The 144179-nt window shown below is 46.2% G+C and overlaps 5 protein-coding genes across 18 annotated transcripts; 4 read left to right on the forward strand and 1 right to left on the reverse strand.

Moving 5' to 3' along the window:
• The first annotated feature begins 20334 nt into the window (after positions 1–20334).
• Positions 20335–43135, forward strand: LOC133349692 (endoplasmic reticulum membrane sensor NFE2L1-like). Its single transcript, XM_061563350.1, is given in 6 exon segments — positions 20335–22223; positions 32810–33019; positions 35490–35576; positions 38487–38639; positions 39093–39410; positions 39412–43135. Coding segments are annotated over 6 exon segments (2964 nt in total). The 5' UTR covers positions 20335–21563; the 3' UTR covers positions 40948–43135.
• A 2972-nt stretch (positions 43136–46107) lies between these two features.
• On the reverse strand, positions 46108–58284 carry LOC133349693 (heterogeneous nuclear ribonucleoprotein A2 homolog 1-like). Of its 3 annotated transcripts, none has more exons than XM_061563352.1 (11): positions 58185–58284; positions 55550–55657; positions 54654–54800; positions 53991–54198; positions 53228–53332; positions 52625–52714; positions 51756–51818; positions 51377–51490; positions 50679–50801; positions 49946–50035; positions 46108–46255 (listed from the first exon to the last, which is right to left on the reverse strand). In XM_061563352.1, exons 1-10 carry the CDS (start codon positions 58188–58190, stop codon positions 49971–49973), a joined length of 1029 nt encoding a protein of 342 aa, XP_061419336.1. In that variant the 5' UTR covers positions 58191–58284; the 3' UTR covers positions 46108–46255; positions 49946–49970. The 3 variants fall into 3 exon arrangements, with proteins under 3 accessions (XP_061419336.1, XP_061419335.1, XP_061419337.1); XM_061563351.1 differs by lacking the exon at positions 46108–46255 and adding an exon at positions 49205–49729; XM_061563353.1 differs by lacking the exon at positions 46108–46255 and adding an exon at positions 49205–49729 and having other exon boundaries at positions 58188–58271.
• Positions 58285–63848: 5564 nt separating this feature from the next.
• LOC133349694 (chromobox protein homolog 1-like) lies at positions 63849–77413 on the forward strand. 4 transcript variants are annotated; one of them, XM_061563354.1, is made up of 6 exons: positions 63849–63896; positions 68054–68253; positions 69211–69526; positions 70533–70630; positions 70980–71040; positions 71622–77413. In XM_061563354.1, exons 2-6 carry the CDS (start codon positions 68057–68059, stop codon positions 71721–71723), a joined length of 774 nt encoding a protein of 257 aa, XP_061419338.1. In that variant the 5' UTR covers positions 63849–63896; positions 68054–68056; the 3' UTR covers positions 71724–77413. The 4 variants fall into 4 exon arrangements, with proteins under 4 accessions (XP_061419338.1, XP_061419340.1, XP_061419339.1 ...); XM_061563356.1 differs by having other exon boundaries at positions 63869–63896; positions 68057–68253; XM_061563355.1 differs by having other exon boundaries at positions 63874–63891; positions 68053–68253.
• A 7616-nt stretch (positions 77414–85029) lies between these two features.
• On the forward strand, positions 85030–104855 carry LOC133349696 (chromobox protein homolog 1-like). 8 transcript variants are annotated; one of them, XM_061563359.1, is made up of 7 exons: positions 85030–86348; positions 94721–94830; positions 98828–98991; positions 100047–100266; positions 100884–100981; positions 101761–101821; positions 102881–104855. In XM_061563359.1, the coding sequence occupies exons 1-7, from the start codon at positions 86129–86131 to the stop codon at positions 102971–102973; spliced, it is 966 nt and encodes a 321-aa protein (XP_061419343.1). In that variant the 5' UTR covers positions 85030–86128; the 3' UTR covers positions 102974–104855. The 8 variants fall into 8 exon arrangements, with proteins under 8 accessions (XP_061419343.1, XP_061419342.1, XP_061419345.1 ...); XM_061563358.1 differs by having other exon boundaries at positions 85035–86348; positions 100044–100266; XM_061563361.1 differs by lacking the exon at positions 85030–86348 and adding an exon at positions 86719–86809 and having other exon boundaries at positions 94721–95433; positions 100044–100266.
• Positions 104856–107878: 3023 nt separating this feature from the next.
• Positions 107879–133074, forward strand: LOC133349697 (sorting nexin-10B-like). 2 transcript variants are annotated; one of them, XM_061563367.1, is made up of 7 exons: positions 107879–108441; positions 114767–114859; positions 124423–124509; positions 127896–127996; positions 129036–129134; positions 131277–131737; positions 132909–133074. In XM_061563367.1, the coding sequence occupies exons 2-6, from the start codon at positions 114800–114802 to the stop codon at positions 131659–131661; spliced, it is 732 nt and encodes a 243-aa protein (XP_061419351.1). In that variant the 5' UTR covers positions 107879–108441; positions 114767–114799; the 3' UTR covers positions 131662–131737; positions 132909–133074. The 2 variants fall into 2 exon arrangements, with proteins under 2 accessions (XP_061419351.1, XP_061419352.1); XM_061563368.1 differs by lacking the exons at positions 107879–108441; positions 114767–114859 and adding an exon at positions 120934–121136.
• Positions 133075–144179: the final 11105 nt, after the last annotated feature.

The raw sequence follows: 144179 nt of genomic DNA on the forward strand, positions 1-144179 counted from the left end.
TTCCATTCAGCTTTCCAAGCTTTATCGGGATTGATTTCACATTTTTTTATGTTAAGTGCATGGATTCAAAAGGGCTTGAGTTACTCCAAGCGATGCCGCGGGACGTTGCTGAGGTCCCGATATGAATGGGAATGCGAATTTCCGGCTAAAATGTTGAAACGGACCTGGATTCAAACCCATGCCCTCGGCAGGTGCTGTCTCAGAGGACGATGGCCCCGCAGCCACGTGATCATCCCAAACAAAACAAAAAAAGTATCTTCTTGGTTCTTTCGGTAAAGTCACGTAGAAGGGAAATAATAAAATAATAAAAATATAACATAATAAAATAATGCTCACAACGTTTCGGCCACAACGCAAGCAGCCGTCCTCAGGTGAGGAACAGGTCTGTCGGAAAGACATTTAGACCCTGTCTTTCCGACAGACCTGTTCTTCACCCGAGGACGGCTGCTTGCGTTGTGGCCGAAACGTCGTGAGAATAATTTAATTATGTTTTATTTTTTCTTAGGTTTTTTCGGTAAAGTCACGTAGGTAAAACATCAAAATTAATAAAAATAAAATAAAACTAAAATCACGACGTTTCGGAGGCAATACAAGTCTCCGTCATCAGGTGGGACCGTCACAGCCGGATTAGCTGCATCAAGTGAGGCAATGATTCAAGATGTAAGGGATTACATCTTGTGTTGCCTCCGAAACGTCGTGATTTTTGTTTTATTTTATTTTTATTAATTTTGATGTTTTACCTACGTGACTTTACCGAAAAAACCTAAGAATATGAATCCTTGCAGTCACGAAAGCTTCAAATCTAGAATTATGTTTTATTATTTTATTATTTCCCTTCTACGTGACTTTACCGAAAGAACCAAGAAGATGAATCCCTGCAGTCACGAAAGCTTTAAATCGAAATAAAAAAAGTAGTTTAATCTCTTTCGTATTAGCCCGGAATTTGAACCCAGCATCTCGGTCAATTCTCACCACGGGACAATCGCCGATCCTCCACTCTACACTTAATTACACGAGTCAATGTGCACTTTAAAATTGCGTTTGATTTCCGTTAACTGTGGTGCACGTGCACTCAAATAAAATAGCAAGAGTAAGGGGAGAGAGAGGTGGGGGGGGGGAGGTTCCACGCTATTGATTGAGATCGGATGTTTTAATTAAAACAATTAAAACGGAGCCCTTGAGGCTTTTGGCCAGGGGTTCATATCAAAATCAATTTATTTATACCGGAGGAATCCGATTAGCTATAAAGCTCTTTTTCACAGGTGTCCAGTAGTTTCACGGATAGTCCAATAGTCAGCTGGATTATGTCCGGATCAGCGACCCAGAAAATATTTGTGAACCCGGCACACTGCCTCCAGTATACCCTCAAGCGGTTGTACTTTCGCTACGTTGTCCCCACCTGAAGAAGGACGCTTGTGTTGCGCCCGAAACGTCGTGATTTAATTTAAGTTGTTTTCATTTATTTTATTTTTACCTACGTGACTTTACCGGAAAAAAAACCAAAGAGTTTTAATTCTTGCAGTCACGAAAGCTTCAAATCTAGAATGACGTATTGTATGTTGAACTTCTTTCGCACCGTACGTAGCCAACCAACGGTGCTCAACGGAGGTGCTCCTGGTCACGTGCCACCTACCTCTCGTCTACCAGTGACCCGGAACAGATTCGGTGAGAAATGCGAGCCCCGCATGTGTTGGTGATTTCAACATCCAGGGTCATTGTTGTCGATATTGGTGTAAAAAGTATTCATAAGCTGAACTTGTGTCTGTCTGTTCTGCCTCTACATACAGATCATAATCACTGTATACAACATTTGTAAGTCCATAAAAAAATATTTTCGTGGATTTCCAAACCAATATTATCCAGCAGCATCTATTTAAGTGAGCAAACTCTGCACGACTTTCAACTTCCTGGGTTTCGCCAGCAGTCAGGCTTTGTAGGAAACAAACTGCCGGGTTAGCAGAAATTATTGTAAACCGTGGAATCCTGTTCAACGCAAACAAAGCAATATGGATAAAATACGTAAGCAGAACTTCGTTTCTCCACGTATCTGCGATGGCGAGATGTTACTACCTTCGCCTGGTATATGGGAGGTCATGGGTTCAATCCTAACCTCTGACGTATATGTCGAGTTTGCGTGTCTCTCTCCCGGTGGTCGTGTAGATTTTTCTCCGGGTCATCCGGGTTTTCCCACTACATTTATAATCAATATGCGTTTTGAGTATTCCGCATGATAAGCCACTTTTTTGAGCTATCATTTGTGGCCAGGTCGCTTCTAAAAGGGAGTTAAATATCTCAGTGGGCCTTACCTGGTCAAATAAAAAAATTGTTTGGTTCATAGTAGTTTCATACATAGTTGCGTGTACTGTTCCGTTTTGATAATAATTCTATTCATATAGCGCTTTTCATCAATGATCTGAAAGCGCTGTACAAGACACAGCAGCAGCAGACATTCAGCATGAAAATAATATAATAAATACATTTTAAAAGAAACAATTAAAAACATAAAACAATAAAATTATCACGACGTTTCGACTACAACACAAGCAATCATCATCCGGTGCGAAAAACAGCAAGAAATTTTGAAAAAAGTCGTGAGAATTGTATTGTTTTATATATTTTTTTATTTCCCTTCTACGTGACTTTACCGAAAGAACCAAGAATATGAATCCCTTGCAGTCACGAAAGCTTTAAATCAAAATTTACATTTTAAGAGTCAATTTACATCATGAGCTAAAAGTTTAATAAGCGGAAGTATATACATTATTTTTAAGACGCGTTTTAAAAATGTCCACAGACTCAGAGATCCCTGATATTTCATGGGAGAGTGTTCCATAGCCTGGGGGCTACACGGGAAAAATCTCGGTCACCCATAGACCGAAGCTTCGGCCTAGCAATGCAGAGAAGATCTGCATCTTCATATCTTAAGGGTTCTTGAGGGGACATATGCACCTTGAGGGGACATATTTTGGCGATGTACTTTAATGTCATTTATTGTGACTCATACGAGGCATGGGACAATGCACCATGTCGTTGATTGAAGCAGATTTGGACTGTCACGAAACTCGCATCGAATTGTAAATGTTGTTGGGTTTACTCTCCAACACACCGGTCAGCTGAACTAGTAACGAATTAAATTTCGATTTAAAGCTTTCGTGACTGCAGGGATTCATCTTCTTGGTTCTTTCGGTAAAGTCACGTAGGAGGAAAATAATAACATAATAAAAATAAAACATAACAAAATAAATATATTATTTTATTATGTTATATTTTTTTATTATTATTTTTTGCTTTATTTTAAAGATAGTAACGAATTGGCTGTGTCGGGTGGTGGTGGGCTTAACGACACGTTTATATTTACGCGATCTAACCCCCTTAAAAACCTCTATTATGGATAATATTGGATGACTGTCTTTGTATTTTTAAATCCTTTATATTAAGTTCGCTTGCTTGCTTGCTTACGACCGTGCAAATCTTTCGGTCGTTTTTTAACCCACTTCCCGTGATCCAATCGAGCTGACATTTTCCACACAGACTCGTTGTGCGTGACAATTAATTTTCGTGAAAAAACATTTCCAAAATTTTACACTGTTTAGGGAAACATAAATAAATATTTAATTACCAATTGCTTAATGCTGCCAGACAATCATCTGACCCATAGGTGGCAGCCATCTCAAGCCAGAGGACGAGAGGACTCTAGCCGCCACGCATATAAAGGATTTATAGTGAAAAACTTTGTTTTTACAGGTTATATTTTCTTGTCTCTGGAATGTTTCCCCACTCGTGGAGTCTCGTCTGCTGATCCCCTTTTCACCACTAATTCTTGACCTGGGTCGTCGGCTCCACGTCCACTCTCCACGGTCCTTCAAAAGCCTCGTTCACCGCTCAGAACCCTCCTGTTTCTAGGCCTGCCTCGCCATCAATGTAACTCATGAATTATGCAACGTCAATGCAAATTATTTTTTTGCTCGTTACGAGCCGGAATTAATCACCAGCAACTCCCCAGCGATTTGATGAATTGGTACGATTAAGGGTCACAATTTGAATTCAAGAATTGATGTTTTTTGTTCTTTTTTTAACATTGTGGTGAATTCTTTGGTGCTCCAATAAAACACCAGCCACCAAGGCCACTTACAATAATGCTCCATTTTCCACTGGAACAAACAAGCCGAGCTAGCACGGAACACTCACAGTACGGGTCTTTGTTTTTCACCGGTCATTTGCCCTGCCGAGCCAGAAACAAAATCGTATCACGTTGGTCACAAAGGGACATCTGACTCTGGCTCGAGCCCAAGTCGGGCCAAGGGGTGGGGGGCTAATGACGTGTTTGTTGCCTGTGACGTCAAGTCAGTACGTCGTGAGGACATGGCGTGACTGTTGTGTCATCTACATGCATCTCAACAAGTGTATCGTGCGTGACGTCAGTACGTTGTGATGATGCGGCGTCGTCACGGCATCTACACGTGTTTCGATTGGTTGATTGCTTGAGACGTTAGTCAGTAACACTGTGCACAGCATCCCTATTGTGTCACCTACACGTGTCACGATTGGTTGATTGCTAGTGACGTCAGTCAGTAACACTGAGTTTACGTCATCTTCGCGCGTTTAGACGCTTTCATTGCCTGTGTGACGTCAGACGCACGGCTCGGCTTCTGGATGTTTCCTCGTGGCCTCCACCTGAGGTTCCCAGCAAACGTGGACGCCAGTGTCCAACAATGCATTTCACCCCGCAAGGCATCATGGGACGGCTGAGAGGCCATCCATAAATGACGTCACGCGATTTTGGAAGATTTTGGACCCCCCCCCCACCCCCCCTTGTCACACGGCGTCACAAAAAGTCAGACCCTCCCCCCTCAAATATGACGTCACAAAGCTTTGCCCCCCCCCCAAAATAAAGCATGCTTCAAATCGCTTTAAACTTTTGTCATTGTAGTGCGTATTTAATGTGGCGCTGCACTCTGATGTTGTTGGAGAAAACATTTATTAAAAAGTATATTTAATGAAGTAGAACGTGTTGTCTATATTTATTTAAAGTTGCGCATTTTGATGTGACGTCACATTCTCAACCCCCTCCCCTCGTCACAAATGTCTGACCCCCCCTCTTAAGTGCGTGACGTGATTTATGGACGGCCCCTTTAGGCCCTGACAACATGCTGGCTCCAGTGCTAAAAGAACTCCCCATGCCAAGTTGTGCTCGTACAGCTGCTATCCTGGCATCTTCCCGGCAATGTACGTGTGTGTGTTGAATTTCTTTCGTACCGTACATAGCCAACCGTGCCCATCGTATGTGCGGGGAAAGGACAACAAATTGGACGCAAAAATAAGTTTGTTACAAGTAAACCCGTAAAACTAAGTTTTTCACTATAAATCCTTTATATGCGTGGCATCGGGGCGGCTAGAGTCCTCTCGTCCTCTGGCTTGAGATGGCTGCCACCTATGGGTCAGATGATTGTCTGGCAGCATTAAACAATTGGTAATTAAATATTTTTTTAAATTTCCCTAAACAGTGTAAAATTTTGGAATTTTTTTCACTAAAATGCATTGTCACGCACAACGAGTCTGTGTGCAAAATGTCAGCTCGATTGGATCACGGGAAGTGGGTTAAAAAACGACCGAAAGATTTGCACGGTCCTAAGCAAGCAAGCGAACTTAATATAAAGGATTTAAAAAAATGAGTTTGCAATATTGATGATGCAAAAGTGCATAGCTCCAGTGGCTTCCTAACAAGGCCGTAATTATAATATATTGGGGGGGACTATTCAAATATGCTCAAAATGTCCCCCCCCAAATATCTATATATATAAAATCGTTCATGTCTGTCTGTCTGTGTGTGTGTGTGTGGACTTTGGCCCATACGCACTTTCCTTGGACGGCGGTTGCCCCTGGCAACGGCTAGCCACGCCTTCGCCGCTTTCATTGGACCTGGCAACGGCTAGCCACGCCTTCGCCAAGGGCTGCAGTTTCATTAGACGGCGGTTGCCCCTGCCAACGGCTAGCCACGCCTTCGCCACTTTCATAAGCTCCGTATCTAATTAAATAATAGCCATTACACAGTATTGTTGGAGCGCTAGGGGGGGGGGAAGGAACGCCACCCGTACCCTGCCTCTTCCAAGCCGACAATTTTAGGCGAGGCCGCAGGCTTTGCACGCTACTAGGCCTCGACACCCACCACGCCACTCTGAGGTAAATTCATCAAAGTTTTTCCTACTCTTCACTACACCCCCACCACAATGTGTGCTATTAATATTACTTTTAAACCCAACGCGCCAACAATCGATTACTTTAATGTTCACTGTACAAATACTCATTAAGCTGGGTGAGCGTACTGCCAGTCTATCATGTACACTGTAGCCTGCTTATTAAGCTCGGTGAGCGTACTGCCACTCTATCATGTACACTCTAGCCTGCTTATGAAGCTGAGTGCGTGTACTGGCAGTCTATAATGTGGACTCTTGCCTGGTTATTATAATCGATTCTTTATATGTTCTTTGTACAAACAGTCATTAAGCTGCTTGAGCGACCCCAGTTCGATTCCAACTCACGCCCACCACCGCTGACGATTATTTGAAACGGACCTGGCCCTCCCCTAGGTCCACTCAGCCTCAAAAGCGTAACTGCTGTCGTGTGTGAACATCGTCACTGGGGAGACAAAGGCGGCGGGGCATCGTGGATCCAAGTCCCGGGCGAAGCCGGGTCATGTGTATGTGTGTTTGTGTTTATGTGTATGTCTGTGTGTCTCTATGTATGTGTGTATGTATGTGTATGTATGTGTTTGTGTGTATGTGTGTGTGTATGTATGTGGGTTTTTTTATGTCTTTATGTGTATGTCTGCGTGTCTCTATGTATGTGTGTATGTACGTGTGTGCATGTGTTTGTGTGTATGTATGTGTGTGTCTATGTATGTGTGTGTCTATGTATGTGTGTATGTGTGTGTATGTATGTGTGTTATGTGTCTGTCTGTGTCTGCATGTATGTGTGTGTGTATTGTGTATGTGTTTGTGTGCATGTATGTGTGTGTTTGTGTGTATGTGTATGTCTGTGTGTATGTGTTTGTGTGTATGTGTGTGTATGTATGTGTGTGTATGTGTTTGTATGTGTTTGTGTGTTTACGCTCGCATTACACAAATGTGTTGCTGGTCTAAGGCGTTCCTCGCACAGCATTGCCGCTTTATTATTTCAGTCGTTTACTGCCTTACGCACCCTGAAAGTCGTGTGTGTCTGCAGCAAGCGCGTGTATGTGTACCTATGGACGCGCGCGCGTGTGTTGTGTAGGGGGAACGGTAGTGTAGTGCTTAGCGTGCTGTCTGTGTCTGTGTGTGTGTGTGTCTGTCTGTGTCTGTCTGCATGTGTCTGTGTGTGTGTCTGTGTGTGTGCGTGTGTGGTGTGTGGGGAGCGGTAGTGGAGTGCTTAGCGTGCTGTCTGTGTGTCTGTGTGTGTGTGTCTGTCTGTGTCTGTCTGTGTGTGTCTGCGTGTGTGTGTCTGTGTGTGTGTGTCTGTGTGTGTATCTGTGCGTGTGTCGTGTGTGAGGAGCGGTGGGTGTAGTGGTTAACGCTACGCTGCGCTACCAACCCGGCGAACCGAGTTCGATTCCTGCTCATGGCCACCCCCGGTCAAGATTATTTGAACCTCCCCTAGGTCGACTCAGCCTCAAACGAGTAACTGGTGTGGCGTATTAACATCGGCACTGGGGAGACAAAGGCGGCCGGGCGTGGTGGATCCAAGTCCCGGGCGAGGCCGGGTCATGTGTATGTGTGTATGTGTTTATGTGTATGTCTGTGTGTCTGTATGCATGTGTGTATGTATGTGTGTGTATGTGTTTGTGTGTATGTATGTGTGTGTGTATGTATGTGCGTTTTTTTGTATGTGTTTATGTGTATGTCTGCGTGTCTGTATGTATGTCTGTGGATGTGTTTGTGTGTATGTATGTGTGTGTCTATGTATTGTGTATATGTGTTTCTGTGTATGTATCTGCGTGTATGTATGTGTGTTATGTGTCTGTCTGTGTGTCTGCATGTATGTGTGTGTGTATTGTCTATGTTTTTGTGTGTATGTATGTGTGTGTTTGTGTGTATGTGTATGTCTGTGTGTATGTATGTGTGTGTATGTGTTTGTGTGTATGTGTGTGTATGTATGTGTGTGTATGTGTTTGTATGTGTTTGTATGTTTACGCTCGCATTACACAAATGTGTTGCAGGTCTAAGGCGTTCCTCGCCCAGCATTGCCGCTTTCTTTTTTCAGTCGTTTACTGCCGTACGCACCCTGAAAGTCGTGTGTGTCTGCAGCAAGCGCGTGTATGTGTACCTATGGATGCGCGCGCGTGTGTTGTGTAGGGGGAACGGTAGTGTAGTGCTTAGCGTGCTGTCTGTGTCTGTGTGTGTGTGTCTGTGTGTGTGTGTCTGTGTGTGTGTCTGTGTGTGTGCGTGTGTGGTGTGTGGGGAGCGGTAGTGTAGTGGTTAGCGTGCTGTCTGTGTGTCTGTGTGTGTGTGTCTGTCTGTGTGTGTCTGCGTGTGTCTGTGTGTGTGTCTGTGCGTGTGTGGTGTGTGAGGAGCGGTGGGTGTAGTGGTTAACGCTACGCTGCGCTACAAACCCGGCGAACCGAGTTCCATTCCCGCTCACGGCCACCACCGGTGACGATTATTTGAACCTCCCCTAGGTCGACTCAGCCTCAAACGAGTAACTGGTGTGGCGTATTAACATCGCCACTGGGGAGACAAAGGCGGCCGTGCGTGAGTGGTGAGGGAGGGAGAGTCGTGAGGGAGGGAGAGTGGTGAGGGAGGGACTCAGCCGCAAAACGAGTAACTGGTGTGGCGTATTAACATCGCCACTGGGGAGACAAAGGCGGCCGGGCGTGGTGGATACAAGTCCCGGGCGAAGCCGGGTAGTACAGCTAGTATTGCTATAAAAATAGATTGCTATGCTATGTAAATAAAGACAACAATTTGCTTAACCTTGGCCACAATATCTGGACCTGTCTTCATATAAATCAATGCGTAGATTTCTGTTTGTATGATTGTGGTTATGGTAGTACTTTATTAATCCATAATCTTTGACATATACAATGAAACAAGAAATGGTAAAAAAGTAAAAACAGAGCAATGTAATACTATTAGACATTATTGTAAAAAATAAATAAAAAGTCCATCCCATGTGTTAGTGAATTTTTTGTTATATTTTACGCAGAAAATGAGTTATCAAATGTAGATATTTTTCTGGGTTGGGACCCCCAGACACCCTGGAAGATTTGGTCCCCCCCAATGTTGACTCCATGGCTACGGTCTTGCTTCCTAATATTGGAAGGAAGAGCATTCCAGACGGCCGCAGAAGCACATCTGAAAGCACGCGATGCAGTGACCGTCTTTGTTCGATGGCCAGCTAAAAAATTAACCCGTAAAAACAAAGTTTTTCACTATAAATCCTTTGTATGCGTGGCGGCTAGGGTCCTCTCGTCCTCTGGCTTGACATGGCTGCCACCTATGGGTCAGATGATTACCTGCCACCATTAAGCAATTGGTAATTAAATATTTTAAAAAAAATCCTAAAAAGTGTAAAGTTATGGAAAAAAAATTTCGCGAAAATAAATTGTCACGCACAACGAGTCTGTGTGCAAAATGTCAGCTCGATTGGATCACGGGAAGTGGGTTAAAAAACGACCGAAAGATTTGCACGTTTCGCAAGCGCGCAAGCAAGCGCGCAAGCAAGCAAGCAAGTGAACTTAATATAAAGGATTGAATAAGAATTAACCCGTAAAAACTAAGTTTTTCACTCTAAATCCTTTATATGCATGGCAGATAGAGTCCTCTCGTCCTCTGGCTTGAGATGGCTGCCACCTATGGGTCAGATGATTGTCTGCCAGCATTAAGCAATTGGTAATTAAATATTTAAAACATATTCCGTAAACAGTGTAAAATTTTGGAAAAAAAATTTCACGAAAATTATTTGTCACGCACAACGAGTCTGTGTGGAAAATGTCAGCTCGATTGGATCAAGGGAAGTGGGTTAAAAAACGACCGAAAGATGTGCACGGTCGTAAGCAAGCAAGCATGCAAGCACGCAAGCAAGTAAGCAAGCGAACTTAATATAAAGGATTTAAAAAGCCGCTGCTGCTGCTGCTGCGAGGACGACCGAAGTTTTCGTGATGGTCGTTTATGCCCCTTGACGAGATCAGCAACGTATTGTCGTTCATTTGTGGCGACCACTTTGTGTGCAATGAGTGCGACCTCGTAACGCCGTCGTTCGGCAATCGGAAGCCAATGCAGCTTGGCGAACACTGGACGGACATTGTCGCATCTTGCAGTGCCAGTCACGACACGTTTTGTACAACGCTGCTGCAGCTTTGTAATGTTTTACTGGTAGGAACCTCCTGGTTACACCAGCCCACAGGGGATTATTGTGTCCGTCCGTCCGTCGTGCAGGGAGGGGCTGGGTGGGGAGGGGAGGGTGGGGAGAGGCTAGGTGGGGAGGGTGGGGCTGGGTGGGGAGGGGAGGGTGGGGAGGGGCTGGGTGGGGAGGGTGGGGCTGGGTGGGGAGGGGAGGGAGGGCCTGGGTGGGGAGGGTGGGGAGGGGGTGAAGGGGCTGGGTGGGGAGGTTGGGGCTGGGTGGGGGGTGGGAGGGGTGGGGCTGGGTGGGGAGGGGCTGGTCACCCCGTGGTGCCCTTATAAAACTCAACGTTTAACCTAATCACGCCGGCTTGTGCCCGCCCTCACAGTCGGCCATATTTGCGGAATACACCACGCCGCCGTTGACCCTGGCCATTGACCGAGCAACCCAAGGTTCCTACCAGCTCCCTCCGCAGGAATGTGTTAATGATAATACATTATCGTGGTAATTATGTTTGTATTTACATGGCGCTTACATTAATTCCTGGGCAACTCAAAAAAAGCACCTTACATCACATCTCGTCTCAAGCATTGCAAGGGGACCGCTAGTGGCAGCTGTCCCTGGGCGGTACAAAGTGACCCCGTACCAGTGGTCATGTCTGCCAGGATTAGGAGGCGATGATTGCTACGTGTGTAATCCCAATTGACTGAATGTAATAATACAATGTGGATTAATGCAGTATCTATATACAACTGCATCTCTCAGGATGCGCATTGAAAAACTCACATTTAATTTGTTGTGTCTATAATTATTGATAATTCAGCATAAAATGTTTTGCATTATATTCTACAACTATACACCCAGAAGTTGGGGGGGGGGGGGGGAGTTGTGTGACGGTGGTTATCGCAATGCGCTATGAACCCGGCGACCTGAGTTTGATTGCTCGCCACATTCTAATATCGGCGATATTTGAACCCCCGCCCCACTCACTCGCTCACCAAGCCGCACTGACCAACGTGAGGGAAGTATGGTCGAACAGCCCCCTCCCCCCCCCCCATTACTGAAAGGGTTGAGGAGGCTTTAAGCCCAGCAGTGGATTGACAAAGGGCTGGGAAACAAGATCTACAATCACTGCCGGAGCCAGTGGTAGGGGGTGGCATGTGCCCCCCCAATGATCCGATCGAATTCCCGAATTTCGATCGGATTATTGGTGTTTATTAGTAATAAATCGGCATTTTGCGACCCCCACTGCCACTGTGTAGCATATTATTACGTGCCAAGGACTCTATGAGATGATAGGACTATAGTCTGAGTCCATAATTGGCAATAAGTAATAAGTTGCCCGGCAAAGCGGTTATAAGTGACTCGCAGAACTGTGCGCAGTTGCGTCCACAGAGTCCACGACTTCCCTGAAGGCATCAACACCTTCAGCGAGCGCGATGCCGATCGATACAACGCGGTTCGAATTCGACCCTCGATCGATGGCTGGGCCATCGTCGCACACGCGTCGAATAAAAAGCAAGGGACAAGTCCTTACTTACTAACAACTCCTTACTTACCAACAACTCCTTACTTACTAACAAGTCCTCTATCATTTTTCATTGCTGGAGGGGTTGCCCCCCCTAACTGAAAATCTTGGCTCCGCCATTGTTTACAATTGTATTGTTCTGGGTTTTAATTTGATTTCATGACCCGGAGAAAAGTCCACATGACCACGGGGTGAGAGACACGCAAACTCCTAAATATACAGCAGGCGTCAGGATCAGGATCGAACGCACGACCTCTTGCATACCAGGCGAGGTAGTTAACATCTCCTAGCCACCGTGCTACCTTGGTGTCAAGGGCAGTCGCTCTCACCTCACCTCTGAAGTTCAGCTATTTTGTCCGTACGTATGTAGGCAAATTGAACTTCTTTTACACCATACGTAGCCAACCGTGCTAATCAGAGGTTGGACCAAAGCTGTAATGAGACCTCGAGTCGAGTGGCTCTGGCAGAAGCCAGCTTGTTGGTGGGGCCAGTTGTCACTTGATAGCACCGTTGATTACTCCTTCCATCGCTTTGCGAATAATTGTGAGTAGGCTGATTGGCTGGTAATTGGCCGGGTCAGATTTAGATCCTCTGTTTTTGTGGCTAGGGCAAACTTGGGCACTTCCCCATATTGGGACGTCTGGAAAAACACATTCCTGCGGAGGGAGCTGGTAGGAACGTTAGGTTGCTCGGTCAATGGCCAGGGTCAACGGCGGCGTGGTGTATTCCGCAAATATGCCCGACTGTGAGGGCGGGCACAAGCCGGCGTGAGTAGGTTAAACGTTGAGTTTTATAATGGCACCACAGGGTGACCAGCCCCTCCCCACCCAGCCCCACCCCTCCCACCCCCCACCCAGCCCCACCCCTCCCATTTTTGGATTCACGACGGACGGACGGACACAATAATCCCCTGTGGGCTGATGGAACCAGGTGGTTCCTACCAGTACAAGGTGTCACTGGGCTCGTAACGCAGCGCGGCTAACCGCTGCGCCACCACTCGACTCAAATGAAGACGCGTCCTCCGGCACTATTCAGCGCAGAGAGAGAGAGAGTGTGAGTGAGTGAGTTCCGTGTGTCTCTTCACTTCGTGCACTTGGCAACAAGTCGCTCAAAAATAGACGGGGCGGCTGGGCGAGAGTGGTGAGTGTGTGGCGGGCAGGCGGGCAGGCAGTCGGGAGGAGTGGGGGGGCTTGTCCTTGCCGTGAGACCCAGTCACACGCTGTTTATGCGTTATTCCTGGCTTGTTTGGGTTGTCGCACACGAGCACGTGAGAGTGCACGGAACGGGTCTCGGTTACAGTAGAGGCTGGGATGCAGGGCGTCGGACACCACAACAACTTGGATTGGGTGACGGTGGCGTGGGGGAATAACGTTTTGGAAAGTCTCCATCGCTTGATATATATTGTATTGGTTTGGCCATGTGTGTGTTGTTGTAGTACAGCGTTAGACTGATGGCCTTAATCTAAGTTGTCTTGTGGTTGTTGTTATTGTTTGACTTGCATCCCACTGGGATTTTTGCACACAGCGTTGGTGTACGGTGTTTTTTCTGCAATATTTTACTGTCTTTTCTTGGATTTTCTGTTTGCACTTAGTCACATATTCACTTTAAGATGTTTTTTGTTCATGTTTTTGTTTTTAACTTTGTTGCGGTTGCACCCGGTTCAAGAGCCGAATTGCTCACAGGGCTATACCTAATAAATTAACTTGAACTTGATATGTCAGGGCGGTGTTTAATGCGGGGTGGTTCACGCACTGCGCCATGAACCCGGCGACCTGAGTTCGATTCCTTGCCACGGACAACATCAGTGGCGAGTGATATCAGAACCGGTCCTGCACCCTTCCGCCACCACTTCATCAACTTGCTGCACTGACCAGCGCGGTGAAGTATGGTCAAACAACCCCTCATGAATGTTGACGCGGTGATTAGTGCAGTCCACTCAGGATCCCCCTTAGCGTGAGTTCGATTTCCGGCCACGGCGAACATCTGAATCGGTCCTGGGCCTCCCAACCTGACACACTCACAGCTGACTAACCTGGTGAAGCTATGGTGAAATAACCCCCCATGAAAGCATGATATTACGAACTATCATAATACGGTGCTGTGTATTGCGAACGTCATTATTAACTTCAAAACTATTAAACGAGTTTTATTTTACCAGGTAAAGGCCACTGAGCTATGTAGCTCTTCTTTAGAAGCGACCTGGCTACAAATGATAGCTCAACGAAAGTGGCTTATCACGTGGAAATGTGTAGCAGCCAAATAACCTAAAAACATGTTGATTCTAAATGTTGAGAAAAAAACCAGAGGACCTGAAGAAAAATCCACGACACCACGGGGAGAGAGAGAACATCCAAACTCTAAATATACAGCAGGCGTCAGGATAGGGATGGAACCCACGACTTGCTGTATACCATGCCCACTTCTCATACGGTAACTGGAAAGCCAGCGAAGTGTAATTTTATGCTGGAAAGCCTCACACTCTCTAAGCCGTTTCCAGAAGGTTCCTGTGGCGTAGGATGATTTTCCGATTGCTCAACAAGTGTGTGTGTTTTACATGGGGGGTGGGGGGTGGGGGGGGTGGGGGGTGAGGGGGTAAGGGGGGGGAAACGGTGGGTCCGGTGAATACCCAAAATGTAGAATTGCTCTGGAGTTTCGATTTGAACAGGGTCATATTGCCCAAACGAAGAACATTGCCCTATGAATTATGTACTTTGATATCAGGACCAGAGCAGTTCATACTGGTGCAATTATGACCGCGACTTACACCCTCCGTGTGAGTGAATTACTCCAAACTAAAACTCTCAAATCTGCGCTTGTGGTCATCCAGAACAGACCAAAGACTGTATAACGACGCAATGCCCCCCGATCCACAAATACGACATCTCAGCGGTAACGCTCCTGCCGCGGTTGTCTGACTTGACCACCTGAATGTTGAAATCGTAGTTGTTGCTTTGCATTTACATCAGCCGTATATGGAGGTGGAAGAAGACAACGCCAATCTATTAATGGGACAAGCACTATGAACCTGCTTGCCTGGGTTCGATTCCCAGCCATAGATTCATCTCGGTGGCATGCGATATCTGAACTGATTCTGCACAATCCACATTACCCAATAATATCCACTGACCACTACGGTAAAGTATGGTGAAATAATCCACATAGCTGAGGCCAGTGTATATGGAGGGCATTTATCCATCAGTCGATTGACATGTGGCCGTAAAATACAATTGCAATTAGGCTCACGCACTTCACGAACCGGCAGTGACCATCGCGGGGAAGTATGGTCAAATAACCCGCATGACTGACATGGCTTTACATTGGTGAAAAACCGGTGTGCCCAGTAAAAAAGAACACAACCCCCTAGGTCTCGAGTTTCTCTGAAGTTTCGATTTTCACTGGCGGCTGATAGAGTCTTCGGGGAAATAAGTTCATATAACCGGAATAAAGTCTGTTGCTGTGTGCAGTTAGGACACTCTCAATCCAGTTCACCCCGGCAACAGGCAGGGCTTAATTCTAACTGGCTCCTTCCAGGTTATCAACCCGGAATAATAATAATTCTGAACCCAGCACACCACGTCCAGTATACATCTCGCTATGCGTCTGGCTCCTAGTCACGTGCCACCTACTCCCAGTCTACCACCGCCAATGGGAAATTAGTGATCAACTGAAACTCTGGTCGCAGTTATGAGCATAACTAACATCCAACTGTAAATACATGACTCCACATCTATTCGTGGGTTTATGGAGAGAGAAATTGCACAGTGGTAGGCACACTGTGCGACGAACCTGCTGGCCTGCGTTCGATTCCAGGCAAAGGCTAACCATCAGCTATGTGGTCAGTGATGCCCGAACCGATGCTGCACGATCCACACTCACCAACAACCATTTACCACATTGGTGAAGTACTCTTGACATTTTTGAAAGACCTTTGAAATAAAAAAAACATTTGTGTTCTACATGAGCGGTAGTTGCGTTCCCGGAGAACACCGCGTTGTGGAAGAATCAAGTTATAATCAATAATACATAACGTAGGGTAAAGCACAGTCCACGAGAACACGTCAGACGTGGTATAAGCTTATCGATTCATCCAGCAGCATCCCGCCTTGTGTGACGCTATGCCGAGGCAGCCGTACAACCGCTTATTTCTTTTCGCGCTACGTAGTTCTGATCTCTATTCGATCGTGTTATATACGAAAAAAATGAGTTCCCTAATACATTCATTGCGTTATATCTCATTCGCGTTCTGAAAACAACACGCGTTATAGGAGAACAAATTGTACTATATCCCTATGCTCTTAGTGGCGTCTCTATAAATGTATCACTCTGGTATAAGCAAAGTTCAATGATTGAAAGGCAGACGTAGTCCATCTCCTAGCGGGGAAATGGGTGAACGTGGTAAACACATTTTCTCTGTTTACATTCGCTTGATGGAACCTCTGGCTGGAATGTGCTTGGAGGCTGCTGTTTAACAGAAGTTGTGTATACAAAGCAAAATATGCCCCGTATAGTCTTCTACCAGACTGTTGGGGCAAGTGCTGTTAGCTAGCACCTACATATCAAATACCACCACGGCGCACTTGGGGGTCGTGTTGCCAGCATCACCTTTGCCTCACCAGTGCTGATGTTTATACACCGTACCAGGTAATCATTTAAGGCTGAGTCGACATAGGGGATACCCAGGTACAGATCAGATATTCATCACTGAGGTTCATAATAACCGTTTTTGGGTTAGATCGCGTTATTTATAAATGTGTCGTAACCCTCCACCACCCGACACGGCCAAACAGTAAAAAATGTGTCACGCTGACAAAGGACAAATATTTTACTACTTTAGCCCACCGGTGTGTTGAAGAGTAAATCCACAACATTTTTTGAGTACGATGTTTCGCTGGTAAGTACATCCAGCATCATCGGGCAATTTGCCAGAATGATAATAACTAGAAACGACGATGACCCAGGGTTAAGACTAATAACAAAGTGGCAGCAAGGCACGGGAGGACATTTTCCAAGGAAATGGAACGATGCAATCGGCTTGGTGGATTGTGGGATGTTATATCACAGGTCCTTGAGAGATTCAGTTTAAGTTTTCAGTTGCATTTATTAGGTATAGCCCTGTGAGCCATTCGGCTCTTGAATCGAGTGCAACCGCAACAAACAAAAAACAAAAACATGAACAAGAAAACATCTTAAAGTGACTATGCGCAAACAGAAAATCCAGGAAAAACACTGCAAAGTCTTCCAGAAAAAAAGCACCGTACACCAATGCTGTGCAAAAATCCCAGTGGGATGCAAGTCAAACAACAACAAAAACCACAAGACAACTTAGATTAAAGCCATTAGTCTAACTCCATACTACAACAAACAATCATGGCCAAACCAAAAAACTTTTCGATGGAGTCATCCTGGGGAGTTCTCCATCCAGCAGGTGGATACTGGTAGTCTGGCGCCCCTACCTGTTTAGATTCCTCGACCCCAAGGCCCCTAAACACCTTCAGTGGTGAGGGAAGGGGGCACAGCATGGGCAGGCAACAGGAAAGGACGAGGAGAAAAGGAAATGCCATCTTGTCAGAGCGCTAAGTGGACATCCTGAAAGGGGTTGAGGTCGCGAACCGTTTGGGAGTTCGCTACCTGTGTAGCCCTCCTCGAAGAAGTTCAACATGCATACATACAATGAACTAATTTCTTTCGAACTGCTCGTTGTGTTAGATTGCTGTCCTTCCCTCGCAGCTCCGATTAGCGCGGTTCGATACGTACGGTGCGAAAGAAATTCAACAGACAATTGAGTATGGGTCTCTGTGAGTTTCTTTGGGTCTCTATGGTTCTACTCCTTCAGATCTTAGGAAACCACTGAAGCCATTTAGGATTAAATAATCACGATTTAAAACTCATTTCTTTCCAACTGCTCTTTGTGTTTAGTGTGTTGTCCTTAGCCCTGCACCTCTGATTAGCACCGTCGGCCACCTACGGTGCGACAGAAGTTCAACACACACACGGCCTGTGTCTGTGGCCCCCACCTGGGCCTGCATCGGGAATGCTGAAAGAGGTTGGTTCGCGAACCGTTTGGGAGGTCGCAAACCTGTGCAGCCTTTTGGCGTCATCTGGTCCAACACCAATGGAGACTAGGCTCTAAGAAAAGCTGTCTCGGGTGTGGACCAATCAACTTCAAGGAGAGTGCATATCATTATCAGAGTGTTTCTTTTTGTTTGCATTTTGACTGCTTGTGTTGTGGTTATTGCAAACATGATGCCTTGTATAAAGGTGTCAGTTTTTGTACCAGTTGAAACGGGTAAAAACCTATTATTATACTGTGCAGCCCTGTTTGAGTTGTGTGCGGCCCTCGCTTGGGCCTGTGTCTGATACCCGTCAGATTGGGCTCACACCTCTGAACTAAAACTAAACAATAAAATGTTTTATTTTACCAGGTAAGCCTCACTGAGCTCTGTAGCTCTATTCAGAAGCAACCTGGCCACACTTGATAGCGCAACGAAGTTGGCTTATACTCGCGTGGAAATGTATAGCAGCTAAACACTCTAAACGCATGATGTTGATTCAAACTGTGGAGGGAAAACCAGAAGAACCGGAGAAATTCCACGCGACCACGGGGCAGACCAGAGAACACACACTTCGAATATACAGCAGCAGGCGTCAGTCAGGGTTGGGGATCGAACATACGACCTCCTGCATAGTAGGACAAGCTGTGGCTGTTCGCATAGGTGTCTCTTGGGATTGAATGCGATTGTGGAATCTCAAGAAGTGACGTTTTTAGTTTGGGTCTTTGGGTTTTGGAGTATCTCCAATTTAGTTTTTTTTGGAGGCAAGTAGCCCAAACGGCTTGTCACACGTGTGTGGCGTATGTGGGCACGATGTAATAATTCTAGATTTGAAGCTTTCGTGACTGCAAGGATTCATATTCTTAGGTTTTTTTCGGTAAAGTCACGTAGATAAAAAATTAAAATTAATAAAAGTAAAATAAAAAATTAAATAAAAATCACGACGTTTTCTTGGAATTTCTCTCACTTGATACAGCTATCGTGCTGTGACGGTTCCACCTGAAGACGGATGCTTGTGTTGCCTCCGAAACGTCGTGATTTTAATTTTATTTTAATTTTATTTTTATTAATTTTAATTTTTTATCTACGTGACTTTACCGAAAAAAACCTAAGAATACGATGCAATAAGTAGAGGCAGAGTGAAGGTGCAGTTGAAACGCATGTCAAAATGTGTGGTACACAATCTCATTAAAATACCAAGCACGACCACAAGTCATAAACATACATTTTATTTGATATACGTTATATAAAACATTTATTAGCAAGGCAAATATTATTTTTGACTTAAAACTTTCGTGACTGCAGGAATTCATATTCTTGGTTCTTTCGGTAAAGTCACGTAAATAAAAAATATAAATAATAAAATCTAATAAAAATAAGAAAAAACTTAAAATAATACATTGAAAATAATAAAAGCTATTCATTCTTTATTTTTATTTTATTCTTTTTTTCTATCTACGTGACTTTACCGAAATAACCAAGAATAGACAAATATTATTACTACTGTGCTGTAATATTTCAGCCAGTACTTTGAAAAAACACACAAAAGCTTTACTGCCTACTTATAACAACAATTTAATTCAACGATTATTTCCTCTAAGGGTTGCTAGGTCGATGCCGTTTTAAAAAAAAGCCTGTTTTAATATCAGTGTCTAAAAATGCAATTAGTAACGGATTAAAAAACGATATCTATATTTGTTTTAAATGACCTTAATTAATTGCCCATGTGTATAGCGGCTTCCAGTGGCTGTGAAGGTCACGTGACCCCTTCACGAGCGATGTTTTTCAATACGCGAATCGAATAACATAGATTCGTGGTACAACGCGATTCCACGCAGGTTATTTACTGTGGGACTGCGGTGGGCTTAAGAATCGATATGCATCGATGGATCGATGCATCCTTGTGTTAACCCAACCCTCGAAGCCCCGAACCACGTGTAGTGGTCCAACAATGTGCAAGTCACAGTAGGGGGACCACAAGGGTATTTCTCTTCGATCTGCAGTCTATCAATACAAACGATCAAGCAACCAAATCGTCTTCCGATTACCAGAATGTGGTTAACCGTACTATCAAAAAATTTACGCGCATAATTCTATGAAATGAATGTTAATTAACGTATATATATTTTAATTAAATTATGACTGACAACACATTTTTAACAAACCCTCGATTGTTCTGTCGCTTTCGGCACGTCGCGAGCACCCCTTTGATGGGACCCCGTCCAGGAAGCCGGGGCCCGGCGTTCGCGAAGGCACGCCGCATCGAGGCGTAACTTTACGTAATAACAAACGCCTTGGAGGCAGATCTCTGCGCGTTCCCTCCGCTCACATCGCATCGCGCGTGTGCCCTCAGGGCGAATTTTATATTGAAAACAATCCGTGGGGGGCGGGGTATAAAGTAAATAAATTATTAATGTGGGTCGTGGGGGGGTTGGTGGGACGACGACGACTTCCGCTGTCAGTGTTGAAGGCAAACGCGAGGCCGCCTTTGTCAAGACATGCGCGTTAGAGGCTTTAATCGAAGCGTTACAACAACCACCACCGTTCCGTGTTGATTACTACTACTGCTACTACCCATATAAGATAGTCAATCGTGTTAAGTGTAAGTCGCTGCCCACCAACAACCCACGTTGTACCGAGGCGTTCGCGGCTGATCGGCGTGGCCGAGTGGGGTCGAGCCCGTGGATTGATCCAGAAGTTTTGGGAAGGCACCCACGGTCCCAACTCGCCTTCTTTGTATCTCCCCACCCTCCCCATCATCATCCTCCTATCATTCATCTCGCCCGCGTGTCTCTTGTTAATGAATCGGATATCGCCGTATACACTCCACGTTTACAACACGGGAGCCGTGCTCGTAACGAAAGACCGGCCCTAATACGCCCGAACAAAGAAGCAATAATACGTGTAACTGTTACGGGAACAAGCCATTTGGTGGTCGTGGTAAGAAGCCGGTGGGGGGGGGAACGGGAGAAGCAGCAGGAGGATTAAACAGCAGACTCGGCACTGGTGGTGGTGACAGAAACGAGCAGCTTGAAGGGCATCTTCACAACACGTCTCGACCGAAGCATCAAGAAACCGGCGGCATCATCGGCAAGAGAGAGAGGGGGGGGGGAATCAGGAAGGCCATATAAAGTCACGGCAACTGCATGAGCAAAAGGCGGAGGCAGAGGCCGGCTGTATAAGAAGAAGCAGCAGCAGCAGGAGGAGGAACAAACAACCGACGACCAAGCAAGCCCTACTACTATCAAGAGCTGTAGTTAACAGAGCAAGGAGCGAGAAGGCCATTAAGTGCCAATAGCAGTTGTGGGTCTTCATCGTCAAGAAGAACCACCACTAACAACAACACCATCAGCACCACCAACAACAACGCCACCAACAACGCCACCAACACCTCCACCAACAACACCACAAACACCACCAACAACAACACCACCACCAACAACACCACCACCAACAACAACACCACCAACAACACCACCAACAACAACACCACCAACAACACCACCACCAACACCACCACTAAGAACAACAACACCACCAACAACACCACCACCAACAACAACACCACCAACAACACCACCAACAACAACACCACCAACAACACCACCACCAACACCACCACTAAGAACAACAACACCACCAACAACACCACCACCAACAACACCACCACCATGTACCCGCTGAAGAAGTACTTCACAGAGGGCCTCATCCAGCTCACCATCATGCTCAGCTTGTTACGCATGGACCCGGACACCTACCTGATGGGTGGCCCTGGCCAACAACAACACCACCACCATCAGCACCACAACCACCTTCACGACCTGCTGCTTGTGCAGGACCCAGCTCACACCCGACCCGGCTGGGACACGACACCCGGCGGCTTCCAGGGCCCTGGCCTGGGTCTGGGTGGTCCTGCTCCGGCCTTGCTCCTCCACCCCAAGAATCCAGACGCCGCCTTCCTCGACGGCTTCTGGGACATGCGACGTCTCCTCGATGAGGTTCGATCCCTCGATCGGATTCGTGCCGGCACCACGGACATCGCCGCGTGGCTCGTGCACAGCCACGGCGGCGGCGGAGCCTCGGCCTCCTCTTCCTCCTCCTCTTCGGCGTCTGCGGCGGGCGGTGAGACGGAAGACGGTGGTGGTGGTGGTGATGTAGAGGTGGTGGGACAGGGCCAGCCTGGTGGAGGTGGTGGTGGTGGAGGTGGTGTGGTGGTGGTGGTGGAGACACGGACTGCTGCTGGGCAGGAGGAGGCTCGTGCGTTGGAGGAGAGGCCCTTGGCTGCTGGTGCCGAGGCTATGACGGTGGGAGGCAGCGAACTGACTAAAGAGGTATTCACACACAGACACACACAGACACACACACAGACACACACACACAAAGATCCCCCGTGTAGCCTTTACAGACTGTAGGGGCAAGTGCTGTTAGCGAGCACCTATGAAGGCCGGAACGGCACACGAGGGGGTGGGTGGCCAGCACCACGCCCGACCGCCTTTGTCTCCCTAGTGGCGATGTTTACACACCGCACCAGGTACTCATTTGAGGCTGAGTCGACCTAGGGGAGGCCCAGGACCGTTTCAGATAATCGTCACTGGTGTTAGCCGTGAGCGGGAATCGAACCCGGGTCGCCAGGTTCATAGCGCAGCGCGCTAACCGCTACACTACCGCTCCCCGCACATACACACACGCACGCACATGCACACACACGCACATGCACACACACGCACATACACACACACGCACGCACATGCACACACACGCACGCACATACACACGTACGCACATGCACACACACACACCAGAACATCGTGTAGAGGTTTTCAATCATCGGTTCATTCATTCGATTGCTTTGCGTTCATTTTGCCGGCGTTTGCTGTCGAGCCGGAATCTCGCGGACACGTGGATTTTGATTTGTTTCGAAGCTGAACGCGATCCGGGCCTTGTGTGTCGGTGTTTGAATGGGGCGGCCACCCACCCCCGATGCATGTCAGGGTGTCATAGGCGTCTCTTGGTGTACAGCATTGAGCAGCCCCCCAGGGCCGTGTGTGTCCAAATCTATTGTACCCTCCGAGCGATGATGCTCCATGCACAATAACGATGGTAAGTCGTCGTCCAATCAACACAAACGTCTGCACGGTGCACTCTCTTTCAGTATTCGTCCCGCAGAATCGCAATCGATTATCACGATTCTCTTAACCCTTACCAAACTAACCCAAAGCAGCAAGGATCAACAACAGCACGCACAGAAACATGAACCACGCGCCGTCTTGTGATACTTTTTTTAAAATCCGCCCTACTCGTTTTGAACATTGGTTACGAAACGGCCTTTGTGTGCTTGTTTTGATGCTTGGCTTTAAACAACGATGGGCCGATGTTGTAATGGGTTAAGTGTTGCGGTGATTTATCACACTCCTTAAAACACACCATAGTCCCAATAATCCCAACGTGAATGGAACGATGACAGATTAAAGTGTACAGTAAGCAAGGGCGCTGCTGGATAACACTTTATTGTTGATGATGGTATTTTCGATATTGATGTCACAAGTCCCATCAAAATGGCTCCCTTGCTCTCTGAATGAGTCAATGGGGCAGCACTCCCCCATCTCTCTCTCTGTTGGTGACACTTGAGAAGATGGTGGTGACCATTCCACATTCCTCTGGCAGGAGTCAGCTTGAGGCAATCGGCTGAGCCTCTGTTAGCACCGTTTTTTACTGTATGACAGAACCCCGTTCACTCTTGACAGGTCTGAACATCGGCGCCTTCGTGTCGGGTATTGGACCTGTGCATCCCTTTGCTGGTCCACTGCTGGATGAGGGCCTCCCTACAGAGTTGCGGGTCGTGGGGAGTTCTTTGCCAATACTTCGCCATTGCTGGCCATAGAATTTCAGTGCAATTTAATTTTTCTGCACGTGGCGTCTGCTGCCTGATCAGTAGCAGCAAGCGGCCACCTCGACCTATAACAACAGCCTGGTTTGTGGTGGTCACCCATCCGAACACCACCCAGGCTCAAAGACCTGCTGAGCTTTCGAGATTTTGAAGGAAGCGTTGTAGGTGAATTGGTCGTGAGCTTGTGTAGATACATTATCATTACAAGAGACGTTTTTTCACATTCTCTCGGGGTATTGTATTACAGAACTTGTCCATCTGCTCCTGTAGATAACAGAGCCGTTGATTCATTTCTCTTACAGAGATCACAGAACGATTAATCTCGCAATCTTCCAGGTGGTGGGTGTGTACGAATCCTAATACGCTCCCCTTGTGTACATGCCCTCTGCTCTCCCTTGCTCAAGAGGTATTTTATCAAAAGACCTGCCCGCACCCGGTTAAATACAGGACACCGGCCTGAACAAACATGTCCAAGAATGGATGATGTTTAATTGTTATTTATGTAACGTCGAGAAGAGGAAATTGCAAGGGAAACAGTCTCCACTTCAACCACATCATGTAGGCTGGGGCAGAAAAGTGGTAATTTATGCACTACTTACTGTCCCAGGCTCCTAAAAACCATAAACCCTCACTCACAATCCTAAACCACGTGACCCTCAACCCCAAACCCTAAACCTTATACCCGGAATGCTAACCATAACCCTAAACCATAACTCCGAATCCAAACCTTAGCACCTATCCCCTAATCCATAACCACAAAACCATAGACCTAAACCCTATCCCATAACCCCTAACTCATAATAATCCACAAACTCAAACACTGGGTCATATCTCCCCTGGGCTGTGCACCTAACCCTTAAGCCATAACAACCCCCCCTGCCCCCCTCTTAATCTTAACAATAAACCTTTCTTGGAAATTAGAGACGAGGCGTTGCTTAATATTTCATCAACTGAAAACCAATAAGGAAAGAAGGACTGTGGTTGGATAAAACTCTGGTAGATCTTTGCTTGAAACCTATCTCAGCCCAGTGGTTCTTGCAGGGGTTCTGTGGTGGTACGTGAGAAATTTGGCACGAGCGCATGCTTGAGGTGCTGTCACATTTCATCTTTGAGAAGTGGTTTGGCAGGCAACATTATGACCACAGGTTATGGCCAATTAACAATGGCCTCCACTTTAATCACGTGGGCCCTTTGGTTCTTTTATAATCGGCTTGAATAATGCTTCAAGACTTCTGCAAATTATCACGAAACGTCGTGATTTTTTTTTCCACCTACGTGACTTTTCCGAAAGAACCAAAGAGTATGGATCCTTGCAGTCACGAAAACTTCAAATCTAGAATGAAATGATCACTAAGCCATGAGAAACGCTAGTAGTTAAACGGCGCATATACCAGGTTATTAACATGGACATCTCTTATTGGGCGGGAGGGGGGAGGAAATTAAATTGAAGGCTGCAAAGTCTGAAACAGATGTGAATAGAGTTGGCTTGCACCACATTGCATAAGTCGCGCGCCCTCCCTCCCGCCCACCCTAAGATGTACGTGTCGCTTTAGTGGTGGTGGTGTTACCTGCCTCTTGCAAAACATTGTGGTGTGAATAGTTTACACGCAACACACACAACACTCCACGCATCACTGGCCGTCCGTCACCCACCGCTATACCGGCCAATCACAGGCTTCTGCAACTGAAGCGCCGGTGCATTTGTTTAATCAAGCGGGGGGGGGGGGGTGATTTTGTAGTTTCCTGGTTCACAATTCGCGGGGATCATTTGAGTACAAGGGATATTTTTTTTTACAGCGGGGGTGGCAAAAAACAAACGACCGCCTGATTGTGTGCGGTGAGTTTCATGGCCGTCCTCCAGCTTTAGTTGGTGGAGAAGAAATAGGGCCCCTCCCATTCAAGAAAGTGAGAGTTTCATTCCTGGCCAGGGTCAACTTTGGGCCCCTTTTGTCTTCTCCACGGTTGTGAAAGTGAGCACCACCTGGCCACACACTTAACTTGTGGCCTTACTGAGACTCGGTGGCTTTTGGTTTGTCGTAAATGCACTACACTACGAACCCAGCGACCTGAGTTTTATTCCTGGCCAAGGCCTGCATCAGTGGTTGCGTGATATCTTAACTGGTCCTGTGAGTGATATCTTAACCCCCACGACTTATACGGCATGAGAGGTGGTGGGGGGAGGGGGTGGCCTTCATCCAACAGGGCTGTCGTTTTAAAAGAATATCAGACACCAGCATGGTACTGAAATTAATTAGTATGTTTAATAACCAGGCACGTAAATAGGCGTTGGCTTTAGGTCAATTAGTGGTGCGTCAAAAAAAGAACATTCAGCTCTTAATACATCATCACAAACATGCAGCAGTGTATAGACGGAGAGCTATACGTCAGATCTTGTAATGGGAAAATCGGCGATTTGAAAAACAGGATCTTAGCCACGCTGGGTGAGCGCCATGACCTCCTTCACACAGACCCAGCACTAACCTCCCCAGGCCACCCTGTTCACTTTTGGCTAGCCGGAGAGGATTACAATAAATGGTTGGGGTGCATGGTAAACACGCACCGTGTCCCTGCCACCACCATTTGTGTGCGTGTGTTTACGAGTCCAAAAGTAGCGCACTTGACTCGCTGCTGCCCTCATGCAATCCGCCCCCCCCCAACCAGATTCTATTGGTGGGTGCCCGGACGTAACTCATCCAAGTAGAAGTCGATCCCGAGTTACTCCACCCTGGCTATGCGTAGATGTCACTGCCGCAGTCGTGGGCGCAGCAGTGCGTGCGAGTGTGGGCGCATATCTGGGGTAGTGGAGAGTTTGATTCCCGCTCACAGTCGACACCAGTGACGATTATGTGAACGGATCGTGGACCTTTCCTAGGTCGACTCGACCTCAAATGATTAGCTGGTGTGGCGTGTCAACATCGCCACTGGGGAGGCAAAGGTTTCCGGGCGTGGTGCTGGCCTCCCACCCCTTCGTGTGCCGTGTTGGCCTTCATAGGTGCTCGCTAACAGCACTTTCACCCAACAGTATGTTAAGGCTATAATGGGGGAGTTTTGTCTTTGTGCGCATATCTCCTATACCCTGTGAGGCACCATGGCAATGTTATGGCATTTGTCACCGGCAGTCATCGCTGGCAACAACTCTTACTTGCGACTGGATTGGAACTGGCATCAAGTCGATGAGTCCTGAGGGTAGAGCGGTCGTGCAATGGTTGGCGGATCAGTTCTTAGGACGATGTCGAATGGCAGTTTTGTTGTACTGAGGGCCGCAGAACTCGATAATTCAACGACGTCTGTTGGGAAGACTTTCCTAACAAAGCTTTATGATATATTGATATGGGATTACTTTATTGGTCAAGAACGTCGCAGGCTTTATTCGAACCTGCGCTTGGCGGAAGATGATACGCTTTGGTGGTTCTCGCCGACGGGAACACGTGGAGTGGGATTGGCCACAGATCCCTTAGGGGGGGGGGGCGGCGGGGGTCTGCTCCCTTGTTGCCTAGCGCGATGATGACCTCTAGATCGTCTGGCAGGCCGTGGTAGCCTTGGTGACAGATTGGGAATTTACCACAAAGTAATCTGTGATGTGTATTTCTTTTGGGGCAAGCCGAGGAACAAAGGGCAGATTGGGAATTTACCACAAGGTAAGCTGTGATTTATTTTTTATTTTTGGGACGAGCCCTCGGAACAAAGGATCCTTCCTTCTGCGTGAAGCAGATGTCCCTTAATAGCTTCAGGCTTTGAAATGCGAATTCTCCCTGGAACAATGGTTGTAAAAAAACCAGCCGGTCTGAAGTGGGTTAGGATTAGTGTTGCTTGTCCCTGTGGTCAGTGTCAAATTTCCATCATGTGACTGCTGGGGAAAGGCAATGTGTCTATTGCGAACACATTCAGCGTTAGCTCTCACCCCCCCCCAGGATGCGTTTCAACCCAGCTGGACATCGCAGCCAGTCTCGTCCTGAACATTCAGCCGGCCAATCGGGTTGCGTTCTCGTGAACTAGCTGGGGAGGGCTCTCGATTTCCATTGGTTGCTCGCTTCGTAAAAGCACCCAGTGATAGAAGGGCGGTGTTGTCATGTCGGGTTGAATCGTACTGCTGCGTAGGATTCCGTGCGGTTGTGCCGTGCACAGCTGTGCTATGGTTTGATGTTTTTTTTATTGTGGTTGTGTTGCGCCGTGCGGTGTTGGTTCGCCACGACATCCGACTTTGTTTTCCTCCCGTGTGCTGGTAGCCAGCTTCAGGAAGCGGCTCGCGTCCTCGTTATCGTGAGCCCGCTCCTGCAGAAGCTGCCAGCACGCGGAAGTGAAACGTCGTATGTCCTTCACCCCCCCCCCACCCCACACATCCCAATTAGCACGGTTGGCTACATATGGTGCAAAAGAAGTTCTACATGTCCGAGCAACACACAGCGGTGCAACCCGAAAACGCAGCGGTGGAATCGGGGTGGTGGGGGGGGGTTGTTGGGAGAAAAGGTGAAGGTTGTTGGGTTGTTTAAACAGATAAATAATCTTCCCCTGGCCAAGGGTACAGGTTGTCATCGTATTGCACCATGCACTCGCTGGCTTTGGCGCAAGGCCCGTGCTCTTTGCCGTCTTCCGACTTTACTGTCACGCTCCCGGAGGCGGAATATTTCTATCTGGTTCCTGGATAATGAGCAACGTAGAATTTTTTTTTTAAGTGTTTAACTGGCGACTGGTTGTTATAAATTTCCACGTGATAAGCCACTTTGTTGACCTATCAATCGTGGCCAGGTCACTTCTGAAAAAGAGATGTATAGCTAAGTGGGCCTTACCTGGTAAAATTAAAAAGATGTTGATAGTAGCTTTAGTTTCAATCAGACCACTGGGCTGTCATTTTTGGCAGCCTAAATGCAAACTTTTTGTTCAGATTTGTTCTAGTTGTAAGCATAGGATTGCCTAATATTCGTGGCAAATCTCAAGTCTTTTAGCCTTTCTACAATAACATCATTAGAAAAAGGCATCTGCCACTGTCACCATCATGCATGTACAACAGATTTCTTTTTTTCCTGCCAAATGCCCCTGTGGTTCAGCCCTGAGAGGTTTCCAAGAACCAAACTGCGGCAAGGCAACATGGCACGATTGGCTTGCTCCATATCCAGATGCTGTCAAAGTAGCCGAGGCATTTTCTGAGTACAAGTTAAATGCCCCGGTGTGGTTGGAGCTTGTCCCATTCATCCCAGAAATATTTGTTTGGTTTATGACTGACGGACCTTGGCTGGCTTTCACCACGATGTCACGGTGACCTTTCGTCATGGTCTCCGATATCAAAATAGGAGGCTTTCTCATCATTAGTAGCTCCTAAATGTACGAGCATGTCTCGCATCTGAACTCCGTCTCGTCATAAACAACAAATGCTTTAGTAGAAAAACCCATCGCATAGCCATGATTAGCCCATTGCTGGATGAAGGCCCCTCTCCCCGGGCTCTGATCATGCGATGTGAACAATCCAAGCAACAGCTGATGTCGGCTCAGTTGTTTGGCCTGCTTTGGCTGTCGTTCTGTCATTAGCTTCAAGCCGCTGGAATCAATCCCTTCCAACAACATGTCCTACCCCCAAGCCCGCCGAACCTGCCTGTGTTTTCTAATCCAACGTGTTCCTCTGTCTCTCTCATTTGCCCATAACTGATGTAAATATTGATAAAAAAAAAGCACTATGGTGTCAGAAGTCTGGTAGAAAATAAACCTTATACTCTTAGTTCTTTCGGGAAAGTCACGGAGGTAAAAAATGAAATAAAAATTAATAGAAATAAAAATAAAAATCACGACGTTTCGGAGGCAACACAAGTCTGCGTCATCAGGTGGGACCATCACAGCCAGATTTGCTGCAGCAAACGTGATTTTTATTTTTTATTAATTTTTTTCATTTTTTACCTACGTGACTTTACCGAAAGAACTAAGGGTATGAATCATTGCACTCACGAAAGCTTCAAATCTAGAATTAAAAAAACCTATTCAAGTTGTCCGCATCGTGATTTGTCGATGTGCCCAAAACTGATCTCGTGATGGCTTCAGCCTTAATCATTACTCAGAAACGTGAACTATTTATATCCGTTGGACATGTTCACACAGAAATAATAATTGTAATTTAACTTGTTTTCACAGGGAAGACACGCCGAGTGTTTAAACTTTTACGTGGGATATTTGGACAATTTTCTGAGCATTTTTTTTTGTACGTGTGTTGGAACAAAACATTCCACGGTGCCTGGAGAAAATCGAGTGCGATGGGTACATCAAAATCCTCTCCATGGATAGGTTCAAAACTTACCATCTCTACTACCTCACAAAAAACGGCATCTTATTTACCAGGCATAACTGACAACCGAGATGACTATAATATGAATGCTTCTTGAGGGCATCCCCATCCCTTACCAGTTATTTATCTATACTTTGGCATAATCAAGGGTTTTGTTGAAGTAGTAACGAATGTCACGTTCTATTTGTGACAGCTCGCTAAATTTGCCGTGTCAGGTGGTGGCGGGTTTAACGACACATTTATATTCACTCGCTCTAACCCAATAAAAAACCTTTATGGATAATATTAGTTGCGAAAGCCTTCTACGTGTGAAACCTACTTTAGCACTTTAGACAATAACACTGCCGTAAAACAGAAAAAGATCTCTGCTGCGAAGAATGAACATTGCCCAAAATGTCACCTATTATATCTATTTTTTTCTCTCTCGATTGGGCAACGCTATTTTACGAATCTGTGAGCGGCCTCCTGTTTATTTGTGCTCGTGCGCCCATTGCCCAATGCAGTCGTCACCCCTTTTTACATTTTCGAACTCCTTTAAATACTCCACCACTGACCGGTAACAGTGTAAAGTATCATTTCGATTTAAAGCTTTCGTGACTGCACGGATTCATCTTCTTGGTTCTTTCGGTAAAGTCACGTAGAAAGGAAATAATAAAATAATAAAAATGAAACATAATACAATAATTCTCACGACGTTTCGGCCACAACGCAAGCAAGCCGTCCTCAGGTGAAGAACAGGTCTGTCTGAAAGACAGCGTCTGAATATTCAGACGCTGTCTTTCCGACAGACCTGTTCTTATCTTATAATGTTTTATTTTTATTATTTTATTATTTCCCTTTTACGTGACTTTACCGAAAGAACCAAGAAGGAAAAAAGTGTAAAGTATGGTCATATTTTTATTAAATCCACGATGATCGATTTGTTTTAATTTCGAGACTTGACACATGATGGGTGTTGTCATCCCCCCCCTGCCCGCTCCATAGCTTTGGCAACACAACATACCCACAAACGTCCACACACACACACACACCCCTTTTTCTGTACCTTCCTCTGCAGAGTGCAGACTGCACACAAAGGCATCGACTCACTCTCTCGCACGCACGCGGGCACCGATGTGGCTCCGAGTCGAGGGGTGGGGCACTGCTACTGCTGTTGCTGGGCGTTGAGGCTGTTTTCTGGGCTACTGCCCCCCCGGTGGTGTTGTGTTTTTTTTTACCCGGCAATCTGCCCGCCGTTTCTTAACCCCATCCCACCTACGTCGTCAACGGGATGAGGTGTACACCTGCAAGCTGTAGTCAAGTTTCAAGTTTCATTTATTAGGTATAGCCCTGTGAGCCATTCGGCTCTTGAATCGGGTGCAACCGCAACAAACAAAAAAACAAAAACATGAACAAGAAAACATCTTAAAGCGACTATGTGCAAACAGAAAATCCAAGAAAAGACAGCAAAATATTGCAGAAAAAGCACCGTACACCAACACTGTGTGCAAAAATCCCAGTGGGGGATGCAAGTCAAACAACAACAACCACAAGACAACTTAGATTAAGGCCATCAGTCTAACTCTGTACTACAAGAAACAAACATGGCCAACCCGAAAAACTTTTCAAAAATCACCAAAATAAAGCCATAAAAGAAATGAAACAGTGATCATAGGAACTGTGACCGAATTTCCACAATAAACGTCAACAACATGTACCACCAAACTCTGCAGCCATAGCTGGCTGCATGAGTCACTCCACAACAGCAAGAGCATCAGTCGGAGTGTCAACATTTTTCAATGCACCTTTAAGATCCGCACACTAAATCAAAACACAGATCATACACCGTTGGCCAAGGAGAACAAGGCGGCAGCCCACCCCTGCCCCTCCATAGGGGTCTGCCTCGCAGACGTTTCTGCCAAACAACCAAAATAGCTTTTTGTTGTTTGGCTTGATGAATCTTAAGTTGGGACGGACTTTCGCCAGATCGTAAGAATCCTTGTTTCTTGTTTCAGCTCGACTGCGGGGCGGCAGGTTCGACGCAGTGTTGGCACTTCCGTGGAAGTTGTTTTAAATGGAAGTGTATTAAAAGCTTTCTTTGCCAGCTTTTTTGATTTTCCAGGAACTGAAACTGGATATCCATTATTTGCCGTTTGATATCACATGGCGAGCTATTTTGGCATCGACAAGCTTTGTCAATGATGTCATCTCGATCTTGATCACAACTTGTAGTTGCACGAACCATGCGTGTGCATGTGCCCGGCAGTATTAAGTGTCTCTGCTTGTAAGGGACACTTAAAAACAAACCCCACAGATGACCTGTAAACAAGTTGTGGCCTGCCCTGGGTCAAAGTAAAATTACACACGGGGAAGGTGGCGTGACTGTTTACACACCCAATTGACGTCATATCCTGTCATGCCCTGTCTGCTCAACAACTACGGGAAGAGCAAGCGTTGGCTTGCGGGAGGCCTTCATCTAGCAGTGGAGCGGTCACGGCTGGCGATGAGTGTCGCTATGCGGCAAAGTGTCTTATGACAGGCTGGTCCCTTCCAGGGAAATGTGGAATTTACGTTGCTGGCTTCAGCTTGCCATTAGGAAATCGGCTCTGCTCCATTGTGCGTTTTGAGCAGACTGATACACTTGGTAACCTTTTACTGCTTTGCGGTAAAGTAACACGCCTAGAGCGATGTGATCTTCTCTGGCGCAGGAGTGAAATGGTTTGGTTTTGTGCGTGACACAAGACCTCGCTAATGAATTGGCTGCTTCGCGCGTTTCGCCCCAGGACCTGGATCTCATCGAGGTGCTGTGGCGTCAAGATGTGGACTTGGGCGCGGAGCGCGTTGCCTTCGACTCGCTACATCGCCAGCGGCAGGCCAAGGAGGAGCGGTTCCCAGGAGCCGGTGGCGGTGTTGATGGGACGAACGCGGAGGCGGTAGACGGGGAGACGGGCGAGGCTCTGGAGGGGGGAACGTCTGATGAGCGGCTCGTGCGGGTGAGCGGGTGAGCGGGGTGAGCGGGGGTCCCCTTGGGAGTCGTGCAACAACAGCGGGCTGATTTTCCCCGATTTAAAATTGGTGTCTTGCGCCCACGGTTAGGAATTTGCTTTTTTTTAAATGCGTTGGCAAACTGAAATCAGCTCTGCGTCACTTCTCATCTCGGCCCATTCCAATGCACCACAACTGTAGTCCGAACCAAGGAGACACCCACAGGTGGCAGCTGTCCCTGGGCTGCACAAGGTGAACGACTGGACATCTATGCAAAAGAGCTTTATAGCTCATCAGATTCCTCCAGTAGATATATAATAATTTTTCTGATTCTGAATGCTGCCGGCTTGTAAAAAGTGGGCATGAGTCTGCCAGTAGGGGGGTGATGTTGCGATTAGATTTTTCCCAATGAAGTAATTTTGTGATTCAATTTATCAAATTTGTCAGACTGCGCATCATTCTTTGGTCAACACACCTGCGGTCAGTTTAACATGTAGTCGTGGAAGGCTTTCACGACCAATATCTATAATAAGGGTTTTTTGGGGTTACATCGCGTAAATATAAATGTGTCGCTGAACCCGCCACCACCCGACAGCCAATTAGTAAAGTTTGTCACCTAAACAAAACGTGCCAATTAGTTACTACTTCAGCACACAGGTGTGTTGGAGAGTAAGCACACAACATTTACACCCGCAGTATTAACCAGGGCCGCCGCTGGGCCTCGAACTGCAAAACCTCCACATCAAGCGGCACACATGATCCAGCTTGGCCATGTACCCGCTGTAATTTGCGCGTGTGCGAGACACAACAATTGGTTAACATTTACATAATGTAGCTAAAGTGAAAAACTGTGTTTAAAATGACAGTGGTTTTTTTATGCAGGTATTATTAAGTGGGATGGGACCATCGATTCACTCCACTTGAGTAGTTTTTGGTTTATTCATAACTCCATCTATGGACCTCGAGGTCCCTACGTGCATCTGTGGGTCACTGCCTAAGTGTTTGTAAGTCTACGGGGTCTATGTATGCCTCTCAGTGTCCATGGGAGGCATTAACTTAGCTTCACTACACTTCTACTATACTTTTAAGTTGCCAGGTAAGGCCCACTGAGCTTTATAGCTCTTTTTCAGAAGCGACCTGGCCACAAATGACAGCCCAACGAAGTGGCTCATCATGCGGAAATGCATAGCAGCCAAACACACTGAACGCGTGTTGTTTAAAAATGTAGAGGGACAAAAACCGGAGGACCCAGAGAAAAATCCACTGGACCACGGAGAGAGAGACGCAAACTCCAAATATACAGCATGTGTCAGAGTCGGGCTCGAACCCACGACCTCCTGTACAGCAGACGAGGTAGTCGGCTGTACTGGTTCAGTGTCTCTGACCCTCGAGCCACCCATGCGACCTGCTCAACGAGGTTGAGAGTCCCTCTTAATTGCAATTCTGTTTAGCAAGACAGTTGACACTTCATGAGATGAGCCAAACACCCCTTGTGCTTTGAAACCGAGCCTGGGGCGTGTGTTGCTAATGAACGAGCGTCTTGCCCGAGTCGCCGGGAACACGGCCGATCGCATCAGATCCTGCAAGTTAATCGGGGCTTGAGCCTCGATGGTGCTTGGATGAGAGACCATCTATGTATCAGGAGTTGTAGGCGCCCGATTCGTATATGGCACGGTTGGCTACGTACCGTGCGACAGAAGTTCATCATGCGCACATTCATAGGCAACTGTGGGTTGCTATGATGTGGGGCAACAGAGGCCATTGCAGCATTTAATTGTCATATCGCATTTCCTTTTCTCCCAATGTCCGTGCTTCTCGTCAATTTGCCAACCCCGCATCGGTAAGAAACGTGGTCAAGGTGTGGTCTAATAACCCACGTGGACCCGCACGCCGTGCGAAGGCTTTCATCCAGCAGTGGACTGGCTCGAGTTCTGTACGCAAGATTTTATTTTAGCCGGGTCTTGTCGATCGAGTTTGGCGACCCTGAAAATGTTTCCTCACCTGGTACACTCCATCCAGTATAATTCTGTGTGGCTGTGGCTATTTAGAGACACCGGGGAAATATTTGGGTGGGAAATTAAGCCCCGGGTGTGTGTTGTGCCTGCACACAGTGTCTCCAAAGAAATGGCATCCTGTGTGGCAACGTCACAATGTGTCGGTGTGTTGGTGCCACTCCCACATAGGGAGCGGTCGCGCAGTGGTTACTGCGCTCCACTAACAAACCCGGTGACCAGAGTTTGATTCCTGCTCACGACCAGTAACTTTGGCCTTTATCTGAACCGGTCCCGGGTCTCCCCTAGGTTGACTCGACTTCAAATGAGTACCATCGCCACTTGGGAGACCGGGCGTGGTGCTGGCCACCCACCCCACCTCGTGTGCCGGCCTTCATAGGCGCTCGCTATAACAGCACTTTCCCCAACAGTCTGTTAATGGTATATGGCGGGGGGGGGGGGTCTTTGTCTCGTGTCACTCCCACAGCCCGCGACTTTGCCGAGCGAAACGTTTAGTCTGGACGAGTGCCTGCAGTTGCTGGAAGCGAACTTTCCCTTCGGCGAGGGGAGCGAGGTGAGACGCTGCGTGCGATGCCAGATACGGGCTTCGCGTTCTTCACCTTCCTGAGGCTGCTGCGGCGGCTGCTGTTTTAAACCTAAAAAAGTTTACTATTTTTATTTTAGCGGGTATGTCCCACTGAGCCCGGTATAACCGGGTTTTTAACTTAACCCTGTTATTTGCAAGAATGCCTGTGGCATGGTCGAGCGATTAGTGCGTTTGCCGCTCGTTGAAGAGGTTAGTGGTTTGAGCCCAGCGGGCCGCCCTGGTGAATTATTACCGCGGGTGTCTTAAACTGAAGAAATGCGCGCAGGCCGATTCGCAGTGGCCGTCAAAGATCCTGCGACGTTCGTCAACGAGAGGTGGAGAGCGTTGAGCAGCGGCGCGCTCCAAATTGACCAATTTGGAAAATGATCACGCATGTTGCTCGACTGGGTAAAAGCCGCAAAGCAACGTGTCACCCCCCCCCCCCATATTTGTGTGTGAAACCTAGCACCTTTGTGGTAGCCTTGCACTATAAGAACTGCAAGAATGTCATATTTACTCGATTATTATATTATATTGCTATTCATAGAAATATATATAGAGATAGCAATGCAGAATAAAGCTTTAAAAAAACCTGCCACCGAAACCGAATATTACAGGTCAATTGAGCTCTAGGAGCGTGATTTATTAAAATAGATATTCATTTTAGGGGGCCCGATAAAAAAAAAAGCGCGACACGCTATTTTAGGTGACGCACTACATGTGACCTGCAATCACATGAGGGGAGGATATTGCGGTTCACCACCAAGTGTTTTAGTGTGCAAGGTCTTCACGTGACTCCCCCTGATTGCACGCAAGAATCCATCAATCTTCCCCCCCCCCCCCCCCCTGGCGGTCGATAACGCCTCTGATTTGTAACCAGGTGTGCTGGGAGCCCTTTGCACCACCCAGAATTTTGAAGGCATTTCTCTCTTTAGCGCCTCTCAACGGCGTCGCCAAATTGCTGGTCCTTGACCACACTCCACGTGCCGTAGGGGGGGGAGGTGTAAGTCTCATTGGGCGGCCGATTGTTGATTTTGAGGATTTGGCTCGACATTGGGCCTGTGCGTGTTTTCTTGAAACCACCTGCTGGGGGCAACGTGGTTATCGGCGGCGTTGCGGTCGGCGCACTGCGCCACGAATCTACTCTGTACGTGTGTGTATGTTGAACTTCTTTCGCAATGTACGTAGCCAACTGCTAATCGGAGGTGCGGGGAGGGAAGACAACAAACTAAACACGAAAAGCAGTTCTAAAGATATGAGTTTTCAATCTTTGATGATTTAATAGTCCGTAGCTCCAGTGGCTTCCTAATATCAGACAGAAGAGACCCACAGAGAATTTATTTCGCATCGTACGTAGGCAACTGTGCTAATTGGAGGTGTTGAGGGAGGGGGGGGTAACAAACCAAACTCACAAAGCAGTTGTAAAGGAATGAGTTCATACTCTTAGGTTTTTTTCGGTAAAGTCACGTAGGTAAAAATAAATAAACCGTAGGTAAAAAATAAAAAAATAAAATAATAATAGAAATAAAATAATAAATCACGACGTTTTGGAGGCAACACAAGTCTCCGTCATCAGGTGGGACCGTCACAGCTAAAATTCTAATGACTTTGATACAGTAAATTTTAGCTGTGATGGTCCCACCTGATGACGGAGACTTGTGTTGCCTCCGAAACGTAGTGATTTATAATTTTATTTCTATTATTATTATTTAATTTTTTTATTTTTTACCTACGTGACTTTACCGAAAAAACCTAAGAGTGAATCCTTGCAGTCACGAAAGCTTCAAATCTAGAAGCAATGAGTTGTCAATTTACATTTAAAGGTGCATAGCTCCCCGTAGCCTCCTATTATATCGGAAGAATTGCAGGCCATGGTGGCGAATATTTGAATGAGTGCAAGGGCCACCCCAACCCCAGGTCAACTCGGCCTTAAGTAAATACCTGGTGCAGTGTGTAAACACCAGCACTGGTGGTGCTGGCCACCCCTTCATCCGGCCTGCCAGCCTTTAATTGGTGCTTGCTACAACGGCACTTCCCCTAATGGATGGAGTACGTACGGTTGGCTACATGAGAGATCTTGGTCTTCTTTCCCCCCCCCCGCTGGTTCCGCCCCCCCCCCCCCCCCCCCCACCTTCTAATGACGAATTTAAAAACGGACATTAAATTGCAATGAGTCGTGTTCAAATTGTATCGCCGTTACAATATAAGAAAGGGGCCTTGAGTTTTCATGTTGGCAGCTTTCAACGTAGTTGTTATCAAGGGACCACCGTTTGAAGGAATACAATTCTGACCGATGGGCTTGGAAGATTAATGATGAGAATTTTACGTGGGGTTGGTTTCTTGACTGTGCTCTGCCGAGGCCATCAGGGTCATTCGTGAGTTGATCGACGTGGCCAGGGGGCCCTGGGCTCGGAAATGTTGAGCCGGCGTCGATGAGATTCCCAGTTCAATTCTATGTTTGTGCCGTCCAACCGTGATTAAACGGGGAGCGAGCTGATGGCGTCATCCCAAACTCAAGGCCCCTTTCTAATATGACGTTATTGAGACCCATAGACTGACATACAAACCTTTAGACTTGCATATTCATAGGCTTAGATAGACCCATAGACTTACACTTACCCCTATACCCACAAACTTAAAAAGGAAACTCATAGACTTACACAGACTTCGATGCACTTGTTCATGTAGATACTCGTAGGCTTACGGAGACCCATAGGCTGAGATGATATAGAGATCCATAGGGCTTCCATCTGACCACGTTGCGATTAGACCGGCTTCTCAAGTGTTAACGAGCCGACGGTCTCAGCCTGATCACCAATGAACTGCCCAGCAAACAAATCCAGTAGCAGTGACTCGAAAATTACTGACAGTGGCGGCGATGGTGGTGGTTGTGTGAAGCAGGTTGCCGTGCCACCGCAGCAGCAGCCGCCGCGTGTTGGCCTGGCCCTGCCGACGATGACAGCGGCGGGGGTGGCCGATCGGGCCGCCCCTCCTCGCTCGACCGCGCTGGACCGGCACTTGCAGGAGCTGCTCTCCCTGCCCGAGTTTGAGGTGAGGACGGGCAGCTCTTCGGGACGTGACGGCACGCGTCCTTTATGTCTTAAATGTCATCTTATACCCTTTGCCGTTCCCCGCTGAATCTCGGAATGTGCAGGGGGTTCGCGTGAATTATATTTAGGGAGGCATAGCGCCATTGTTTTTAAAGACGCTGTACTGTGGCACGCGCCCTCCCGCATGGCCTTGCGGGATCCTTGGTACGTCTTCAGATCGGAAGACGTACAGATAAGCATATTCTATTGAATGTACGTACGTACATGTACGTCATCAGAATGGGAAAGGTTTAATTATCATCCGGGAAACCCTCCGTGTGGTTCCGAGCTCCAAACTGGGTGCGCCTCTCTCTCTCTCTCTGTGTTCCGGCCTAAATAGGCGCTCACCGACCGCACTTTCCTCAGCAGTCTGTGTAACGCCACACGCTGCGTGGATCTTTGCGTCCGCGCGCAGGCGCTGGCGGCCACCAACGACAGCTTCCCCGACGCCTACGACTCGGCGCTGCTGCCGGAGCTCGCCGGCGACGCCGGGCGGGGCTCGCTGCTCCTCTCGTCGCTCAACGCCTCCTCGTGCCCCATCACCCGCGACGTCAGCCTGCACGACGCCGCCGCCACCGCGGGGGCGGCCGCTCGCGACGAAGCGGCCCTCCTCGCCGCCGCCGCGGCGAGGAGGGCCGCGTCGTCGCGAGCGGCCCCCGTGGCCCGCGGGCCCTTCTCGTCGCCGCCGTCGTCGCCGTCGTCGCCGCCGTCGTCGTCGTTCTTCTTCAGCAGCAGGCTTCGAGGCGCTCGACCCGTGCCACTCGCGCAACTTCTTCCGGCTCGACTCGTCCGACGGCGCCGACGTCATGGACATGGAGCTGGGAGCGCCGCTGGGAGCGCCGCTCGCCCCGCGCCTCTCCTCCGACCTGTCAGACGAGGCGCTCACGGGGCTCCTGGACCCGGCCTTCCTCGACGAGCTCAGCCTCATGGATCTCACGGACGAGGAGGGCATGGACATCGTCGGCCCCGCCGCCCCCCCCGCGGCCGGCGGTTGCTCTTTTTCCTCCTCTTCCCCATCGTCATCGTCATCATCCTCCTCTTCCGCCTTCTCTTCCTCCTCTTCCTCCCCGACTGGAGGGGTCGTCGCCGTCCCGACGCCACCCCGTTCCGACTCTCTGCTCTCGGCGTGCGACGGGATCTCCGGCTTCTTCGGCGTCCCCACGATGACCAGAGAGCAGAGTGGTGCCAATGCTGGGCAGCAGCTGCAGCAGCAGCAGCAGGGCGAAGCAGGGGAGATGCTCGGAGCGACTCGGCGCACAAGCCTCTGCGCTGAGCTTGACTCCGACTCGGGCCTCTCTCTCGGCTCGAGTCCCCGTGCCTCGTCACCCGGTTCGTCCATCACGGCCGGTGACGAGGAGGAGGACGAGGAGGAGGAGGGGGCGGTGGGCTACAGCGACGGGGAGACGATGGATGTGGACTCGTCCTCGGACGACGAAGACGACGACGACGACGAGGAAGAGGAAGAAGAGGAGGGCGCCGTCGGGGGCTACCAGCCCGAGTACCGCAAGTTCTGCCGCATGGACTTCCGCAACCCGGACAGCTTCCGCTCGATGCCCTCGCTCGACCACGTGCAGCACAACCACACGTACAACCTGCAGGCCGGCGTCACGCCGGCGCAGCAGAAGCAGCAGCAGCAGCAGCAGGGCAAGCTGTCGTCCGCACCGTCGCCGGCTTCCGCGTCGAGCAAGGACCGTCCGTCGACGCGCCTGTCCCGCGACGAGCGCCGCGCGCGCGCCATGAAGATCCCCTTCTCCACGGAGAAGATCATCAACCTGCCCGTGGAGGACTTCAACGCGCTGCTCGGCGGCCACCGGCTCTCCGAGCCGCAGCTGGCGCTCGTGCGCGACATCCGCCGGCGCGGCAAGAACAAGGTGGCGGCGCAGAACTGCCGCAAGCGCAAGCTGGACACCCTGCTGACGCTGGAGGGCGAGCTGGCCGCGCTGAGGCGGCGCAAGGACGAGCTGCTGCGCGAGAAGCTGGAGAGCGGGCGGGCGCTGCGGGGGCTGCGCCTCAAACTCGGGGAGCTGCACGCCGAGGTGCTGGCTTCGCTGCGCGACGGCCGAGGCGCCGGCCGGAGGCCGCTGAGGCCGGCGGAGCTGCTGCTGCTGCAGCGCGTGAGCGAGGCGGGGGCGGCCGGGGCGGCCGGTGACGACGGCGGCGCGGCGGAGGCCGCGGGCGCGACGGCGGTGGCGTCGCGCGACCGGGCCGCGTCGGCGCAGAGGCGCGCAGGCGGCGGCAAGAAGGGCAAGAAACAGGAGAAGAAGGAGTAGGCTGGGGAGGGAGTGAGAGCGGTCGGGTGGCAGAGAGAGGCCGATTTCATACAATAAGCTGAACGGCATTGTGGGTGTGTAGAGCCGCAATACCCCACCCCTCCTCCCCGCGCGTGCCGCGACAGGGCTCGTGCGCGTGTATGTACATACATATATGCCTTCATCCAGCAGCGGATTGATCACGGCTCACGGCGATGACGCTTCATATATGCACGGCGGTCCCGCTTCGGGCGGAAGTGTGACTGCTATACGAGATATCGCAGCTGTATCAGCGCCACGGCAACTGTGCGGTTACTCCCGGTTTTGCCCTCGTTAGGGATCATCAGTACAGCGTAGCCCTGCTTTTACCCTGCTGCCACGATTGTGCCTAGGGGCCATCGTCATAGAGAAGGGGGGGGGCCCTTATCCTGACAAACTGCGAGGGTGTGGAGGGGGCTGTGTACAATATGGGACTGGCGCAGTGCGGGGGAAGGGGTGGGCTTGGTGAACATGGCTCTGGGAATCCCCCCCCCCCTCCCATTGAGTGGGATGCATGCGAAGGCGGAAACACCAAAAATGCGAGAGAGCGGGCAAGGAGAGACGCGTTGCGACGGCCCCGTTGCGCCCGCCCCGTTGCACGTGTCGCTTGCAGCTCTGACGCGGGGGGGGTGGCGGGGGGGGGGAGTTCCCTGATGGGCGGGAAGGGGACTGTTTGGCTTCGTCCTACGTTCGGGCAAGCGCAGAGAAGGCCGGCGTCATGCCGTCGCGTCGCGCTCCGCTTTGGCACATTGATGAGCGAGTGGGGAGAAAGAGCGACCCGGCTGTGAGTGAGGACGTCTTGGCTGTGCGAGAAAGGGGGATGCGTGTCCGTGTCGTTGAACGTTCGAGTGTCTTTCATTGTGAGTGTGTGTGCGCGCCTGCGTGAGTGTGCACCTGTGTGTGTGTGTTGTGCCTGTGCGGTAGTGCAATGGTTAGCGCTACGCTGCGCTAAAAACCCGGCGACCAGAGTTCCACTCACGGCCAACACCAGTGACGATTATCTGAATCGGTCCTGGGGCCTCCCCTAGGTCGACTCAGCCTCAAGTGAGTACCTGATGCGATGTGTAAACATTGCCACTGGGGAGACAAAGGTGGCCGGGCGTGGTGCTGGCCACCAACCACCTCGTGTAACGTGCCAGCCTTCATAGGTGCTCGCTAAACAGCACTTGTCCCAAAAGTCTGTTAAGGCTACACGGAAGATTTTTGTCTTGTCTGACGAGCATGCATGAGTTTGTCTTCATAGGGGGAGCGGTGGCGTAGTGGTTAGTACACTGCGCTAACCAACCTAGGCCCCACCCGAGTTCGATTCCAGGCCACAGCAATCACCTGTGCCGATGTTGAAAACAAACGGCAGTCCAGGCGTGGTGCTGGCCACCCAACCCCTTCGTACGCCATGCCGGCCTTGATATGTGCTCGCTTGACAGCGCTTTCCCCAACGGCTAATGTAATGTTACAACAGGAAGATCTTTGTCCTTGTGTGTGTGAGCGAGCGTTGTGTAACATGTGAAGTCTGTGTTTCACATTGACGCACGTACACACACTTCGTGTATGTATGTGCGCACGTGCACACACTTTGTGTATGTACGTGCGCACGTGCACACACTTCGTGTATGTACGTGCGCACGTGCACGAGTTTGAATGAGGGGTCCGCACGAATGCGTGCGCGTGCGTGCGTGCGCGCGCGCCACAGAAACTGCCTGATAAGGCTTGAAGCCAGGGGCTTGGCAAGTATGCAAAAACAGCACCAAGTACAAGAAAACGTTAATTCTGTTTATTGTTCTTTAGTATCGATGCAGTTTGTGTTGGGTTTTCTTTTTGAAGGATGAAAAACAATTCTCTCCGTAAAGAATCTCTTCGCTTGTCCCTCCAGTTTGGAATCTCGTTAATTCACTCGATATCGCCTAACTCGGGACTTTTGTTACTGCTCTTGCAAAAAAATCACTTGCGATTCTTTTTTCTCCCTGGCCGATTTTTTTAATTTAATGTTCCGTTATTTTCAATTCGTTGTGGCTTCCCACTTGACAAATGATGAGTTTGTGCAGTGCGGTTAAGTTCCCTCGTGTTGTGCGATGATGCATAATGCTTCAAATGTATGCGTTTTTATTTTTTGTAAATATTTCTTTGCTGATTTCTTAGGTCATTCGAGAGTAAATTATACTGTCATCAGGGATGCAGTTTTGTTTTGAGCGTTTTTTGTATTTGGGTTTGTGCCTGCGCGAGTGCGTGCGTGTCTGCGTGGTGAAAGTCCACTGCTTGTTTAAATGTAAATACGCTTTACTTTTAGTTAGGTATATTATTGCACTGTTGGCCATGATTTATGCTACTGATAAATACTTTTCTGAATACAATTACAACCGCAGTACACGAGTATTCCTTGCTATGTGGCATTTTGGAAATAAACCAAGGGGAATAAAACGTTATTTAAAAAAAAACATTGTCTCATTTCGTAAAAAATCATTGTAAATCCGTATACTGTACATAAAATAATACGATGTTCTTGTGCGTCCGTGTGATAGGTTTATTGAGCATGGTTGAAGTCGTTGAATTTGCACAGCCAAGTTAGGTTTGGCGTGGAGTCTTGAGATCGTTGGGCTTACGAAACTATTCAGGAAAATCGCACAATTAAAAGAATTGCAAGCAGCACGTGTCATTAACGCTGCCTTGTCATGATACGATATTTTCCCCTCGTTATTAACAAACTTGTTATCCGCGATTTCTGGCTGTCGCATCTGGATCTCTGCACCACGACTGCGTCGAAAGAGAAGAAAAGTGATGAGATGAAGTGACATAACGGGAACTTAATTTACAAACAATTATTTAATGTATTCTTGGTTCTTTCGGTAAAGTCACGAAGAAGGGAAATAATAAAAATATAAAATACAAATTCTCACGTTTGACTGCAACACAAGCAATCATCAGGTGTGAAATCTACAGCAATAAATTTTTTTCAAATTTTCTTGCTGTGGATTTCACACCTGCACCGCTTGTGTTGCAGTCGAAACGTCGTGAGAATTTTGATTGTTTTATATTATTTTATTATTTCCCTTCTACGTGACTTTACCAAAAGAACCAATAATATGAATCCCTGCAGTCACGAAAGCTTTAAATCAACATTTATTTTCATTATTATAAGCGATGTTTTTGTGTTATAATTTTCATTTATGTTTTAAATTCGTAAAAAAAGTAGGTTTCGTAGGCTAATATCGTGCGCGAAATTAGCTACTCGCGAGCATCTTCGGAACGTGGCCCTCGCCAATGACGAAGGGAATACCGTCCGTGAGGCTCGCGTGTTTAGCAGTGGCCGTTAGCTGCCGCTCCGTTCTTAGTCTCGACCAACCAGCCATCATCCCTGCTCGTGATGCCTCCTGCCTAAACCCACTTGGCGTATCACTTTTCACGACCTCTAACTTAAAGCTTTCGTGACTGCAGGAATTCATATTCTTTGGGTCTTTCGGTAAAGTCACGTAGATAGGTTCAAAGGGTTAGCTTCTAACCCCCGCTCTTCCTGAACGCTTGTTTTGCGATCGAAACGTAGTTTGTTATTTACTTTGAACGTATCTACGTGACTTTACCGAAAGACCCAAAGAAGAGGACCTCTTAACTTGCTAACTTTCTCAAATCCATGTTCATTTCTTGATGCACAAATTGAATTTTTTTTGTTCCATTTTCTATGTCAAGTTAGCAGAGGCCAACCAACCACATCGAGTGCACACCTGGTGTCGTGAAAGATTTGAATTTGCTCGGCAGTGTTCGTGATGGATGCGGTAGATTGTGAGTTGTGTTTTACAAAGCACTTTTTTTACACAAGTGACTCAACTTTTATCGGCTTCTCACGAACTTGCAATTTGTGTCGGTTCGGCAGGCGAGAGCAGCCCACGTCTGCTTCCAATTTGCTTTTTCCATAGATATAGAGGCGGCACGGCATGTCATTCTGGAAAATACAATAGTAACGCCATCTCGCCTCGAGTAACATCAAGTTTTCTTGAAGGTAACACATTCCTGCGGAGGGAGCTGGTAGGAACGTTGGGTTGCTCGGTCAATGGCCAGGGTCAACGGCGGCGTGTGTATTCCGCAAATATGCCTGACTGTGAGGGTGGGCACAAGCCGGCGTGAGTAGGTTAAATGTTGAGTTTTAGAAGGGCACCACGGGGTGACCAGCCCCTCCCCACCCAGCCCCCACAAGAGGTGACGCACGTAAAGCTGAAGAGACAAGATATCACCTGTCCCTGGTACTGGCTAAAATGCCTCTTTGGGCTCGTCATAATGTTGGGTGAATTTAATGCCCGAGTCACGCAGGCACTTGGACTGGAGTAGTTGGAAGGCATGGGCCAGATCCACTCAACAACGGGAGGCTGCTGGACTTGTGCAGCTTGGGGGCCTTGTAAATCACAAACGCAGCATTGACATCAACGCATCCACATTATGGATGCAAGAGCGTACATCTCCTGGACCAGAGACAAACAGCAAATGCGGGCCTATGTCCGTAACGCCCAACTACTGTGAAGTTGATCTGCCCACGACCAGCTTGGCGTCTGTAAAATGCACCCACCATTCTTCTCCTGCAGGCGTCTGCGTTCAGACAAGGACCCCATTCACATCCGCAACAGCCTGGTCCGAGCTGATGCAAGTTCCGTGCAATGGAGGGGAAATGGGCGAGGTTCAGGACTGACTCATGCAGCTGATTTGGGTACATAGCCGACCTCCCCAGACCCTATGAACGTGCTCCTGCTCCTCAAAGCAGTAGGCACACTCACCAGACAGGCCCACTCCCACAACCTACATCTCACAGTCCAGAAACGGGGAGGCCTACCGCAGCCTCTGCTCGGTGTGGTGAGCTCGTGCGGCACTAACAGCCCACAATCATACATCAATTTAGTTCCATCAGAAAAGCTGGGCTGGCTGGTAGTGGTCTCAAGCCATTAGATTAATATGCAGCTTTTTTGATACAGGGCAGAGCATGGAGGCCAGAGAGTGCTGGGCTGTTGTAGTCTTCTGCAATCGACACGTGTGCATTGTTCGTTTTGTTGTCATTTCTGGTGCTCAGGGTCTTGACGAGATACTTAGTCCAATTTTACCCTTGGGCAGGCAGTGTAGGCTTAAGGGTATAGTACCGTTTTTGACTCGTATCTCCAGAGACACAAATCAGTTTTTTCTGTATCCTTTATTACAAAAATAGTAGGAAAAACATTTCAGCTTATAAAATGTGCTTACGCTATATATTAGGCATCGTGTCCCACAAGACCATATTTAACATTTAGATGGACGTGCCGAGTCACTATTCACATCTTACCTGCGGAAGAAAAAACACAAGAAACACGGCCATTATGAAACAGCATGCAGTGCTACAAAGCACCTTGTTGCGTGTAAGCGATTCTAGCCCCAGTTACCTGAATGGAAGAAATACCTGGTTCCAATTCTAAGTGGATTCTGCAAGATTCAATCCGATCCTACAAAGAGAGCAATGTTTCAACACAAACAGCCAGGGCCCAAAGACGTCTTCTGCACGATATTGCTTTGACAATTCACAGCCGTTCATCAATCTGGTGTTGGATGTAGGCTGCCATTCAGTCACCAAGACTCATCCATCACCCATCTTCCCCTTCCATAAAAGTATCCCTCCCCAAATCCATGTACGTTTCTTAATCTCTGAATTACGTTCAGATTCACCTCATGAAATTCCAAGCATGCTTCCATGAATCTGTGCACCGTTAGCGTTTCTATTTTCTTTGAGGTATCCACATTTTTAAACCCACATCATAGTACCGATGAGAAAAACTTTACTCTATAGGCAGTGATGGTATGTTGCTTTTCATAATGAAATTAATTTAATAAAAATGACCACCTGCCTTTGATCATTATGATCCCAAGCCACCTTCAATAATTCCTCTAATAATACTTACTGTTATTTTCCCGGTGTCCCTCCATCGCATACTTTATTGTTCAGCGAGCTTGTTGTAATCGTTTTCATCATACATCTTAAGCCGAAATTTCAAGTCTTCTTAAGTTCTTCAATAATTTCCTGCAGTCAATTTCCATTGGTGGCTACCAACGCAGAAAACCTGAGATGGTCAACTGATGAATCCTCATCTAGGACTGATTTCTCAAATGCAATGTCCAGAAAATGTCGTTGCTGTGAATATCCTTAGTGAAAGTGCATCTCCTTGCCCAACTCCTCATACAATTCGTAGTTACTTTTCTTCATGCAATTACAGTGGAGCCGAGACTGTCAACTCTAAGTAAAACATGTACTGCAGTACATTTATATATTACTGTAGTTGCTCCGGTAAAAATAACTTAGTCCCTTTGCCAACCCACTGTTTGGAGGCTCTCACACCATCTGTGGAATGGTTGTTTTGACCGGAATTCATTGCCGGGTTGGTGAAGGGGGTGCACGAATGGCATCGCTACTATTTGTGTGGCCGAGGATTCTAACTGCCGATTGCTGGCTTCATCGCAGTGCCAAATGCTCACAGTTGCTGAAGTATCATGTGAATAAGTAAATAATTAAATCTACGAGAATATAAATACCTTCACAACACCTGAGTCGTTGAAGACACAATTGGACTATTTTTAATATTACACTTCAGCCAAATGAAGGCAACTAATTGAAAAGCCCAAGTTGTGGTGTACGGCCACATTTTACCGATGTTGGGAAGGCCAAAGGGTGTGCTTTAACACAAACACATGCAAGGGGATACATGCCAAGGAAGTATGGTCAGCAGCCTGTTGGATGTACTGCCACCCACCTGCACCTTGCATCTGGCTGCTTTGAGTATACTCTAGGCCTGGACAGCATTGTCAGTGCTTCCCATCATGCTACAACACACCTTACATTTTCTACTTGGCATATTTTGTCTCTGCCCACAAGTTTTTTTGCGGAAGGGCATTTGCAGCCAATGCATGAGGCAGCATATGAAAGCAAAGGTAGGTTCCTTCTCTTGTACACGTACAGCCTTTCTCAAGCCACTGCTGGAAGGGGCCCGAGGCACCATAGACTTGCATGGCTCTACTAGCAGTGCTTAGATGCCATAAGAGGATTTTATTTAAGATTCCTACATGTTGAATGTATGCACATTCCGGCCAAAGTAAATTCCTTGTCTGTGCGAACTTTCATGGCGAATAAAATCCTTTCTGATTACGCTTCACCGGCAGCAAATGCACCGGACAAGGCCTCAACTATTTCAGGCAGTAAATGCACCGGACAAGGTCTCAACTACTTCAGGCACAGGCCCAAGTTGATGGCAGCCTCCCTTCAAACAACACCATCTCTATTCCATTAACCTTGAGCACTGGATTATGCCCTCCACATCCTGCAGCCAGCGATGGCCTTCTGGGCTCCATGCGTAGCTCTCCATTGCGCCGTGGTCGAGATGCATTTGGGCGTGCGTCTCTCTCCTCGCCCTCTGTAAGCAGCTAGCATAATCTTCTCATCCTAAAGGTGGAGTCTTCAACTCGCTGAGCTCCTACTACCGTGTGGTAAATATGTTCAGATGTTCATATTGCCAATCACCTCCATGACCTCATTTAGCCTGAAATAGGTGACTTTTTATCCAATCCCATTAACCAGTGATTTTTATTTATACCAAATTCTCGCATGAAAGTAGGCCAAATAACCTCTAGAACTGTGGTGGCCTTTCGACCAGCAGTGGCATACGCAACTGTCGGGTTCTACCGTTACCAAAATCATGGGTGTGCCAGGCAAAGGCTTATTTTAGCAGACAGCAAATTGTTTGGCATCACCTAGTGAGCATTAATTAGTGAAAGTACATATTGTCTTACAGTATGGGAGGCACATTTGCCATTTGTTTGTTAAAAGTATGAACGTGTGTCTTGAGATTTGTGCCGTGGTGAAATCTGTCCTCATGAAGCAATGCAAGGTAAAAATACCTCAAGTTTGTGTTGTGGCGGAGGCCAAATAAGAGCATTTTTATAATATATGCTAAACACGTGTTCCCTCAACAGCGCTTATATTTAGCAAATGGGCATCATGGAAGTGTAATGTCTGATGGTATGGTCAACAAACCCATTTTATTCACAGTACCTTGCGAGAACGCATCTATTGCACATTCAGGGGTGCAATTGTTCATTAGGTTAGCAGTTCACCAGAATAAAGGTGAGCAACCTATATCATGTTGCTTTGCACTACACAACTGCTGAAGCAGTTTAAGAAGCAAGTGTAATGCCTTCTGACTCCCACCTCCCATGTCCCCTAAATAAAGACCTCAATCTAACATTAAAGTATCTTAAATTGTCTTTTATTCGACACTACAATACAAACCAACATGTGCACAGGAGAGAAAAAAAATAACTACATTTTTTTCTGTTTCCAAACAACCGAATAAGTCACAGTTACAGTATCATATGCTAGACAAAAATACTACGCTTTCATACAAAAGATAAAAAGGTATTGAAGTTAACTAAAAACGGCCGTTCATCATCCAGCAAGCTCTGGAATGGTAGAACTTAAAAACAAAGTGTTTTGCTTGTCGTTAACACAAGGGAAAAAACAAATAGGTAACAGCCTTAACAACTATTTTATTATTCATTTTCACCTATCGAAAAAACCATTCCCAAAGGATGAACGCACTAACAATCTCGCGTCTACCGCAGGCGTCTGTGGGCTCCTCTGTTAAAAGCCTCTCTCCTCACTGCCTCGACAAGGTAAGAAGGCTGCCGCCAACACGGGATGAGGAAGAGCATAACCTGCCGCTGTCCTGCCCCACCACCTGTCCCGTTCAGTTCCTCCTTTTTAATACATTGATGCCTGTCAAACACGAACAAGACGGCATTCCTTGTTAACGACTCGTCTAGGTGTACGTCAAAACGTCTCAATGCATTTCTCAACGCACTCAATTCAAATTAAGTGGGGTGTGGTCTTAAAAGTGGCACATGCCGTGATCTGTTCTGTTTGGTTGAAATGCGGCAGATGTGTGCGTGTGTGTGTGGCGTTTTAGAGTGCATGGTGTTGGGGGGGCATTACCTTTGAGAAATCCTGCCCACAATGATCAGTATCTGCCACCACGAACTCCGTAGTTTCCGCCGCCGCCGCCACCGCCAGAGTTATAGCCACCTGTTGGCAAGCATCGCCATTTGTAATGGATTCAGGAGCAGTACATGGCAGTTGCGATTGGAAGGATTCTTCACTAAAGATACCCATTGGCAAGCATCGCAATTAGCAAGGTTTTTCTAAGACACCGGATGGAAAACTGTTACCCGACGATCCACTACCTGTTGGCTAACGCCGCGATTGTGAATTCGACAACAAGGTATGTGCGCTACCCTAACACTTGGTCATTTAACGATGCATCGCTTTGATCAAAAATAGATTCGTACGCCCACCGATGCATGCAGTGAATTGAACTTAAGGATTTAAATGATAGGCACAAGTGAAAAAAGCAGAAATACAACCAAACAAGATGGTAAAAAAAAAAAATGAAGGATTTCATTTTAAAATTGAATCGCTGACAGATGCAGAGTCACGATCCAATTCAATAAAAGCTATTGTAGTAAATGTAGCACAGTAGTTGGCTGCCAAAATTACATAACCCAATTACATACACAAGAGTTGAATTCAATTCTCACATACACAATGACGCGTGTTCTGCGAGCGTAGGCCTTGATGGATCGATGCATCGTCACGCGTCTACATTCATGCCTGTCGCTTGTTCGTGCCACACGTGGCCTCTATTTTCAGCACAGTGGGGCTGCTTTACCTCCTCCGTAGGGGCCCCCACTCCTCTGGTTGAAGTTTCCGCCGCCCTTCATGGGACCGTAGCTCGACTGCTGTTGGTTGTAGTTGCCAAAGTCATTGTACTGGCCGCCGCCTCCATAATTGCCTGGGGTGAGGAATTGCAACGTTATCGTCAAACTAAGGTGAATTATGAAAAACCATTCATAATTGCGAGTTAAAATGTACACGCAGGAAATCTTTACGGGGGGGGAAGTCTCAAGACTTTCAAGGAGGCAGTGGCGTAGCGTCGTTGGCATGGGCCCTGGAGCAAGGAATGAAATGGGGGGCCCCCCCCACCGCCCAAACTTCAGCCCCTTTTCAAAACCTGGCATCTGAGCCCTTGTGCAGCTGCACTGTCTGCGCCCTCGATAGCTACGCCACTGTCAAAGGAGGGTACACACTACTCGAGTTTGCTGAGCCAATGCCTTTCGTGGGTTGTTTTGCATGTGGGAACAAACTGGAGTGCCTGGAGGAAAACCTGCACATGCAAGAGAACACGACTTCAGGGGGCTCCACATTGGTGGAGAAACACACGGAACCACAAGACTGCACACTCTTTAGACGTACGTACCAAGGGATTAGCACTCAAGCCTTCCAATGTCACTAAGCTACTACAAGCAACCTACCACCATACACCTGCAAGTAAGAGTTACAAGTGAGAAGAGACTGATGGACACTCACCGCCTCCATAACCACCACCGCCGCCACCATAGCCACCCCCTCCTCCCCCCCCTCCATTGTAGCCGCCACCATGATTCCCATAGCCTCCGCCGCCGCCACCACCACCAAAGTTCCCTGTGCAAGCACGAGAAAGGGTTAGACATGTAAAGCATCGTATCAATGAGAATGAATTGTTACGTCCATGACACTTGCGTCTTAATTGTGCACATTTACAGATTATGCCAAGTACATATGCTAACATTACTGTCATATCATTGCTAATACCCCAATGGGCTTTTGCTTATAAACAATGCTTACATACTGCTCAAATTGGATTGAATGAAAGAGACTGTGCCCCCTCCAGGACTTCTGACACAATGTGGAAATTAAGCAAACTCACCATTGCCATAGCCATTGTAGCCATCATTTCCATAGCCACCACCCCTGCCACCACCATAGCCACCTGAAATCACACGGAATGTTATATATATTTTCAAACTGCACATTCAACATACTTGTAGATGTTATACTTGTAATGTTTGAATTCCCATATCCAACAGTTCCCTTTATTTTTTTAAGAAACCCACAACCTTGGAAGACTTCTAAGGCAGGCACCACATTGAGAGTGTGGTTAACTTTGATAACATGTATTATTTCCAGGTCTGCTCGGCAGCTGCATAGAATCAAGTAAATTCAGTTGTTGAACAAAGAAACTGATGTCTCAACATAAATAACATTACTCAATTGGGATTAGTCATAGCAATCATTGCCCTCCCTCCACACCCCGTCTAGCAGATGAGGACAGCTACCACTGGGGGTGCCGTTTCAAAATGTTTTAGATGCGATTTCAGTCCCATATAACATGGAAAGCAGGGTTTCCCAAAATCCAGAAATTGAAACCCACCACGCTATGCACTTCCGCGTTTACCAATTTATTCCCCATTAAAATACAAATGAACTCATTCCACGTTGCATAATGATCATTAAACACGTGTACACACACGCATACCGAGATTTCAATCTGATATCGGCTCCCATTAACGCACACAATTGTTTAGTGCTTCACGTGGGACGCTAACAATCATCGGCCACGTGCAGCGTGTAATGATTTTGTATTTGATTGGGGAGTAAAATGGTAAATGCAAAAAGACGTAGCGTGGTGGGTCACGAAGACTGGAGTTTGGGATACCGTGGTATAAAGCATAAAAGGGTTGTCACCTAAAAATTATTTCCATTGCATTTGTAATGTGCTTGAACCGCTTAACTCACCTCCACCTCCGTAGTTTCCACCACCGCCGCCACGGCCAAAGTTTCCACCGCCACCGCCTCCACCACCACCCCGTCCAAACCCACCACGGCCTGTAAACATTGCCACAAATGAGTCGCAGATATCACAACCCCTTCCCCCACTAAAGCAATGTCATTTCATACAACTTATTGTATTATGCTTAGGTAGCCAGGAAATCATCACCAAGTCTCAAAGACTTTTTCAGGAAGGACCTGCCAAGTTTTGCAAGTAGGGGGCAATGATTGCCGCTGCGTGTAATCCCAATGGAGTACAAGTACAGGTATTTAGCCAATAACAGCTACAATGTTTTTTTTATATGGAAGGAAACCAATGCAGAACAGAGGCATAACAACAGCAACCAAATCAAGAATCAAACCCAGGCCCTTCTTACTGCGTGGCACTAGTGTCACCATTGCACCACCCCTGCCACTCACTGATGTGCATGCACAGTAAACTATTTAGGGTAAGGGTGGCCCAGATAAAACTAAAAAAAACGTTTATTAAAAACTCACTTGATTTTCGCTTTACAAAAATGCAGATGTGACAAAGTGGTGGTCGTGTCCTCTGCGTTTGGGTTTGCTCACCTCCACCGCCACCTCTCTGGTTCATCTGCATGGTCTCCATTTCATGGCGCGAGAGTGCTTTTCTGACTTCCAACTTGTGACAGTTGATGGTGTGGAACTTTTGAACTGTCGGATGGATACAAAAACAATGAGAAGGGGGTCAACGTACTTATGCAGCACAGTCATTTAAAATAGAAAACATGAATTGAGTTTTTGCCCTGTTAAGACTTTCAGTTCTATAAATGACATTATGATACATTTAGCCACCCTACAACTGCAACTTACAGTTCAGAACGTAATTGTCTTGTGAGCTTTCATGCACAAAATCAGACAAGTCAACTTTGTACTGCAGCCCCCATGGCTCTTATTACCCTGCCCTTGAGACGACCCTGCCCACCTTAGTGTTCCTACTTTACAAATTGCACAAAATTTAGTTTCGCGCATTTCTTTTAAGAACGCATATGCAAAACATTACGCTTATAATCAGGAAACGTTCCAATTCCTAAGCAACATACACGCGAAACACTGTGTAATGAGGTAACTTATAGTCTGAGATTCCTGTACCATCCTGTAAATTTATTATCCTGCATTTAACATAGGCTTTCACAAGCAATATTAAGGTTTTTGGGTTAGATGGCATAAACACATTTATGTTTACGTAATGCAACCCCAAAAAACCTCTCGTGAACTTGCATGATTACAGGCGATCCCCTCCTATCGGCCTGTCCTGCCATCCCCCACACAATTCTCTGGTGACTTAAGGTACCTCTCCCCGCAAACTTACAGACTATCTGGTCGACGGGGTCGTAGTCGTCGAAAGTGACGAAGGCGAAGCCCCTCTTCTTGCCCGTCTGCTTGTCGGTGACCATGTCAACACTTTCCACGCGCCCGAACTTCGAGAAGTAGTCGCGAAGGTGCGATTCATCGGTGTTGTCCTTGATTCCACCCACAAACAGCTTCTTCACCGTCACTTGGATTCCCGGTCGTGAATCCTGATGAACATAGCCACATTAGAGAGTTGAGGTATTTTTAGAAGCCAAATTCATTACAAAAAATCGATCCAGTTAATTAATCAGCTATTAAAACCAACTACCTCCATCATCAATAATGTTGTATAAAAGAAACATGTTACGCATTTCATTGTTCTTAACATGGTTTATGACCAACGTCAGATATTGTATCCTTTCCCAGTTTTATCCCAATTGTGCTATTGGCGTCATGTTCCGAAACAAAGTATCCATTGGAGTAAAAAATATACACCATGGTGTGAATAGCAACACAAGCACTGACAATGTGTGGTCCCCCAAGGCAGTGCCGGTAAGAAAGAACAAGCCGTTTATTTAACAATCGTGCTGTAAATGAGCCAACAGAAGCTGGAAATACTGTAACATTTATTTGCTTATTCAGAACATGCGTTCCCCCCTCCCCTCCCGCCCAGGATACTCACGTCTCGCGGCACGGCCCTCTTGGCCTCGACGACTCGCCCATCCACCGTGTGTGGCCGCGCCTGCATGGCTGAGTTCACCTCCTCCATCACCGAGTAGGTGATGAAGCCGAAGCCGCGCGAACGCTTCGAGCTGGGGTCCTTCATCACCTGGTGGGGGGAGGGGGGGGACGCGCATCAAGTAGTCTGCCACACAGTGGTTCTCCAGCAATGCATGTACATACGCTGAACTTTTCACACCGTACATAGCTAACCGTGCTAATCCGTGTGGGGACGGACAAGGTGTGGGAGAAGATATACAAGAATACACGGTGACTAGCGTACAACCACCACAAGGCTAGGACTTTAACACGTTCATTTTTGGGAGATTCCCTAACATCCTCTTATATGGACGTAGCCATCAGACATGGCCCACAGAGAATGCCCAGGGCAAAGGCGGGCTTGAACAAGGAAGATTGCACAAAATGGGGTGGGTCAGGCTATAAGCCAAGGAGAGTTAAGAGTTTGCCATGATTGTAGTGAAGCCCCACCTAATAAAATTGGCTTTTAATGACGTTTGTTAAACTGTTAACTCTGGATATTAGTTCGTATATTTAGTGATTTGAAGACTCTGGATTTGCCGAGTCAGATCGTTACGCAAGTCACCATAAGATGACATTTAGAATCCACTAGGAAATGTAAACATTATTTGGGTGCATGCAATTATCACATTACTTAATCATTAATGCTAGTGGTTAACGCTTTCCCTAAATTATGCAACCACTTTTAACTTAACCCAAGTGATAAAAAAAACTAAGCAAATTTGCTTGGCTGCAAATATGGTCATGTCATAAGCTGCACTGAAATCAGTGTTGTGCTTTGCAGTGTTCACACTTGCACAACATATACGGTGTACGTACCACACAGTCCACAATGGTGCCCCATTGCTCGTAGTATTCTCGTAAACTTTCTTCAGTGGTTTCAAAGCTCAGTCCGCCGATAAACAGCTTCCGCATTTGCTCCGGCTCCTGTTATACAATGTAAAGATGGGGAAAGAAAACAGTTAATGCTATTGCATGAAAATGGTGTGGTTTGGCATGCCACTTCTGTTATACAAATGTATTAAGCAATGACGATCCAACACTTGATTTCACCCCGTGTCAAAAGAGACATCGGGGCAAATGCTTTCCATTCTTGACTTTTTTTTAGCCGATCACACCAAGTACATTCCACGGGTACTATTTTGTAATTAATACAGCCAAGCTTCCACAATAGGTAAGCTTAACAATCTCAGCACCACGGGATGAGGGTATGATAATTGGTTTTTTACCCTTCTATCTGGCAACAAAACTGTTGCCAGATAGAAGGGTAAAAAACCAATTATCATATTTTTACTGGCAAATGAGGTTCCCATAGTGGGATGAGGGTATTTTGCAGGAAAGCTAGTGCTTACCGTAATAACCATAATTCAAACATTAAACCACAACTCAAAACTAATGTGGTTAGAGTTTAGATACAATTTGTGGTTTCCCATTACCTAAAAACGTAAGGTGCAACCACAAACATTTATTCCTGCTCTAAAACCTCAATATTAAAAAAATGTCATTTCAGGAAGCCCAAGATGTATGTGGACCACGCGTAAAACACGTGTCGTCTCCTGCAATGTTCAGCCCCTTTGTCAATCTCCTACTGGATGAAGACCCCCCCCCCCTCACTCCATGTCGGGAGTTGTTTGACCATACTTCGCAACGTTAGACAGTGCTGGATCGTGGAGTACTGATTTGATATCACATGTCTGTTCACCTACGATTACCCAACTTCCAAACCATCGCACGCACTATGCTAATATACACTGATGGACTACGCAATTACCACCTCTGTAAAAATTGGATTGGTACGAAACAATGAGCCGCTTCATTCAAAAACAGCCCACGTGTCGTATTTAAGTCATAAAAAAAAGCTTAATTATAAAGTAAAACACGTGGATATGTGCTCGGCTATCGATAAGCCTTAAAAAGGCAGTTGTGGAAATTCCACATTTGTATGGCCGGAGCGAGTCGTTACATAACACTAAATATGATCACACCCACCCTGCGCATGCGGTTTTGTAGACAAATCATATTATTCCAGGAAGCACTTATATTGGCCACATTACATTGGACGAAAGAATGACGTTGAAGGGCGATTTTTTTCACTTTTTTAAATGATTAACCAGTAAAGGTAGGTAATACTCTACAATTAAAAAAGCGTGTCAATTAGGTCAAATATTTTATTCAATTAAACATCAGGCTTGTAAAAGGATTCACACTTTCTAAATTGTATCTATTACAACTCGGGTCAAGATTAAATAAATAAAAATCAACGATTCAATTACTTTATATTTTTGCACATCAATGCAATTCCCAAAAACACACGGAGCTGTAATATCTTAATGCAACCACACAATTCGATTTTTCCCAGTTTGATATTTAGTGGGGTTTTAATTAAGCACAAATTAGGCGTTCACAGCCTAAGAATCTACAACCGTTAGAGGCTGGGCCACAGCGACTTCCTTCCTGCCCTTCAAAATGCTTGGCGCAGTTTGAATGGATAGGTCGATTTGATACCATCGGTTGAGAAATAACAATCGCCACGTTAAACGCTTATAAAACCACGTATACACCTTTCGATTTAAAGCTTTCGTGACTGCAGGGATTCATCTTCTTGGTTCTTTCGGTAAAGTCACGTAGAAGGGAAGTAATAAAACAATAAAAATAAAACATAATACAATAAAATAATTCTCACGACGTTTCGGCTACAACGCAAGCAGCCGTCTTCAGGTGAACTTCCTCTTCACCTGAAGACGGCTGCTTGCGTTGTAGCCGAAACGTCGTGAGAATTATTTTATTACGTTTTATTTTTATTGTTTTATTACTTCCCTTCTACGTGACTTTACCGAAAGAACCAAGAACACGTATACACCATTTGCTAGGCCATGTTGGGCGAATTTTTTTTAGACCAAAGTATCCAGATAATTTGTAGCCTTAACCCGTTGATAAAAAAAAAATCGAACATTCAACACACACACATACTGATGCACCGATATAATACAAAGCTTAATAATAATCGATACTCAATAATCGATTAACCGCCATGTGCTCACCTAAGATGGGCGTCACGGCCTTCCGCAGTAACCCCCACGGCGCGCGGCCATTTTAAACCTCGCCGTTACAAACAACTCACCCGCACACATTTCTCCCTAACAATGGTCGTGTATTACACCGACGGCAAGAGCGGACACATTTTTGTTGTTTTTAAATCTATCGGTTAAAAAGGAACAACCCGAACCCACCACAATTAAAACGAACGAGGTAGCCGCAGAGCACAATGGCCGGCCCGCTTTGAAGCCATTAACGCGACGCAACCTTGCAGCCTGGGAACCCGATTAGAATCCGCGATCATCCGGTCCGTATCGGCGCACGCATCGCGACGAATCGACCGCGTTACGATGGCTTAGGGTGTACTCGGTGATACCCGCGCGATATATTTTGTGTCCTCTCGCACACGAAACCTCACCACCATCTTCGGTGATTGAAGGGAAGAGCGGCGAGCGAAGCGGGCGGACCGGCGGTCGAACTTTCAAGAAGGCGCGGTCACGTGGTGGGCGCTGTCGTCACGCTTATAATGATATGCTAATGAGATACGTTAATCTATTTTTTTTATTCAGCGCAGGTCATAAATTACAGTGAATGTGTTTACACAAAGCTGTGACCTAATAAATTGTAAGTTACTGATGGGTTTGTAATTTTGTTTTGTTTTTAGATTTGTTTTTATCCCATACACGCCCCCCACCCGTCCACCCCGCCCCCCTAACCACCCCCGGCTCTCTTTGTTCAGTTCACGCCTTGCACGCAATGGCCTCCATTTGTCAATCCACTGCTGTATGAAGGGATATAAACTCAAATCAAGATTAAACTCATACCTGTCATACTCTTAGGTTTTTTTCGGTAAAGTCACGTAGGTAAAAATTATAATAAAAATAAATAAGATAAAAAATCTATGCTAATAAAATAAATAAGAAAAATTTTAATAATAGAAATAATAATCTTTTTACCTACGTGACTTTACCGAAGGGATATAAACTCAAATCAAGATTAAACTCATACCTGTCATACTCTTAGGTTTTTTCGGTAAAGTCACGTAGGTAAAAATAATAAAAATAAATAAGAAAAAAAATCTATGCTAATAAAATAAATAATAAAATTTTGAATAATAGAAATAATAATCTTTTTACCTACGTGACTTTACCGAAAAAAACCTAAGAGTATAAATCCTTGCAGTCACGAAAGCTTCAAATCTAGAATTCATACCTGTCAACCCCTTATCGGTGCCCAACCTTATCACAGACCAATTCAGACCGTATTGGTCACCCCCGTGCCCCTTATACATATCAACGTTCATCCCACAAAATACCATCGCAAGGGTGAAACAAACAAATAGATAAACAAAAACATATCCCCGTGTTCAGTTCAGTTCATTTATTAGGTATAGTGCTGTGAGCCATCGGCTCTTGAATCGGGTGCAACCGCAACAAACAAATACATGAACAAGAAAACATCTTAAAGTGACTGTGCAAACAGAAAAATCCAGGAAAAAACAGAAAAGTCTTCCAGAAAAACCACCGCATATCAATGCTGTGTGCAAAAATCCCAGTGGGATGCAAGTCAAACAATAACAACCATAAGACAATTTAGATTAAAGTTATCAGTCTAACTCTGTACTACAACAAACAAATATGGCTAAACCAAAACGTTTTTGAAATCACCAACATAAAGCTGTAAAATCAATGAATCAGTGATCATGGGCTGTATGTACACCGTTTGGACCTGAAAACTCAAATTCCCCCGAACAAGATTACGGGATAAACCGTATAGCACAGAGCATCGACGGATTGTCACTTTGCACTGTCGCTTGTCTAATTCGGCATCGGTTACAAGTGTTGAATGTGTGTACTATGTTGTACTTCTTTCGCGCCCTACGTAGCCAAACCGTGCTCATACCTGTCAACCCATAAGGTTTTACCTGTATTCGTGTACATGGAAATTGAGTTTTCAGGTCCTATACGGCGTACAGCAAAAAAATGTAATGTCTAATTGTTGTGTTTCCCCCTTGTGATGGGACTTTGTAGGAAGAACTTTGAGATTTATAAAGGCACTGGGTAATCAATAAGGTCTGAATTGTTGTGTAATAAGGTAGGGCACTGATAAGGGGTTGGCAGGTATGAATACACACACATAACTATTAGGTAATAAAAAAACTAGATACATTTTTGTGTTTCATCCTTTGTGATGGAACTTTGCAGAATGAACGTTAAGATTTATGAGGGCACGGGGTGACCAATAAGGTCTGAATTGGTCTGTAATAAGGTAGGGCACTGATAAGGGGTTGATATGCATGCGTACTAATCGGAGGTGCGGGGGAAGGAAATTCGTTTCAATTTAGGTGCAAAAGTGCCACAGCTTCAGTGGCTTCCTAATATCGGAAGGAAGAGCGTTCCAGACGGCCATCTGAAAGCGTGCGATACGCGAAGTGACACCACAGAAAGCATCTACTTCGTTAACCGAGGCATTATTGTGCTGTACGTTGTTTTTAGATTATCCTGCAGGTCTGTACAAGAAAAATTTCTAAATACAGTATTCCTGTTATTGAAATACTCAGTGTTGTCACCGAATCCCAGTTACTGTAAACAAATCTTTAAACGGAATAATAAATTATTCCACAAGTCACATGATCTTCACGGTGTGTTTTTTTTTATCATCAAGGAGGAATATACAGGGAACAACGTAGGGTATGTAATCTAAGCAGGTTCTTTTAAAGGTATTTTTGTCTTGGGGTACATGGGGTACTTTATGAAAGTCAATTATTTATGGGGTACTTTATTAATTCAATTATTTATTACTGTTCCAACGTGAAACAGCAATACATTTGGCACATTTGATTCACATGACATGTATTAATATTGGTAGGAACCTCCTGGTTACACCAGCCCACAGGGGATTATTGTGTCCGTTGTGCAGGGAGGGGCTGGGTGGGGAGGGGAGGGGCTGGGTGGGGAGGGGAGGGGCTGGGTGGGGAGGGTGGGGCTGGGTGGGAAGGGTATGGAGGGGCTGGGTGGGGAGGGTGGGGCTTGGTGGGGGTGGGAGGGGTGGGGCTGGGTGGGGAGGGGCTGGTCACCACGTGGTGCCCTTATAAAACTCAACGTTTAACCTACTCACGCCGGCTTGTGCCCGCCCTCACATTCGGGCATATTTGCGGAATACACCACGCCGCCGTTGACCCTGGCCATTGACCGAGCAACCCAACGTTCCTACCAGCTCCCTCCGCAGGAATGTGTTTAGTTGTGTCGGGTGGAGGAGGGTTTACAATGCATTTATACACGACCTCACCGAAATAAATCATGCATCATAATGTGGCCATGAAAGGCTACGTTTAGAGTTCGTAAAGCTTTGCTGTTCCTCCTCAGTTGAAGGAGCGCAAACTTAAGGTGGTTTACGGTAAGGTCCATAGTTTGGGTTGCATGGCCACAGTGGAGCAACTGTGGCTTGTCTTAAATTATTAAATAATACTCTTTGGTTCTTTCGGTAAAGTCACGTCAGTATAAAAATAATAGATCACGACGTTTTGATCGCAACACAAGCAATCGTCATCAGGTGGGACAACCACAGCAAGAAAAAACTGCTGAAGTAGGCGAGAGAGCTGCCGTGGCACGAGGTTATATAGTAGGCCTCGGCAGTAGGGGGGGAGAGAGAAGGGGGGGAAGGAGGCGGGGCAGAAAGTGGACCCCGCAGTAGCACCCGGGTCACTGGAGTAAAGTGGGTTACTGCAGCAGCACTGGAGAGGTCGGCTGCAGGGGGGCAGAGAGAAGGGGGGGGCAGCACAGAGAGAGAAAGAGAAAGACACACAGAGAGTCGGAAATAACAGCTGGCATAGGCAGGTAGGATGGAAACATCACAGTCAGTTAAGACTTTACCTGGTTAATAACGTCCTTCCAATGATTGCTCAGTTAGTACCCATCTTCTCCGTTGAAGTTGTGTCTGTGTTTATATATCTGGATGGCTTCATGAACAAATCTCTGATAATAGCCGGTGGGTTTGCAGAGTACCATCGTCTTGAAAGTCAATTTCGTGTGAGCCCACTGCGTTAAAACAATGATCGGCAACGGCAGAGGTATTGGCCCTGCCGTGTTTCACATCTGCCTTGTGCTCGTGAACGCGGCCCGAGACATGTCGTTTCGTTTCCCCAATGTAACTGCTGCCGCAGCCACAACTCAGTTTGTAAACACCCGGTATTGCATATCAGGAATCACATCCTTTACAGATGGGATAAAATCACGGATTTTGTGTACTGTGTTGAAACGAACCTGGATCTTGTGTTTGTTTAAGATTTTGGAAATATTTTTGGTAACCCCTACTATGTATGGCAAAGTGATGGTATTGGTTGGATCATCAGATGTCTGTCTCCCCTCATCAAAACCCTACACTATAGGGCCCGTTAATTGCCATCCTTTTCCACTTCCATGGTGAATTTTAAAGATGGGTGTATGTAATTAATGTGGTTTAAAAATTGGTTCAGTGCTGGCAGGCCATGTGGCCAGATGACGAACGTTTCCTGCCTAAAGTATTTAAAAATTCACTAACACATGGAATGGATTTTTGTATTTTAGTTACAATAATGTCTAATAGTGGATTGTATTACATTGCTGTTTTTACTTTTTTTTTTTACCATTTCTTGTTTCATTGTATGTAATGGCAGAGATTAGGGATTAATAAAGTACAACCATAACCACAATAATATAAACATAAATCTATGCATTGATTTATATAAAGACAAGTCCAGATATTGTGGCCAAGGTTTAGCAAATTGTTGTTTTTATTTACATAGCATAGCAATTTTTTTACAGCAATATATTGGGGGGGACATTTTGAGCATATTTTAATATGGGGGGGGGGGGATGTGTGCCCCCAAATATATATTATAATTACGGCCTTGTCTGGATGGCATCTGTCTCAAAATTCTCCATGCTAGCAACGAATTGCCACGTGCCGTTAAAGTGACACTAAAACCTTACCAATAGGCCGTGTCCGGTGTTGTCGGGTTTAATGACATGTTTATGTATTTAGACTATCTAACCCAAACAAAAAAACGCCCTCTATAATTCATGGACAATTTTGGTCGCGAAAGCCTACTTAGGTGTTAAAACGGTATTATTATTTATATATATAAATTTAAATTCTAGATTGGAAGCTTTCGTGACTGCAAGGATTCATATTCTGTAAAATCACGTAGGTAAAAACAAAAAAGAATATAAATCATAATAGAAATAAAATAATAAATCACGACGTTTCGGAAAAAAAATCCTCACTTGATACAGTAAATTTAGCTGTGACGGTCCCATCTGATGACGGAGACTTGTGTTGCCTCCGAAACGTCGTGATTTATTATTTTACTTCTATTATCATTTCTATTATTTTTTACTTTTATTTTTACCTACGTGACTTTACCGAAAAAAACTATTTATATGTTTTTATCTTCTTGGTTCTTTCGGTAAAGTCACGTAGAATGGAAATAATAAAATAAAACAATAAAATAATATACTAATAGAATATAATAAAATAATATTTGTTTTATTATGTTTAATTAGTATTTTAATTATCTTATTATTTCCCTTCTACGTGACTTTACCGAAAGAACTAAGAAGATGAATCCCTGCAGTCACGAAAGCTTTAAATCGAAATATGTTTTTAATTGTAATTACAATCCGGGGGGGGGGGGGGGGGGTTGTGTTCGTTCTGGATCCGGTTCCTCAAATCGTAATTACAATTTTAAAAATATTATAAATAGTTTTTTCGGTAAAGTCACGTAGGTAAAAATATAAATGATATAAATAATAGTAGAATTAAAATAATAAATCACGACGTTTCGGAGGCAACACAAGTCTCTGTCATCAGGTGGGACCGTCACAGCTAAATTTACTGGATCAATTGAGGAATTTTTTTCCGAAACGTCGTGATTTATTATTTTATTGCTATTATCATTTCTATTATTTTTTATTTATATTGTTACCTACGTGACTTTACCGAAAAAACATTTATAATGTTTTTAATTGTAATTAAGATTTGAGGAACCGGATCTCGGGGGGGGGGAGGGGTTTGTGTTCGTTCTGGATCCGGTTCCGAACGCACGACGCGAGGGAAACTTCGAGAAGGCGAGCGAGCGAGCGAGCGAGCGGTAATCCACAACAAACCAGAACACACACAAAGACAACGACTTACACAAAGCTCGCACGTCTTCACTCGGTCAATCACAACATATTGTAGCCTCGCAACGCTGCAAGCACGTAACAGTTTGTGCGAATGCCGTCGATGGTGTCTTTTACGGTTTCGAAGCTGTTCGGGCCTTGCTCCTGAGGCTGCGTTTAGGCCGCGGCTGTTTATAATCTCGCTAATTAATTAAATGTACGAGGGCGTTATGTTGTTTGTTGTTTAACTTGTTGTCCGGAGCTGTATATGTTTGTTGTTAATACGCGCTGTTATCAATCGTGAGGTGAAGCGTGTAATGTTTTTGTAACATTTTGACGTGAATGTGCTTACGTCGGATTTAAACAATGGGGGGGGGGGGGGGGGGGGCTCTGCGTGTAAACAACTCGTTAGGAAACCCGTGCATTAAAAATATCGGCCCTAATAATAACAATGATACATTGCTGCAGTGTTAAATAGTCCAGGGTGACCACCGCGAAAAAGTTATCGAGTTTGTGTGCACAGATGCTAAGTGGATTATTAGATTTGTAGCATCGTTAAGAGGTGAAACCGCGGCTTGCGTTGGGGGGAGCTCATCTCAGATCCAGTAGTGGATGGGGCGATTTGTTACTTTGTGCATTGATAATTATGGTTGAATTATACTCTTAGGTTTTTTTCGCTAAAGTCACGTAGGTAAAATAATAATAAAAATAAAATAATAAATAAAAATAACTAAATTGAATCACGACGTTTCGGAAGCAACACAAGCCTCCCGTCATCAGGTGTAACTGCTCCAGTCAAATCACTGTAGAGTGTGAAGTATAGCTATTCAAGACACGTGTCTTTATATAGGGGGCTGGGCAGGGAGGAGCCAATAAGTCGGGGGGGGGGGGGAGGAGATAACCATCTCGGTGCTTGTACATTGCAGTGTACAAGCACCGTACTTGTAGTGCAATTACATGACATTTGTTAATCAATATACTGATGTAAATAACACATTGTACATGTACAGCACGTTGTCAGTCCGCTGCTGGATGGATGATGGCCTCACTAATCCCCAATTGCAACATAATTGCTTTCACATACAGTATATGCCTTAAGTTTCAAGTTTATTTTGTTGAATCAGGTAAAGACTCGAGAAACCAGGATACCTTTTATTTGCAAGATTGACCTGAGGGCATTATTCTGCCGATATGGGGCAATTATTGCTATACATCATTCAATATCAATAAAGAGAACGATGTGTGTGTGTCTGTACAGACAGTCCCCAGGTTGTGGAAGACCCGACCTTACGGAAATGCTCCCTTACGGAAATGCTCCCTTACATCATGTAAAAAAATCAATATGCAGAAGTTTTTGTGCGCAAGTCGTGCGGAGCGGTGAGGTTGCGAATGAATGCCGCGGAGCGAGGTGTAAGGATGGCAGCATCTTCCCCAAGGCGTTGATAGAAGCCGCTCTGCACTCTCAGTCACACTGTTACATTGTTATCCGCTACATCGTCTCGTAACTTTCAATGTAACATCACCCTTCAATGCATTGCAATAATGACTGGAAAGCGACCAAGTGCTAGCAAGAGTGCAGGACTTGCTCGTAGGCGTTAAGTGATTGATTTAGAGCAGAAAATTACAATAACTAAGCAGCGACAAAACTATTTCATCTCACGAGCTTGGTCTCACTACCTCAACAGTGACTACAAATTTGAAGGACAGTGCTTGTATAAAGGAAGATCCCCAATTGCAACATTTCCAAATCTAGAATTAAAACATGTGAAAGGTTGGGCACCTTTAAATCAACTGTGTGATAAGCAGCGATAGATCAGGTGTTGTCTGAGATGGAAAAGTTACGTTGTGGATGGAAGATAAAATTCAACGGCGCGTCCCGCTTCGCCTTTTGGTGATTCAAGTTAAGGCTTAAAAGTCTTTTCGAGGACGTGAAATGGAAGCACGGTGATCCTGACGCTAAATTTGTGGCCAGTCATGGTTGGTTTAATAGATTTAAGCCTCGTTTCATAATGTCAAACTGAGTGCCAGTGCTGATATGTAAGCAACGGAATTATATCCTGCAGTGTTGAAAAAAAAATTCAATGAAGGTGGTTATACGGCAGGGCAAATATTTAACGTCGTGAGATGGGACTTTTTGGGAAAAAAATGCCAGAAAAAACATACATTTCAAATGAGGAAAAGACAAAGCCAGATTTTAAGGCTGCGAAAGATCACCTTTATGCTCCTGCTTGGGGCTAATGCAGCTGCAATCACAGACTGAAACAACTGATCGTGTATCATTTGGAAAATCCCCGTGCCTTTAAAGGCATCAGTAAGGTGACCCTTCCAGTTTATTTCCATTCAAGTCCAAAGGCTTGGGTCACAAAAGCAATATTCGAGGATTGCTTCATCAATTGTTTTACTCCCGAGGTTTAAAAATACTGCAGAGACGAGGGCATCCCATTCAAGATTTTGCTTGTGGTTGATAATTAATGCTCCTGGCCACCCCACATTTAGATGCTAATTCACCCAAATATGAAAGTAGTGTTTCTCCCACCAAACACAAATTCAGTCCTCCAACCGATGGACCCAGGGGGGTGGTCATTGCACATTTGAAAGCCTATCTTTGCAGGACCTTTGCTCAAGCCTTACTAAAACTTCAAATCTAGACATTACTTGTTCGTTTTCGCGCTGTTGTCCCTTTTATATCACTACCTGCATTGTATCGCTGTACATAGGCTCTGCACTTCCTATGATTCTTTAATTTATCGAATATTTAGGTTAACACTACCCATTATTAAACTAATAGAACAGATACGGTGTATGAATACCACGAAATATTTTAATAGCAGTCACTTCCGACTGTTCGTTTACCGTGCGTTAGGCAAGGCCTAGACTTCTACGATTGCTGTTGGCTGAGACCATAAGCAATCGAAGTGTAATTGTTCTAAAGTACATATAGTAAATAACTCATTAAATGAATGTAAAATGAAAGCTAGTAATAGAAACATGGGGAAAAAAGGATAGTCCTAAGCATAGAAAACAATTACATAATGCTACAAAAGGAAAAGAATTAGGTAACGCTTCGAAAAATTCCATTGACTTAATCCTAGTGAAACTCGGGCTCGGTGAAGGCAGTGTTTTGGTGGAGCGAAGGTGACTTGCCTTACGCTTCACTTCGTGGTATTCATCTGCAACCTCTCCGCGCTGCACTGTTTGTGCTTATGTAACTAACGCAAACATTTCCATATATTTACATTTTTTGCATGATTTATGGGAGCATTTCCGTAAAGTCGGATATCTGTACGTCGAGTCTTCTGCAACCCAGGGAATTACTCTCTTGACATTGTGCTATATGTGTAAGTAATACGTTGCAGTACAGTATAGTATATCGTTTTTTATCCAGGAAATCCAGACTGAATCTCAAGACGTTGTGAAGGGTCCGGCAATGAATGTTTATTATTTTATAATGTCCATTGTTAAGGAGTGGTACAGGTTAATAAAGTAATAGTGATCGAGTAATTCAAATGATACAGGAATATTGATGGCATGAGTTAATGTGGTACAGTATATAGCAATAATGCCTATAAATGTCGACAGCTTGGGGAAGCCTTCATCCAGCAGTGGATTGACCATGGCTAATGATGAATTCCTCTTATGTAATAATGCCCATGCATAAATCGTAATCTCGTCAGATCTAGGAAGTAAAGCAGTGGGTAAGTCTGGATGGATTGTCTTTGGATGGATGACCACCATGCACGCCATGTTGTCATAGGTAGCTGTGGGTCTACGTTGCAGTGCAACAAAGTCTGTTGTGCTGTGCTTCTATGCACTCGGCCTTACACCACTCACACTGACCAGGGTAGTGAAGTATGGTAAAACAAACCCGATGACCGACATGGTCTGGTGAGGCCATCATCCAGCAGTGGACTGACAAAGGGCTCTTAGGTTATTTTCTCATATGGTATGTAATGGATTGTCACGTGACCAACTACACTGAAATGTGCCATGTGGTAGAAAGTTCGCACGTGCCATGAGGTTCGATCATTAATACAACGTAACTTGATTTGATATGTAATTCCGTGACTTGTAACCTTTAATTGCTTCTCCAAAACCATTACCAAACTATCGATCATCAGCCCGACTAATTCGTGAACGTAATTTTCAGAAGATGGGGAAGAGCAAGCAAAACAAGAAGCACCTTGAGGAAGAGGAGGCGGAGGAAGAGGAGGCAGAGGAAGAGGTGGTGGGTGGAGGGGTACCGGAAGGAGAGCTGGAGGAGGAGGAGTATGTGGTGGAGAAGGTGCTTGACCGGCGAGTGGTCAAGGGCAAAGTTGAATACCTGCTCAAGTGGAAGGGCTTCTCACAGTAAGAGTGGCATACTGTCTTGCATGGCCAAAAGACAATTAATTAGTTGATAATCCACCCAGCTGGGAATTGAGGATTCAGAATCTCACTACTCGTAGCGAAACATAATAGGGTAACATTTACGTATGCAAACTAGCATGTGCATGTGCCTGACATTCATATTTTAATTGTGTATATATATCTGAAATGTGCTTGGAATTGCACTGAGAGATTAGGAACACATGCATTATAAAATATAGGCAAGTTATAGGCATCATATAGGTTGTTAAGGAACATAAGTGTGCTGGGGCAGGACATATTGCTAGCAGAGATGATGGCATGACCCGGTCATCGAGACTCTGTGAGTGGAGTGGCAGCCAAATAAGAGAGAACACGCTCGAGAGATATTTCGCTGTTGAAATTAAGTGTAATCAACTCGTGCATGCAGGACCGTGAGTGAGGGTGACTTGTGGGAGGCCGCACATCCATCAGCGAATTAATCGTGACTGATGATGATGATTGAACAATTGCCATTCTTCATCGTGGAGTGATATTTGGCAAGAGATCTCTCCACAGTATTTTACTTTAAAAGCTGAAAAAAGTTCAACATTAATAATTTGCAATGGATTTCTTTTGTTTGTGCTTGTGCACCACTTTTAACACAGTCCCTTAATTTCTTAGAATATAAATTTGATGTAAGACTTGTATCATGTGATTTCACTAATGAGTGTTTAGTAGTCAGCAGGTATGTTATAATGTATCAAATCGTTGATTACAATCTAATTCTCCTACACATCCTATGGTAATGTTATGATTAGGCTAATTGAGTGGACTAAAGCGTGCAAACAAGATCCAAATATATCAATACAGAAGAAATGGTAACACTTTTTAATGGATTTGCAAATTGTTGATGGGGGACCAAGTAGTCACATGCCACATTTGTTATTAAGTTTTCAGCAATGCGACTCCGAATTCCAGATCTGATTGTAGGAGCAACCCCACCGATAAAGCTTCTGACCTACTTGCTGTACAGCCAAGGGGTGGGAGGAGGGGGGATTCAAAAATCGCTGACGCCAGCCTGGACGTCCGTGTTGCCACCAGTGACGACAACACTTGGGAGCCAGAGGAGAACCTGGACTGCCCAGAGCTCATCAGCCAATACCTGGAGTCTCAGAAGTCGACGCCAAAACATAGCGGGGCCAGCGAGGAACGGGGGGAAGGGCAGAAGCGCAAGGCCTCATCCCTCAATGGCTCAGATGATGGTCGTTCCAAGAAGAAGAAAGAGGAAAGAAAGGTGAGTTATATTCTGTGTAACAGAACGTTGACTACACAAGGCGCTTTTTGGCTGTGCTGCACACCTTTAATCAATCGCTTTGAAAACAAGAGTTTGGTGGATCACACAAATTCGTGAAACTCCTTCCCTACCTGTTGGGCATGCGTCTCCATATGTGGGGCGTTTGCCAGGGTATGATGGCAGTATAGCAAGTAGATTCATTTTGATCTGTATGGCGTATGGAGTGTTAACCCCTTTGCACCAATGGGTGTTCTCTGAGTGCTTTGAGTTCATCCCACATGTATAAACACGTATTGATAACCAAATACCCCAATATATAATCACGGAACTCGGGAAATTGTTGGCACGGGTTATGGCTACATTTCCACATTAATTTCCTGACCATGCGAAAACTGTGTATTACAAATTTTCGAGATGCAATTTGCAACCAGTGCGCTTCGTAAAAATATACATCCCTATAAGTGGGTAATTAAGGAATCGCCTGCAATTGTCGTCAGGGTTCTGCAGCTTAGTATTTATAATTGTTATTACGCAGCCATGTCCAGTGATTGCATTAGACCCGAGAAGGCTAGGGTGGGGGTTGCTGCCAAATGCCAACTGCAGTCACCATATTGTCATGGGCCTCACTAAAAGTTCACACTCGGGAGTGTGATGCTAGAGGTGTGAAGGCATTCTACTTGGCTGTTGTTAGTAATGTAGTTGCTGAGCAACAAGGGGCAGTCAATAATGTGCCAGTTTGCAGGTGGGCGATGGTTTCATTTCTGGTAATTGTAGTGGGGGATATTCAGAGGGTGTATAACCAAATTAACTAAGAGAAATATAAATTGAATGTTAATATTTCTGAGGACAAACAGGTTGGAAAGTGTGATAGAATCCATGGATACGCACGATTTGTATTGCTTTTTTGGTGAGGAAGCGAGCACTGTCGTAGTCCCATTGAAACCATTGCAGTGGTTCCTGGTGTTTTTTCTAAAAGATGTGTGTGGTGCACTTCTGTATCTCCAAGGCTGACGACAGAATCCGAGGCTTCACTCGGGGCCTGGAGCCGGAGAGAATTATCGGGGCCACAGATTCCAGTGGAGAGCTCATGTTTCTCATGAAGTGGTAAGAGCTGAGATTGTATTCGTTCGACCCAATGTTATTCAACTCTTAAATTCGCTTTTTTTTCAAGGTAGTTCGTCATACTATTTAGTATTTGTTTACACATGGAATTTTTACATTCTTCAAATATAAAAAAAACTATTTCCTGAAACAGTGCATTTTGGTCCTCTGCATATGTATTTTGTACATGCACTTCACTAGAGTTTGGCACTAACGATGGGTGCGATGTGAATGCTGAATCCATCCTATATTCTTGCAGGAGAATTCCATCTGCAATACCGAGCGAATATGACCATATAATGCATTGTGGGGAAGTTTGGTTAATTTTCCTGAGTGCTTTTTTTATCGACAGGAGAGATTCTGACGAGGCGGATCTGGTACCAGCGAAGGAGGCAAACCTTAAATGCCCTCAGGTATACATGGAATTTTCAAATCCACGACTGTCACACATTTACTGGACTTCTTAACTCGCAGAACGTCAACAATATTTGTACTTAGTTTCACGTAAACTATTTATATTTTAGCAAGTAAGGCCCACTAAGTTATATAGCTCTTTTTCAGAAGCGACCTGCCCACAAATGATAGCTCAACGAAGTGGATTATCACGTGGAAATTTATAGCAGCCAAATACTCTAAATGCATGTTTATGAATGTGGAGGGAAAAACCGGAGGACCCGGAGGAAAATCCATGCAATACCGGGGAGACCATGCAAATTCCAAATATACAAGCGTCAGGGTCAATATCAAACCCATGACCTCCTGTCTACTTGGCAAGGGAGTTAACATCTCTCCATCGTGTCATATGCTTATCTGATTTGAATGTGATCATAACCAGTTAATCTGCAAAAGCTGAAAGCTATTTATTTACTTGACGAATGAAGCAAACCTAGTTCCAGGTTCAACTTGACTTCGTCGTCAATGGTAGGATATAAAAAGGTAAAGGTGCAGCCCTACAATTACCTGCATGAACTGTGCGCCCCCCCACCTCCCTCAGGTGGTGATCTCATTTTACGAGGAGCGCCTCACGTGGCACTCCTACCCCGGCGACGAGGAGGACAGGGATCGCAGGGAAGAGACCGCCGAGGTGGCTTTGTGAGCCAAGTGGTCACTCCTGAAAAGCCAGAGACCACCCCTCCCACCCCGTCCAGATCACAGCCCCCCCCCCCCCTTCTCTTCCACACCGCCATTGCCAGGGATTCATTTCAGCTTCGTTTGTCCCGAGTCGACGACCCCAAGGCCGTTTTCTTGTTTTAAGCGACGCTCTTGTTCTCTACACACAAACAAAACAAAAAAAGGAAATTGATGCTACGATTGCTCTAGCTGCACCAAAAAAAATCCGCTTTTTCAGTTCTCTGGAATCTGCAGCGCACGAAGCCGCCAATGTCGTGTGATAAATTAGCATATGTCCAGTCTATTTCCCTAGAGAAGCGACGCATAACGACACCGTGCGGTGTGGTTATAAAAGCCTGCCAGGTGTTGCACTGTACACATTTGGCTACAGAGAAGGTGTTGGGGGTGTCTTGAATATGTTAGGGTTTTTTGCAGTAGTGGAAAAAATGTGTTATTTTTGACTACAATTTTACCAGAACAAGACAGTTTTTTTTTTACCAGCTCTTTTATCCGATAAACTAAAAGGTTTGACATGCACAATGAAATAATTTATAATTCGAATCCATTTTTCAGTCATGCCAATCTCCAAAACGCACTAGATCTTGCGACACATTGTAATTAATTTAGTCTCCATGTGCACAATTGTTTTTGAACTTGACGATTGCATTCAAGCACCCACATATATTTTGTTGCATTCTATGTGGGCATGATATTTATGTCTCTTAGGAATTTCGATGGAAAATGGCAATCGATAGGTGTTGAATGTGTGGTGAGCACTGCAGAATCCACAGCTTAGAGACATTTTTATCCTAGCAATGATGTACCATTGTCTACGGAATATTTTTATTTCGAAAATACGCTTGTGTGTTTCCATCTGATGCAACGGGATATACAAAACTAGACGTGCTTCACTCCTTTCCTCTCACACGCGCAAGGGTGAGAGGGAGGGATGGAGTCCTATCTTTTTTAGCGGAGAGGAAGAAAAAGCTTCTGCGCTTGTGCATCACTCATTCGCGGGTGGAAAGGAAAGAAAAACAAGTTTGGACAGATTCTGTCCTATTCTTTGCAACAAAACAAAACTCGTGCGTCGTGCCATGGGACCACTGCAGAAAACCGAAAACTATTTTAACAGGATTTCTCCTGTTCCGCCAAACAGAAAGAAAGGAAGTGCATCCATTCAGCTCAGTCACAATCGCAATGGATTTAATGTGCAGCCTCTGTTTCCTGAAGTTTTGTTTCATCCAGCTGTACACGTCTTGTTCGTGTGTCTGTATCGTGCTCTTTTCTGGTGTTTCCTGCAAACAACTTAGTAGATACCATCTTTACAATCTAGCATCGCACATTTGCAGTTTTATGACAATTTTCTTTGGCTCTGAGACATAGCTTGATAACACATTTCCTCACTGCTTTTACTCCTGTTGGACTAATTTACCGCCATTGTTTTAACAGTGGAATACCCGCAACATAAGCGCAGAGGGTAACACCCAAACACAACAGCGCAGTTAGACCTGCGAGAACAGAACGTCAGCGTGGGCAGCGTGTCGGGACAGATGAAGAACCCGAGGCTGTCCGAGCAGCGACTAGGCAGCACGTGCAGTGGTACCGCACGCGCGCCTCAGCCGGGAACAGCGGCAGGCAAGAGGAACGGAGGACGGACAACGGCATCAGCAGCGCCGAAATTCATTTTGGAGGAAAAGCTTGACGCCGTGAGAGCGGGCAACGGAGAGAGGCACCGGCACCACCGAGCGAAAGTAAGCCGATGAAATGGCTTGATGTCGCACGAGAGCTGAAAATAGAAGGGGGGGGATGGAGAGAATGGTGCCACCGAGTGAGAAAGGGCTGTTGGATTTGAACGGAGAGGAAGCCAATGTCGAGACGTGCAGTTCAAAGTCGGGGTGACAAATAATGGGCCTGCTTGCCTTGGCCAAGTCACTTCAGCTTTGTCTCCTGTTGTGCGCTGCAAGTTCTTGGTGGTAGGCTTAAACTTGTTACAAAGGAATAGTGATTTTCTTTTTTAAATGGCTAAAACTATACAAATACAATTAAGCATGAATAGAATTTCTTTTGAAAGAATAAAGATCCTAAAATATTCAAATGTCGAAAACGTAACTGCTAAACGATGAACGTACATAGTTCCGCAGATTCCTGCGAGTACGTTTAATATTCTTATTAGGGTCCGTTTTTTGTTCGCCCTACACAATTATATAATTTGACGACACGTTCCTTTTGAGCACGAATTTATTGCAAATCTCCGAGCATTTGGATGTAACTGTAAATTTAGAAATGTCCCCTTTGTGTTGATCCCATGACGGGAGAGTCCCCCATGGCATGTTCGTTTACCATTCCTTGACACGAGGAGTTCAAGGAATGGCAATTTAAAAGAAGCTATGTTTTATAAGCACTTTTAGTGGGTTTGTATATGGGGGAAGACTGTTTTTGTTCGTATCTTATCTGGGTAATTTGTTACCTAAAGCTCTTGATAAAGTTATGCTATTGATGGCAGTCATTTGTACATTTAAAACATTCCTTTTCGCCTTTGGTGATCATGTAAAGCGCATGTCCTTGCAACACATGTTGGATGTTTAAATCTATAATAGCCAAATTTGGTGGCTAAAGAATTCTGTCCAGGTATGCCTAAATTGTGAAGGCATTAACATCCCTGTGCACATACGTTTACCATGAAAATGTTCTCTGGTAATATACATTATGCCACCAATATCTTCACCGCGTAATAATTATTTTCTTAAGAGTGAAATGGTGGCACAGTGGTTGGGCGCACTGTTGTGGACTTGGCGACCTGAGTTTGATTCTCGCCCATGGCTCACATCGTTCGCAAATTATATCTGAACGGTTCCTATGACTAACAGCACGGGGGAGGCCTTCATCAACAGTGAATTGACAAAGGCTATATTAAATTTAATGAAAAATTTAAATTTTCAGATGCTGTTTAATCGCATGAAATTTCCTTTTGCCCTCTTAAACCATACCAATTACAACAACTTGTATGTATGGGTGATTTAGTTATGCATACAAAGTGATTTAATGCTATTGACAATGTGTCCAATGCATGTATAATGTAGAGGATGGGCACGGCCAAAGTGCGGTTTGCAAGCCACGTGTCTCCTGGGCAATTCAAGTCCCATCACGATAGATTCGTGGAAAATTTTGATTTTTTTTTTTCAAACAGGACAAATCTGGTAGCAGAGCCAGACACGAATCCTGCGTTGGGATGCTGCCACAGATTTTCTGAGTTTAAAACGCCACAGCCAAACGGGGCGAGTGAATTTGCCGTGTGACCATTCCCGTGGCGTGTGTCTTGTGGTTCTCGGCCATATGAAGATTTTAGATGCAGCTCAGGATCGGAAAGTTTGGCCACCCCTCCTATTGGAAAAACTTATAAAGAATTGGCATGCAAGACTTGTGCACAAAATTTGGTCAGCTCAGGATAGTGTTCCAATTGGCTTAATGATGAACGTGTTTTACCTATATATGTTCACTACATGTGTGTGCTCATGCATACAGGGAAAGCTAACACATTAATGGGGCATAATTACGCTCGCAGTGATTAGGAACTCGTGTAGCTAGAAGATTATGGTCTTGTGAGAGCCTACGCCTTACGTGGATATGTGGCTTCATCTTATCGTTTCAGTATAAAAAGTAACTATTTTTTGGACATTAAAGGTAATATCTGCACCATATGTATGTTTAACTTCTTTCGCACCGTATGTAGACATACAGTGCGGGGGAAGGACAAACTAAACACAAGCAGTTCTAAAGTAATTCGTTTTCAATTTAGATTTAGAAGTGCATAGCTCCAGTGGCTTTGTAATATCGTAAGGGAAGAGCGTTCCAGATGGTCGCAGAAGCGCATCTGAAAGCATGTGATGTAGTGACCGTCTTTGATGATGATAGGCTGCAATCGTGGCATACGTGACGAAATTGATATTGCTGCGATTTGGCATAAAAATCTAAATACGAACGTAGCCCTTTAGAAATGTGCTCTATTTCAACAATGGAAATTTGTTTATATATGTCGTAGTTATCAGTGTTTTGTTATTGTGTTGTACAAAACTAGGACGTGATGTAAACGTTTTGAATACTCTGCAAAAGTCCCTTTTGAATGCTCTGCAAAAGGAGATGTCGATGCTATAATCGCACAATGAAATCACCATATTTTTTCCCATCATGGGACCTCATGGGCAGAACTTGTACGTTTTGGGTACTTCGCGCGACAAGACATACAGCTTCAGTCCTTTCGGCAGCACATAGGGAACATTAACCTCTATTACGAGGCACATGTTGAGGTCATTCAGAAAAATCTGTGAAACTTGCAGATGGGACCGAGTGTGATTATGGTTTTAGGCTCTGTAACCTCGCCCCGTTCCCACCAGAACCCCACAACCCCATTCTCTACCCATCGCTTTAGATCATTAACCCACCTGCTTTCCAGAACCTAACATCACCTGTCTCCATGACCACTCCCTCAGATCCAACCCCTTTCTAGATCTTTCCAAACCCCCCCCCCACTTATGCCTCGGCCACTATATCACCTCCTCCCCCATGTGGGTTCCAGACCCAGAACCTCTTTAAAATATGAGCCACTCCGCTGTCGGTTCTGCTGATGGTCGCCCGCTTAGCGGCTCGTCAGCTGGCATGTGAACTGGTCGAGATCTGACTGGCCGAGGCATCAGCTGGGCAACGATGAGCAACAGTGCCCATAGCTGCCATCTCTGATGTAGGCCGCGGGCTGCCGGCTTGCATGGCTGACGACTCAACTGTCAGGACAGCCATGGATGTTTTCCAGCGCTGCTCCACTGTCAATGCTGTAGGCCTCAGGCTGGCAATGCATATGGCCGGCAGCTTTGCTGCCAGGAGCATTGGACGGCACCGCTTCGCCATTGACGCTGTAGTCCCCAGGCTGGCGTGGCGAAACATGTGGCTAGCGGCTTCATCGGGGCAGCTGGGAGCATTGACCGGTGCTGCTCTACTGTCAGTGATTTAGACCGCAGGCTGGCAACTCCCATGCCAGGGCAGCCATGGGCGTTGGTCGACGTTACTCTGTTGTCGACGATGCCAGCGGATGGCCGCTTGGCGGCCCAATGGCTGGCTTTGTCCCTGGGCCAGACTCGGCTAGAGACCGCCCTTGATCCATCGACCTTGGGTCCGCCGCTTCTCCACTCGAAAAGGGTAGGGGCAAGCTGTCACTACGTGCCACCATCCGTGACGTTGGTAATGGCACTCGGCGGTCCTCGCCGCCTTTCCAGCACTTATCTTCTGTTTCCATCACCACTCCCTCAGCTCCATCCTATTTCCCAAATCTTTTCCAAAAAACACCCCTGACAACTTCACCGCTCAGACCAGGTCAGCCACAGTCAACTAGTACACCAATTGTTGATTCCAAAACTAGCATTTATGGGTGTTTAAAAAATTGTAAAGAAGATGGTCGAGTTTGATTGTGTAAAGACCTTCAGGTCTTCCAAGTTCATATGAGTTGATGTGTAGAGGAGTGTTGTACCTCACTAGTTATGTGACTTTTCCAAGTTACTGTGCAAATGTTCACGTCGAATCTGACCTTTGAAAGTGTTTTTGTGTTATCACTATTTACCTTTACATCTGTAATAGCTCACATGAAATTCGAAATTCCGATGAAGTGGGCAATAAAACCCATAAGTGTAACTTCCGTGTATGTTCATGTACGCACGTGGTCTGACCACATCACCCCTTGTGTGTGATACCGCCTTAACAGGTTGTCACCATATAACACTTGCACCAACAGGCTGTAGAGAAACTTTGTCGTGTGTGATGACAACATTGGAAAAAAACAGTACGTTATTAAAAAAAAGTATTGTACAATACTTTTATTAAAAGCATGTTTCAATTACAATTTGTTTTAGCTACTCACTAAGCCATGATTACACGTTAAGTCAATTTGAGAATACGATATGGCTTGTAGCCGCATCGACAGCATGGCTGCTGCATGTATAGTAATACCCTGATTTAAGTCTCTCCCGTTAGCGTTGTTTCGCAAGTACGTCGTCGTTTTATTAATACCGCTACCCGATTTGCGTTGCCTCAACCCACACGTCGCTCGCAACATGGTCCGTCCAATTCTTGTGTCTGTCACTTCAGCTTTCGCCTCCGATATTCGTCGTCGCACCTTTCAGGAACATCCCCGATGATTCAACGATTTTACCTTCAACGTGGGAAGTTCAACCTCCATAAGCCCGGTCCCTTCCTCTTTAGGTCCTGCCCCTTGGGCACGTGGTTGGGTTGGGTAGTGACGCCATCGCGAATCGATGACGCGGGCCTTCTCCCCCACACCGCGTGCTTCTCGTTTAATAATCTCGTGACGCGTGGTGAAATTTCGTGAACACGGGAATTTGATTTCGTTCATCGAAAAGTGTCCACGATTTGTAAATTGCGCTCACGTGAAATTTCATAAACCGAACGTTCGTAAATCGAGAGATACCTGTATTGAGACTCGGGCTGACTAAAAGAGCCTTATTTTAGTTGATTTAATCACACGCCATTTACATGTTGCTGAATGCAACACTTGGGGATTTTCCCATTATTTATCAACTCAACACATATTCTTTCGCGACCAATATCCAGAATTGAGTTTTTTTGGTTAGATCGCGTAATTGTAGATGTAGGTTTAATCTCCAACACACTGCTGAGCTAGTAACGAATTTATCACGTTTTGTTTACGTGACAAACTTTACTAATTGGCTGTGTTGGGTGGTGGTGGGTTGAACGGCACATTTATATTTACGGGATCTAACCCAAAGACCTCTCATGGGTTTATCGACTTATCCTAAAGTATATTTGTTTCATAAAGCAGTGTGGCAGTGGAGTGTGCACTGCAAGTTAGACCGCGGCAAGGTAAGGTAAAAACAACGAGCCTACCTTTACCCGACCTTTTACCCTTACCCCATACAAATTACCCGATTACAGGGTAATTACCGGGGTACTACACATAAAAAAGGTTTGTAACAGGTAAATGCTCGGTAGAGCGCTTTATTCGTATAGAATACTCGCGAATCGGGCGTTGAGGCTGTCGACGACATTGTCCTCCATAACCTCGTCTCAGTCGTCTTGGTCGATGACGATCTCATCAACAACCTGATCTTATTGCCTGCCGTCCTCCTCGGACGAACGACAGGCAATAAGATCCTGCACCACTCCGGCCCAGTTAGACGGGACCTTCAGGCAGCCGGCCGCGATCCACGAGCGCAAGCGCATGGACTGGATGAAGAGCGTCGACGACAGCGACTGGCGAACGCATGTGAACTCCCGCCCGGCTCCGCTATTCGCGCCTTCGCAGGGAGTTGACGTCGCCGGCGCTCCCAAGTAGTCGCAGGCCATCTTGTAGTGGGCAGGCAGCAGCTCTTTGCGGGGAGACCACCACTGCATTACGTCAATGAAGGCACTGGCGGTCGTGATGCCCATGCTCAGAAAACGTTCGACTTCATCGCCATCGTCGACGGAGTTGCCGACGTTGTTGAACACGGTGCTGAACAGTGACCCCTCATCCATATGGGCAGCGACTACCGTCGGCGGGATCGCGAGCATGTCCGAGTAGCGATGCTGCAGGACCCTCCATCCAATCGTGCGTGTGCTCTCACGGGAACGCATGCCGCTGCCTCTTTCGATTGCTGTTCGCAGCGCCCCCGGAAATGCCATTGCTGGCATCCTCGACCTCGTCCTCTACCTCAAGAACGTGGCCCGTCTCCATCTTGTCCGACATCGATTATTCCAATTTAAAATGGAGGCCATGGACTGCGCCACGGAGCTTTTAGCGAGAGGTAAACAGGGTATTTACCGGGTAATACTTTGCGCTACCTTCACCCTACCGGGTAATTCTTCCGCGCTACCTTTACCCTACCCTTTACCTTACCCCTTGGCATGGTCGACACCTTTACCCTTTCACTCGGTAAAAATAAATTACCTTACCTTGCCGAGGCCTACTCGAAGTATGAAGTATGGATTCAGCGACCAGAGTTCGATTCCCTGCCATGGCGAGTGATATCTTAACTGGTCATGGAGCTCCTTATTAACCAACCTGCATTGACCAGCGTGATGAAGTATGGTCAAACAACCCCAAGACCGATAGCGTGAATAGGAAGGCCCTTCAGCAGATCACGTGTTGTCATAAGATTTACAGTTGAGGGTCACCTCATAAACCCAGAACAAATAACCCACAACCAAAGTATATATTGTACATTCAAATTACATTATGAACAGGACCCTGCGGGGTGGGCTGGTAGGAACGAACAATTGAATGGCTATAATAAAATGAAATGGCAAAAAATGGCCGCCAATAAGTGGATGCCCCGTGGCCCCGCCCTCCACCCGCGTAACCCCGCCCCGGCCACCCGTGGCCCCGCCCCATCTCGGTGTCCCCGCCCCCAGCTCGTTGCCCCGCCCCTTACCGCCGTAACCCCGCCCCAACCCGTGTAACCCCGCCCTCCACCTCGTCCCCACGCCCCCTGCCACCGTTGCCCCGCCCAGCCCCGTGTAGCCCCGCCCCCTGCCGCTGTAGCCCCGCCAAATACACCCCTCGCGGGAGAGAGATTCCCAAGCCTGGCTCGGCTGGAGAGCCGCCGACGAGGGGGGGGGGGGGGGGGGTAGGGAGTTGTTTTTAATGTAAACGCTTTAAATGTAAATGTTTCTATTAAAAACATCAGGGAATGTAACATTGTTAAACATTAACTCCCTTTCACATACGCGGGGGTACGATAAGAAGGGAGAGTTTGAGGCCTAGGTCTAGGCTTTAGGCCTAGCTGTAGGCCTTAGGCCGCCGTGAGTTAATTATTAATATAAATGTTTTAATTATTTATGTAAAAGCTTTAAATGTAAATGTTGCTATTTGAAAACATCAGGAAATGTAACATTGTTAAACATTAAATCCCTTTCACACACGCGGGGGTACGATACGAAGGGAGAGTTTGAGGCCTAGGTCTAGGCTTTAGGCCTAACTGTAGGCCTTAGGCTGCCGTGAGTTAATTGTTAATATAAATGTTTTAATTATTTATGTAAAAGCTTTAAATGTAAATGTTGCTATTTAAAAACATCAGGGAATGTAACATTGTTAAACATTAACTCCCTTTCACACACGCGGGGGTACGATACGAAGGAAGAGTTTGAGGCCTAGGTCTAGGCTTTAGGCCTAGCTGTAGGCTTTAGGGCGCTGTGAGTTTTTATTTAATTTCAAAGTTTTAATTAAAAGCTATCTCAGGGAATTATAAGGGAATGTTACACGTGTTTAGCCAGGAAAGCCTCATTAATTTAAATGTTTTAATTAAAAGCTATCTGAGGGAATTATAAGGGAATGTTACACTTGTTTAGCCAGGATAGCGTCACTGAGTCTAAAGGTTTTTGTAGGGTCATGCCAAGTGTTTGCAGTAGGGGGCGATGTTGCTACACGGACGGATGGACGGACGGACGGACAAACGGACGGACGATATAATCTATTGGTGTCTGGTCCACTTCGTTCCTACCAGTATAATCATTTAATGTATGTATGTACATCTAAACAGAGGATGCGAAACATAACTGCACAACATTACAAAGCTTAGGTAAAATAGACTAGTACCTGTTGACATCCCCAGCATTTAACAGTGCTGCTATTTTTTGGTTTTGGAAACCAACGCCAGCCGTAATTCTTGCGGAGGTGCTTAACCTGTACCTTCCCCTTCTAGCCCCGCCCACCTTCCCTTCTAGCCCCGCCCACCTCCCTCCCAGTCCCTGCCACATTTAGATAAGCTCCTCCCCCCTCCCCTTAACCAGTATATAAGATATTGTCTCTTGGATTTCTCTTCACTTGATACAATAAATTTGGCTGTGACGGTCCCACCTGAAGACGGAGACTTGTGTTGCCTCGGAAACGTCGTGATTTAATTTAGTTCTTTTCATTTATTATTATTCTTTTTTTTACCTCCGTGACTTTACCGAAAAAACCTAAGAGTAGGTATCCAGTGTTTGTTCGACCATACTTCATCGGCGGGTTGGTCAAGAAGGGACTCATGACACCACGCGTGGACTCCCAGCATCAGACAAACTAACCACAACCACACCGTTTACAATACCATGATTGTGCGAATCCAATACGCCTTTGTCCCTCCACGCAAACACAATGAAATACTATTTTACACATTCCCCCAGCAGCCACACGGCCTTCTGGGAGTACATCATTGCAGCACAAGTATTTCCACAGGCGAACACATTCCTGCGGAGGGAGCTGGTAGGAACGTTGGGTTGCTCGGTCAATGGCCTGCAGGGTCAACGGCGGCGTGGTGTATTCCGCAAATATGCCCGACTGTGAGGGCGGGCACAAGCCGGCGTGAGTAGGTTAAACGTTGAGTTTTATAAGGGCACCACGTGGTGACCAGCCCCTCCCCACCCAGCCCCACCCCTCCCACCCAGCCCCACCATCCCCACCCAGCCCCTCCCCACCCTCCCCTCCCCACCCAGCCCCTCCCCACCCAGCCCCACCCCTCCCACCCCCCACCCAGCCTCTTCCTCCCCACCCTGCCCCTCCCTGCACGACGGACACAATAATCCCCTGTGGGCTGGTGTAACCATGAGGTTCCTACCAATAAAACCCTGGACCTGTTTCAACACTCATTGTCTCATTAGCAGTCAGACTTGCATTTTGTCCATTATTTAAAGTACACATTCCAACGTGAGCTTATTATGTACGCACGCAACATACTACAGTGCACATACCTTTGTGTGCCCAGACACGAGGTCATGGACACGTTTTCTCAACAAATGAACAAAAAAAACATTTATACTTTTTTGGCATATATTTTATCAATAGCTTATGCATGCACACAAAAATGTGATACCCCAGAGATCACGTTAATACATTGACTCCTAGCATTTGTACAGAAGCACACACCATACACAATATGAACACGATTGTATTGGTTATATTCTATTATATTGGTTACAGGACGCGTCCTATCAGCTGATGCAGACATGCACAGCAGTGCTCACGATGCTTTGTGTTCACAGGGATGGCATGAAGCACACACAGCGGGCTCCCAGAGAAACACATGCCGTGATAATGACTGTATTTGACTTACTATTCATATTTAAAGCACGCATCTTTAAGTTAAGCTTTGTGTGTAGACATGTCATCAGCTACCGACACTGACATCCATCAAATGACAGACTGTAGGGGCAAGTTCTGTTGACGAGAACCTATTAATGCCGAAAAAGCACACGAGGGGGTGGTTTGGCAGCACCACGCACGGCCGCCTTTGTCTCCCCAGTGGCGATGTTTACACATCAGCACAGGTACTCATTTGAAGCTGAGTCGACCTAGGGGAGACCCAGGACCGGCTCAGATAATCGTCATCGGTTGTTGGCCGTGAACAGGAATTGAACTCGGGTGGCCGGGTTCGTAGCGCAGCGCGCTAACCGCTATACCACCGCTCCCCACTCACACACACACACCTTTGTTGTGTGTGAGTCAGAGTGTGTGTGTATGTGAGTGTGTGTGTATGTGAGTGTGTGTGTATGTGAGTGTGTGTGTATGTGAGTGTGTATGTGAGTGTGTATGTGAGTGTGTGAGAGTGTGACAGTGTATGTGCGAGTGTATGTGAGTGTGTATGTGAGTGTGTATGTGAGTGTATGTGTTAGTGAGTGTGTGTATGTGAGGGTGTGTGTGAGTGTATGTGTCAGAGTGAGTGTGTGTATGTGAGGGTGTGTGTTAGAGTGAGTGTGTGTATGTGAGAGTGTATGTGAGGGTGTGTGTCAGTGTATGTGAGTGTGTATGTGAGTGTATGTGTCAGAGTGAGTGTGTGTATGTGAGAGTGTATGTGAGTGTGTGTATGTGAGGGTGTGTGTCAGTGTATGTGAGTGCCTGTATGTGCAGACATGACGTCAGCACACTCCCCCGCATTGTGGTGGAGACAACACACACACGCACACTGACACACACACACCGTGACACACATATGCACACAGAGAAAGATCCCCCGTATAGCCTTAACAGACTGTAGGGGCAAGTGCTGTTAGCGAGCACCTATAAAGGCCGGAACGGTACACGAGGGGGTGGGTGGTCAGCACCACGCCCGACCGCCTTTGTCTCCCCAGTGGCGATGTTTACACACCGCACCAGGTACTCATTTGAGGCTGAGTCGACCTAGGGGAGGCCCAGGACCGGTTCAGATAATCGTCAACGGTGGTGGCCGTGGGCGGGAATCGAACCCGGGTCGCCGGGTTCATAGCGCAGCGCGCTAACCGCTACACCACCGCTCCCCTTATGCACACAGAGACACACGCACTGACACACACACAGTGACACACACAGTGACACACAATGACACACACACAGTAACACACACACAGTGACATACACACAGTGACACACACACAGTGACATACACACAGTGACACAAACACACACTGACACACAGTGACAGACACACACACACAGACACACACACACAGTGACACACACACACACACACAGTGACACACACACAGTGACACACACACAATGACACACAGTGACACACACACAGTGACACACACACAGTGACACGCAGTGACACACACACACACAGTGACACACAGTGACACACACACAGTGACAGACACACACACAGTGACACACACACACAGTGACACACTGACACACACAGTAACACACACACACAGTAACACACACACAGTGACACACACACACAGTGACACACACACACAGTGACACACACACACACAGACCAACAGTGACACACAGACACACACACAGTGACACACACACAGTGACAGACACACACACAGTGACACACACACACAGTGACACACTGACACACACAGTAACACACACACACAGTAACACACACACAGTGACACACACACAATGACACACAGTGACACACGCACACAGTGACACACAGTGACACACACACACACACAGTGACACACACACAGTGACACACACACACACAGTGACACACAGTGACACACACACACAGTGACACACACACACACACAGTGACACACACACACAGTGACACACACACAGTAACACACAGTGACACACAGACACACACACAGTGACACACACACACACAGTGACACACAGTGACACACACACACACAGTGACACACACACACACAGTGACACACACAAACACACAGTGACACACACACACACAGTGACACACACACACACAGTGACACACACACACACACAGTGACACACACACACACAGTGACACACACACACACACAGTGACACACAGTGACACACACACACACACAGTGACACACACACACTTAAGGCCGGCGCCATCTTTGCGTCCAACTCGCCCACCGCAGCGGGTGGTGGTTGGAGACTCGAACCGCAGCGGCTCCGACAGCTCCCGACGCGGATCGCTTCGCCCACATCACGACACACACACCGACGTGCAGCAACAACAACTACTACAACAACAACTACCCACAACAACAACAACAAGAGCCGTAACGTCGCTTGGTGCGAGCTAAGCCGGAGTTGATTCTTCTACGGCACGAACGTTGCAGGCGGCCGTGGTGGTGGTGGTGCTGGTGGTGTTAGTGGTGGTGCTGTTGTTGTTGTTGTTGCCTCGTGTTCGCCGAGTGGCGAGAGAAGAAGAAGAAGGAGGAAGGGAGGTAGGCGAACCAAGAACCCGGGCGAGTACCGTCGGCGTCTTTGCAACTTTGTTAAAGAGCCAGAAAGCAACTACAGTACAGTCCATACACCGCCACCATCACACAACACAACCACACAACTACCACCACAACACTACATCACACAACACTACATCATACAACACTACATCACACACCACCACCACCACACAACACCACCATCACACACCACCACCATCACACAACACAACCACCACACAACACCACCATCATACAACACTACATCATACAACACTACATCATACAACACTACATCACACAACACTACATCACACAACACTACATCACACACCACCACCATCACACAACACCACCACCACACAACACTACATCACACACCACTGCCATCACACAAAGATCATCACACACCACCACCACCACCAACAACCACAACCACCACCACCACAGAGCAGTCTCCGAACCAACACAAACGAGGCTGGTAGATAAAGTAGGGCAGCAGTGGAGAGAGAGCGAGAGAGAAGCTCCACAGAGTGCAACCACCACCACAACCACCACCACAACAACCACAACCACCACCACAACCACCACCACTCATCATCACCGCGGTCGATAGCGCAGAGAGCAGCCTGCACCCAGCACGCCAACAACACCACCACCACCACCGTACGGCGCGAAACAAGTCCCAACAACTCCACCACCATCACCACCATCACCACCACCATCATCTATCAGTAGTGTACGATGGTGATCTGCGCCATGGTGGGCTGCAGCAACAGGACGGGCCGTGACCGCAGCGTCTCCTTCTTCAACATCCCGGCCGTGATCCAGCACCACTGCGACAAGACGCGCCTCCTGTCGCAGCAGCGGCGCGCTCTGTGGCTCAGCCGCATCCGCAGGGACGACCTGGGGGAGGACGACGTCAAGGCGCACACACGTGTCTGCAGTGCACACTTCATACACGGTGAGTGTGTGTGTGCACCTAGCCTGGTACCAGAGGAGGTGTGTGCACCTAGCCTGGCACCACAACACGTGTGTGTAGCAGGGACGACCTGGGGGAGGACGACGTCAAGGCGCACACGCGTGTCTGTAGTGTACACTTCATACACGGTGAGTCAGTGTGTGCACCTAGCCTGGTACCAGAGGAGGTGTGTGCACCTAGCCTGGCACCACAACACGTGTGTGTAGCAGGGACGACCTGGGGGAGGACGACGTCAAGGCGCACACACGTGTCTGCAGTGCACACTTCATACACGGTGAGTGTGTGTGTGCACCTAGCCTGGTACAACAACACGTGTGTGCACCTAGCCTGGCACCACAAGAGGTGTGTGGTGGCTCTGTGGCTCAGCCGCATCCGCAGGGACGACCTGGGGGAGGACGACGTCAAGGCGCACACACGTGTCTGCAGTGCACACTTCATACACGGTGAGTGTGTGTGTGCACCTAGCCTGGCACCAGAGGAGGTGTGTGTACCTAGCCTGGCACCACAGGAGGTGTGTGGTGGCGCTGTGGCTCAGCCGCATCCGCAGGGACGACCTGGGGGAGGACGACGTCAAGGCGCACACACGTGTCTGTAGTGCACACTTCATACACGGTGAGTGTGTGTGTGCACCTAGCCTGGTACAACAACACGTGTGTGCACCTAGCCTGGCACCACAGGAGGTGTGTGGTGGCGCTGTGGCTCAGCCGCATCCGCAGGGACGACCTGGGGGAGGACGACGTCAAGGCGCACACGCGTGTCTGCAGTGCACACTTCATACACGGTGAGTGTGTGTGTGCACCTAGCCTGGCACCAGAGGAGGTGTGTGTACCTAGCCTGGCACCACAGGAGGTGTGTGGTGGCGCTGTGGCTCAGCCGCATCCGCAGGGACGACCTGGGGGAGGACGACGTCAAGGCGCACACACGTGTCTGTAGTGCACACTTCATACACGGTGAGTGTGTGTGTGCACCTAGCCTGGCACCAGAGGAGGTGTGTGTACCTAGCCTGGCACCACAGGAGGTGTGTGGTGGCGCTGTGGCTCAGCCGCATCCGCAGGGACGACCTGGGGGAGGACGACGTCAAGGCGCACACACGTGTCTGTAGTGCACACTTCATACACGGTGAGTGTGTGCACCTAGCCTGGCACCAGAGGAGGTGTGTGTACCTAGCCTGGCACCACAGGAGGTGTGTGGTGGCGCTGTGGCTCAGCCGCATCCGCAGGGACGACCTGGGGGAGGACGACGTCAAGGCGCACACACGTGTCTGTAGTGCACACTTCATACACGGTGAGTGTGTGTGTGCACCTAGCCTGGCACCAGAGGAGGTGTGTGTACCTAGCCTGGCACCACAGGAGGTGTGTGGTGGCGCTGTGGCTCAGCCGCATCCGCAGGGACGACCTGGGGGAGGACGACGTCAAGGCGCACACACGTGTCTGTAGTGCACACTTCATACACGGTGAGTGTGTGCACCTAGCCTGGCACCAGAGGAGGTGTGTGTACCTAGCCTGGCACCACAGGAGGTGTGTGGTGGCGCTGTGGCTCAGCCGCATCCGCAGGGACGACCTGGGGGAGGACGACGTCAAGGCGCACACGCGTGTCTGTAGTGCACACTTCATACACGGTGAGTGTGTGCACCTAGCCTGGCACCAGAGGAGGTGTGTGTACCTAGCCTGGCACCACAGGAGGTGTGTGGTGGCGCTGTGGCTCAGCCGCATCCGCAGGGACGACCTGGGGGAGGACGACGTGAAGGCGCACACGCGTGTCTGTAGTGCACACTTCATACACGGTGAGTGTGTGCACCTAGCCTGGTACAACAACACGTGTGTGTAGCAGGGACGACCTGGGGGAGGACGACGTCAAGGCGCACACACGTGTCTGTAGCGCACACTTCATACACGGTGAGTGTGTGCACCTAGCCTGGTACCACAACACGTGTGTGCACCTAGCCTGGTACAACAACACGTGTGTGCACCTAGCCTGGCACCACAGGAGGTGTGTGGTGGCGCTGTGGCTCAGCCGCATCCGCAGGGACGACCTGGGGGAGGACGACGTCAAGGCGCACACGCGTGTCTGTAGTGCACACTTCATACACGGTGAGTCAGTGTGTTTGTGTGCACCTAGCCTGGTACCACAACACGTGTGTGTGTGGTGTAGCAGGGACGACCTGGGGGAGGACAACGTCAAGGCGCACACACGTGTCTGCAGTGCACACTTCATACACGGTGAGTCAGTGTGTGCACCTAGCCTGGTACAACAACACGTGTGTGCACCTAGCCTGGCACCACAACACGTGTGTGTAGCAGGGACGACCTGGGGGAGGACGACGTCAAGGCGCACACACGTGTCTGTAGTGCACACTTCATACACGGTGAGTCAGTGTGTGTGTGTACCTAGCCTGGTACAACACGTGTCTGTAGTGCACACTTCATACACGGTGAGTCAGTGTGTGTGTGTACCTAGCCTGGCACCACAACACGTGTGTACCTAGCCTGGCACCACAACACGTGTGTGTGTGTGGTGTAGCAGGGACGACCAGAGGGAGGACGACGTGAAGGCGCACACGCGTGTCTGTAGTGCACACTTCATACACGGTGAGTCAGTGTGTGTGTGGTGTGTGTGTGTGTACCTAGCCTGGTACCACACGTGTGTGTAGTGCACACTTCATACACGGTGTGTGCACCTAGCCTGGTACAACACGTGTGTGTAGCGCACACTTCATACACGGTGAGTCAGTGCGTGTGCACCTAGCCTGGCACCACAGGAGCCGTGCAGTGGTGCTGCGATGAAGACGCACACCCGCGAATGCAGCGCGGTGTGATATACAGTGAGGAGACAAAGGCGGCCGGGCGTACAGTGCTTGTGACGTCGTAGGCTCACGGAGCGGATCAGTGCGAGGTGGTGTGCGTGTACTGTACGGCGTGGCCCGCTTTGTGCACCTAGCCTGGCACACGCGCCGTGGAGAATGGCGACTGCGGAGCAGGGTGGGTGATGGGTGGAGTGTGCGAGTGATTGAGCACGTGTGTGATGTGTATGTGATGTGTGTGTGGTGTGTGATGTGTGTGATGATGTGTGCGTGTGATGATGTGTGCGTGTGGTGTGTGTAGATGTGTGTGATGGTGTGTGTGATGTGTGTAGAACTGTAGATGTTGTATGTGATATGTGTGTGTGTGATGGTGTGTGTGATGTGGTGTGTGATGTGTGTGATGATGTGTGTGTAGATGTTGTGTGATGTGTGTAGATGTGTGTGAAGTTGCGATGGTGTGTGATGTGTGTAGAACTGTAGATGTTGTATGTGATATGTGTGTGTGTGATGGTGTGTGTGATGTGGTGTGTGATGTGTGTGATGATGTGTGTGTAGATGTTGTGTGATGTGTGTAGATGTGTGTGAAGTTGCGATGGTGTGTGTGATGTGTGTAGAACTGTAGATGTTGTATGTGATATGTGTGTGTGATGGTGTGTGTGATGTGGTGTGTGATGATGTGTGTGTAGATGTTGTGATGTGTGATGGTATGTGTGTAGATGTGTGTGAAGTTGTGATGGTGTGTGTGATGTTGTGTGATATGTGTGTGATGTGTATGTGACGTGTGTGTGCGTAGATGTGTGGTGTGTGTGATTGTGTGTGTGTAGATGTTGTGTGTGATGTGTGTAGATGTGTGTGTGTGATGTGTGGTGATGTGTGATGTGTGTGTGATGTGTGTGTAGATGTGTGATGTGTGTGTGATGTGTGTAGATGTGTGATGTGTGTGTGATGTGTGTGTATTTTGTGTGATGTGTGCGTGTGTGTGTATTTTGTGTGATGTGTGTGTGATGTGTGTGTGATGGTGTGTGATGTGTATGTGTTAGTGTGTGTGATGTATGTGTGTGTTAGTGTGTGTGATGTGTGCGTGTTAGTGTGTGTGATGTGGTGTGTGATGTTGTGTGATGTGTGTGTGACGTGTGTGCGTAGATGTGTGTGTATGTTGTGTGATGTGTGTGATGTGTGTGTTAGTGTGTGTGATGTGGTGTGTGAAGTTGTGTGATGTGTGTGTGACGTGTGTGCGTAGATATGTGTGTATGTTGTGTGATGTGTGTGATATGTGTGTTAGTGTGTGTGATGTGGTGTGTGAAGTTGTGTGATGTGTGTGTGACGTGTGTGCGTAGATATGTGTGTATGTTGTGTGATGTGTGTGATGTGTGTGTTAGTGTGTGTGATGTGGTGTGTGAAGTTGTGTGATGTGTGTGTGACGTGTGTGCGTAGATGTGTGTGTATGTTGTGTGATGTGTGTGATGTGTGTGTTAGTGTGTGTGATGTGGTGTGTGAAGTTGTGTGATGTGTGTGTGACGTGTGTGCGTAGATGTGTGTGTATGTTGTGTGATGTGTGTGATGTGTGTGTTAGTGTGTGTGATGTGGTGTGTGAAGTTGTGTGATGTGTGTGTGACGTGTGTGCGTAGATATGTGTGTATGTTGTGTGATGTGTGTGATGTGTGTGTTAGTGTGTGTGATGTGTGTGTGACGTGTGTGCGTAGATATGTGTGTATGTTGTGTGATGTGTGTGATGTGTGTGTTAGTGTGTGTGATGTGGTGTGTGAAGTTGTGTGATGTGTGTGTGACGTGTGTGCGTAGATGTGTGTGTATGTTGTGTGATGTGTGTGATGTGTGTGTTAGTGTGTGTGATGTGGTGTGTGAAGTTGTGTGATGTGTGTGTGACGTGTGTGCGTAGATGTGTGTGTATGTTGTGTGATGTGTGTGATGTGTGTGTTAGTGTGTGTGATGTGGTGTGTGAAGTTGTGTGATGTGTGTGTGACGTGTGTGCGTAGATGTGTGTGTATGTTGTGTGATGTGTGTGATGTGTGTGTTAGTGTGTGTGATGTGGTGTGTGAAGTTGTGTGATGTGTGTGTGACGTGTGTGCGTAGATGTGTGTGTATGTTGTGTGATGTGTGTGATGTGTGTGTTAGTGTGTGTGATGTGGTGTGTGAAGTTGTGTGATGTGTGTGTGACGTGTGTGCGTAGATGTGTGTGTATGTTGTGTGATGTGTGTGATGTGTGTGTTAGTGTGTGTGATGTGGTGTGTGAAGTTGTGTGATGTGTGTGTGACGTGTGTGCGTAGATATGTGTGTATGTTGTGTGATGTGTGTGATGTGTGTGTTAGTGTGTGTGATGTGGTGTGTGAAGTTGTGTGATGTGTGTGTGACGTGTGTGCGTAGATGTGTGTGTATGTTGTGTGATGTGTGTGATGTGTGTGTTAGTGTGTGTGATGTGGTGTGTGAAGTTGTGTGATGTGTGTGTGACGTGTGTGCGTAGATGTGTGTGTATGTTGTGTGATGTGTGTGATGTGTGTGTTAGTGTGTGTGATGTGTTAGTGTGTGTGATGTGTGCGTGTGATGTGTGTGTTAGTGTGTGTGATGTGGTGTGTGAAGTTGTGTGATGTGTGTGTGACGTGTGTGCGTAGATGTGTGTGTATGTTGTGTGATGTGTGTGATGTGTGTGTTAGTGTGTGTGATGTGGTGTGTGAAGTTGTGTGATGTGTGTGTGACGTGTGTGCGTAGATGTGTGTGTATGTTGTGTGATGTGTGTGATGTGTGTGTTAGTGTGTGTGATGTGGTGTGTGAAGTTGTGTGATGTGTGTGTGACGTGTGTGCGTAGATATGTGTGTATGTTGTGTGATGTGTGTGATGTGTGTGTTAGTGTGTGTGATGTGGTGTGTGAAGTTGTGTGATGTGTGTGTGACGTGTGTGCGTAGATGTGTGTGTATGTTGTGTGATGTGTGTGATGTGTGTGTTAGTGTGTGTGATGTGGTGTGTGAAGTTGTGTGATGTGTGTGTGACGTGTGTGCGTAGATGTGTGTGTATGTTGTGTGATGTGTGTGATGTGTGTGTTAGTGTGTGTGATGTGGTGTGTGAAGTTGTGTGACGTGTGTGTGACGTGTGTGCGTAGATATGTGTGTATGTTGTGTGATGTGGTGTGTGATGTGGTGTGTGATGTGGTGTGTGATGTGGTGTGTGATGTGGTGTGTGATGTGGTGTGTGATGTGGTGTGTAAGTTGTGTGTGTGGCCCGCCGTAGGCCGCAACTTCAGCGCGGTCTTTGTGTGCCGGGCTGTGCCGGGTGGCGTCGCGGTCAGCGCGCTGCGAACCCGACTTCCCGCTCACGGCCAACACCAGTGACGGTCATGGCCCTCCCCTAGGTCCACTCAGCATCTAATCGAGTACCGGGGAGACAAAGGCGGCCGTGCGTGGTTGTTGTCCACCCACCCCCTCGTGTGCCACAGTGCGCAGCCTTCATAAGGTGGCTTCTACTCTCTAACAACAGCACATGCCCCCCACAGTCTGCGAAGGCTGTGTGTGTGTGTATAATAGGCGATGTTTGATGGACGTGAGAGTTTAAATTGATTCTTAAATTCTAGATTTGAAGCTTTCGTGACTGCAAGGATTCATATTCTTAGGTTTTTTTCGGTAAAGTCACGTAGGTAAAACATCAAAATTAATAAAAATAAAATAAAGATCTTAATTTTATTTTATTTTTAACTACGTGACTTTACCGAAAAAACCTAAGAATTTGATTCTTAAAGTCGCGTGAGGAGCTCGGGAAGATCTCTGGACACGGTCCCATCGGCGAGATCATTGCTACACTGTATAGGGATGGATCGATCCACGACGAAACCACCGTACTCGATCCACGGATCGAATCGTGTGTTTTTATATATATATTTTAAAATATGCCCATTTAACATTCACGCTTATCGTGTGGCTCGCGTTGAGAGGTTGACGATACGATCGCGGAGGAACGAACGCGTTGAGATTAAAAAAAACTACAAGAAACGTGTTTATATTTAAGGAATCGATTCGTGTTCGGAATCGATTCCGTGGAATCGATACCGTGGAATCGCGCGTAGGCGGCCAATCGCCCTCTGTACAGTCCGCACGAATATCGGAGGCCTCGCGCGGGTAAGTTCCGCGTGTCTTCGTTAAAACTATAAACAAAGTCGCACTTTGTTATAGTTTACGTCGAGATGTCAACGACCTAAGTTTAAGCTGCACGCGCGTGATAAACTCGGCGTGTGTCTCGTGTGTGTGCTGTACGGAACTGGGCATTGCACAAACGAACCCGGGAGTTGTGTTGCAAGGCAAATTGGGCGATGCTGTCGAGCGAAACAAACCAAAAAAACTAAACAAATCAGTCACGTAGCGTGTCATTAATGCAATTTACTATTAGTGTGTGTGGTAGGGGGGTGAGGTGAGGATTGGTGGCGCAGCGGTTAGCGCACTGCGCCATTACGAACCCCTGGTGTGAGATCCGTGCACAAGGCACGGGGAGAGAAGACGAAACGTCGTGGGTTTGTCCACGGCTAGTGTGGTGAAGTATGGTCAAAACAACGAGATAGACCTCAAGGCGTAGGGAGGAGGTATTCGTGTGTCAATGTCATCGCTTAAGAGCTGTACGTTGCCATGGTTGTGGTAGGAAGGCGCTGAAGCTGTGGCACTTTTAAATCGTCTGGATTGAAAACGATGACTTTGAAGCTTTCGTGAGTGCAGCAATGCATACTCTTTGGCTCTTTCGGTGAAGTCACGTAGGTAGAAAAATAATACAAATACAGCAGTGCGCTTGCTGTATTTTGCTGTGCAATCCGCCGGCTGCATTCTTTTCACCTGAAGCCGATTGCTTGTGTTGCGATCGAAACGTCGTGATTTTTTACTATTTTATTGTTTTTCCATCTACGTGACTTTACCGAAAGACGCAAAGAGTATTGAAAACTATGTTTGTTTAGGACTGCTTTTTGGGTTGTCCTTCCCTCCACGCCACACATCCGATTAGCCACGGTTGGCTGTGTACGGTGCGAAAGAAGTTCAACACACCGTACATAAAGTAGTGGGTAGAGCGAGGAAAGTTGGTGGGGTAGCAGTTGCAAGGAGTCTGAGGTGGCTGAGGGAAATTGAGGCACGAGGAGGCACTGGGAGAGTTAAAGTATTTTTATTTTCATTATCACCATCATCAGTTTAACACGCAGGCTTTCGGGAGCATCATCTGGCTGTCCGCCTGATGATGCTAGTTGTAATTGCTGGCGAAACGTCGTACTCCGATTATAAATCTTGTGGCTTTCCTCTCCAGCACACCGGTGTGCTGTACTAGTAACGAATTGACATGTTCTGTTGACTTGACAAACCTTACTAATTGGTTGTGTCTCCGGTGGTGGCAGGTTTAACGACACATTTATAAGTACACGCTCTAACCCCAAAAAAAACCTATATTATGGACCATCATCATTTCGAGTTGCAAATGGATGCTGGGAGAGCATCCCAGAACGATTCCGCACGCGCGATGTCTCACGATGTTGCTTGTTGTTGTTGTTGTTGTCTTCTTGTTTTGTTCCTCGTTGCAGGCAAGCCGTCGACTCTGTTCGACTTCACGCATCCGGACTGGGCTCCTTCCGTGGCGCTGGGCCACGACACTGAGCCGCAGAGTCAATCGCAGCGTGCCGTCTCCCAAACAGTGAGACTACAGTGAGGGAAAAAAGTATTTGATCCCCTGCTGATTTTGTGCGTTTGCCCACTGACAAAGAAATGATCAGTCTATAATTTTAATGGTAGGTTTACTTTAACAGTGAGAGACAGAATAACAACAACAAAAAATCCAGAAAAACGCATGTCAAAAATGTTATAAATTGATTTGCATTTTAATGAGGGAAATAAGTATTTGACCCCCTCTCAATCAGAAAGATTTCTAGCTCCCAGGTGTCTTTTATACAGGTAACTAGCTGAGATTAGGAGCACACTCTTAAAGGGAGTGCTCCTAATTTCAGCTTGTTATCTGTATAAAAGACACCTGTTCACAGAAGCAATCAATCAATCAGATTCCAAACTCTCCACCATGGCCAAGACTAAAGAGCTCTCCAAGGATGTCAGGGACAAGATTGTAGACCTACACAAGGATGGAATGGGCTACAAAACCATCGCCAAGCAGCTTGGTGAGAAGGTGACAACAGTTGGTGCGATTATTCGCAAATGGAAGAAACACAAAAGAACTGCCAATCTCCCTCGGCCTGGGGCTCCATGCAAGATCTCACCTCGTGGAGTTGAAATGATCATAACAACGGTGAGGAATCAGCCCAGAACTACACGGGAGGATCTTGTCAATGATTTCAAGGCAGCTGGGACCATAGTCACCAAGAAAACAGTTGGTAACACACTACGCCCTGAAGGACTGAAATCCTGCAGCGCCTGTAAGGTCCCCCTGCTCAAGAAAGCACATAAACAGTGAGGGAAAAAGTATTTGATCCCCTGCTAATTTTGTATGTTTGCCCACTGACAAAGAAATTATCAGTCTATAATATTAATGGTAGGTTTATTTGAACAGTGAGAGACAGAATAACAACAACAAAATCCAGAAAAACGCATGTCAAAAATGTTATAAATTGATTTGCATTTTAATGAGAGAAATAAGTATTTGACCCCCTCTCAATCAGAAAGATTTCTGGCTCCCAGGTGTTTTTTTTTACAGGTAATGAGCTGATTAGGAGCACACTCTTAAAGCGAGTGCTCCTAATCTCAGCTTGTTACCTGTATAAAAGACACCTGTTCACAGAAGCAATCAATCAATCAGATTCCAAACTCTCCACCATGGCCAAGACCAAAGAGCTCTCCAGGGATGTCAGGGACAAGATTGTAGACCTACACAAGGCTGGAATGGGCTACAAGACCATCGCCAAGCAGCTTGGTCAGAAGGTCGCAAATAGAAGAAACACAAAAGAACTGCCAATCTCTCTCGGCCTGGATCTCACCTCGTGGAGTTGGAATGATCATGAGAACGGTGAGGAATCATCCCAGAACTACACGGGAGGATATTGTCAATGATCTCAAGGCAGCTGGGACCATAGTCACTAAGAAAACAGTTGGTAAGACACTACGCCGTGAAGGACTGAAATCCTGCAGCGCCCGCAAGGTCCCCCTGCTGAAGAAAGCACATATACATGCCCGTCTGAAGTTTGCCAATGAACATCTTAATGATTCAGAGGACAACTGGGTGAAAGTGTTGTGGTCAGATGAGACTAAAATTGAGCTCTTTGGCATCAACTCAACTCGCCGTGTTTGGAGGAGGAGGAATGCTGCCTATGACCCCAAGAACACCATCCCCTCCGTCAAACATGGAGGTGGAAACATTATGCTTTGGGGGTGTTTTTCTGCTAAGGGGACAGGACAACTTCACCGCATCAAAGGGACGATGGACGGGGCCATGTACCGTCAAATCTTGGGTGAGAACCTCCTTCCCTCAGCCAGGCAATTGAAAATGGGTCGTGGATGGGTATTCCAGCATGACAATGACCCAAAACACACGGCCAAGGCAATAAAGGAGTGGCTCAAGAAGAAGCACATTAAGGTCCTGGAGTGGCCTTGCCAGTCTCCAGACCTTAATCCCATAGAAAATCTGTGGAGGGAGCTGAAGGTTCGAGTTGCCAAACGTCAGCCTCGAAACCTTAATGACTTGGAGAAGATCTGCAAAGAGGAGTGGGACAAAATCCCTCCTGAGATGTGTGCAAACCTGGTGGCCAACTACAAGAAACGTCTGACCTCTGTGATTCCAACAAGGGTTTTGCCACCAAGTACTAAGTCATGTTTTGCAGAGGGGTCAAATACTTATTTCCCTCATTAAATTGCAAATCAATTTATAACATTTTTCACATGCATTTTTCTGGATTTTGTTGTTATTCTGTCTCACTGTTCATATAAACCTACCATTAATATTATAGACTGATAATTTCTTTGTCAGTGGGCAAATGTACAAAATCAGCAGGGGATCAAATACTTTTTTCCCTCCCTGTACTTGTTTAGTTATTTTTCAAAGCTTTAAAGTTTCTGGCCACGAGATGGCAATAGAGCAAATGTTATCCTTGAATCCATCTGCGTGGAGTTTTGAATTTTACCCACTCGTATGCTTGGGTTTTTTTCCTTTCCCCCGGGTATGCCATCTCCCAAACAGTGAGGCTACTTGTTTTATTTTTGAAGCTCTGAAGTTGCTGGCCGCGAGATGGCAATACAGCAAATGTTATTATTCAATCCATCTGCGTGGAGCTTTGAGTTTTACTCACTCATATGCTTGGGTTTTTAATTGTTTTCTTCCTTCCCCCGGGTACGCCGTCACCCGAGCAGTGAGACTACTTTCATTTTTTCAAAGCTCTAAAGTTGCTGGTCAGGAGATGGCAATAGAGCAGATGTTATTCTTAAATACATCTGCGTGGGGTTTTGGGTGTTAGCCACTCATATGTGTGGATGCTCTGGTTTCAACACTCCTTGGCTAAATGTCGCTAAGTGGCAGGACCCACCTTAACAGTCTTGAGAGTCAGGTGAGGCTTTTTTGGACAGTGGGCTTTATTTATCCTTCTGTCCCTGACCAAATCACTTGGAATACACGTGGTCTTGTCAGATCTCCGATCCTGAGCAGGATTGAGCCTGGATAGTGCTTGGATGGGCGACCACAATGCACACAAACAGGTCATAGGAAAGTAGAGGGCAGTACAGAACTAAACGATTTACTCTTAAAATTCCATTGTTTTGTACCCCTATGCTATATCAAACTATAAACTATTTTTTTCAGAAGCAACCTGACCAGAAATGATAGCTCAACGAAGTGACTTATATGGACATTTAGAGCAGCTAAATACTTTGAACTCATCTTCTTGGTTCTTTCGGTAAAGTCACGTAGAATGGAAATAATAAAATAATAAAAATAAAACACAATACGTGACTTTACCAAAAGAACCAAGAAGATGAATCCCTGCAGTCACGAAAGCTTTAAATCAAAACTTTTAACTCATGTTGATTCTAAATGTGGAGGGAAAAACCAGACAACCTGGAGAAAAATCCACGCAACCACTGGGAGAAAGAGAGAAACATACAAACTCCAAATATGCAGGCATCAGGGTTGGCATTGAACCCACGACCTCCTGCATACCAGCCGAGGGAGATAACATCTCGCCATACATGTGTGCTCCCTACCTTAGTTCGGACAGTGGTGGTCAGATATCCCTCGTAGCCTGCAAGGTGTGGGGAGGTCCTCATCCAGCAGTGGAGAGACAAAACGGCTCTGTACACATACACATACTTTATAAGGAGAAACACGTGTTGGAGAGCATTACAGAATCCCTTTCATCTTCTTGGTTCTTTCGGTAAAGTCACGTAGAATGGAAATAATAAAATAATAAAAATAAAACATAATAAAATAAGTCTCATGACGTTTCGGCCACAACGGTGTCTTCTCGACAGACCTGTTCTCCACCTGAGGACGGCTGCTTGCGTTGTGGCCGAAACGTCGTGAGAATTATTTTATTAGGTTTTATTTTTATTATTTTATTATTTCCATTCTACGTGACTTTACCGAAAGAACCAAGAAGATGAATCCCTGCAGTCACGAAAGCTTTAAATCGAAATAGAATCCCTTTCATTTGCATGATTTTCCCCCTCCTTGTTCTCTGCTGCTGTGTCCCGGTGAGAAGATGGGGAAGAGCAAGCAGAACGTGAAGTTCTACGGGGAGGGAGCCGCGGGAGGTGGAGGGGGCGCAGGGGGTCTGGTGGAGGAGTACGTGGTGGAGAAGGTGCTTGACCGGCGAGTGGTCAAGGGCAAAGTTGAATACCTGCTCAAGTGGAAGGGCTTCTCACAGTAAGCATACCATCGTAGTTTTTTATTGTGTGACTAGGTTGTGTTGTAGTGGGCATAATAACAGCGTCGTCATCATTTAATATTGATACCTCCCCTCCCACGAACTTCTTTCGCACCGTATGTAGCCATCCGTGCTAATCGGAGGTGTGAGAGTGACCGAGCACTTACAGGTCACTCATGCAAATGAGACTATCTTTGTCCCTTGAGTCTCTGACCTAGTTTATATGACTAAACTTCAACAAACTTGAACCTGCACTGCTCATACCCTGGGTTTGAATTTGTGGAGCACATTCATTTACGAAATTCAGTCGAATGCTGTATTTTTTAAATTTCGTTTTCAAATGGAAATTGAATAATGTTAGATTTTGAGCAATGTGGTCTGTTGTAGTCACCTGACTACCATGGTGGAGGGTGGGAAGGGAAGAGGGCATGATATCAGGAGAGGAATGCTATGATAGCAGCAACATCAACAACACCACCTACCCTGAGCATATAGTGATGGAGACTAAGAGTTGGAGTGAGACAGACATAGTGAGTGACACAGAGGTGGGAGAGGGTGAAAGAAGGAGACTAGAAAATTATAGGATGGCAGAGGGAGTAACAGGGCATGGAAACAACATGAGACAGTGGGACAAGGGGAAATAACGAAACAGAGGGAGATGGAGACGGGGAGAGAGACGGACAAGGATGGAATGCGATGGAAGAGACAAACGGGGAGACGCAGGAAGACATAGTGAAATGAAGAGATATTGAGAGATAGAGACAAAGGGAGATGTAGAGATAGACATTTTATAAGTCATCCTGGCGTTTTTCTCTGACGTTGCGTAGTGCACTCCTCATCGCTGGAGTTCCAAATGGAAATGGCACCGTCTCATGAAAACATGCCACCCATATCACAATTGGAATATTATGGCGCGGGTGGTAATTTTTTTCCCAACATAATAGGGAGTAAAGGATCGATTTGAATAACTGAATGAATGAACGAATGGATCGTTAAGTCCGCTTTAGGACTGAGCTGTATTAAGTGTAATGTGTGCCTTGCTAAATGCAAGCAGTGGCGATAATACGTGGGAACCCGAGGACCACCTGGACTGCCCGGAGCTCATCAACCACTACCTGGATTCGCTGAAGCTCAAGCCGAGAGATGGTGGTGGCTTTGGAGGAGGAGGAGTAGCAGGAGGCAGCGAGGAGCGGGTGGAGGCGTACAAACGCAAGCCGGCGGTGGCCTTCAACGGCTCGGAGGACGGACGAGCCAAGAAGAAGAAGGATGACAAGGTGAGGGCCGGTGATGATCATGTTCGTATGTTGAACTTGTTTCGCATCGTATGTATAGCCAACCTTGCCAATCGGAGGTGCGGGATTAGCCATAAATACTACGCTCCGTCTATTTCTCAGTGGGCGTTAAATATCCCGTGATGTCGTTCAGAAAAGAGTACGCCACGCATGCAAGGCATCACAGTAAAAATTTGCCAGATTAAAAAAAAATAACAGATTCCTTGTCATCACATAATTATTAGCACGTTTGGTGTTCGCGTTCTTATATGCTCAGGGCTGTCACGAAGGTGTTTCACAGCCATAGTCTGCAGTAGTTTCGCAGTAGGGGAGGACTATTACTCCGTGTTCTCCCAACTTGTTAGGGTAAAGCCACAGAGTACGTACGATTATCATGGTTGGCTATGTACGGCGCGAAAGAAGTCCTACATAATACATCGCAACATGGCCACCTACTGGCAGACTATCCTCGTCTGTGAAGATAGCGCCTTCGTGATCGCCTTGCGCCTTGAGAATGTCACGAATACGAAACGTGCAAAAATATTATCACGATCATAATAATTGCGAGTCTCGTTCCTTTTTCTTGTCTTCGCACGCACGTGGCTGCGTGTGTTTCTAAGGCGGATGAGAGGATCCGAGGCTTTGCGGGAGGACTGGAGGCAGAGCGGATAGTGGGAGCCACGGACTGCAGCGGAGAACTCATGTTTCTGATGAAGTGGTGAGAGAGACGACTTTGTAATCTTTGGTTCTTTCGGTAAAGTCACGTAGATAGAAAAATAGCTAATAGATCACGACGTTTCGATGGCAACACAAGCCATCGTCTTCAGGTGAAACAATACAGCAGGCGGACTGCTGAGGCAGGAGGAAATGTAGCGAGAGAGCTACTGAAACCAGAGGTTATATATGTTTGTGGTGGGTACAACCCAAGGGTAAGTGGGCGGGGCTAGGGATGGAATTTGTAAGTAAATGTAAGGCTAGCAAACGTAAGGCTAGTAAACGTCAGCTAATGAAATGTACAGAGGGAACAAGGTGATAGAGAGAAAAAAGATATCAAACTTAGCAAACTTAGAAATGTAATGCAACTCAGAGAGTCGGCCAACACAACAGTTAACACTACACCTGGTTGTTCAACGTCCTTCCAAAGATTGCTCAATTTTGCATCCATCTTCTCGGTTGAAGTAATGTCTGAGTTGTGTGGAAATCCTCCCTGTAGATGTGGTTCAATCTTGATTTGAAGCTTTCGTGACTGCAGGAATTAATACTCTTTGGTACCGAAAGAACCAAAGATGGAATGCGCATTATACATTTGAATTATTAGGTTTAAAATCATCTTAAATTGGCATCTGTCATCTGTGACTATTCCCTGCATACATAGGGAAAGCACGTAATTATTGTTTAAACAGCGGCATGGAAGTATCAAACAAGTAAATCAAAATCTAGCAAAAAAGTTTTAGTGGCATTTCTTTACACTTGTTGCTTTTTTGTTCCTGTTTACAGGAAGGGTTTGGAAGAGACTGATTTGGTGCCGGCAAAAGAAGCTAACGTGAAATGTCCTCAGGTGAGAATACACGTGCGGACGGATGAGTGTGTACAGAATACACGTGCGGACAGACGCATGTGTACAGAATACACTTGCTGACGGACGCCTGTATCCAGGCATGTGGCGTTGTCCTTTCCATGGGCAGTCACTCGTGGTATTTGTAAATTTGCATAGCAGGGGCCAGGCTTCGTCGAGGGGGAACAGTGTAATGTCTATTTGAGCACACGTTTATTTATTCATCATGAGCCACGATCAGTGTTCCTGAATGAAAGCTTATTTTTTATATTATTATTCGTAGTACAATATGAAGCCTTTACCAGTCCATCTGGGTGCCGCAGTGGAGAGATGTTAACTACCTCGCCTGGTATACAGGAGGTCGTCACTTCGATCCCGACCCAGACGCTTGTCAATCTCCACCCAGAGTATTTGGCTGGTATTAATTTCCACGTGGTAAACCACTTAATTTGGGCTACCATTTGTGACCAGTTTGCGTCTGAATTTAAACTATATAGCTCAGTGGGCCTTACCTGGTAAAAAAAAAAAATTTAGTTCATAGTTTTTATCTGGAGGAAACTGGTATTACTGTAGAGCCCTCACAAAGTGGTAATTGTTGTATTGACTGATGAATGGAGACTGATGATGATGGCTTGAGTTGATCTGAAATTAGATTGACTCCAAAACCTGATTGTGAAATGGGTTAGGGTTGCACGGATTGGTCCCCTCGCTTCCCTATTTGGCTGAATACCGGATATATATATTTTGCATTTGTATTTGGCTCAGAAACAGTAAAAAGAATATGGAAGCTGAATTTTAAATTAAATCATAAACAACATTAACCACGAACACATGGCGAGGGAGAGCGATGGAGTGCAGCAAAGTTAGAAAAGACATACAGAGAGACACCCAGGTTACTTTTCGGCTTCAAATTCAGGTTCTCAGTAAACCAGAATAACAGAGGGCAAATTATTGCACCCCTATAAACCGACACTTAACCACAGAATCACCCAGTCTAAACATTTCAAGATATATGACAAAACCCCAAGCAACAGACTAATCATCGCTGATTTTTTTCTTCAGGTGGTGATCAAGTTTTACGAAGAGCGTGTTACATGGCACATGTACCCCGTGGATGAGGAGGACAAGGAAGAGTCGGCTGATGCCGCCGTTTGACGAGAAAAAGCGAAGGGTTTTGGGGAGGTGCGGGACATTGACGCCTGACCGTTTTGGATTTCTCCTTCTTCGGAGATATGCCACGTTACGTTGGGACGAGATCACGAAAGCTTACTCCGGGGTCAGCCATGATGAGTGGGGTGCTGCGGTGGCGAGATGTTAACTACCTTGCCTGGTATGCAGGAGGTCGTGGGTTCGATCCCGACGCCTGCTGCATATTAGGAGTTTGCATGTTCTCCCCATGGTTCTTTGGCTCTTCCGTTTTTTTCCTCCACATTTGGAAACAACATGCATTGTAGAGTATTTGGCTGATATAAATTTCCACTTCGTTGAGCGATCATTTGTAGCCAGGTCACTTCTGAAAAGAGCTATATTGCTCAGTGGGCCTGACTTGGTAAAATATAAAATACTATACGAATGTCAGATTGTTGTGGTAGCTCTGGGCTTCCGCATTTTGGGGCTTTAAAAGAACGGAATGGTCGCCAACCCAGCGTTAATTTACAGATAGTTTTAACTGAATTTAAGTTTTTACTGTAAGTTCCAAAACAAAGTTAGTGATTTTTTTTAAGAAAAAGAAAGTGTTATTTTTTACTGCTTTCCAATCCAGCGTGAAACGTTTATAAGATGCTGGTCTCAAAAGATGCGTTGGATGACATAAGCGATGTCATGGTGTTCCGTGGTTTGCTGACCCCGTTAGTTACTTAATGATTCACTGCGCCCCTCCCCTTTGCCCCCGCTCAGCGATGTGATAAATGATCAGAATTTGTCGTCGTGATTCAATTTAAGAAGGTATTTATTTTCTCGTTTTTACCACCAGTATTTCTTATTTTTTCTATCTTTATTCATTTGGCTCCACTGTTGTAAATGTAGCAACTTGCAATGCCCATAAATTGTGTAGCATTGACTCTTCGCATGGACAATGAGTTGTGCACATCAAAGGAAAAACATTCAATTGGCAAATCGGTGTTGTCACTCACGGAGCTTTGAGACTGTATAAATGAGACAGAAGAAGGAAGCTCATGCAGCACACGTGTCTTCTGTGGTGTTTTGCAATCAGCCTTTGTCCTAAGGTAGTTTTTAATTATCCATTATAGCCCTCTGATCAGTGTACCCTGGTTTTTTTCTGGTACAAGTCCCTGGATGCATCACAACATTTAAATAAAATTTTCATTCATGTTGGATGATTTACATGACAGTGATCCCATATTACAGACGGATGAACAAATGGATATAACTAATAGATTCATGCTTTCAAACAATTTTGGACGATTTTTTCCATGAGTCGGAAAGCGTAAATACGAATAAGTAAAAAAAAAACGTTTACGAAACGGTAAAAAACAAGACCAAAGGGAACTGCTTCTTGAATCGAATTGTGACTGAATAATTTGAACTCATTGAACTTTGCAAGGTGTGGGGGGGGAGGAATGTTCAATTGTTCCATGCCTGTTAGCGTGTTTTTTGTTAAGTTAATTTGTTACGTTAAATCTTGACTTAAAGCTTTCGTGGCTGCAGGAAGTAATATTCTTTGGGTCTTTCGGTAAAGTCGCGTAGATAGGTTCAGATTAATGCAAATAAAATAAACAAAACTACGACGTTTTGATCGCAACACAAGCGGTCGTCATCAGACAGGGAGAAAGACGCAAAGAATTTGTTACGTTTGTTAGGTATTCGTAATTTAGAAACGCAGAGGCTGAGAATTAGCTAATTCACTTTGTTATTTGATGCGACTGTTTTTTTATCATTCCAGAATATGCCCCCTTTGACCACAGTGCGTTTTTGTCTGCTTTTAATTTGCTCGGCAGTTAATCCCTGGAGAGTTTGTATAGATATGTAACGATTCGTAGAATAAAACACGTTTAAAGGTCGATACGTGTGTAAAATCGGAGGCGTTCGAATCGATTTTCTATCCGGTGCATATGTTATAATGTTTGTTTTATTTCATTTAAGATGTAGGCATGAGACAAGCAACGAGATGGTGCACATGACACAATACAAGTGTAACACACACAATCGGCCAGAGAGGGATGAGACTGATGATAATACTGGTTACACCAGCCCACAGGGGATTATTCTGTCCGTCCGTCGTGTATCCAAAAATGGGAGGGGTGGGGCTGGGTGGAGAGGGGCTGGGTGGAAGGGGCTGGGTGGGGAGGGTGGGGGGTGGGGCTGGGTGGGGAGGGGCTGGTCACCCCGTGATGCCCTTATAATACTCAACGTTTAACCTACTCACGTCGGCTTGTGCCCGCCCTCACAGTCGGGCATATTTGTGGAATACACTACGCCGTCGTTGACCCTGGCCATTGACCGAGCAACCCAACGTTCCTACCAGCTCCCTCCGCAGGGATGTGTTATACACGATACAGAGTGGAGTGGTGGCGCAGTGGTTAACGCACTGCGCTGTGGATGTTGGCCCCTTCCAGTCAATTCCGATCCATGGCGAGTGATGGTTCTCTCCACCAATCCACACCATGTTGGCCATGGACAGGGGTTGGGCAAACAATAATAACAAGAGCCACTAATTTTAGATTTGAAGTTGTCGTGACTACAAGGATCCGTACTCTTTGGTTTTTTCGGTAAAGTCACTTAGGTAAAAAATGTAAATAAATTAAATTAAATCACGCCGTTTCAGAAGCAACACAAGCAACCGTCATCAGGTGTTGACTGTTCCAGAAAATATCAGATGATGATTGCTTGTGTTGCAGTCGAAACGTGAGAATTTTTATTGTTTTATATTTATATTATTTAATTATTTCCCTTCTACGTGACTTTACCGAAAGAACCAAGAATATGAATCCCTGCAGTCACGAAAGCTTTAAATCAAAATTTCATAAAACTAATTTCATTATCAAAATATCTCAAAGTTCTGAACATATACGTGCGGGTAGGACCTCATCCAGCGGTGAATAGACCTGCCACGTGGATCGATATTCATCCACTTGGGGGGGGGGGGGGGCCTTCACTCAGCAGTGTACAGACGTAAGCATGTGGGTGAGGGGGGGGGGCATTCACATTCATCCATTCACATTCATCCATTCACATTCATCCAGACAAGGTGTGTAGTGCAGAACCTTTCATCCAGCAGTGGATTTGCATATGAAATGCAAACCTATACATACTCGAGAGCGTTATGGCGAGGGACGCAGTACGTAAAACTGGATTGGGTATCAATAGGTTGAGTAGGTTTTTGCTCAGGCCTCGGCAACCTGCGCCTATAGAAACCGCGTGGGGCTGTTTAAGGACTGCTGCTGCTTTGTGACGATATTCATTGGGGGATCACGAACGGTGCATTGCGGTTCTTGAAATATCGAAGGTTTGTTTCGACCGAATTCGAAAGTAACAACGGATCTTGTTATATTGGGCGTCGACCCCTGGCTTAGCGAAATTACGTAAAGCAGGTGGGCGTAAATCGAGGTGTTACTATGAAACATCTATACTTAGGGCGGTTATCTGCCACGGCTAACCTCGGTTGCAAGTGATACCTCGACTTGGCTGTTCCCCCTGCACCAACCCACACTGACCGACGGAATCAAACAACACTCAGGAACTGCCATTGGGCTATTTTCTTAACCCACGTGTGTATGTTGAACTTCTTTTACACCGTACGTAACCCACGTGTGTTTTACTTATTTTACACCGTATGCAACCCACGTGTATATGTTGAACTTCTTTTACACCGTACGTTAAGTTTGACCATACTTCACCACACTGGGGCAGTGCAGGTTGGCTTAAAGCGAACCCGACTTAAATAACGTGTGTTCGTTAAACTCGGTTGACCTGAAGTTCCAACGCTTGAATCTGATAAATATAATGGAGGGAAATACCTGTTCTATTTTGAACCAGGTAACTTTGTGTGAACAGTACGTCTAGTTTGTTTAAGGTGTCGCCTTAGGCAGCCTGATGCGTGTGGGTTGCAAAGACAAAGATCGCCCGTATAGCCTGTAACAGACTGTTGGGGCAAGTGCTGTTGAGTGAGCAGCACCCTATGAAGAGGCCGGCACGGCACACGAGGATTGTTGACTGGCCAGCACCACGCCCGGCCGCCTTTGTCTCCCCGAGTCGCGATGTTTACACACCGCACCAGGTTGTCACTTTGAGGCTGAGTCGACCTAGGGGAGGCCCAGGACCGGCGCACATAATCGTCACTGGGCGTTTGCCGTGAGCACATTCACATTCATCCAGACAAGGTGTGTGATGGAGAAGCTTAACATCCAGCAGTGGATTTGCATAAGAGTCGTAAATACACAAACACATACACAATCTCTACAGCAACGTAAAGAATGTGGAGGGGGGGGGAGAGGGGGGAGGGGGTTCAATTCCTTTGACGACGCGAAAGGAATCTCTCCCACCCATCCCACACTTGGGGAGCGGTGGCGCAGCGGTTAGCGCGCTGCGCTACAAACCCGGCTCACGGCCACCCAACACCACCAGTGACGATTATCTGAACCGGTCCTGGGCCTCCCCCCTAGGTCGACTCGGCCTTAAAAGTTTCACCCGGTGCGATATGCAAGCGTCGCCGCTGGGGAGACAAAGGCGGCCGGGCGTGGTGTTGGCCACCCCACCCGGTCGTGTGCCGTTCCCGGCCTTCGTAAGTGCTACTCGCCAATAGCACTTGCCCCAAGTCTGTTAAGACTACACGGGGGAGCTTTGCCTTTGGTACACGTGGTGGTGGTGGTGGGGCGGGGAGCGGTGGCGCAGTGGTTAGCGCACCAATCATCACCCGGGGTAACTTCCGCCTTCGAAGGCGGCCCCTCGCAGCTCAACAGCGACTTGCCCCCAGCGTTCTGCGAAGGCTACCCGGGGGAGCTTTACCTTTGGTTGGCAGCGGAGAGCTTTGGGTGGGCCGCGTGACATCACCCCCCCCCCCCCGGGTATTTATGGAGTCTCCACCCCCCCCTGACATTTCCACCACCACCATCATCATCACCACCACCACCAAGGCTCTCTGCCGGGGAGGGAGTCCGGTGGCACTTTTATTTAAATTCGCAGTTTCCTAGAACTCCGTGGTACACTCACCGCTGTCGTCTCCTGCTGTAGCACACACGGACACACACACAGATACACACGGACACGTGGGGACACAGACACACGGACACACAGACACGGACACACACACAGACACGGCCACACAAAGACACGGCTACACACACATAGACACGTGGACACAAAGATACACGGACACACACAGACACGTGGACACACAGACACGGATACACACAGACACGGATACACACAGACATACACACACACACGGCCACACGGACACACACACAGACACACGTGTGTCTGTGTGTGTGGCTGGTGTCCAACCCTTGTGTAGATTAGAGATTAGAGCGTAGGGTTGGCAATTTGCGTTTGGGTTATCTTTGATTATTAGAATTCGATAAAGACGGCGAAGACGCCTTTGGGAGCGCCGATCTACCAAGTTGGTTAACCACCACTGCCACGAACCACGCGACTTTTACACAGAGGTAAGTTTAGAGTTCAGGATAAGTTGTTTTTACCAAGTTCTGTGTTGTTTAGTGGCTACACTGTTACACCACTGTGTTACGAGTGAATTAAGTGTTGCGTTTGTATGGCGGTAAAGTATTTACAATAAAATAGATAACATTAGAGATACATTGGGCCCTTTGGCCGGTTATATCAACGATGTTGAATGATTCTGACAAACCCAAATCGTCCATCAATATGATCACCGTTACATTGCTTTTATGGCTTTATTTTGGTGATTTCGAAAAGTTTTTTTGGTTTGGCAATGTTTGTTTGTAGTACGGAGTTAGACTGATGGCTTTAATCTAAGTTGTCTTGTGGATTTTGTTGTTGTTTGACTTGCATCCCACTGGGATTTTTGCACACAGCGTTGGTGTACGGTGCTTTTCTGCAATATTTAGCAGTTTTTTCCTGGATTTTTCTGTTTGCAAACGTTAAAAAGTCACTTTAAGATGTTTTCTGGTTCATGTTTTTTGTTTGTTGCGGTTGCACCCGATTCAAGAGCCGAATAGCTCACAGAGCTATATACCAAATAAATGAAACTAAACTTCATCATCATCATCACGGGCAGATGGCCCCCACTGCTTTCAGAATCACGTCAACAAATAGTTTCCACTTCTCGTGTCGTGCCCAATGTGCTCGAGTTTAGTGCCCACATCTCTCTGGCGATGTTGTCCTGAGGTCTTACTTCCATTGATCCGAACAACAACAACCACAACAACTTTAAATGTTCCTGTTGTATTCCGTCCTACGTGTGTGCCCAGTTTCCTTCTCAGATCTGCTATTAAACCAGTATATATGTCAGAAATGGTAAAGCTTGTATAATATATTAAGATAATTCAATACATTTGTAATGACCCAAAGGTGATGTTCCAAGTGGCTTTACCGAAAGAACCAAAGAGTATATGGATTCTTGCAGTCACGAAAGCTTCAAATCAAGATTGTATTGTCCCTGTTTTGGTCTGACTTAATTCATGGTAGAGAGTGCCACGTTACATTTGTTACACTACAGATGTAACTTAATACACACTCTGGCAGCCTTCGCCAACTCGCACTGACCAGCGTGGTGAAGTATGGTCAAATAAGCCAGAGCACGTGGCATTGAAAAGCCCTTTCTGACTGACACTGGTTATAACGTGTAGAGTTTCAGTGTTATAATTATTATAAACGTTTCAGCGGTGTAGTTGTATCACTTTAGTTAATGAGGTTACATTGGCAGTCGTGTTATCAAGAAGTTCCATTTTTATAAATATTTAAAGTCGCATTAGTGTCGTTTAGAGTAAGTATTGTTTAGAAAGTCGTAGTTTTGGTCTTTATCTGAAGTAGCCCAGAGTGCATGGTCTTGCTATTAAGTTGAGTTTGTAATAGATATTTGTGTTGTTTAATCCATTGGTGGAGTAACAAAGGGTTGTGCCTGAAACGTCGTGATTTAATTTAGTTGTTTTCATTTATTTTATGTTTTACCTACGTGACTTTACCGAAAAAACCAAAGAGTTTGCGTTCTAAGTGTCCGTTCTAAAGGCATTGTGTGGTACTGCAGTACCAATATAAACTAATGTGGCATTATTATTGGATTATAAGAAAGTTTGTTCTGTTAAATGGTTTGCCTAGGAGCTGTGTAGTTTGATTTAAATCTTCGGAATGAGTTGAAAGAAAAGAAAGTTCCCGCTAATTTTCGCACAATGGAATGGGAAACAATAGATTGAATCTTCAAAAGGACTTTGGGATATTCATTGTCGATTAATCTTTGCTTGTCTTGGGAAATCCACTGCTGGATGAGGCTTTTGTTGCTTATATAAAGTACATTTGGCTGGGTGTCTGCTTTTACATGAGTCAAGGCTGTTTTACGACACATTTGTTGCGTATAATAGCGAAACATGGTGCAACATTTGTTAACAATTAATGGACTGTTACACAAGGGAAGTTGTAATTTGGTGTTTCTTTTACAATTTAAAAAAAGGTTGTTAAAGGCACGTGTGTACGTTGTACTGTGCAATTCGTATGAAATATTGTAAGACATAAAATATGCAGTCTTTGAAAGTAATGTTTTTTTTTAAATCTCAAGAACCGTGATTTGACTACGTTAAAATACTCGTGTTCAATATTTAATATCGTGTTTAAAAGTCAATTCGCTCGGTCCTGTACACATTATTTCCAGTGTATTTTTAATGTAGGCGAATATTTAGCGAGTCTAAATTGAACACATAACTAGTGGATATTTCCTCTAGGTATAATTTGGAATGATAGGGTATAGTTCAAAATCGTTTAAGCATTTTTACAACATTTTCGCTCAAGCAGCGTGGATGATTGTTCACATCTAAATGTCCCCCACCAAATCTCGCGAGACTACTGTCCAACGCACCATACAGCGGCATCGCAAATCTCGCGATAGTTTGTAAGAGGTGGGTGGAAGAGACTAAAGATTATTTTAATTTACAAATATTTTTAAAATATTTAAAATTATCTCGATAATGGTCATTTTGTAGTTTCTTAAGGCCCGTCCTTAAATAACGTAATTTTTTTTTTAAACGCGTTAGAAGTGGTGGGGGGGGGGGGGATATTCGCAATCCGAGGCCTGCCGCTGTGGGTAGGCGCCCCGTGTTTCCACATTAACATCGTTTAATTTAAACATACTTGTTAATTGTAATACGCGTGTGATTACTGTGTTGTAAAACTACCCACCTACATTTGTATTGTAATCTTTAGCCTTCAAATGCGAGTTGTGATTGCTTTGTTGATGTCGTCAATGCCTCGCTGCTGTTGTGTTCTTTGTGTCCTGAGGTTCCCGTCCGTTTCTTAAAATAACAAAATAAATATTAAATCACTATTAAATCACTATTACATTACTATTACATCCTGGTGATGTCCTATCGAGGTTATCGGATACGTGAATTATCTTTCGACCGAGTTCATTGATAAGCGACGATGTCCCTTTAATTAAACAAGTCGTGGTCACATTGAGAATAAATGTTTTTTCAATTTAACAAAATATAAGATTATAGTAATACAGCTGACAAGTGTAGATGATAATTTACCCCCCCCCCCCACTTTATTTAATAAAGAATGCAGTTATAACGATATGGCATTGCACGTTTTCGATTGTCCCATTAATATCGACCACCAGATGTTCATTATTTAAACCCATTGTTATCACAAGATACTCATTATTTAAACCCATTGCTATCACAGATACTCATTATTTAAACTCATTGCTATCACAGATACTCATTATTTAAACCCATTGCTATCACAGATACTCATTATTTAAACCCATTGCTATCACCAGATGTTCATTATTTAAACCCATTGCTATCACCAGATGTTCATTATTTAAACCCATTGCTATCACCAGATGTTCATTATTTAAACCCATTGCTATCACCAGATGTTCATTATTTAAACCCATTGCTATCACCAGATGTTCATTATTTAAACCCATTGCTATCACCAGATGTTCATTATTTAAACCCATTGCTATCACCAGATGTTCATTATTTAAACCTATTGCTATCACCAGATCTCCTTTAACCAAAATAAGCCCTCGTTTGTAAAATGGCCTCAAAGATTCCCACGTGCACGTTCTGTTACTGTCCGTCGCATGCGGTATTCCCTTTATTAAAACCCAAGTTAAATTGCGGGGGGGGTGGGGGTGATCGTGTAATTGTTTTATTTACATATTGTTTGGGAAGGTGTTATTTAATCAATGTGCCATTTGATTGTTTGACCATCTCAGAGTCGCGTTAAGTTAAGGGGGCTCCATGGGTGGCCAGAATCTCGCCTGGTATGCAGGAGGTCGTCGTTTCGAGCCCGACCCTGACACACGATGCCTGTTGTATTTTCGGGCCCCCGGTTTTTCTCTCCGCATTTTAGAATAAACGTGCGATCATAGAGTATTTCTGGGTGCTATGCCATCGTACACATGATGACAATTATCACCCGCCAGTTTGCTTCTGAAAAATCGCTAAATAGGTTGGTGGGTTTTGTCTGGTGAAATGAAAAAAATTTGTTTAGTTTAACATTTACAGGACCATACTATGCAGTTTTTAAAAATGTAATTCATGTCCCTTTAATGTTTGTCAACGCTTGTTGATATTGTTTCCCTTGGTGTATTTTAACCAGATACACGTGAGTTTATATCTACCTCTCTATATTTATATTGTGATTTGAAGCTTTCGTGACTGCAGGAATCCATACTCTTTGGTTCTTTCGGTAAAGTCATGTAGGTATAAAATAAATCGCACATTTTATTTTGTACACCTACGTGACTTTACCGAAAGAACCAAATAAAATAAAACGTGTGCTTTATTTTATTTTGGAACCAAAGAGTATTTCTATTGTGTTTTTTTATGTAGTTCAACATGGTCACGTATATTATAGCTTCACCATTTATCTTAAGCGTGTGTTGCGAGTGCGTTGATTTTGAATGATACTGAAGCATACGTTGGCCTGTTTGCCACGAGAGAGTGTGGCAATATCTCCGGTATCATTTCACCAGCTGAAATGCCATTCAGATTATCATTGATCAGGTTTTAATCGCGTGAAAGCTCACTGGGAATATTTACCTCCAATTGGTCTTGTTTTAATGTCATTGAAGACGGCTGTTTCCATCATGTGATTGGGGAAAACTGTTATCTTCATAATGTTTGGGGATATATACAGATAATACAATAGATAATACATTACCAATCGTAATTTAATGGACAGACGTTTAACAATAGGCTTGTTCCAGAATGTAATATCTGGTGCCTGTTTTACACCGACACAAAATTAAATATTGTCTAAGGCGTTAATATTTGGGCATGATGGGTAGTGAATGAATTACTGAGTCGTGTAATGCAGCATCAGGTGAGTCGTGAAGGTTTCTTAAAACGATACTTAAATTGTACACGCCACGGTGGCGAGATGTTAACTCCCTCCCGTGGTATGCAGGAGGACGTGGGTTTGATCTCAAACCTGATGATGATGCGTGTATATTAGTAGTTTGCATGTTCTTGCCGTGGATTTTTATCCGTGTCAATCCGGTTTCTCCTTCCACTTTTCTAAACCCTGCGTTTAGAGTGATTTGGCGGCTATAAATTTCGACGTGCTAAGCCACCACTTTGAGCTATCGTTTGTGGCCAGGTCGCTTCTGAAAACGAGCTACATAGCTTGGTGGGCCTTACCTGGTAAAATATAAAATATATAGGTTAGCTTAGTACATGTTGAAGCAAGACACGGGAATCACCGACGCCACAAGGTTAATCTCTTTTCTAGAATGTTGATCTTTAATTCGGATAAGTTTCCACTGAATATGCACATTTTAATTAAATCCATTAAATGGTAGGCTGAATTCACGTACTGTAGTTTACACTTCAGTGGCACATTTTAGTTAATTCAATTGTTAATTTGGCTCACAATCATTGGTTTATCAAAGCGTATTTTTATTATGTGGAGCGTTGAAAGTCGAAACGTTTACTTTTCCCACCAGTGGTGAGTGAAGGCCCCTTGGAGAATCCACACTTTGCCCTTCCACATTCCATGCCATGTGGCTCACCCCTGTGCAACCTTTAAACTATTAGTCAGAGAAAAGCCACAACCAAAGCTTCACTGTTTACCCGATTTCATGGTAAATCTCATGCTATGAAAAAAAGATCTTGGAACTGTGATGAAAAAATGTATGGTTGCTGAATTGTGTCGTGGTTTTATTCCACCATTAAAATAAAGAACTTAAGTGCACTGCACTGCTTTATTTTGTACGAGTAAAACTCTTTAATGGCCCATTATTTAATGCCTAAAATACATCTTTAAACTGCCTGGCAAGACCGTTTACAATGAAACTACATGAAGTTGTGTTTTCCTTTTTGTTTTATGTCACCCCAAGTGTGTGTCAAGAAAAATAGCCCCGAGCAAAGCTTATAATCTTACCGCAATTCGTTGGAGGCATAAAATGTAGTTTCACCGCTCTTTTTAATAATTGCCAAATAAACTGAGGAATAAATTTGACTTCATCTGTGCTTTTTTCCAAAACAAAAAAAACTTCGAGGCAGTCAAAGACCAACTACGCTTATCCAAATATTTTCATCCTCCCCCTCGTTGCTTATCAGTGTCAAGAGTGGTCCAGTGAGATAGTTCTGCTTTCCAAGGGCCAAGTCACGAGTCTCTGCGTGAGTCAAGTCGGCTAAAGGTCGTGAGTGTGTAGTTCTCAGAATCGTTAAACAAATGTAGGTATTTCCAAGTACACGATGGATTGTCACCAACTGGAATGTGAAATTGCGTGCCGCTTTATTGATCCTGACAATGTTATTGCCGTGTTGTTTCTGCCCACAGGGCGTTTTTTGTTACTTCAAACGAAGAAGCGCAATGGAAGAAAGCAGCGCAGAGACCGTCAGGAACTTCCCTGCTCTGTGCAGAATGCAGCAGGTAAGAGTATCGGGGTACATCTTCTTGGTTCTTTCGGTAAAGTCACGTAGAAGGGCTCTTCCACCTCCAACCCAGCTTAAATATACACTGCCAAGCCTGGTGGTGTTCATTCAGACGCTCTCTTTCCGACAGACCTGTTCTTCTGTTTTATTTTTATTAGTTTATTATTTCCCTTCTACGTGACTTTACCGAAAGAACCAAGAAGACGCTGTCTTTCCGACAGACCCAGATGCTGTCTTTCCGACAGACCTGTTCTTCACCCGAGGACGGCTGCTTGCGTTGTGGCCGAAACGTCGTGAGAATTATTTTATTGGTTTATTTTTATTATTTTATTATTACCCTTCTACGTGACTTTACCGACAGAATCAAGAAGATGAGTCCCTGCAGTCACGAAAGCGTTAAATCGAAAAGTATCGGGGTAGTCGAATCTAGACTTTCCCACCTTCACCGACCCACATTGACTAGCGATGGTGAAGTAGAGTCGTATAACCCCACCGCATGACCTGCATGGGAAGTGTCATTTCTCTTTCGAGTTAATTGACAACAGCAGGGCGATGATGCGGAATGTCAGCGTGGCATTTTCTGTAAGGGCCATGTGTCTTGAGCGAGAACCATCTTGATAAGTTAATACATTTCACCGGTTGCTGTAGGTTGACTGGCCTCTTGCGTGCGAGTGTGTGCGTGTGTTGGTCCGTGGTGCGTCATTATATGCCCCGGCATGTCATGGTTAGGTCGGAATAAGAGGGTGTTTGGATGGATGCATGATTTAATTTCGTTTCTCCAAGCTCACGAAACATGTATTGAATGTCATTGTGTAAGAATAGTTCATGCATGTTTTGTAAGGGTTTCTCACTTGACTCCTTAAGGCCTCTACAGGGTGGTCCAGGTGTTTTGTGACCCCCCCCCCTCCAGTTAATTGACCCCTAACATGGTTTTTCGTTGTATATTCATTCCTGTTTTAAATAAAGCTTGCTTTAAAAAATATCTAAATGTTTAGAGGATTTAAATGGGAGTCACGATACATCTGGACCACCCTGTACATTCACTGCAGTGTTAAAACATAATTGATAATCGTTTCTTGTGTTCAATTGCGACCCAGTCCAATAAATACGCCCATGAACGGCACACGATGCCACAGTCGCAGTCACCAGGGTTTGATTCCCAGCCATGTATCTGAATCTATTCTGGGTCTACACTTGCTCTACTAATTTTCAGTGAATGGCCACTTTTGCCGATAATGCATCGGTGCGAGGGGCTGCCAAACCGCCTGCAAAAGGGGCGTTTTAACATTCGAGGGCCGCACTAAAGGCCACCAGGGGCTGCCTGTGTCCCGTAGGCCTTGCAATGAAGAATACTCCTCTGCTCGTCCTTTAAATGCAATGTGTAGACCCAAACATATTGGTAGGCAAAAGCAACTGGGTTTTGGGACTGGTCACACCATCTTCTTTGAGTGCCATTTCGGGCTTAATAGTTGCTGGATAACAGCGCTTGCCGTATGTCTGTATGTAGTGTGTGAACTTATTTCGCTCCGTACGTAGCCAACCGTGCTAATCGGAGCGCGTTTGGCTACGTAAGGCTCCTACTATATATTTTTAATTTACCAGCCGAGGGCCCCCACTGAGCTGCTGTATAGCTCTTTTTCAGAAACGACCTGGCCACGAGTGATAGCTCAACGAAGTGGCTTGTCGCGTGGAAATTTCTAGCAGCCAAATTTCTCTTAAACGCTTGATGTTGATTCTCTAAATGGGGGGCGGAGAGGCGGGCGGGTGGGGGGGGGTCGATCTTTGCGTGTGGTTTTTTTGGGCCACACACCAGCTCTTGGCGTGTGTTGACCTTTTTTTTTATAACAGGTGCCCGCTAACGACACTTGCCCTGCAGGCTATTAGGCTCAACAGGGGGTTGGCGGGAGTCGTGGTTGCAGCTCTTCTTTGTGGCCAAGCATTTTGTTGTGTTTCCCCGTTTAAAGGCTCAAATTGGTTTGGCATCACAAATAAAAGAATGGCCAAAAAATACAAAACCACAGTGGTGGCGTGTAGCACATGCAAAGTTGGCTCATTTGCAGTTTTAATATTGTATGCGTGGTGGTGGGGATGGGAGATGCAGGGCTTCTGCGCATGTGGTAATTGGGTAGTTGGGCTCATTTGTAAAGGTGCCACGTGCATTTGTTTATTACGGCTCGGCTGTTTTTATGTTTAGTGCGTTGCGTGCATTTTCATTGTGGCCTTTAAAAAAAGAAACTTGTGTTTTTAAAGAATTGATGTCGTTTTAATGGCGAGTTGAGTGGGGCTCATGCCGAGTTGGCTTGCATCTCACGCGGTCAGCCCTGTTAAGTCTGGGTCAGGCAGTTGGCGACCAACCATTGGTTTTGAAGTGGGCATTAAAGACCCTGTATTGATGTTTACGAGAGTAGGAGATATCTTGTCTGTGTTTTTTGTATTTTAATTGTCGGCACGGACGTTGTCTGTGACACGAAAAAACGACTACAGAGCTATATCATGGGACCTTTTTGCCAGAATCAAAGTATGAATAAATAAGAATAGGTTCAGGCAATACAATAGGTGTAAAGATGGTCAAACACCAAATAGAAACCTTTTGCAAGGAACCAAGCCGGAATTAACCACACATACTAACGAACATGTTCTGTTAATATATGCTTTGTCTTTGAAACTGATTGGTGTCGGCAAAGTACACGTGGTTCATGCAGACTTGATTGCTTGCAAAAGGTAACTATTTGGTGTTTAACATTTTTTAACACCCGTTGTCTTGGCAGAGAAAGGGTTAAACTTATCCTTATTTTTTCATTATTATAGAGCTCTTTGTATGCGGTACAACTCTATGCGTTCCACACATAACACTCCATAAAAAATGTAAATGTCCTTTCAAACAACCCTTTGTTAACGTGCTGTTGGGTGAAGGCCCTCTTCCCATGCTGCGTCGATTGTGGGGGTTGTTTTTTTCTGCTTGGTGAGGATTAGTGAAATATATTTACACTAATTGATTTTCGGCCGAGAATGGCACGTCATACACAGTCTACCACACGGAGAATAAGTTAAAATCAATGTGTACTGAACTTGTTATGATGTTTGTTCCTTGGGGGTGAATAATCCGTCATCGGTGCAAGTAACACGCATTCGACAAAATGTATTTTTTTTAAAGAAAAAGCTGTTACGAGAGATCAACTTGACTTGCTTTCGTCATTTCTAAAGCTGAACTTCCTGTGTTTGTGGTACAAACCACAGTAATGTAACAGGAGGCTGCATGCCGCGTGTATGAGCTCTGTGCCCCACACTGTATACAAATAATAGATAAGGAATGTGGTATTTTTCCTACTCTGGACAGGCGGGGGGGGGACAGCATTCGTGATTTAATCTCGAAAACTCGTGCTGTGACATTTTTACTATCATATGTGACTTACAGTAAGGGTCCATGTGCTTTGGGCTTTAATATGCCAGTCTGCAAAGCTGTGACCCAATTGGACAATGTTTAATGCCTTGTGTATGCACACTTCACGGTTTGTGCTCCCTCTAGTTAAAGAAAGGCTGAATTTGTTTGTGATGCTGCGTTGGCAGTGGGTGGCCGCATGAGGACAAACAAAACACTTTATACATTCGTCAATAACGCTGTCATTGAATATTTAATAATGATTTAAACTTGTACCGTGCACAGTTTTTGCTCGCTCTTCGACAGAGAATTCATAATAGAGTTTTTTTAGTTAGATTGCGTGATTGTAAATGTGTCTCTAAACCCGCCACCACCAACCGGCATGGCCAATTAGTAAGGTTTGTCAAGTCAACGAAACGTGCCAATTCGTTACTAGTTCAGCACACCGGTGTGCTGGAGAGTTAAACCCACAACATTTACAATTCGAGTACGACGTTTCGCTGGTGAATCCAACCAGCTTCATCAGGCGATTCGCTCGAATTGTGAGAAGTCCTTCTTCAGAGGCGCGTCGAACCACAGGCAAGCGGGGGACTGCAGCTGCCAGATGGTGAGCCGGTGTCAAATTTCCGCCCAAGCTTTGCCGTCCTCTATATTTAAGGTGCTCATCATCGTCATCACGATTCGTGGGCAGATAGCCCGCGGGTGTCCAAGACACATTTCGTCATTTGTATCCACTTTCCTCTGTCTTGTACCACCAATGTGCTTGAGTCATGGGCCCGTCTCTCTGGCACCATTCTGTGACATGGGTGATAACAAGTAAACCCGTAAAAACAAAGTTTTTCACTATAAATCCTTTATATGCGTGGCGGCTAGAGTCCTCTCGTCCTCTGGCTTGAGATGGCTGCCACCTATGGGTCAGATGATTGCCTGCCAGTATTAAGCAATTGGTAATTAAATATTTAATTTGTTTTCCCTAAACAGTGTAAAATTTTGGAAAAAAAATTTCACGAACATTAATTGTCTCGCACAACGAGTCTGTGTGCAAAATGTCAGCTCGATTGGATCACGGGAAGTGGGTTAAAAAACGACCAAAAGATTTGCACGGTCGTAAGCAAGCAAGCAAGCGAACTTAATATAAAGGATTTAAAAACCCGATTTTTCCAGCGGCAGGCATCGGGTTTTTTCTTTAATACAATTAAACCCGATTTTGGGGAATTAAAACCTGGTTTAATTAATACAAACTCTGATTCAAGGCTTAGGCTGCTTCCTCGTCGGTGCTGCTATCGTACTCGGGGGGGCCGTCGGGCACGGTGTAGTCGTAGAATGCGGCGGGCAGGTTGGTCTTGATGAACACGAGCTTCTCCTCCACAATCGTGGGCGCCAGTGAGTTCTTCCGCTTGGAATGGATGAAGCCCATCGCTGAGAAGTTGGCGAAGTGCGGTTCTGCAATTAGAACCAATTAAAGCGGATTTCTCCCAATCTCAGACGATCGGGTTTAATATAAAAAAGACAATTAAACCCGATTGTAAAAAAAAACGACTGTGCCACCCTTGTTCTGTGATGTCGTCGTCTCGCCATTCTCTCTGTGAGGTCCTCCTCTGTTTCCGGTTCCTTCCATTGTTCTTACTTTTACGTTGGTCACTCCTTATGAGTAAGGTGTTATTGGCCAATTATTTTTGTTACGTGTCTAAGGTATCCAGAGCACATGGAGAAACCCACGTGTGTGTGTATGTGGGGAGCAGTAGTGTAGTGGTTAGCGCGCTGCGCTACGAACCCGGCGGCCCGAGTTCGATTCCCGGCTCACGGCCACCCAACATTGCCAGTGACGATTATCTGAACCGGTCCTGGCCTCCCCCTAGTTCGACTCGGCCTCAAAAGTTTAACCCGGTGCGGTGTGTAAACGTCGCCACTGGGGAGACAAAGGCGGCCGGGCGTGGTGCTGGCCACCCACCCGGTCGTGTGCTGTTCCCGGCCTTCGTAGGTGCTGCTCGCCAACAGCACTTGCCCCAACAGTCTGTTAAGGCTACGCGGGGGATCTTTGTCTTTGTGTATGTATAATAGGCGATGTTTTGATCGATGGAAATGTGGCACACGAAGGACCATTGCCCCAAAACGTCGCCTATCCAATGTTGCGTTTTCCCCACAGGGTTATTTGTGAATGCGAGTGTTTTTTTTTAACATACGCCATCGTGTCAATACACAGGCGTAACTCTCAAACGCAATTCTGGGCTGATGTGTACACGCAGTCCGGTGATCTTATTCTGAATTTGTCGCTAACGTGAGTTAACATGCGAGCATTTCTTTTTACAAAGGCAGACATTTCTTTTTACAAACTAACGCTTTCCCCAATTGCGTCTCGTCTGGTTTTCAAAAAGTCGCCAAGCACAATAACCTGGAAGGAAGAAGTGTGCAATACTGTGCGTGGGGGAAAGTCCCGAATGTGTTTCTCCAAGTGGGGGAAAAACGCGCTCCGAATTGGCAGCTGTTTCATACCACCCACCAATGTTAAGATATCTCGGCACGTGACGAAACGAGTTTTTTTTCATACATACACTAGGGTGAGCGTCTATTCTTTCTGCTCGGGCACCCAAGGGGGGGGTGGTGACCGACGAATCTGGAATTCCCCTGTTTGATTCGGCTTGCAGTCTTACTGAAATGTGTAAAACCCCTCGCTCCGTGCTGGTCTAGTCGGCTTGTATAGCTCTTGCGCGAGCACAGAGCAACGATTGCCTCCCGTTGTCTTGAGTGCGGATTTGCCGTCTGGTTCTATACGTGTTTTTTTTTCATAGTTGGCGTTGTTTAAAATCTTAAACGAGTTGATATTCGTGAAGGAGCAGCGATGAGCTGTGGTGACCGCAGGCGCGCGTTCAACTTGGCGTTTTGGCTTGAGAGGAAGGTTTGTGCAAGATGGACACGATGATGGCTTGTGTTAAGTTGTGTGTTTTTCTTGGGAGTTTTGTGCTCCGTTGTAGTTCAACAGCTTAGAACGCAACGTATTGTCTGTTTATTGCTCGCTTGTCCTTCCTTCCGTCGTTTGTGTGTCCTTTTGTTTATTGCTGGTCCATCTGTCTTGTCAGACACTATTGATGTCTTTCTGTCCCACTCCTTTGGACGACCTTTTACCTACTTATGTGTGTTCCTTGTGAGCGGTGATGGAATAGTTTGTACGCTGCGCTACGAACCCGGCGACCTGAGTCCGATTCCCGTTCACGGTCAACACCCAGTGACGATTATCTGAACCGGTCCTGGGCCTCGCCTAAGTCGACTCAGCCTCCAAAGAGTACCTGGTTGCGGTGTGTAAAACGTCGCCACTGGGGAGACAAAGGCGGTCGGGCGTGGTGCTGACCACCCATCCCCCCTCGTGTGCCACAGTGCCGGCCTTCATAGGTGCTGCTCGCTAACAGCACTTGCCCTCACAGTCTGTTGAGGCTACACAGACGGAGGGGATCTTTGTCTTCATTGTGTGATTGGCCCCTTTTAGTCGGCCATCTGTCGTAGCTAATTAATTATTTAAATACGAGGTGAGATGCCCGTTGTGAGCTACAACATTTGTGCTTCTTTTGTCACGGAGAGCTGGAGTATCCTGATTGGTTGTTTATAAGTTGCAAGCAAACAGTATTGAAATCTGGTCTGTTGAAGTTGATATAATTTTTTTAAAATGAGAGTTAATTTAATATCTGTGCTGGTGACTCGCCCAGATGTATATTTTTGAACTTCTTTCGCACCGTACGTAGCCAACCGTGCTAATCGGAGCCACCATGATTTAAAAAAATTAACCCGTAAAAACAAAGTTTTTCACTAAATCCTTTATGTGTGGCGGCTAGAGTCCTCTCGTCCTCTGGCTTGAGATGGCTGCCACCTATGGGTCAGATGATTGCCTGCCACCATTAAGCAATTGGTAATTAAATATATATTTTTCCTAAAATGTTGAAAATTTTGGAAAAAAATTTCACGAAAATAAATTGTCACGCACAACGAGTCTGTGTGCAAAATGTCAGCTCGATTGGATAAAGGGAAGTGGGTTAAAAAACGACCGAAAGATTTGCACGGTCGTAAGCAAGCAAGCAAGTGAACTTAATATAAAGGATTTAAAAAAAGATCGCTCTCCGTCAGCAGTTGATGTTGTCTCGAATGGATTGTTTTTTCTTCTCAAAATCACGTGAGCCATGATCTGTACGTTGAAAAATGAAGGCCTCTCTAAGCCGTGCTGTGTCTCTCATGGGTCTTGTGATGTTCTTCTGCACGCGAGCTTATTTTTATTGCTCAGTCCCTGCAATTTGATGTTGTTTCTAGTGGGTTCCACGACTAGAAATTCTAGCTCTTCATACTGTGCTAATACTAAATAATCCAGGTCTCGTTTTTGCAGTCAAGATTTTGGACATTGTGGGGGCTGTCTCACTGGTTTTAAATGAAGGACCTCAATCTTGAGTGATTACATTTCTGTCGTTGCATGATTACTCATTTCTAACATTGCACTGGTTGGCTACGTTGGCTGCGAAATAATTTTAACATGCATACGATTAAAAAAAATTTATTCGAGCTTAAGGTGCTGGCTTGGAATGAACTCTTGTGTACGTTGTCACAGGATCTTTAAAATAAATGTTAAATCCAATGCTTCGGTAGTTCCATGAAAACATTTGTGGCTGGGAATCGCACTGGCTGTTAGACTTAGTCATGTGCACGATATTCCATCGTCAGCCTTGATCTATCCACTGCTGGATGGAAGATTCTCCAAGCAATTGCCATCTCTTGTGGTCTCGCGTTGTAATAATAAACCTAGCGCAAGCATCGGAGTTGCTTTCATTTGCTCGTTATTACAAGTGTATCTTACGAGTAATGCATATTGTTAAACATGGTCCGCATGCGGCATGTGTGTAACGCTCTCAGTAGACTTGCCTTATGGTAAGTCTATTTTATTGTTTCCCTTCTACGTGACTTTACCGAAAGAACCATAAATATGAATCCCTGCAGTCACGAAAGCTTTAAATCAAAATGTAGACTGCATTGTTGAAGTCGAGCAGGGTGCCAGAGTTTAGTGTCGCGTCTTCACAATGCTCATTAACATAATTGTCCTCACCTGATGCGAGGAATGTCGGGAATTTGTTTGTTTTCTATTCCAGTGCCAGGTGTCCAGAAAAATGCAGACCTTGCAGGAATTTGAGTTTTGTTTTAAATGGGCGAATTCGGTCTAGTTCTCAGAAGGTTAATTTCGGTTCGGAATCCCCCAGGCTAGATAAATATTCAGATTGTGAAAAGAGTAATTATTCTAAAGGTTCTGATATATCTATACGAAGTAATGTGAGCTCTTTGTTTAACCCAGAAAACCCTCACGGAGTCTTGAGCCACTTCTCTCCCCTCCCCGCACAATGTACGCCTCGGTTTAGAGAAAGATGATGGCCATTCGGAAGGAGAATATCACTTTTCCCTCGGTGACATGACAGAATTGTGGATCCTGTGTTTGAAAATGGACCTAATTTTATTTCGGCCTTTGTCACTGACTATTTGCAAACATTTTAGAGAATGTCTTTTTTCCATGTTAGGGTTGTCATAATATTTTCTTTCACCAGGTAAGGCCCTCTGAGCCATATAGCTCTTTTTCAGAAGTGACCTGACCACAAATGATAGCTCCAACGGAGTGACCGATCAAGTGGAAATGTATAGCAGCCAAATACTCTAAATGTATATTTCTAAATGTGGAGGAAAAACCGGAGGACCCGGAGAAAAATCCACGTGATCACGGGGAGGGAGCCATGCAAACTCCAAATATACGGGCGTTAGGGTCAGGATCGAACCCACGACCTCGCGTATACCAGGCGAGGTAGTTAACATCTCGCTACCGTGGTGTCCCCGAAATAGATGGTGTCACGCTATCAGCATGCGCACTCTTGTCCAGGGATCAGAATTCACCGGTTCAAACCAATTTTGACCATTCGATGTAAAACTTTTACAACCTGAAATAATTTCTCTCGCTGCGTTTAGAAGAAGTACTTTTTCTTGTCGGCAGCATCGGATTCCATTTCCGCACTTGGTACGTGTTCGGAGCGTTATAACTCCAAGAGTGGTGGCATTTATGCCTCCATTCTTCGTTCTGTCAAATATGTGATGGACGGCGTTATGATCTGTGCGTTTTGTTTTTGAAAACCAATCATTGTTTGGATGTTGTGTGTTTTTTTTCTCTCCAGGAGTTCATAACGATTCGAGTCCAGGAGCCTTTCCTGCACAACAGGGATTCATGGCGACCGTACATCAGCTACGAGATCTTCCTTCACGTAAGGCAGCTTCATTGTTTCGCCGGTAAACAATAGAGGGATTATAATCCAGCAGCTGATGGAGCAAACATTTATTTATTTTAATACGTGTAATGTTTTTTACTGAGATACGCACACACACAAGTCCGGTTTAACGTGCCGGGGATGTCGGGGAAGGTGGGGGGAGGGACAGAAAAACCGGCGCTTGCACAGATCTAAGGCTGGGGAAGAAAAAAACTACTCGGTGTCCTATCCAGATTAGGGGGTCCTCTGGTGGGGGGTGGGGGGGTAGATAATAACCAACATTCGAGGGCAGTGGTTCTTCTTAACCTGGGGTGCACGCACGCCTTGGGGGTGCGAGATACAAATGATCGAAGTTAACCAAAAAAAACCTCTCTTATGGAAAATACAGTACAACTACTTTGTTTCATCAAACCCTACGTTTTTATTGACGTAATTTTTTTTTTTACGATTGAGAACCAAAGTGGTGGAGGCTGCAGTCAAGGTGAAGAACCACTGTTCTAGGGGTAGATCGGGTGTGGGAGGGCGGTGACGAAGGGACACACGACAAATCACGTGACATAAATGCTGCTTTATGAGATGGGGTTACAACTTCTCCATTCGGGGCCCATCCACTCTCAACTCACAAAGGGGAAAAGTGGCGGGGGGGGGGGATGGAGCATTTTGAATGACTGCCATGATAACGAGCGTGATGGTCGTGCAGTACGATACAACTCGACGTGGATTTACACATTGCCTAAATGAAACGGGATCTCGGTTTTTACATTAGGTGTGGTGTGAGTCTTGTGGGCTTTACTTTTTTGTTGGGGTTTGAGTTGCCTTGGTCTAATGGTTCCTTCCTGTTGGTTTTGTCGTTCGTAGCCAAACCGTGAAAATACGTCGCTGAAATGGATGAAAAATATAACTATCTGCATTGTTGTACACTAAAAAGACTTAATTTCTCGCTGAATATTTTCCATGTCGCTGGTCGGCTGGAAGTGGCCACATGATGATGACTAGTGGGTCAATCCATATAGCGTGAGCTGTACTCTGGATGTGGTGTGCCGAGCGTGGAAATATTTTCTGGCTCGTTTGACCCAGGACATACATATCGAGCCGAGATTAAGCCCTTGTAGGAATATAACAATTGATTTTTTTACTTTATTGTTAAGATGATGATGGTGATGATACGGGCATCAAGTCAACGCATGTAACAATCGATTAGATAAACTTATAATGTTACCCTCAGGTCTAATGGAACAAATAAGACGGGAAATTGGATGGAGACCGACAATTTCAAATGACAAAATGACAATTGTCTCCTAAAATTGTGAATTGTCTGGAACCTCGATTGCGAATTCCCTTTTGTCCTGACGATCACAAATAATCATCTGGAATTGTAATTTTTTATTTTATTTTGTGCTGACGGTCAGTCATCCCAACGATGAAATAAAATCATCCAGCATTGTCATCACGAATGGATCCTCCTCCATACCCTTGTGTGTAGAATTTACAACAACTGTGGGGATTAATATTATGGTTCCACCTGAAGACGGAAGCTTGTGTTGCCTCCGAAACGTCGTGGTTTAATTGAGTTGTTTTCATTTCTTTTATTTTTTACCTACGTGACTTTACCGAAAAAACCAAAGAGTATGAATCCTTGCAGTCACGAAAGCTTTAAATCAAAATGTAACTGCGGGGATATTATAAACGAAAGCCTCAAATGTAGAATTCATATTCTTGGTTCTTTCGGTAAAGTCACGTAGAAGGGAAATAAAAATATAAAACAATAAAACAAAAAAACTTTACCGAAAGAACCAAGAATATGAATCCCTGCAGTCACGAAAGCTTTAAATCAAAATGTAACTGCGGGGATATTATAAACTTAACTGGTCCGGGCGAATCGGCGGTCGAGCGAGCGGCTTTGCGCACACTATCGGAAGGTTGCGTCTAGAAATCGTGATTGGGTTTGGTCTCGGCCCATCATCATGCCAGGTTTGGTTAAATAGAGTACAACTTAATAGCAAACTCAATAGTAATTGTTGTCTGGATACACTCGCCCCTGAGCGTAGCAACGTGGACTTTCCATCACTGGCTTTAGGGCTGTAAACGGGAGATGATCACCGCCTCAATGCTCATTTGAGCCGGAAATCCACAATTTTTTGGTTAATACTTTGTCAATCAATTGCATTCGAATCGTTAAAAAAAACCTCGCGCTCACGCACACGGCCATGCACCTGTCATTAACGGAATATATATCATGCTGGATGTAATTACCAGCGAAACGTCGTACTCAAATGGAAAATGTTGTGGATTTAATCTCCCACAATTGGCTGTGTTTGGTGGCGGAGAGTTTTGACACATTTATGCTTACGCGATCTCACCCAAAAGCCTTTATTATGAATAATATTGGTCGCGAAAGCCTACGTTATTCATAATCAACGTTTTTGGGTTTAGATCGCGTTTATTTATAAATGTGTCGTAACCCTCCACCACCCGACACGGCAGAATTCTGGCGAATTGCCCGATGATGCTGGTTGCAATTACCAGCGAAACGTCGTACTCAAATTGTAAATGTTGTGGCTTCAACACACTGGTGGGCTAAAGCAGTGAACTATTTGTCTTTGTCAACGTGACACATTTTTACTGATTGGCCGTGTCGGGTGGTGGAGGGTTACGACACATTTATAAATAAACGCGATCTAAACCCAAAAACGTTGATTATGAATAACATTGGTCGCGAAAGCCTACGTGTTAAACCGAAAGTCTACGTGTTAGACTGAAAACCCACACCATTTACAATTCAAGCAGTGATGTTTTGCTGGCGATTAAAACAACCAGCTTCATCAGGTGACGGCCAGAATTGTGGAGAAGTACTACCTGCAACGTTTAAAAAACACAGCGCAAAACAAATGCGATACGGAAACCCGTGGAACGCGGCGATTGTGGGTTTTTACACTCCAACACTCCGGTGTGCTGAACTAGTAACTAATTAATAATTCAAATTTAGAATGCGCATTCCATTCTAGGATTCCAAAGTGCAACGCATGAAAAGCAGGAAACAAAAACAGAACCAGGGCAACCAACCAAACTAAAGAGGGAAGGCCACTTTAAAGACAAACTTGACTATAGGTGGCTGTGTCGGGTTTAACGTTGTGGCCGAAACGTCGAGAGAATTGTATTTTATGTTGTATTTTTATTATTTCATTATTTCCCTTCTACGTGACTTTACCGAAAGAACTAAGAAGATGAATCCCTGCAGTCACGGAAAGCTTTAAATCGAAAAATAAGACGCATTTATATTTACGCAATCTAACCCAAAAAACGTTCATTGTGGATTATATTGGGTGTGAAATCCCTACTACTGCGTGTTAAACAGACTTCGTCCCTATTTTTGCTGCGTGCAGACGAACAGCATCAGCTTCACCCGCAAGACGTCGCGCGTGAGGAGGCGCTTCAGCGAGTTTGTGTGGCTTCGCCAGAAGATGATGAAGAACGCGTCCATGATGTAAGCGATGCGACTGTCGTGATGTTACGGTACATCCCTCCTTGGAAGCCACAGTAATTGCTGGGTGATGGTGGGGGGGGGGAGGTCCTAACGGGAGGCATATTTCGGCATACTCTGAAGTATTAAATAATGCTTCGTGAAGTAATTTTCGTTTTTTTTATCAGAATGCGTTGGTTTTCGTAGACGATATCGTGAGTTGTGAAAGATTTTTTTGAGTTGGGCCACTTAATGAATGAATCTGGTCAAATTTGTTGTCGCAAAACCCCTCAACGCCCGACGTCAGCCAATGGTCAGGGTGTGCAAGCGTTCTAACGTGTTCACGGGTCACCCGAAACAACTTTCGCATCCAAGTTTAATTGACGTTTGATAAAGTCACAATGCTTGACAACTATTTAACGGCAACAAAAACAGAAATCTCTCCTGGAATACGGATTAATCGGAGTCGCTTACTATCGAGGTGAAAGACTGAGGTTCACTGGATGTGTAATAACTGCGGGATTTTTTTATGTCGTGGTTGAAGTATGTCTTTCGTTTGTTTGTTTGTGAATTAAATGAGAAAAATTACATTAACCAGAGGACACATTACACAACATGTGATGTACGGGGCAAGGGATTATTGCCAAGTTCCATACAACATATGAGCACGGCGTGTATTCACAGCTTTATAATTGCTTGTGCACGCACACAAACGTTGTTTTTGGGTCGGAGAACTTCTGTTTTGTATTTTTTTTGTTCTTTCCTTCGGTTTGTTTTCGGGTAGAGACTCTGCCTCGCGCTCAACTCTGCACCACTAGGGTTAAAGCGTTTTGAGAGATTTAACTGTGCGTAGCTAGTGGTGTGATGTAGTGATGGGGCTATGGGGCGGGGGGGAGAAGTGGTGGGGGGGGTTGGAGTGGGGGTATTGGGGGGTGGGGAGGCCAGTGGATTGACCATGGCCGATGATGATTGTTAGTACTGTTCACTTGCAGGAGATCATTACGACGTGATGTTTTGTTTGACAATGTCCCGATCGTTTTCACTTTTTTATCTTTCGCATCAGAACTGTGCCGCGTCTCCCCCCGAAGGACCTGTTCTTCAACTGCTGGTGCGATGACGAGATCGAGGAGCGGAGGAAGGGCCTCCAGACTTTCCTCAACAAGTGAGTGTCGTCTGCGTGGTCATGCTTTGTCAGCTGCTTGATGATTGTTGGTGGGGGGGGGGGGGGGGGCGGTTCCGCCAAAACGGATCTCAGGTCACCGACTAGACCAGGGGTCGGCAACCTGCCGCTCTGGAGCGAGTGTGGTGGCTCTTTGGGCTGCCCCCCCCCCCCCTGCTGTTCTTTTGGGCTGCCCCCTTGCTGCTCTTTGGCTTCCCCCCCTTGTGACTCTTTGGCTGCCCCTCCCCCTTGTGAATCTTTGCGCTCGCCTCTTTCAGCTCTTTGGCTGCCCCATCCCCCTTGCGAATCTTTGGCTGTCCCATTGCGACTCTTTGGCTGCTCCCCCCTTGTGGCTCTTTGGCTGCCCCCCCCTTCCCTTGCGGCTCTTTGGCTGCCCCCCCCTTCCCTTGCGGCTCTTAGGATGCCCTCCTTGCGGGTAGCCGTTTAACAACAAACAAAAAACCCGTAGATGTCGAACGTAATTTTACGTGAAGACTTGATGATTAAATATGGCAGGGGAATGGGTTCCTATGGAATGTCTTGGTTCCAACAAAATGTACAACAGCCGAACTGTAATGTTAAATAATAACTAAGGGAGGTAAAAATTATATAGACGGTTTATTCCATCACCTATTTTGTTTATTTCGTTCAGAATGCATTCGTCATCTGCTGTACGCCTACTGCTGTGTTTGGGTACGTGTACAAGTAGCTCTGCTTGTGATGCAAACTATTTTGGCCAAGGACAAACACAACAAAAAATGTCTCTTCTTCTTCTTCGAAAGGTTGTCGACCCATGACCTAGAATCTACCTTCTCCTGCTTATGCATTCCGAGAACTTTTATTTGTATCAACATTTGACCGGGGAATGTGATCATAGATGCCTATCCATGCAGAGTTGTGGTACAAGTACGGAAGGTCCCATGTGAATATGTACCGTGCTCATGGTCCTGTTGTTTAGTTGTTAATATATATTCTTGATTGCTCACTCGGCACCGGGTTTTTAACAACGCCTCCAAATCATCGGCGTGTTACTCTCGTGATGACGTGCTCCGAATCCTACACAAACGCGTTACGTTTTTGCTCGCAATCCAATGGTGGCGGTGGGTTGGCGAACCGCGTTGCGTTGTCTGGCAAACTTGAGTTCGATGCCAGAGTGTGCAGGTGCTGGGTCGATTATGACTACCACATTGCAGGGTCATGACAGATTTACTGCTTTGGTTAGTGGGAGAGCGCGGGTGTCTTCATCAATATGTAGTGTTGTAAAGGATGGACTTCTAAACTTCTTTATGGCACACACTGTTGATTGTCTTAATACACAGTCCCTATCACACAAAGGGGTATATGGACCCCTCACCCGTTACCTTGAGGAGGTACAGCCTCCGGACCTTGTACAGCTCCACACTCACACTTTGCTCCTGTTCTAAGGAGGTACAGCCTCCGGACCTTGCAGGTTATCTAATCTCCCTGCTATCCCAGTGTCCTCTGGCTGGACCTAGGGGATCTCTCCCCGACCACTGGTTACACTGAGCCCTAGCCCGGATAAGGGCTGGAGGGCTTGGTCCAGGGTCCTAGATGTCTTCGGCCGACTTGGGTCTTCGTGTAGCAGAACTGGCCAAGAGCTCTCAGCGCTCTGGCTTTTATACCTGTTCGTGGCCGGGTTGTCCAATCCGTGGCCACCTTGTGGAACCCTCCGATTGGTCCTTCCCAATCTGGCGTCTGGATCCTACCTCACCCCATTTGACCCTAACCGTTGGATTGAGCGGGAAAACCTTGTTTACGATCCGCTCTCTCACAGCTTGCGAACAGCGAGTAGTTATCACCACTACAAATACATGATGACGATGATTTAAATGAGTCGCTGTCCATTCCCACCACCCTAATAGGTTAATGCCTGGGGTGGACTTTGCCTTGTAGAATGAGGATGGTTTAGTTGTATTTGTTTGTTTTTGGCTGATTTGTTTACCTTTACTTTACTTTGCACTCCTAGAGTGTCTTGGTATTATTGTTTGCTGTTGTAACGTTCTTACCCGCCGCCACTGCTGGACATCTTTGAACAAAAATATTTTCTAGCTCATCGGATTCCTCCGGTATAAACACTGATTCTGATTCGCTAACACCCCCCCCCCACCCCGTCCCCTGTCGCAGGGTGGTGGAGATCGCCCCTCTGCTGGCCGACAGCCTGCTCCACCTGTTCCTGCAGAGCGCGCTGAGCCGCCAGGAGATGGAGGGGTGCGCCATGGGCCGGACGCCGTACTCGGTGTCGCAGGCGGTACGCTTCCGGTGCGGCGTCCCCGGCCATGACGGAGACGACGGCGAAGGCGGCGCCACGGTGGCCATCGTGCCCCTCAAGAAGTGGCAGGTCCTCGAGTACGGGGACTGGTTCGTCATCGAGGAGCTCGAGCCATTCGAGTTCCCGCCGAGCCACCCGCTCGAGGTGGTGGAGGAGGAGGAGGAGGAGCAGGAGGAGGAGAAGAAGCAGCAGGAGAGAAGGAGGTGGAGGAGGAGGAGGAGGAGAGGGACGAAGCGATAGAAGACGATGACGAGGATGATGAAGATGGCACTGCAGTGCCCATTGTTAAGAAGCGTTCGACGCAGAAGGACAGAAGGTAATAATGGTGACGACGACGACGATGCTTGTTCTTTCAGCCAATTCGGTTGGAGCACTCTTTCAACACGACTTGCAATCGTAGGGTTGCGAGTTCAAATCCCAGTTGTGTGTCGACTAAGATTATTATAATTTTATGTTTATTAATTCACTGCTCGAGGAAGCCCTAACCCACGCCGCGTCGGCCACGGGTGCTTGTTTGACCGCACTTCACCTGCTGCGAGCGATTTATCTGAATTGGTGCTCTCCCCCCCACCCGTTCTTTTAACGACTTGCACTGAACCGGCATGGTAAAGTATGGTCAAACAAGCCCCCCACATAACCGACGATGTGGCTTGGGGGGAGGTCTTCATCTAGCAGCGGATTAACGAAGGCCTCGTGAATTGTTACAAGTCGCGGTGGCGAGATGAATCACATTATCACGTGAAGCGTCACGTGTGAGGTCGTAGGAACTAAGTGACAAGAGAATGTGGAAGGGGAAGTAGTGTGCATGCTGATAGTGTGACACCATCTGTTTCGGGGTGCCACGGTGGCGAGATGTTAACTAGCTCACCTGGTGTACAGGAGGTTGTGAGTTTGATCCTGACCTGACGCCTGTATATTTGAAGTTTGCGGTGTCTCTCCCCGTGGTCGCGTGGATTTTTCTCCGGGTCCTGCGGTTTTTTTCTCCTCCACGTTTAGAATCGACGTGCGTTTTAGATGATTTGGCTACTGCTAGAAAATTTGCAGACGATAAAGCGACCTCGTTGAGCTATCATTTGTTACCAGGTCGCTTCTGAAAAATGGGCTACATAGCTCATTGAGCCTTGTCTGGTAAAAGAAAGAATATCTTCTTGGTTCTTTCGGTAAAGTCACGTAGAAGGGAAATAATAAAATAATAAAAATAAAACATAATAAAATAATTCTCACGTTTCGGCCACAACGTAAGCAGCCGTCCCTCAGGTGAAGAACAGGTCTGTCGGAAAGACAGTCTGAATGCGTTGTGGCTGAAACGTCGTGAGAATTATTTTATTATGTTTTATTTTTATTATTTTATTATTTCCCTTCTACGTAACTTTACCGAAAGAACCAGGAAGATGAATCCCTGCAGTCACGAAAGCTTTAAATCGAAAAGAAAGAATAGTTGGGCTCCGTTTGTGATTGTTGTGTCCGGCCTTGTCTGTCCGTCTCAGCGCCAGCAGCTGCTCCAGCGGCGTCTCCGTGGACAGCGTCTCCAGCAGCTGCAGCCCTCCGGCCTTGCCGGGCGGCGGGGAAGCCACGACGAGACGGGTGGCGCTCGGGCTACAGCCACGGGAGGAAAACGTCGGTGGCGACGGCGATGGTGGGGACGACGACATCGCTGGCGACGTTGGCAGTGATGTTGGCGACGTTGGCGACAGCAGCGATGGGGGAGACGTTGCCGATGTTGGCGATGGTGGCGACGATAATGCCGGCGACGATGGTGAAGTTGGCGAGGTTGGTAAAAGCGATGGTGGAAACGGTGACATGGGCAATGTTGGCAACAGCGATGGCGGCGACAACGACAACAACAACGGTGGCGGCAGTGGAAATGGCGACATTGGCGATGGTGGTGAGGTTAGCAACGTTGGCGACAACAGCGGCGACAACGATGGTGATGCCGATGGGTCGGAGCCAGCGGAGAGTTCTCCTGGAAACCGTGACCACGGTGAATCGGTCGACACGAGCGACAGCGCGGTGTCCGGGAACGCCGCCTCGCTGCCTTGAGGAGTGCGACTGTGTCCACGGGAGAGAATCCGGGCCCTTGCTCTGCTACTCCTGTGCTTGTTGTTGTAGTCCTGTTGTTGTTGTGCTGTTCCTGCTGCTATTGTGCTTTTTTCTAGGGCTGCCACGATGTACGTTGCCATTTAGCGTCCGCGAACAATCTGGTTCGCAGGGTGTCGTTGCATCGCGATTGTCGCTGCACGTGATGGTTTTTTTTCTTCTTAAATGTTTTCGTGACGAAATATTTACGGAACAAAAAAAACCCCAAAATGATTAAATTTGGAAATAAACGCGGTGTCATTTTCCCCCCTCAAAAACAAGTTTCCAAAGTAGCTCCTGGTATGGAGAATTGGCTTTATCGCTTTCGCAGTTACTCAGATTAAATCGTGCGATTGACAGCATGCGTATTAGATTGTAAAGTTGTAATCGTTTAAATCACTTGTCACAACCGCTTTCATTATTGCGCCCGTAATGTTACCAAACTTCTCAAGAGTGCAATTTTTTTTTGCCTAGTCCCTGGGGCAGGCTTGTATTACGTAAACTGCAGATGACTATACTTTAATTCATCTTTTTTTTTCCCCACTGGAAGCACAGCAATGCAAAAAAACCACAATCAAAAATTCAATCTCCAAAGTTATGGGAATCCGATATCGAAATCGCATCGTGAAATTTGATCTCGTATCGTGAGAAAATATAACTATATAGCGGCAAGCCCTAGTTGTGTTACCCCGGGGTCTATTTAACAGGGACTGAGTGAATTGGGAGGGGGGGGGGGAGATCAAAACCGCCGCGCCGGTTACGATGTTGAAGAAGCCGCATGAGGTTGCATCGCTGTCAAAAAAAACCCGCTGTGGACTAAGTACGTTTTTGAGTCGGGATGCGTGTCGGTGTCCGCATGGCTTGCCGCTCACACAGCCAACGCCGTCCCCGTACGCGTATCTCGCGCACCTCCGATTCGCGCGGGTGGCGGATAGAAGTTTCAACGTACGCACAAGGGAGGGTTTGTTTTTGTGAATTTTAGCTGCATGCTGTTTTACTTACGATGTTTTTTAATGTTGTTCTTGATCGTTATAATGTTTGGTGCTGGAGACTACGCCGCAACCGTGAGCAATGCAAGTCCGAGATGAATGTTTACACTTGAAAAAACACACTGTTCCTATTGGCGTGAAGTGATGTTAACAAAAAAAAATAAGGATTGGTGATTTCAATTTGTTGTTTTTTAAATTAAAATTGAAAACGATGAAGATTTGTTTCATTTCAGACACCGATGCTACGCTTGAATAGGTCGTGTTTTTTTTTTCTCGCGTAAACCTCACCCAATGCGTACGTTCTGTTTAAAGCGAGCGAGCATGATTGACATAATCATCGCACGGTTACCGTTTTTGAAGTAAGATTTCAACAGCTTGGTCTTACATGTTTACACTTCTGTTTTTTCCCCCTTAATGTATGCGTGACCTCGTGTAAAGTGTCTAACTTAATATAAATTAGTTGTTTTTCATAGCTTGAAGATACCGTTGTAACTTTGCTGTAGATAATAGTTTGTGATTGTGATAGTGTACTAACGTCATTAGCTGTAGTTTTGGTTTTACCACTTAAGTTTTAGGAAGTAGAATACATTTATACCCTGCCGGGGGTAACTTGGCAGCATTATATTATTGCAAAAAAAGGGAAATAACTGTTGCAACAAAGCAATGCAAGTCTCTTTGTAATAGTTTGGTTAATGGACCGTTGTTAAACCGATGTGAAATGCAAATGTTTTTTTTCCCCTACACAAATACTTTGTAAAAATTGTCTCGAGTACCGTCAAGGTGTGCCAATGCCCTGCTCGAGTATTCTCAGAATGTCTTTCTCTTCGCGCCATTTCGTGTTTCGATCGCTGCTCGGCCACCGCGTCGCGTAGCGCTACACGACGGGCTCATCGGCTGCTCCGCCACGTGCGCTGGACTTCCAATCCCAGAGAGGAGGTGGGGGGGGGGTGGCTCGTTTTTATCCGATGGGTTCCACCGCAGTGTGTCGGCAGGTTGCCGTGTTGGTGGGTGTTCAAGTGTGGGTGCGCTGTACTCGCACCGCTTTCCAAAGTTGTCTGCGCAGTGTGGAGAAGTAGGCCAAGTATCCTCTACAAGGGGGTCTCTAGAGCTCACTCCAGTGGGCGAGGCCCTTCTGCAGGCAATAGCTTGTACAAACAAATCCATTGCTCTTCTTGGTTCTTTCGGTAAAGTCACGTAGATGGGAAATAATAAAATAATAAAAATAAAACAATCAAATAATTCTTACGACGTTTCGGCCACAACGCAAGCAGCCGTCCTCAGGTGAAGAACAGGTCTGTCGGAAAGACAGCGTCTGAATGCATTCCGACAGACCTGTTCTTCACCTGAGGATGGCTGCATGCGTTGTGGCCGAAACGTCGTGAGAATTATTTTATTATGTTTTATTTTTATTCTTTTATTATTTCCCTTCTACGTGACTTTACCGAAAGAACCAAGAAGATGAATCCTTGCAGTCACGAAAGCTTTAAATCGAAATCCATTGCTGCTACCTTTTATACCCAACAAAGTAAAATCGTGTTGCACTGCGAGTCGCAGCCCCCAGCCCCCCCCCACCCCCAGGTCTCGCAATCGAACTCTGATTTCCTGCCGTTTTAGATTTTTAAGCGTCGAACATTGAACGTCACGGAAAACTTGACGCAAGAAAGAATCTACCTCTTTGACCCCGGATGGTGGGAGGTTTTTACACAGCGTGGAAACGTGCGTTGCCAAATGACACACACGGTGTGCAAGCAGATGGTCTTGTCTCCCCACGTACAGGGGCGGTCCGTGTCTTGCCTTCTTTTCCCTTCGCTCAAGAGTTGATACATTTGCGCTGTTCAGGTTCAGTTGTTGAAGCAGATTGTGGTGCGGTTTGCGATGTTCATTCGGATCGTGCCTCCTCCTGTCCCTGTGATTTGCATCACAAGCGAAGTGCCTGAGCGTTCATATTTAACAAAAAAAGTGTGGCGTTCATATTGAGTACAGGTGCTATGGTGTGTGTGTGTGGGGGGGGGGGTATAACTGATGTTAGGGAATCAAGTGCTGTATGCCAACTTCGTTATACACTGTTGCGTCGACTGTCACAACAACAACAACGCTGAGGTTTCATTCGCATGTTTTGTTAATCCGGTGGTGTATGTTGTGATCCACCCGTTCACTTCGTTCAATATTGTGTTGGCCAAATAAAGGCAAACTCAGGTTTTCAATTTGAATTGGTTCCGTGGTTTTTTTGTCGCGTTGTATTTTCGTGTGCGTATTGTCGCGATGGCATTTGGAGGCGCGGACATTGGCGGTGTGCGAGTTGGTGCAGAGGTTTCGAGCAACGAGCAGTGGGGGACGGCTGTGAGACATCCTGGGTTCGAATCTATGCAGCCGCCAATGAATAAAGCAGTGTCTCCAAGTGTCGTGAATTGATGGTCTGAGCCAAGTTACCAATGCCTACACACGAATGAAAAGCACCACCATTTAAATTGTATTTTGGGCTTGATTTATCGAAATTTACACTTTATAATAATGAAAATCTCCGTTTGACTCGTGACGAACCTTGCTCAGGTGGCAGAGCGGGTGGGAAAGTGCCTTTTTAAATCCTTTATATTAAGTTCGCTTGCTTGCGTGCTTGCTTGCTTGCTTAGGACCGTGCAAATCTTTCGGTCGTTTTTTAACCCACTTCCCGTGATCCAATCGAGCTGACATTTTGCACACAAACTCGTTGTGCGTGACAATGCATTTTCCTGAAAAAAAATCCAAATTTTTACACTGTTTAGGGAAATTTTGTTTAAATATTTAATTACCAATTGCTTAATGGTGGCAGGCAATCATCTGACCCATAAGGTGGCAGCCATCTCAAGCCAGAGGACGAGAGGACTCTAGCCGCCCCGATGCCACGCATATAAAGGATTTTTGGTGAAAAACTTTGTTTTTACGGGTTAATTTTTTTTACTGTGCGTACCAGCGGTCCCTGGAAGGGATCTCGGAGGTAGCTCTGTAATCTCTACTTCCGTGGGCCGGTCTCTGAACACCGAACGATTGAAATGCTCTTGCGAGAGATGGGGGTCGTACTTTGTCGAAAGGCATGACGCTGATAACACAATAGGGATACAATTGGGGGATTCATTATTTTTAAGGTCACATTGAAAACACGTTCCTTCGGAGTGGGCAGGTAGGAACTTGGTTGGACAGCGCATTCGTGCACGACAGACAAATATGCACGACAGACAAATAATCCCTGATGGGCAGTGTGGAACCTACTCTTAGTTCTTTCGGTAAAGTCGCGTAAGTAAAAAATGTAATTAAAATTTATTAAAAAAATGAAAACAATAAAATGACGTTTCGGAGGCAACACAAGCTTCCGTCTTCAGGTGAAACTGTCACAGCAAAATATCTGTATCAAGACAATACTTGGAGTTGAGTAGTTTGGAAATATTCCGAGAAGGTTTACAATCGCAGAGAAAACCAGAACGGATGGAGCAACAGTCTATCGTCCTATAGCTTCAGATGCCCCTAAGTGTGCAGTCGTGTGTGTGTGTATATGTGCACGAATTGACAACTCGTTAGGATTACTCTGCCACGGTGTAGATCAAGAAGGCAATGCAGCCGTGCCCGATTAGCACCGTTGGCTAGGTACGGTGCGAAAGAAGTTTAACAAACATACATTGTCTTGTTGAGGCTTGACAGACACCTGTACTTGATTGTTATTCTGATATATTTTTTCACGAACAGGAGTGATCACCGTTTTTTTCTTCATTTAATGTGCTATGAATCAGGGCTATTGCCCGAAACGTCGCCTATTACATAGAGCAATGATATTGACAAGTATGTCTATTCCTTTTTTATTAAAAAAACAAGTAGCCCTGCAATTAAAATTACAAACACTTGCATAATTAATTAAGCTGTCACATGTAAAATGTTGATTGTGTTGCATTGCTCGCAAATTAATCATCATCATGGTTAATTATGACGTACAATGAAGAGGGTGGAGGAGGGGGCGATAGAGGAGGAGGGTAGAGAGATAAAAAAACGGTTTGGATATCGAACTGGTGTGGCCAGAAAAAAAACACATTGTCCTGCGGAGGGAGCTGGTAGGAACGTTGGGTTGCTCGGTCAATGGCCAGGGTCAACAGGCGGCGTGGTGTATTCCGCAAATATGGCCGACTGTGAGGGCGGGCACAAGCCGGCGTGAGTAGGTTAAAAGTTGAGTTTTATAAGGGCACCACGGGGTGAGCAGCCCCTCCCCACCCTCCCCACCCAGCCTCTCCCCACCCTCCCCACCCAGCCCCTCCCCACCCTCCCCACCCAGCCGCTCCCTCCCCACCCAGCCCCTCCCCTCCCATTTTTGGATGCACGACGGATGGACGGACACAATAATCCCCTGTGGGCTGGTGGAACCAGGAGGTTCCTACCAGTAAAACGTTCCATTACACAGGCAACAGCGCTTGGTGGCACTGCGGATACGCTGTGAAGAAATGGGGGCCACAGCCCGAAACGTCACCCGTTTGTCGAAATTGCTGCTTGTTAAGGCCGCAGTGATGTTGACGGATGTGTTCAGTCGTTCATTGTACACCGTGGAGCCTTGGCAGAGGTCGCAAACGGGGTTTGATTCCTTACCCGTACCCTACCCGAAATGAGTGACAAACGGTTACTCACCAGTGACTCACGGCCTACCCGTACCCAGGCCGCACCAGGGTCGCAAACGGGTACCCGTACCTGGCCGGGTACGGGTAGCCGGGTATCGGGTAGGGTACGGGTATCGGGTACCCGGTTGCGACCTCTGAGCCTTGGCCACGTGGTTCCGTGCCTTGGGGGCACCCAAGATCCACGCCCGAGGAAGAGCTTCGCGTGGGACGAACAAAGCTGAGATGCCTTCAATGTGAGCCGAGAATGCCTCGCTGAGTCTCGAGACAAATTCTTTTTTTAAAAGGAGGGTCCTGCCAAGTTTTTTTTTGTGCAGTCAGGCCAATGTTGCTTTGTGTAATGTGTGTGTTGAACTTCTTTCGCACCGTACTATTCGACCGTGCTAATCGGAGGTGTAATCCTAATTGAGTAATTTCATAGCGTTGGGATGTTTGGCCAATACCGTGTTTTTAGTTTGTGTCAGCTATGGGAGGAAACTTACGCAGTACAGAGGGAGAATATACAAACTTTACATACCACACTCACGCACTCACCGCACACACGCCACACTCACCACACATCACACTCATCACTCACCACGCTTGCTCACCACCACACTCACTCAAAAACAAAAGACAAAGATTCCCCCTATAGCCTTAACATACTGTTGGGGCAAGTTCTGTTATTTACAGTCAAGAGCCTATTAAGAGTAGAATATTTGACAAGAACGCAAGTTCGATAGCCTTAACAGACTGCTGGGGCAATGGTCGTTAGCGAGTAGCAGCACCTATGAAGTTTCAAGACGGCAAAAAAGCCACGCCAGACCGCCTTTGACGAATGGCTCATCGTGACATACTCTTTTGTTCTTTCGGTAAAGTCACGTAGGTATAAAACAAGATAAATCACACGACGTTTCGATTGCAACACAAGCAATCGTCATCATCAGGTGGGAAAACCACAGCAAGAATGAGTGTTTTTGCTGCAGTGGGAAAGTGAATCGTTACAAGTCGCGGTGGCGATATGAATCGCAAATCGCGTGAAGTGTCACGCGAGAGGCCACAGGAACGAAGTGAAAAGAGAATGTGGAAGAGGAACTTGATGCCACAGTAGCGAGGCGATGTTAACCACCTCGCCACGTATACAGGAGGTCGTGGGTTTGATCCCGACCCTGACGCCTGCTGCTGTATATTTTGAGTTTGCGTGTCTCTCTCTCTCTCATAATCATCACGGTGGCTAGGAGATGTTAACTACCTCGCCTGGTATACAGGAGGTCGTGGGTTTGATCCCGACCCTGACGCCTGCTGCTGTATATTTTGAGTTTGCGTGTCTCTCTCTCTCTCATAATCATCACGGTGGCTAGGAGATGTTAACTACCTCGCCTGGTATACAGGAGGTCGTGGGTTTGATCCCGACCCTGACGCCTGCTGTATATTTGTAGTTTGCGTGTCTCTCTCTCTCATCATCATCACGGTGGCTAGGAGATGTTAACTACCTCGCCTGGTATGCAGGAGGTCGTGGGTTTGATCCAGACCCTGACGCCTGCTGTATATTTTGAGTTTGCGTGTCTCTCTCTCTCTCATAATCATCACGGTGGCTAGGAGATGTTAACTACCTCGCCTGGTATACAGGAGGTCGTGGGTTTGATCCCGACCCTGACGCCTGCTGTATATTTTGAGTTTGCGTGTCTCTCTCTCTCTCATCATCATCACGGTGGCTAGGAGATGTTAACTACCTCGCCTGGTATGCAGGAGGTCGTGGGTTTGATCCCGACTCTGACGCCTGCTGTATATTTGGAGTTTGCGTGTCTCTCCCTCCCCGTGATCGCGTGGATTTTTCTCCGGGTGAATCAACGTAACGCGTTTAGAGTGTTTGGCTACTGCTATACATTTCCACGCGATAATAAACTTCGTTGAGCTATCATTTTGCGGCCAGGTCGCTTCTGGAAAAGAGTTATGCAGCTCAGTTGAGCCTTACCTGTGCGTATCATCGATGTAGGTTTATCCCTACATCGATGATGACTTTTATACAACGTACTCATTTCTGGCTGAGTCGAAAACCCCAACGTGGCCGCAGTCACATCCCATCCAAAATTAAACACGCAAGCCTCAACGACCCCCGGGGTAGCAGCGATTATATAAACTCCGGCGTGTCCTATCGACTAAAGCAGCTCTACGTGGCCAGCAGTTACTAAGTGACCTCATTTACAACTCTAGACAAATGAGCCGATACGTGAAGTCCAATGCCCGCTATAATTAACCACTGCCTTTGCGATGGATTGGGATTTTTCGTCTTCAGTTTTCGACCTGCAGCCTTGGGGGCGGTGTTGGGCGTTTGATGATTTGCAGGGGTCCTACAAGCAGGGACGTTCATGGGGGGGGGGGGTCACACCGTGTGCCCCCAGTGGCATAGTAGTTACATTGACAGCTCAGATTGTGTGGAATAATTAACAATTTAGTATTCGGTTCTTTCGGTAAAGTCACGTAGAAGGGAAGCAATAAAATAATAAAAATATAAAACAATTAAATTTTCACGACGTTTCGACTGCAACACAAGCAATCATCATCAGGTGTGTTGCGTCGAAACGTGAGCATTTTATTGTTTTATATTTTTATTGTTTCCCTTCTACGTGACTTTACCGAAAGACCCAAAGAATATGAATAGCTGCAGTCACGAAAGCTTTAAGTCAAGATGTAAATGAAAGCGTTTTCATTCATTAAAAAAATTACACCGCGTTTTAAACAAGTTTGTTGTTATTTCTATACAGTTGTTGTTGAAAACCTATCTCGTGGTGGTTGTCAAGGGGGGCCCTCAAATCGTAGCTTTGGTCACCAGCGATGAGGGCAAGGCACCACCTGCCCCCACGCTCGTTACGCTCCTGGTGCCCCCCCCCCCCCCCACTCCACAAACCGAGGCCTTCAAACGAAACCGAAATGATTACATCAGACATCGTGACGTCGAAACCCGGGCCCCCCCCCCCCCCAAAGCGCGGGTCCCGGGGCGGTCGTCCCGATTCGCCGTGTAGCTTGAGGACGGCTCTGCCTATAAATAAACCATTTAGCCTCCTGATGGTCCACTGGTTCGTCCTGATGACATCAGTCTTACTTTCATTGCTTACTTGTATGCGTGTTGTATGCGCGTTGTATGCGCGTTGTATGTACGTTGTATGCGCGTTGTATGTACGTTGTATGTACGTTGTATGTACGTTGTATGCGTGTTGTATGCGCGTTGTATGTACGTTGAACTTCTTTTGCACCGTACGGCAGATAACCGTGCTTATCGGAGGTGCGGGGGAAGTGGCAATGAAGCTAAACGCGCAAAAAACTGCGGTTCTTAACGGGGGATCTGTATGACGGTGGCGACAAGGCTTTGGTGATGATGATGGTGGTGATGATAATAATACTCGTGGGAGGAGATGATGATGGCGATGATGATGATAATACTCGTAGGAGGAGATGATGATGGCGATGGCGGCGGTGGCATGGAGGGCAGAGGAGTGACCAGTGCCGGATGAAGCTAGTGCAGGGCCTGTAGCATATTGTATGTTTATAAAGAAAAAGAAAACACGTACATATTAACACACACATTTTTTACTTGCATAGTAAAGTAATTGAACGTTTTCATTTGCTACACGGCCAGATAATACAACAAATAGCTAACTTTAAACACCCAGTTGTTCATGAAAGTTTTGAAGGCAGTATAGTACTATAGTAATAGAGCAAGTGTAGAATCACTGAACCGGAATTGATAGCTTGAAAGCATTTAGCGCGGGGCCCTTGAAAGTGCGGGGCCTGTAGCTACTACATATGTAGCTACTTTTGCTGCTCGGATAATCCGGCACTGGGAGTGACGATCACAACAACGAGTGGAGCGCCGGGCGGGTAAAATGCAGCAAGTTGGCACAGTGGAAGGTACAGCTGGTGCATCTGCCGGTCATTTCAGTCAGCCAACACATGGCACCTGCTGGATCTGTCTCGAGACCACCTCCTGCTATCAGCGAGCCTTCGACACTTCACGTGGCAGCCTCAGAGTGCACCTAGCCTGGCACAGGCGCCGTGGTGACGTCACCGTCACTTAGTGGCGAATGGCGCGTATTGGCATGGCTATGGTGATCACGATACTAATGAATCTTATTTCATGAACTCATCTTTATCCAGCAACGCCAAGTTATGTTTTTTTCCCCAGTAGGGGATGCGATGATGCTGCTGCTGTTGTTATTGTTGTCGTGTGATTCCGATTGACTAATTAGCAGGTGACGTTTCAGCTTTTGGATGTTTGACCAATACCAGTTACGTTGTAGGTTTTTTATTCTGTTCTAGCAAATGACATATGATGATGACGAGTATTCAGTTTAACACGTAGTAGCAGGCTTTCGCGACCAATATCATCCATAATAGAGTTTTTTTTTGTTTAGATTACGTAAATATAAATGTGTCGTTAAACCCGCCACCACCCGACAGTCAACTAGTAAGTGATGTCACATAAACAGAACGTGCCAATTCGTTACTAGTACAGCACACCGGTGTGTTGGAGAGCAAATCCACAACATTTACACTCTTTACGTGACAAACCTTACTAATTGGCTATGTCGGGTGGTGAAGGGATTCACGACACATTTACATTTACGCAATCAAACCCAAAAAACCCTCTTGTGGACGATGACTATGATAGACAGCTAGAGAATGAATGTCTCCCCATGCCGTTGTAGTCATTGTCATTATTAGACATTTGACCATACTTCACCACGCTGGTCAGTACAGCTTTATGAATGCGGTGGGGGGGGGGGGGGTAGCAGTCCTGGTTCACACATCTCTCACCACCTCAAGTTATCCGTGGGCAGAAATCAAACTCGGTTGGGGTTCGTTCGAAGCTCAGTGCGCTAACCGCTACACCCACCGCTCCATCTACAAAAATACGCATTTGTACCTCATTGTCGGTGCTCCACCGCGCTGCAAGCATGACGACGCGGCGGTGGTCCTCACGATGTCGCTGCTGTCCCGTCGAGTGAGCTGCAGGATGCTCCATCGGAAGTTGCCACTTCAGATTCAGCAGCAGCAGCAACTGCTGCAGCTGTTGCAACAGCAGCAA

This window comes from Lethenteron reissneri, chromosome 31 (assembly GCF_015708825.2).
Source record: "Lethenteron reissneri isolate LAM-NWPU_2019-01 chromosome 31, ASM1570882v1, whole genome shotgun sequence".
Classification (NCBI taxonomy): Eukaryota; Metazoa; Chordata; class Hyperoartia; order Petromyzontiformes; family Petromyzontidae; genus Lethenteron; species Lethenteron reissneri.

Bases quoted from the DNA above. Each gene is read 5' to 3' on its own strand.
- LOC133349693 (XM_061563352.1), bottom strand. The intron at 53,333-53,990 runs GTAAGTTTGCGG...TCCATCCGACAG, and splicing joins CCCCGTCGACCAGATAGTCT to TTCAAAAGTTCCACACCATC. The intron at 51,491-51,755 runs GTGAGTTTGCTT...GTGCTTGCACAG, and splicing joins CTACAATGGCTATGGCAATG to GGAACTTTGGTGGTGGTGGC.
- LOC133349694 (XM_061563354.1), top strand. From the start codon at position 68,057: ATGGGGAAGAGCAAGCAAAACAAGAAGCACCTTGAGGAAGAGGAGGCG. The intron at 69,527-70,532 runs GTGAGTTATATT...TGTATCTCCAAG, and splicing joins AGAAGAAAGAGGAAAGAAAG to GCTGACGACAGAATCCGAGG. The intron at 71,041-71,621 runs GTATACATGGAA...CACCTCCCTCAG, and splicing joins CAAACCTTAAATGCCCTCAG to GTGGTGATCTCATTTTACGA.
- LOC133349696 (XM_061563358.1), top strand. From the start codon at position 86,129: ATGGTGATCTGCGCCATGGTGGGCTGCAGCAACAGGACGGGCCGTGAC. The intron at 98,992-100,043 runs GTAAGCATACCA...GCTAAATGCAAG, and splicing joins AAGTGGAAGGGCTTCTCACA to CAGTGGCGATAATACGTGGG. The intron at 101,822-102,880 runs GTGAGAATACAC...TTTTTTCTTCAG, and splicing joins CTAACGTGAAATGTCCTCAG to GTGGTGATCAAGTTTTACGA.
- LOC133349697 (XM_061563367.1), top strand. From the start codon at position 114,800: ATGGAAGAAAGCAGCGCAGAGACCGTCAGGAACTTCCCTGCTCTGTGC. The intron at 124,510-127,895 runs GTAAGGCAGCTT...TGCTGCGTGCAG, and splicing joins GCTACGAGATCTTCCTTCAC to ACGAACAGCATCAGCTTCAC. The intron at 127,997-129,035 runs GTAAGCGATGCG...CTTTCGCATCAG, and splicing joins ATGAAGAACGCGTCCATGAT to AACTGTGCCGCGTCTCCCCC.